The sequence below is a fragment of the Cornus florida genome, unplaced genomic scaffold (assembly GCF_030987335.1).
Source record: "Cornus florida cultivar Cherokee Brave unplaced genomic scaffold, ASM3098733v1 CherokeeBrave_3.0.0_Hap2_Chr10, whole genome shotgun sequence".
NCBI lineage: Eukaryota > Viridiplantae > Streptophyta > Magnoliopsida > Cornales > Cornaceae > Cornus > Cornus florida.
The window spans coordinates 79,549,422-79,652,568 of record NW_026775580.1 but is presented as its reverse complement, the minus strand read 5'-3'; the positions used below and the strand labels follow the sequence as shown (position 1 = coordinate 79,652,568).

At 37.0% G+C, this 103,147-nt stretch overlaps 2 protein-coding genes and 2 pseudogenes across 13 annotated transcripts; 3 read left to right on the top strand and 1 right to left on the bottom strand.

Moving 5' to 3' along the window:
- Positions 1 to 40,427: 40,427 nt before the first annotated feature.
- On the top strand, positions 40,428 to 50,380 carry LOC132278753 (uncharacterized). Of its 9 annotated transcripts, none has more exons than XM_059780627.1 (7): positions 40,428 to 40,682; positions 42,153 to 42,443; positions 44,917 to 45,027; positions 45,958 to 46,068; positions 47,000 to 47,110; positions 48,883 to 48,972; positions 49,358 to 50,380. In XM_059780627.1, exons 2-7 carry the CDS (start codon positions 42,437 to 42,439, stop codon positions 50,188 to 50,190), a joined length of 1,263 nt encoding a protein of 420 aa, XP_059636610.1. In that variant the 5' UTR covers positions 40,428 to 40,682; positions 42,153 to 42,436; the 3' UTR covers positions 50,191 to 50,380. The 9 variants fall into 9 exon arrangements, with proteins under 9 accessions (XP_059636610.1, XP_059636614.1, XP_059636611.1 ...); XM_059780628.1 differs by lacking the exon at positions 40,428 to 40,682 and adding an exon at positions 40,689 to 41,104; XM_059780626.1 differs by lacking the exon at positions 40,428 to 40,682 and adding an exon at positions 41,561 to 41,960.
- Positions 50,381 to 53,798: 3,418 nt separating this feature from the next.
- Positions 53,799 to 75,215, top strand: LOC132278750 (histone deacetylase 19-like; annotated as a pseudogene).
- On the top strand, positions 66,537 to 79,348 carry LOC132278752 (AP-1 complex subunit sigma-2-like). Of its 4 annotated transcripts, none has more exons than XM_059780623.1 (7): positions 66,537 to 66,575; positions 66,654 to 66,755; positions 76,013 to 76,127; positions 78,266 to 78,352; positions 78,857 to 78,948; positions 79,062 to 79,170; positions 79,266 to 79,348. In XM_059780623.1, exons 3-7 carry the CDS (start codon positions 76,125 to 76,127, stop codon positions 79,329 to 79,331), a joined length of 357 nt encoding a protein of 118 aa, XP_059636606.1. In that variant the 5' UTR covers positions 66,537 to 66,575; positions 66,654 to 66,755; positions 76,013 to 76,124; the 3' UTR covers positions 79,332 to 79,348. The 4 variants fall into 4 exon arrangements, with proteins under 4 accessions (XP_059636606.1, XP_059636605.1, XP_059636603.1 ...); XM_059780622.1 differs by having other exon boundaries at positions 66,543 to 66,575; positions 66,654 to 66,760; XM_059780620.1 differs by lacking the exon at positions 66,537 to 66,575 and having other exon boundaries at positions 66,655 to 66,760; positions 76,013 to 76,150.
- A 1,896-nt stretch (positions 79,349 to 81,244) lies between these two features.
- LOC132278751 (protein LYK5-like) lies at positions 81,245 to 83,442 on the bottom strand (annotated as a pseudogene).
- Between the last annotated feature and the right edge of the window lie 19,705 nt (positions 83,443 to 103,147).

Sequence of the window (103,147 nt, the reverse complement as noted above, 5' to 3'; positions counted from 1 at the left end):
TACCAAAGGTTAGGGATAGTAGCTAATCCTTCTCTCGTATCGCCGAGGAGTCACCGAGGGACGAGTTTTGTTAACGGTTTGAAAAGTGATGGATGGTTTTGAAAATGGGGAACGACATAGCACGACATTGCAATTCTTAGCACTACATTGCTTATTTTTTACTTGAAATTTATATTGTATTTCCTGGCATAGCATGATCCCGTTCCCTTTTGTTCTATTCATTGTCTGGATTCACGGGGTTACAAGAGGTGTGTCTTAGGCACCACCTACTGAGCAATTTGCTCACCCATTATATTTAACATTTTTCAGGTCACGGGATAAATGGCGGATGACAATCCTCTACAAGTTTGAACGGAACTTGAAGTTCATTTCTTTTGCTATCTTTTATATTTGAGCCATTCATTTAATGAGCAATGTCTTGAAAATGTATTAAGTTGTTTAGCATGGCCATATAACGTAACTTAGAGCCTTGACTCTATTTTGATGTAAATGGAACTAAATATAATGACAGTGTATAGTACTTATTTAAATGGAACTAACGAGATGGCTTTGTTGTATATTGTTGACATTCATGATTGTTTGCACTATAAAATTATTTTTTTTTAATTTAGACAAATGGTGTTGTTTGATTGGAGGAAAATATTTATACTGTGTTATTAAAATAGGACTCTTATTTTGGAGTCTAAAGTCACGTCGGTTTGTTTCAAAACACAGTTTGGATAAAGTTAAGACATGTGGATAAGGTTAAGACAAAAGTGGTTTTTATAATTCAAATGATATTTGAATTTTAAAAAGAAACTGTTGTCACAAGAATTATCTATAAATAGAGATAGAAGAAGTCTGCACAAGAGGTCCCCGACCAACACAGCGCTCCTATTTTCTTCAATTTCATTTTATCGTTGTTTTTCATTCTCTGCAAATTTACTTATGTCTTTTACTTGTACTTTACTTCTGTTCATAGGAGTAGCCTCTAATATTAGATTCATAGTTCTTGTACTCTTTGTATAAGAATTTTACTTATGAAATAAAAGTCGACGCTTGGCATTAGTCCCCTCTACTTTTATTTTCTAAGTCTTTTGGAATAGATGAATGCTTGTGTAATTTGTTTTACTCCCTTTATCCATTCTACACATAGTGCTAAAAGTCCTCTTTATTGAAGCGTTGAAGAATCTGAAGGAAGGGGTCATCATTACCTTCCAGCAATCGCCTGATTCACTAAGGGCCGATTTCATATTCTGTCAGCACCAAGGATAGTTTGGTTATCCAACCCCTCGGGTCGAAAGACTCTGGCACGCCCCTAAAAAAAAACAGCCAAACAATTTGGCACGCCCGGTGGGACACCGAAAGTGTCTAAATCTATGCCATTTACTCAGTCTCAGTCGCAAAATTTGCCTGAGAAATAGCCTCAGCATCAGGAACAAAAGGCTGAAATGGTAGTCAATCAACAGCCAAGCAATCAGATGTTAGCTGAGAATATTAACAACTTAGTGCAACGGATGGAAATTTCCAGCCGTACCTTTTATGGAGCACTAGAGCCAATCCATAACATATTGGCTAAATTGAATAATTCTTTGACCGTTTTATTAACAAGGTTTGATCAACACTTTATGGCACGGTCAAATACTAAAGATACTTTGTTGCATGCACAACAACAAGTTCTAGCGTCTGTTGGGGTTCAACATAATTATTACCAACAACGGCGGCAAGGGTTTCAACCCCTTCTGCAGCCGTTGCATGGACAATATCCACCCCAGGCTAATCAATCGCTGGCTAATAAGCCGCAACATCAGACATCAGCGAAGTACCAACTAATCGGAGGAGCCAATCAAAATATGAATTGGCCACCACTTAATCCGATTTATCAATACCGACCGCAGGTATGTCAACCCCAAGAGGGGAGAGATAATTTTAATGCTGGTTTTAATTTTCCAACGCCACAACCTCAGGCGTCGTATGTGTCTCAGCCTCAAGCGCCGAATGTGCCTCAGCCTTAGGCATCATATGTGCCTCAGCCTCAGGCGCTGAATGTGCCTCAGCCTCAAGCATAACAGCCAAATCATCAACCTCCTAAGGTTGATAAAGATCAATTGGCTAATTTAATTTAAGAAAGTTATGGACCATCCCCAAGAAGAGTTGGTCGCCTTACATATAGGAAGCCATATCCGGACTATATAGACTGATATGAGTTTCCAAGAGGCTATAAAGTTCCCGATTTTGTTACCTTTTCGGCAGAAGACTCCACTTCGACCATAGAACATATTGGTAGGTTTACCATTCAATGTGGTGAGGCTGGAGTAAATGAATTTTTAAAATTAAGGCTATTTGCTAATTCCCTTAAAGGGACCGCATTTTCTTGGTATATAAGTTTACCGGCAAATTCGGTCTATACTTGGCAACAATTGGAAGAAATGTTTCACACCTAATTTTATAAGACCGAACCAAAGGTGTCGATGGCTGACTTATCTAAGCTGTCCTAAATGCCTGGAGAGACGGCTGAAGCCTTTATTAGTAGGTTTAAAAGGACGAGACATAAATGCCAAGTATCCTTTCCAGAAATTAAATATGTGAGTCTAGCCTTGAATGCTTTAGGCTTTGAATTACGAAGGAAATTTTAGGGAATGCAATTTCGGAATTTGTTCCAACTAGCCTCTAGTGCTATAAGATATGAAAAGGTCCCGAAAGAAGAACATGATAAAAGGAATGCCTCTAGGGGTACCTATTATAGGGACCCAAACTATGAAATTCATATGACAGAGGCGTCGAATAATAATTATGTTAAAGATCCTACTTATTAGAATCATTTGACAAAGGCTAAAAGTGGCATTAAAGTTGACGCTGCAGAATTGATAAAAATCGAGCGTTACATATGTCGAGCGTTGAAAAAGCCTCTGAAAAGGGTTAATGGTGTTTAGGTGTTGAATTCAATAACCATAAGGACACCAAAAGAGGCTGAAAAATAATATAATTTTAAACCAAGGCTTACTTGGTCTTGGGGGGCAACTCGTTCGGCCCTAAGAAATCTCAAGAGGCCGAAAGAATTTTCGTTTAATTCGGGAGGACCCATTAGGTTATTCAACCACTTGGGGGTACCAAAAAAGAATCGGTTATTGTGACCGATTTAAATTATGAGTTGTTGATTGACAGCCATATATGCACATTTTGATTGCAAATGTCAATAATTTAGTGCTGAGATTAGAAATTACCCGGGGGCTAAATACAATCAGCCTCTACATAATTCAATCATACACCTAGACCACTTACTTGTCACTTTGGTGGTAAGGTTTGATCAGCACCTCAATTGATTAGGTGCTCAAAACGATTGTATGCTGAATGTGCCGTAGTTTGAATGTGGCTAAAAGATTGCTGATAAGCAAAATAAAAAAGGGGCTGACGGCAATAGGTGCTGATCGGAAAAACAATCGAAGAATTGCTAGAAGATGTAGGAATTGGTTAGCTATGCGAAAGGCTGAATAAGAGTGACAAATTTAAATTATGATCCATCAGTTTAACTCTTTAAAATTTTGGCCTGCCCTTATTTTAAAGAGCTGGGGGGGCATTGTTTGCACCATAAAATTAATTTTTTTTAATTTAGACAAATGGTGTTGTTTGATTGGAGGAAAATATTTATACTGTGTTATTAAAATAGGACTCTTCTTTTGGAGTCTAAAGTCACGTCGGTTTGTTTCAAAACACAGTTTGGATAAAGTTAAGACATGTGGATAAGGTTAAGACATGTGGATAAGGTTAAGACAAAAGTGGTTTTTATAATTCAAATGATATTTGAATTTTAAAAAGAAACTGTTGTTGCAAGAATTCTCTATAAATAGAGATAAAAGAAGTCTGCACAAGAGGTCCCCGACCAACACAACACTCCTATTTTCTGCAATTTCATTTTATCGTTGTTTTCCATTCTCTGCAAATTTACTTATGTCTTTTACTTGTACTTTACTTCTGTTCATAGGAGTAGCCTCTAGTGTTAGATTCATAGTTCTTGTACTCTTTGTATAAGAATTTTACTTATGAAATAAAAGTCGACGCTTGGCATTAGTCCCCTCTACTTTTATTTTCTAATCTTTTGGAATAGATGAATGCTTGTGTAATTTGTTTTACTCCCTTCATCCATTCTACACATAGTGCTGAAAGTCCTCTTTATTGAGGTGTTGAAGAACTTGAAGGAAGGGGTCATCATTGCCTTCCAGCAATCGCCTAATTCACTAAGAGCCGATTTCATATTCGGTCAGCTCCAAGGATAGTTTGGCTATCCAACCCCTCGGGTCGAATGACTCTGGCACGCCCCTAAAAAAAAACAGCCAAACAATGACCATGAAATGAAGAAGTCATTTTGTGATACCCCTCAGATCCGAGACACGGGTTGATCAGGCCCAGGCCCAAACTCGATGGAAATATCAATCAATTAATATTTTAACGAACACGGAATACAAAAGGAAATAAGAAATAATATAATAAGCTGAAGGAATACTAAATTACAAATCCTCAAATTATAATTATTAAAAACCAATAATCCAAAACTCCATAAGTTTAACAACTCGGGAATCCATCCAGTGGACCCCTTATTAAAAATCCCAAAAGCAACTAAAATATCTGAAATAAAATCTAAAGATAAACATGGAATGAAATCCTACGTCGTCAGTAGATTGAATGATAGTCTCTGCTCAGCGCGATCAAGCTTGAGACTGGAACTGTCCGATAGTGGGTCAGGCCCACGAACAAGTTCTAATCTAACTGTAATCTATACAGTGACCCGATACGCAGTTACACCCTAGATATATCACAATATCTATCTAGTCTATAAATACATATATCCACACTAAGGGACATTTACTGGACTACAATAGGGGTCTCAACCTAAATAGAAGGCAACATGCAAAAACGCACCCAAAGGTGGGCATGAGTACCTAGACCTAACAGGGTACACCTTAACCTACTATAGCCAGTTACGCATCCACTGCATATACGCACCCTAACCAACGAGCCTGAGACTCAAGCTCATCTCGTGGTACCATAACCATATATCTAAAGTCTGTCCAAAAACCAGACTATGTCATTCAATTATTCATTAAGCTGATATACAATACACAATCCAGTTAGTCACTCAACTTATTCAGTTGATATGACTTAACTACAACCAACTAATCCCGGAAGTCATTCAACTTAGTCAGTTGATCTGACTTAGACACCAATAGGATTCAACATATTACAATCCATTCCTTTAATCCGATAGGTTAGGAATGGATTGTAATATGTTGAATCCTATTGGTGTCTAAGTCAGATCAACTGACTAAGTTGAATGACTTCCTGGATTAGTTGGTTGTAGTTAAGTCATATTAACTGAATAAGTTGAGTGACTAACTGGATTGTGTATTGTATGTCAGCTCGATGAATAATTGAATGGCATACTCTGGTTTTTGGACGGACTTTAGATATATGGTTATGGTACCACGAGATGAGCTTGAGTCTCAGGCTCGTTGGTTAGGGTGCGTATATGCAGAGGATGCGTAGCTGGCTATAGTAGGTTGAGGTGTACCCTGTTAGGTCTAGGTACTCATGCCCACCTTTGGGTGCGTTTTCGCATGTTGCCTTCTATTCAGGTTGAGACCCCTATTGTAGTCCAGTGAATGTCCCTTAGTGTGGATATATGTATTTATGGACTAGATAGATATTGTCATATATCTAGGGTGTATCTGCGTATCGGGTCACTGTATGGATTGCAGTTAGATTAGAACTTGATCGTGGGCTGACCCACTCTTTTATAATTTTTCAGGTATCGGATGGTTCCAGTCTCAGGCTTGATCGTGCTGAGCAGAGACTATCATTCATTCTACTGACGACGTAGGATTTCATTCCATGTTTATCTTTAGATTCTATTTCAGATATTTTAGTTATTTTTGGGATTTTTAATAAGGGGTCCACTGGACGGATTCTCGAGTTGTTAAACTTATGGAGTTTTGGATTATCGGTTTTCAATAATTATAATTTGAGGATTTGTAATTTAGTATTCCTTCAGCTTATTATATTATTTCTTATTTCCTTTTGTATTCCGTGTTTGTTAAAATATTAATTGATTGATATTTCCCTCAAGTTTGGGCCTGGGCCTAATCAACCGGTGTCTCGGATCCGAGGGGTATCACAGTTGGTATCAGAGCCATAAACTATGCCACAAGAGATTTTAATAACACTTAAAAATTAAATTAAGAACTTCAGTATACTTTCCACACAGTTCAGAAAAAATTAAAACCATCCAAACGACGCCCAAAAACTCCAGAAAAACATTCCCGTGAGAGAGCCTGCTCTCAAAATGGTAGAGCAGGCTCCAAACCAACCTAGAGCCGGCTCAGAGGGCCTTGGAGCTGGCTCTAGACACCCTAGAGCTGGCTCTAAAGATGAGGGAGCTGGCTCCTCCCTCCATGGAGCCGGCTCTCTCCCTCTCTAAGAGCCTTTCGTCCGTCTTTGCTCCGTTTCAGCCTATCTGCACCATCTCCGGCCATTCCAACTCCTCTGTTTTTATTTAATACTGACCCTATGAGTCTTATATAATCCCAGTATCATCTCCATGACCAATTTACAGATGTGGCATTTTTAGAGAGCCAAAATCCGGAGAGGCTAGTGCAGATGGCCTTAAGATGTGTATAAATTTGGTGCTTTTAATATAGGTTTAATTCTTGCAAAGGGAGAAACTATTTGGAATGAGCGGTATCGGTAAAGAGTAACTGAGTAAGTCATTTTATGCTTATTTTTTATTTTCTGTCTTATTTCTAGTCCGTGCATGGTTCCTATCTCTGGTCATTAGTATGGAAATTAGTCATTCACGATTAAGCATATATTCATCTTAGTTGTATAAAGTTGCTATATTTATCCTGTGCCAAATTTTATGTACATAGCGATTTTATGTGTGAACTGGCAACACAATGCACCTTTCTTAGGCCATTTGAATAGTCTTCCTAACAATGTGGAATAACCAAGCTGCCCTTATAGATCAATATAATAAATCACTTGAAAGTTGAAACCCAATGAAGTGGACTTGTTACAGTCTTTTTGACATTTAAAGGGTAAACCCTAATTCAAAGGTGGGAGCAACAGAATGAACTGACCACCTAGGTTTACCACTATTCTAAAGAGTAGCCCAAGAAACATTAGGCATCATTACTCTGCATTCCTCCCAAGCTGCCTTGAAGGAAATATTGTGAGATTGCCATAGGAGTTGATCATGACCACCTTTCACTGTGAATTGTTGGATATAATGCAGCACCTCTTGACCCGGAGAATTAAACTTTGATTGATCCCATTGCTTATCCATAATGAAATTGCAGAGAAAAGAAGATTTGTCAGTGCCAACCCCTCTCAACAATCTGTAATTTAATTTCTGGGCTACAAGCATTCCATCATAATTGAAATAAATGTGTTGCATATATGTGTTCAACAAAATGCCGGTGGAAAAAATTTGTATTAGAGAGCATCTAGTGGTAAGAAACAGCCTAAACCAGGCTTAGCAGCCTATATAAGTTGATTAGAGATGACTCTAAAGTCAATACATTAATTACTTATCAAAAAAAAAGAAAAAAAAAATAGTTGATTCATTAATTAACTAAAGAGTAGATTGCAAACTGCCAGTGCCACTATAGAAATTCTCATATCCTATGTCTATTGTCTGTACTACTACATAACCGTGTGGACTAACCACCTAGGTCTGCCACCATTCTAGTATAAAGTAGCCCAAGAAACATTAGGCATCACCACTCTTTGTGCCTCCCAAGCTGTCTTGAACGAAACATTCTGAGATTGCCACAAGAGTTGATCTTTGATAAGCGCCGAATATTGCATATTCAAGCGCCCTTATTTGCATTAGTTAAGTCCATTTATGGGTTATATGTATAGATTTTCTCCAAGTTCCGTGTTTTCTATGTATTTTCAGGTTGTCTTCCAAATTGGAAATAAAATGGAAGTTTTGAGGCTTTTTGTAAAGATTAAGTCATTCCGGGCTGTTGCATCCGGAGATTTCCGAGGAGAATCTGCTAAAGAAGGTTCAGGAAGTCTTCTTCAATGAAAAAGAGAACAAAATGGGCCAATGCTAACTCCATACAGGAAAAGTTAAAAGCAGAAGAAGCAAAAGATGCAAACTGTCATATTTAAGAGCGCTCGTAGCTCCCTCTTCGAGTGCTCGTACGGCATACAAGTGCACGTCCTCATGTCACACGAGTGCTCGTACCATCTACGAGCACTCCAATTCTAGGCAGAATGGTCCAAGGCAACTTCGAGTGCTCCTACTTCATCTTCGAGCGCTCCAAATCATGGCAGTAGAAATCAAAGCACTACGAGCGCTCGTGAGGCAATCTTCGAGCGCTCGTCCATGCAGTCTCGAGCCAAGAAGAGGTCTTCAAAGCACCTACGAGCGCTCGTGCTACAGCCTACGAGCGCTCGTAGGAACATAGCAGCCCACCTAACCCTGATTTCCAGCTGATTTTGGTTCCCTTATCATTTTTCTGTGGTCCAGCTTCATCCTAGGGAGTTGGAGCTCGGGATTGGGGGTATGGAGAGTAGGTTTTTGGATGGATAAGAGGGGAGAGGTCATGATATCTCATAGATGACATTTTTAGGTGTTCTTGGAGAAAGAGGTGCAACAATAGAGAGTCCTTCTTCTTCATCCTCTTCATTCCTTGCAGTAATGGGTAGCTAAACCTCCCTCTAGGGAGGTGATGAAGCCTCCCCTTGTAGTCATGTACTAGATTAGGCTTTACTTTGGGGATAATAATGTATGATTTTTGCAATCTATAATTAAATTTTTATAAAAAATATTATTTTTTTCGGTGTAAATTTATGTAATAAATATTTAATATATATAGATATTTTGCAATCTATACAAATTTTTTTTAAAAAACTATTATTTAGAAATGTTAAAAAATTTAAAAATAGAAATATTCTCTCCCTTATAATTTTGATAAAACCCTTTAAAATCCCATATTAGATACAATAATTATATTAAAAATAGAAAGAAGACTTACTTATCTTGTACACTTAATAATATAACAATTAATTAATTATTATTATTTTTTGTCCCAGGTTAGTTTATGAGTTGACACCGACGAACCTATAGGCTTTTTCGAAATTGATCCGGAGAAGGACCACGTCTGGAAGCGGACCAAGGACGACCGATCAACGGCGGTGGGTTTGTGCCCTATATGTCTGGATGTAATGTCGACCGACACCATGGACTTCATCTATGAGACTTGTTGCTTGCATGTCTTCCACAGGCGCTGCATCTCAGCCTGGTTGTCCAAATCCAATTCCTGCCCCACATGTCGCTTTCAGCTTTCGTAACTATTTTCTGATCTCTAAAGATACAATTTTTAATGTATAGGATGATCATTATTTTATTTAGTTTCTTTGATCATTGGAAATCGAATTTTTGTGTATCCTTATTGAATGAAGAGTGAATTATTAGCCTTTTGATGGGTCTCATTTGGAGGACTGCTCCAATAATGTTGTTTTTTCATTTTATTTTTATATATGTATATATATTTTTACCAATTTGCATTTTGATGAGCTTTTTTCTGAATGGGTGTGTTGTCGAATGTGTGGAAGAAAGTCTCAAAATCATACTCTTCTATTTATTTGTCTATGAGTTAAATCTCTTCATGTACTTGGGGAGAATATTACTGCACCTTAGACTATTCAAGAGATGGTTGTTAGGCTTTGGTTCAGCGTTTATCCAGAGCTTCTTATTTATGGTGGTTGTAGAGGAGGGGCTTACCAAGTGAACTCCATTTGTCATAATCTTACCACCTTTATTCTTCATTTATTCTCATCTCATGAGATTTTACCATTGCATATGCAAAACCAATAAATTTATGTTTTCCCTAATGAAGCTAACCGTTTACTCTGCATTACCATCTAAACTTTAACAGATAGATTGCCACTGCCACAAATGCAATGATGCACAACGATATTTCAGACCATAGCTCCAAATCCTTCACCAAGGAGAACCAATATAGAATTATGAAGATTAATCCAGTCCGATGGTTGGACTTCAAGAATTTCAACTGGTCAATAATTTGTATGACTTGATACAATCATTTATTTATGGTGTTAAACCCATTTAGGTTCTCCCCCCCATTCCACCTGGATGATTCAATTCATTCCTAGAAGGTGAGTAGGCGTGTGCAAAGGGTTAAGCCAAGTACTATTTGTTGGCACCAAAACTTGGCAGCCACTTCAGCAGCGACGTGGACCAATGGGAAGCCGATAAGGGTTGAGCATGTCCAAGAATGGTCGGCCAATGGAGAAATAGTAGGAGAAGATTTAGGAGGATATCTATATATTCAGCCACCTCACCAAAAGGGTTGTTACTAAACAACCGAGATTTGTGTTAATTTCAAAAGGAAATTTCATCAGAAATAGAACATTGGGAGAGGTTGGCTGAGGTGATATAATTAAGTTCCTAAAAAATAGGGATTTAGTTATGAGAAAGGAAATTGAATCCTTATGGAAATGAAATTCAAAAAGGAAGGGGCAGCCACGTGAGCGTATGGGTCAAGGCTATAAATGGTTTTCCAGCCATTTAAAGGAATATTTCAGTCAAAGCTTGAAGAAAGAAGTTGCTAAAAATCAGCAACTTACTAGCAATCTTCCAGCAGCTTTCTACCGACTTCTTAGCAATTAATATTTTCTTCAACAAAGGTATTTTATTTGAAGTAAGACGAAACAAGAGGAGAAGAGATGTGAAAGACTACTGGAATACGACTTATTTTCAGCAACAAAGTGAAGCAAATCAAGGAAAAGAGAGATTTCAGTAAAGACTTTCCCATTGAAACTGGAGCATCGATATTGAAGGCGAGGAATGTTGGGCCGTAGCTCAGTTTGAATTTCAAAAGAAAATGATTGAAGCAAAAGAGATATTCTAGCAATTAATTAGGAGAATAGGTTGAGATAGAACTTCTATAAATAAAAGTATTGTATTCCATTCCAATTCGTCCAGCACCACCACAAAACATGCATTTCAACTAAAATGTTTTCAATTGACTCTACGTCATTTTTTCCTATCAATTTCTTTATTTCAATTTAATGGCAATTGATTAGATCATTGTCAACTATTTCAATTCAGCCATTTACTTTCTTTCAATTTCAATTATGCCAATTTTAATTACGCAATTTTAGTTAGGCTTTCAATTCAATGGCAATTGATTAAATTCTTGCCATTGAATCGTAGTGACAATTGATTAAATTCTTGTCATTACTTGGCTGATGGCAATTGATTAAATTCTTGCTATCACGTTTCAGTGGCGATCGATTAAATTCTTGCCATTGTGTTTGGCTGATAGCGATTGATTAAGTTCTCGCCATCACGTTCGGCCGGCGATCGATTAAGTTCTTGCCGCCTGTCTTCACTCGACCATTCCATCCATTCGAATATTCATCAGCCGTTGCATTTCTTTAAACACTCTAAAAAGTCCTTGCTACAAACAAGGCATAAAAGAACCTTGCTGGGAGTTCTTACTAGTCTCTCTCCCACACAATCGCCTGAGAGTCAGCCATCGGAAAAAGGGATAGGCTGGTGTTCAATTACATATTTTGGGTATTTTGTACAAATACTCTGGCACGCCCGCGAAGAGTCCATCGACCGGCGTAGGGAACAAAAACCGCGCGAACACGTTTTGGCACGCCCGGTGGGACCACTACTAGAGCGTTATAAAAGAGGCAAATATGCTGCGGCCCACAAAAAATTCTAAGGCCGTGGCTACTGATGAAGATTTGGAGGAAGGCGATCAGCTAGCACAGGCTGAGAACTCTGCAGCAGGTCCTACTGATGAGTTAGCCGTACTTCAAGCACAGGTTAGCTCCTTGGTAGATGCAATGGGAAGGATGGGAGCACGTTACAACGACTTGCATGAAAATATGTCCCAACTCTCAGCCTTTATTTTGAACAAGCCGACTCAAGCTAGCAGCTCCAACAATCAGGAATCGGCTTCTCAGCCGAACTATCACAAGTTGCTCGGCCAGAGAGGGCCATTGAAACATCACAGCCATGGCCGCCAGTAGTGACACTCCAACCAGGTGCAACATCAAGTCAGCCGGTTCATACGCTACTCACCTGGGCAGAAAGCTATCCTCAGCCTACGTTGGCAGGTTCTAATCAGCCACCAGTAGTAGGTTCGCAGCCATAGGTAATTCTACCAAACCCTCCTCGGATGCCTTTGAACTCGGGGGGCAATCAGATCAGGTGGAGGCCACCAAACCCACTGTATACTCATGTGCTGCCACAGGTAGGGCTCGGGGGGCAGAATATGGCTAATCAGCCACATGATTGGCCGAATTGCTATCAACCAGCGGCTAATCAGCCGCCAGTTTTTAATCAGGTACCACCAATATTAAATCAGCCACCTCAAGTCATGTTAGATAGAAGACAATTAGCTGATTTACTCACAGAAGAATATGGCCTGGAACTTAGAGGTGCCGGCCGACCAATTTATAGAACTCCTTATCCAGAAGTGGTAGACCAAGTTGAGTTCCCTAGAGGATATAAAGTCCCTGACTTTGTAACCTTTAGTGGATAGGGGAATCAATCGACCGTGGAACACATTAGCCGATTCACGGTTCAATGTGGAGAGGCCAGTGTTAGCCCGTGGTTGAAATTGAAACTTTTTCCTAACTCTTTGACAGGGGCAGCTTTTTCATGGTATATTCGTCTACCTCCTAACTCTGTTTTTAATTGGCCACAGATGGAGGAATTATTCCACAATCAGTTCTACCGTACGGAGACAGAACCTACTCTGGCCGATTTATCCAGGCTAAGTCAATTGCCTAGTGAATCGGTCAAGACATTCATTGCAAGATTCAGAAGAGCAAGATTAAGATGTCGTGTACCTCTTCCAGAACAGGAGTACATTCGTTTGGCTTTGAACGGCCTCGATTTTGAACTTCGGAAGAGGTTTGAAGGAGTTCCATTTCGTGACATGTATGACCTGGCCGAGAAAGTTACCAGGTATGAGTTGGTTCTCAAAGAGGAGAAAGAACGAAAAAATTCCTCTAAAGGTACGTACTATAGGGACCCCAACTATGAAGTTTATTCAACTGATGTGGTTGAAGAGGAAGATTTTAAAGCTAATTTAGCCGAAGTCATTCTAAAGAAACCTTATGTATGTGACGCTTTAACAAAACCAAATGTATCCACCAGTGGTACTCAGCCATCGACTTCATCGGCCAGGAAGGGTATGGCTGATACTGGTAAGGTTTATACGTTTGATCTGGCCAAAACAGAACAAATTTTTGATCATTTGTTGGCCGACAAACAAATCGTTTTGCCAAAAGGACACAATATACCATCGACCAATGATTTAAAAGGAAGAGAGTTCTGCAAGTTTCATAATTCACGGAATCATACTACTAACAATTGTTATGTATTTAGAAATGTATTGCAGAAATCTGTCGATGAAGGTGTATTGAAATTCCCTGAAAAGAAGCCAGATGTAATGGGGGTCGATGGCGATCCATTTCCTAATATTGTCAGTACCAATGTAATCAGCCTGGCAACTGAAAAAGCCGCTGATAATGGTAGACAGGAAAGATTACCAAAAGTTCTTGGTAGTTCATCGGCCAGTAATGAGGAGCAGAAAGTTAAGGACTTGGAAATTCAGTTAAGAGAAGCTCAAATTGCCCTCATCAACCATGGTTGTTGTCCAAATTGCAAAGGCCAAAGGAATGACTCAGACAAGAGGGGCTATTTCCAATCAACCAGAAAGCGCAGTGTCCATAAAAGGTTAGGCCATCAGCCTAGACAGAATCACGAAGAAATCAATCGATCAATATTTAGAGAAAATGGGCCGAGGGCAGTGAGAATCATTCGGTCATCGGTGGCCGATAGAGTCCTGCCAGAACAACATTTTTATCCTAGTTTCAAAAGGAAACCAACAATTCAGTCAGAAATATGGGTTCAAAAAGGAGAAGAATCTAGCCGTGTAAGAATGGTTAGACCTCCTTTGGTTGACCATGGCAGATGGACTCGAGTAAGTCACCCAAAGTTTCCTAAGCAGCCTCCTACACGTACCCAAAAAAGGAGGATGCAAAGGAAAAATGCAGAACTCAAAAGGAAGGAGGACAAGATCGACCATGATCAACTAGAAAGGAAAAATGAACCAGTGGTGGCTGAAGACATGGAGGTCGCTACATCCTTTGAGAATAAGGCATGCTTTTATGAAGAAACAGATGATCAGCCCGACCAGGATCCAAAGCATACGGCCAAGTACAGAATTCGTTTTGGTTCTCTCCCGAATAAGGTAAATTGTAACATGGTATTTGTTTTGCCTTCTGTGTTTGAAGCAAGGATAGAACCAACGGTGAACAGGGATGTTGAGTCAGCCAAGCAGGAGGAAAAGGCTGAATCTTCAGAAATTAAGAACGATTCGACAAGTTCATCGGCCGGGATAGGATTGATCTCTCAGGATCAGCCATCTAAGGCCGATAAAATCATTTTTGAAAAACCACCTTTGTCCATGGCACAGCAGTTGAGGCCGTTGTATGTTAAAGTATGGGTTGAGGGTCAGCCAATCAATAGGGTTTTGGTTGACAATGGTTCGGTGGTGAATGTCATTCCATCAACTACTTTGAAGAAATTGGATAAAACCATGGATGATGTAGTTCCAACCGACGTGGCCATCAGTGGTTTTAATGGAGGATCTAGTAACACCAAAGGTATTCTACCTTTGGAAATTACTATTGGCGGTAAGACATCCTTTACGGCTTTCTTTATCATTGATTCAACCGCGGCCTATAATCTCCTTTTAGGCCGAGATTGGATTCATCCTAACATGTGCATCCCATCAACCTTGCATCAAATGTTGATTTTTTGGGACGGAAATGAGGTAAAAATTGTTGAGGCCGATAACAAACCCTTTATAGCTATGGTGTATTCGGCTGAGGCTGCACTTTATGATGAAACTGTTGTACCTATCAAATTTGTTGGCATTAACAGGATAGGACGACCAGCAGCGGCAACAATAAAGAAGAATTTAATTAATGCTGATATTAAAGATTTATTCTCAGAAGCAGCTCGGCCGAAAATTGATATTTTCAGGTCGACCATCAAGGACATTGAAGATGTTACTGATGGATCACAAAACCAATGAAGAAAAGAAGTGGCAAGCTTTCAGGGTCGCTTGCATCAGACTGAAAGCATATCTGGCTGAGAAGAGACTGGCCAGAGAAGAACAACTATATGAAGAGGTATCGGCCAGCATGGCCGATATAATTGAAGAAGGTTTCGAAAAACTGGATGCAATCCAACTTGAAGATTTGGAGTCAACCCCTTCCAGGATGGAAGATAATAAAGCAGAGGTGCAAGATCCTTTATTGGAAATAAATGTTGGTACTAAAAAAGATAATCGGCCATTATTTGTTAGTGCTTTGCTTGAGCCTAAATTCCAGGCCGATTTGATTAAATTATTAAATGAATATAAGGATTGCTTTGCTTGGAGTTATGAAGAGATGCCTGGCCTGTCTAGAAAATTGGTAGAACATAGACTACCGATCAAGAAAGATTTTCAGCCATATAAACAACCACCAAGAAGGATGTCTTCGGAAGTAATGCTCAAAATTAAAGAAGAAATTGAAAGACTTCTTAAGGCAGGATTTATTCGAACAGTTAGGTATGTTGAATGGTTGTCTAATGTTGTTCCTGTAATGAAGAAGAATGGCAAACTTAGAGTTTGTGTGGATTTTCGCAATTTAAATAATGCCACTCCAAAAGATGAATATCCAATGCCTGTGGCCGATCAACTTATTGATTCGGCCGCTAAGCATGAAATATTATCTTTTATGGACGGCCATTCAGGTTATAATCAAATCTATTTAGCTGAGGAGGATGTTCATAAAACGGCCTTTAGATGTCCTGGGTCAATTGGTACTTTTGAGTGGATTGTGATGCCATTTGGCCTAAAAAATGCCGGGGCTACTTATCAAAGGGCAATGAATTCTATCTTTCATGATATGATTGGCCGATTCATGGAAATTTATATAGATGATGTGGTTGTGAAATCATCGGCCAAGAGACAGCATTTGGAACACTTGAAAAGGGCCTTTGAAAGGATGAGGATTCATAAATTGAAAATGAACCCATTGAAGTGTGCATTTGGAGTTTCAGCCGGGAATTTCTTGGGGTTCTTGGTACATAAACGAGGTATTGAAGTTGATCAGAACAAGGTCAAAGCTATTATAAATGCTAGGGCCCCAGCCAACAAAAAACAAGTGCAAAGGTTCCTCAGCCAGGTAGGTTTTCTTAGAAGATTTATTTCTAACCATACTGGCCGAGTGCATGTCTTTTCGACTTTAGTGAAATTAAAGTCACATGAGAAATTTCAATGGGACGAATTCCATCAGAAGGCCTTTGACAAAATAAAAGAGTATTTGGCAAACCCCCCGGTTGTAATGCCTCCAAGAAAGAAGTGGCCGTTAAAGCTTTATTTATCGGCCGCAGAAGAATCAATTGGTAGTATGCTCGCACAAGACAATGAACATGGAAAGGAGCAGGCTGTCTACTACCTGAGTAGAATACTAACTGATGTAGAATGCAGATATTCCTCAATTGAGAAGCTTTGTTTATCTTTGTACTATTCGGCCATGAAGTTGAGAGTATACATGCGGCCTGTTAATGTTTACATTCTTTGTCAGACTAACGTGATCAAGTATATGCTATCAAGGCCATTGATCACTGGTCGAATAGGTAAGTGGGCTTTGGCTTTGATGGAATTCAATTTTATCTACGTCTCACAAAAATCAGTAAAAGGAAGGGTTCTGGCTGATTTTTTGGCCGATCATCCTTCAACTGATATTGATCCATGGGTTTATGATGAATTGGAGTCATCAGCTATATTCTTGACTCCTTGGATCTTGATGTTTGATGGATCAAGCACGGCTGATGGAGCAGGAGCAGGTATTGTTATTATTTCGCCAGCTGGCAGAAAGGCTTCATTCTCTTTCTTTTTAGATTTTAAATGTTCAAATAACCAGGCCGAATATGAAGCGCTTATAATCGGCCTGGAGATTTTAATTGAAATGGCTGTTAGAGATGTAAAGATTTTGGGAGATTCAAACTTAGTCCTTAGCCAAATTTCTGAAGATTTTAAGTGCCTAAGTTGGCAATTAAGGCCGTTTCATTCTCTGGCCACTTCATTAATCAATCAATTTGATAATGTTCAACTTAAGTTTTGGCCGAGAGGGCAGAATAAGGAGGCCAACAGCATGGCCCAAGCAGCCTCAGGAATAAGAGTACCAGTCGGAATAGAAGATCAGTTGATAAAGATAACACGAAAATCTTTGCCATCGGCCGAATTGAGAAATACTATGTTTCATACTTGGACAATTGATGTAGAAGATTTGGCCGACGATGACTGGAGGATACCATTTATAATGTTCCTTCGAAATCCAAACATCAAGGCTGATAGAAGTATTAAAAGAAAAGCGATCAACTTTGTGCTTCTAGATGGGGATCTATACAGAAAAGGGTTAGAAGATGGGCTCTTACTACAATGCATAAGCAAGGAGGAATCACTTCAGGTTATGGCCGAGGTACATGAGGGCAGCTGTGGGGCTCACCAAGCTGGGATTAAAATGAGATGGCTGATTCGCAGGTATGGATATTATTGGCCGAGAATGAGGAAAGATTGCATAGATTACTCAAAAGGTTGTCAAGCTTGTCAAAGACACGGGCCGATTCAAAATGTACCAGCAAAAGAATTACAGCCAATAATCAAACTTTGGCCATTCAGAGGTTGGGGCCTTGACCTTATTGGTAAAATTAATCCACCATCAAGCGAAGGCCATCACTGGGTGATTGTTGCCACAGATTATTTTACTAAATGGGTTGAGGCCAAGGCTTGCAAAGCGGTTGATCAGCAAACAGTGATTAATTTCATGGAGCAAAACATCATCCACAGATTTGGGATTCCAGAAACACTTGTTTCAGACAATGCAACAGTATTTAGGGCAACTGATGTACTACAATTCGGCCACAACATGAATATTCATATGTCAGCCTCTACGCCATACTATGCTCAAACAAATGGCCAGGCCGAATCTTCAAACAAGATTTTAATTGAGATCATTGAAAAAATGATCAAAGATAAGCCAAGAAGGTGGCATGAGACTTTGTCTGAAGCTTTATGGGCCTATAGGAACTCAAAAAGAACAGGCACAGGAGTTACACCATACATGTTAACTTATGGTCATGATGCTGTTCTGCCTATGGAGATGAAGGTTAAATCAGCCAGAGTTGCTTTTCAAAATAATCTAACTCCAGCTGATTATACTCAAGCAATGTTGGTAGAATTGGAAGATTTGGATGAATTTAGAAGGGATGCCTTGGATCATATCATAGCTCACAAGAAGAAAGTGATGAGGATCTACAACAAGAGAGTAAAACCTAAGTCTTTTGCTGAAAAAGATTTGGTTTGGAAAGTTGTTTTGCCAGTGGGTAAAGTCGATAGGAAATATGGGAAGTGGTCCCAAAAATGGGAAGGGCCATACTTGGTCCATCAAGTCTTAAGTGGAGGAGCATATAGGCTGAAGTATTTCAGTGGCCGATTACATGACTATCCCATTAATGGCAAGTACCTTAAGAGGTACGTACCGGCAATCTTTGAAAGGGAAAATTAGTGTTAGCCAGTACTTATGGCTGACCAAGTGTACCTTTATGTAATAAAAATTGGCCTATTTTTCTAGGCTGATTTGGCTATTTTAATAAATTTTTTCTCGCTAAAATGTTGATGCTTGTTTGGAGTAACAAAAGAGGCCATTTATTCATTGAAGTGTAAAAGATTACATCATTTAAAGATCATACACTAAGATGGCCACAAAAGGAAGCTAATATAAAAAATTCATATGTTTGCAAATTTTTCCTTGAAATCGGCCCAAATAACTAAGGACCGATTGAAGGCCACCATGGCCTGCCTCTTTGACTCTTCCAATTGAGGTAATTCTCCACGAAGATTTGCATACTCGTGAGCAAGGTCTTGAGCTTCAAACTGCAATGTGGCAGCTTCAGCAGACAAGATGGCCTTACGAGCATGGATCTGGTCGATCTCTTTCTGAAGGACATGTTCTCTTTCCTCAAGGCCGATGAACTCTGTATTCACTCTTTCAAAGGAGGAAGCTTGAATTAACAATTGGTTAGCAAGGGTATCCTTCCTGTTTTTACTCTTGTTGAATTGGTTGATTGCTTCATTGGCTTGGAAAATATCATCGGTCAGAGTTGGTAGCTGGCCTTTAAAGGTAGCAATAGTGGCTTGAAGATCAACCGGAAAGTCTGGGTACTGGCTGAGTGTAGAAAGCACTGCTGTGAGCTCACTTTCAAAATTAGGAAGATCAGCAGCATCTCTTTTCAAGATCTCAAGTAAAGATTTTTTGGTCTCTTCTAAGGATTGTATAGGGATATTGGTTGAAGTGACTGGGGTGGCTCCAGAAGATTCACTTTCTTTCTCTTCGGTCACTGAAGCCACCACATCCTTAAAAAAATTGCTCAAGGCCAATAGAGATGAAGCAGGAACTTTTTGTGGAGGAAATAAAGGAATAATTTGAGTTTTCTCATACACAACCTGACAAAATGAGAAAAGATTAGATCTTAAATTTTTTTTTTTTTTTTTTTTTTGGGACATGAGATAGTCAATACCTTAGATGATTCGGCTATGTCTGTCACTAAGAGTGGCTGATGACTGGTTTCTGGAGGAGGAAATTCTGGCTGAACCACTGTGCTATCTCCCTGGGATGAAGTTTTAGCAGGAGTGACTTGAACATTGAAGGGCACCTTAATGGGATCATGAAAATCCTTCAGAGGGCTAAAATTTCTAATTGGGCTATAGACCAAGTCAAGAAGAGGAGATTGTTGCAAAAGAGAAGAAATTAAGGACCATATTAATTGAAAAGTTTGGAAATTTCAAGTACAGTTATCTTTACCTCTTTTTCATCTGAGGAATGATCAGAAGGAGTGTCAGCCACATTAATTACGGGATCATCGGCCACGTCTTCTGTAGGATGAAGGCTTTCTAGATTTTCTTCCACTTCATGTTTCTTACGTTTGCTCAATCTTGTTCTTTTTAAAGTGCCATGAGCAGTTGATTTCTTTCTTTTTCCCTGGAGATGGAAGCTTTATTAAAGTTTGTCTCGGCCAATAATAGTTGTGGCCGAGAATTAGAAATCAATATTGGCTAAGTATTTTAACAATTGGGCCGATATGATTATCTTTGTATGTTAATAGATAAAAAAACTTTTACCTTTGGAGGAATTGGAGGAACATCAGGGATGATGGCTGATTCAGTTATTGAAGGCTGAGGAGGTTGGCTGGAGGAAATTTCATCATCTTGGGGCTCAACGTCTTCTGGATTAAGCGAGGCTGATAAAGTTCCACAGTCTGAATCTGCGGAAAAAAAAAGGGGGGGGGGGGGGGGGTAAGAGAATTTCAATTAAAAGTTTTTTTTAATATATATATATAAATAAAGGAAGATCGTACCCTTGAGGAGGCTGACAGTGGCTTTGGCCTTAGCTTTTCTCTCTTTATTGGTCCTTATTGGAGCATCTGTTGGCTGAGAGAAAGGGAGTTTCTTGGCCGTTTGTTTTTTATCTTTGGGAGGATCTTTTTGAGGCATCTTCTTTGGGGTAACGGCCCGGGAAATTACGAATGCCCCTTCAAAGGCCACAGATATGAACTTGAAAGATTCCAATATTTTAACAACAAAGGACTGGCTATCAGCCGTCCTTGTAGAAGTAATGTAAGAAGACCACCATTGATCAAAACTAGAATCTGAGGCTGGGTTTTTGATGAAGGGTTGGAATTGGAATCCGGCTTGCAGATTTGAGAACCGGGAGGACACGTTCTTTACATAGGAGTCATCTGGAAATACCACACGCCTATGGAAGTTTTTGTTGAAAGAGAAATAAGGGGGCATGGGGATCATTTGAGTCAGACCAAATTGCCTAGCAAGTTGGTTTGGATTGTAGAACTCAACTCCAACTTTTGAGTTTACTGTGCCTAGAGGGCCAGTGTTGAAGTGAAGGTCTCTTGAAAGTAAGAAACTAGCCCACATGGCCGAATGCTTATCAGCTGATTTTTTGGTAGACACTCCTTGAGGAGGAGTCAGCCATTGAGGTGCTTGTGAGCAATGAGAAAATGGAAGGAATTGGCTGATAGTCCTCTGTTCACAACCGGAGTAAAAGAAATTGAAGCAATCTCCAAACGAATGGGATTTAGGTACGGCTGATGCGTAACTTACAAAAAGTAATGGGTCATTGGCCGAAGGCCTTACCACAGGTCCGAGCTCAGGAAAATACACTTGAAGCCAAATTTGAAATAACCAGAGGGGACCACCATAGCGTCCGAAGTTGGAGGTAAGCAAGTCATAAATCCCTCTATATAAATGAGAAAGCACTAAGGGGGCAAGAGCAAGGTGTTTACCTCTTGAAAGGGCAACGGCCACATGAATGAAATCCTTTGTGACTTGAAAGGCCGGTACGCATAGAAGAAACTTGTTCAGCCACGCCAACAAGAAGGCAATATGTTCAGCATCATTCACAGGGATGCGAGGATCCATGGTGGAAGTTAAGTATTTGCCATAAGAGGATTCAGATGATTTGGTTCCAGTTTGCTTTGAAGGGAAGATGAAAAGAGAATCCTTTTCTACCAATAAGGTACTTACATCAATCCCAAAGGGTTTGAGGCCGGTTAGATAGTACACGTCTTGAATGGTTGGAGCCATCATGCCACACTTCAAGTGTAAGGAGTTGGTGGTGGTCGACCAATTAAACATGGCTGCTATCATCAAGGCTCTGTCTTGGGCGATGTTAGTTTTACTTAGCTGAATGGCATCATATATGCCACAATCCTTCCATAGTTCTCCCTTCACAGCTCCAACTCGGTCGACCCAATTGATCCAAGCATCATTTGGGCTATGCCATGTTCTAAAATGAAAGTGTGGCAAACTGCCATTTTCATTAGGAGGGAAGGTTTGAAGGAATGGAAGAACGTCGGCCGAAGGATAGAAAGGTGAGATTGATGAAGGAGCTTCATCAAGGAAAGCAGGACCTAAGCATTTGAAGTCAGTACGAAGATCGATAAGGGTATTGAGATAGTATTTGTAAGGAGATAGAGTTTTTAGGGATTTTTTTATGATGTTGCCATGAGTTGAAGGATCGGAAGGTTGAGGGATAGAGGTGGAATCAGTTGATTTAGTTTTCTTAGGAGCCATAGAGGACGTCAGGAACGATTTCGCCGAGAAAGAATTTCAGAGATAGAAAGTTTAAGGGAAGAAGAATGATTTTAGGGATTAGAGGGCATCAAGCTAAATACTTGTTGGATGTAATAGCGGATTAGTGTAGTCGCCGCTTTAATTGGGAAAGATAACCATTAAAGTAGGTGGTTGGGAAAATGATTTATTACTAAAATTTGAATTACAATTTTAGGCCGATTCAAATTCCAAACGCTTCGTATCATAAGTGATAAAAGCCTTTGAAATTCAGGGGGCATTTGTTGGCACCAAAACTTGGCAGCCACTTCAGCAGCGACGTGGACCAATGGGAAGCCGATAAGGGTTAAGCATGTCCAAGAATGGTCGGCCAATGGAGAAATAGTAGGAGAAGATTTAGGAGGATATCTATATATTCAGCCACCTCACCAAAAGGGTTGTTACTAAACAACCGAGATTTGTGTTAATTTCAAAAGGAAATTTCATCAGAAATAGAACATTGGGAGAGGTTGGCTGAGGTGATATAATTAAGTTCCTAAAAAATAGGGATTTAGTTATGAGAAAGGAAATTGAATCCTTATGGAAATGAAATTCAAAAAGGAAGGGGCAGCCACGTGAGCGTATGGGTCAAGGCTATAAATGGTTTTCCAGCCATTTAAAGGAATATTTCAGTCAAAGCTTGAAGAAAGAAGTTGCTAAAAATCAGCAACTTACTAGCAATCTTCCAGCAGCTTTCTACCGACTTCTTAGCAATTAATATTTTCTTCAACAAAGGTATTTTATTTGAAGTAAGACGAAACAAGAGGAGAAGAGATGTGAAAGACTACTGGAATACGACTTATTTTCAGCAACAAAGTGAAGCAAATCAAGGAAAAGAGAGATTTCAGTAAAGACTTTCCCATTGAAACTGGAGCATCGATATTGAAGGCGAGGAATGTTGGGCCGTAGCTCAGTTTGAATTTCAAAAGAAAATGATTGAAGCAAAAGAGATATTCTAGCAATTAATTAGGAGAATAGGTTGAGATAGAACTTCTATAAATAAAAGTATTGTATTCCATTCCAATTCGTCCAGCACCACCACAAAACATGCATTTCAACTAAAATGTTTTCAATTGACTCTACGTCATTTTTTCCTATCAATTTCTTTATTTCAATTTAATGGCAATTGATTAGATCATTGTCAACTATTTCAATTCAGCCATTTACTTTCTTTCAATTTCAATTATGCCAATTTTAATTACGCAATTTTAGTTAGGCTTTCAATTCAATGGCAATTGATTAAATTCTTGCCATTGAATCGTAGTGACAATTGATTAAATTCTTGTCATTACTTGGCTGATGGCAATTGATTAAATTCTTGCTATCACGTTTCAGTGGCGATCGATTAAATTCTTGCCATTGTGTTTGGCTGATAGCGATTGATTAAGTTCTCGCCATCACGTTCGGCCGGCGATCGATTAAGTTCTTGCCGCCTGTCTTTACTCGACCATTCCATCCATTCGAACATTCATCAGCCGTTGCATTTCTTTAAACACTCTAAAAAGTCCTTGCTACAAACAAGGCATAAAAGAACCTTGCTGGGAGTTCTTACTAGTCTCTCTCCCACACAATCGCCTGAGAGTCAGCCATCGGAAAAAGGGATAGGCTGGTGTTCAATTACATATTTTGGGTATTTTGTACAAATACTCTGGCACGCCCGCGAAGAGTCCATCGACCGGCGTAGGGAACAAAAACCGCGCGAACACTATTATGCTTAGGTAAAGCAGCTACACAACATGTTCTGAAGGCTGGAATTCATTGTCTGCCAAAGTTCTTCCCAGCGTACATAAGGACAGGGCTCTATTGATACCCACAACCACCGGCATGTGATTGATGGTCAGGTAAAGGGAACTACATAAGTCAAATGTTATTTACTGAGTAATTATTTTTAGTTGGTGGTATTAAGATACTTTGAGTAATAAAAAGCATGACCTATCCTCTTCATCTATGAACAACAGTTTTAGTCAAATGTTCTATAATCTTGTATGAGTCAAACTCAATTATGACCAGTCTCTTGACCACATCTTGCTTTGATTTAATGCAGAGCAAAAGGTGTAACCTTCCTTTCAGTACAACAGTTTTATTTAATCCGTTTTATTTGTTATGTTCAATTTGATGGGCTTGTTCGTTTTTGTGTAGGCTAAACATTTCCTTTTTTTTTTTTTTTTTGTATATATATATTAATTCTTTGTTAGTTAGATATTTTAACTGTTGTCCATTGTCCTTTCTTATGTTTTTAATATATTTGCCGTTGTTATCTTTAGATTGCATTGGCTTTGCATTCAATATAAAGGGAGTGATGCAAAGCCTCATCTGTCGGAAAATTGAGAAAGGTCAATGGCTTTATTCAAACACTTGTCATCCATTTCCTGAGTTTAGCATGGATGAGTGGGCTCATGATGAGGATCTTTATGATCTAAGCTATTCTGAGATGGTAAAGACAATGAATTTTAGTACTATTTTGTTTTATGCGGTTTCTGAATTTATGTTGCTGAGTGTAATTTTGCAGCAATTTAGGTTAGGTAAATGATATCAACGCTCCGAGAAAAGGCTGAGGCACATCATTTCTAATGGCACATGGACTAAAGAAGAAGTGTGTCTTGGGCATTTTGTAGCGCCGATATCATCTCCTTCCATAAATATTTCTAACTTGTTTTTCTCCTTTGTGTGGATAAATTCTTTTTTCTTTTTCTTTTTTTTCCCACTATATTTCTGATATGACTAGTGCAAAAAAGTCAATATTCCTAGGACTAGTTAAATTATTATTATTATTTTATTGGACTCACGGAATTAGAAATTGCAAACATTCTTATGACTTCTAATTCTCTAATTACAAACATTCTTATGACTTATAATTCTCTAATTGCAAACATTCTTATGACTTCTATTTCCTTCCTTGAATTATTTTTAGTTTGCTACTTGTTGGTCCTTAATATGTTATTATCATTTTGTGTTTTTGTTTGCTTTTGCCAGGTAGGAGCTTTCTCTCTCCAAGAAAGCAATTTGCTTCATCACAAATTCTGTTTATTTATTTATCAATGAAGATAAATTGTGTTCTGGAGTTCGGTATGACTCGAGTGGGCTTACTCGGGGCGCAGTACGTATGGTAGAGGTGTCTTTGACATGTGGGATATGAGGTGGTATCTAGGGTGGACTTTAGGTGGAAATCTCTTATGTTTTCTGCCTTTTGACTTGTGTGGTTTATAGGCATGTGGATGATGCTGAGGGGAGCTTTTTATGGGGTGATCTTGTGGCAGTTACAGGCTAATGGTGTGTACATGTAGTTGGAGATTTTTGAATATGGTTAGTGTTGGGAATTGTGTCTTAAATTCCTATTCTAATTAGGTTTCTATTTTAGAGTTATATTTTGTTAGGAAATTTCATGTTAAGCAAGTCTTGGGCTTTAAGAAATTATAATCCTTTTCTAACAAGGAACTGGGTTTAGAACTCTATAACAGGCACTTAGGTTATAGGTTAAGACTAATGAGATTGAAAGAGATGTAGTCTCATGAGGGAGTTGATGGGTAGAGATAGTTTATGGGTTGGTAGAGTAAGAAAAACACCCATGGCACTGGTAGCGAGGAGACAGGCTTGTGGAGTGGTACATGGTGAAAAGTCATGCACACGGTTTTGGCCCAAGTGCTCCAAGAAAATAAGAAATTGGTTGAGGAGAAGTAATTCATTCTCACAAGGGAGGGATGGGCCTCGCGAGATGAGAAGAAAGGGAATTAGGGAGAGAGATTTGTGTTTTCAGAATAGTTAAGTTGGTAAAATTGATTTAACTTGTGGTTTATTGTATGGAAGGGGAAAGAAGTGGAGGGAGAAGGCATGGAACAAAGTTTTTATTGTTTGGTAGAGGGGAAGGGAAAAGAGATAGGGTGGGATCATGGGTGAGGCATCCCTCTAGGTCCACTATTATGCATCCATCTGAATTTGGGAGGAAGAGGAGACAGAAAGAAATATATTTGTTAAATTTAATTGAAAGACGATATTATTCTCATTTAAGTGTATCAATTTATACATTTAAGGATATGATGGTAAAATAATAATATTATCTCTTTCTCCCTTTCCACTCAACCAAACAACAGGAGAGACAGACATCCTCCCTTCCCTAGCGATGCCTCTTTCATCTTCTCTCTTCTCCCTTCCATTTATTTTTCCATCCCTCCTACCAAAAGGAGCACTTTTGTGGCTTAATGATGGAGATAAAAATACTAAGTTCCTTCTATTAAATAGGTACCTCCGATCAAAGGGTTAATCACATCTGTACTATCATCATTAATTGGTTGGAGCTAAATGAAAAAGAGGTGAACATGAAGTGTTGTTCCATGAAAGGTTGTATGTAGGAATGTGTGGTGACCTTCTTTGGGGGGTTTTGTAGTTTGATGTTATAAATGCGGCGGATAGCAGTTAATTGTGAAGTCTCCAGTCCTGATGGATTCACCATGGGTTTCTTTCAGCAGTGTTGGTCAATGATTAGGTGATGACGGGTTTTTTCATATTTCTTTGGGCAGGGGATCTTAAAGAGGAGTCGAAATGCTTACTTTATTGCAGTGGTAACTTAGAAAGAACGTGCGCACTGTGCGATTAACATTAAGGATTTTAGACTGGTTAGCTTGGTAGGGAGTGTTAGTAAGCTGTTGGCTAAAGCCTTATCCTTAATACTTGAAGGGTTGTGATTGTCTCAAAGGCACAGGAAAGGGTTGTGGGGATACATGAATGTTTGATGTGATGCTTATTGCGAATTAATATGTGAACTGTATAAACTGAAGTGAGGAAGAGAGAGTACTCTATAGGCTAAACCTTAAGATGGTATATGACCATGTAAATTGAGGTTTTCTTTTGTGTATACTGGAGAGGATGGTAATACAATCAGGCAAGGAAGTGGATAGAGCCTTGTTTTTCTACTGTTTGGCTTATTGTTTTGTGGCCGGCTCTTTAGAAGGGTTCGTTTTTTTTTTTTTTTTTGATAAATAAAAGTGTATTAGAAGGCGTTCAAAAGGGGATCCCTTCTCTCCTTTGTTGTTTAAATTGGTGATGACTTGATCGGTTGCTGAGGAGGGCAGATGAGTGGATTTTGTTGAGGTGCTCTGAAGTTGGATAGTGGCTATCAGATGGAAGATTTCTACCTGCTGCTAGAAGAAGACATCTTTTTGCTGTACAAATATGGAGCACTTGAGGCATTGGTCTCATGTCTTCCGCTAATATGGGAAAGAGAAGCTTATTCCAGTTGGGAAGATTGGGGACATGGAAGATTTAACTTCCAATTTTGGGGTACGGAGTAGCTTCCTTCAAGGTGAAGGCATATTGGGATGCTATCTCGAAACAGTTTCAGAGGTGGCTTAAGGGATGAACCGGCAACATCTCTTGAGAAAGGAAGGATTAATATTATAAAGAGTAAATTGACTAGGATTCATGTCTCCCTTCGCAGAACGAGATTGTATAAGCTCCGTGAAGATGCTCTTTTGGGAATTGGGGAGGACATAAGTTCCATGTGGTGGGATAGAATAAGGTTTGCCTTCTACTCAAGGATGGAAGTTATGAAATTAGTGAGCTCAGGGTGCCTTATTGAATATTACTGGAGAAGTGCTTTCGGGATTTGCTAAGAAGGAATCCTTGTGCCGAAGAGTAGTAGAGCACAAGTATGGGTGTTCTTGAGGTGGTTAGGTGTCGAGGGAGGTGGATTCTTCAAACTGAGTGGGCCTGGAGGTACTACAAAAGATTGGGAGGAATTCCTACTTCATGTTTATTGTGATGCGGAAAGGATAGTCAGATTTTGGCATATGTTTGTGAAAGAGTCCTTAAAGATAGGTTATTGGAACTCTTCCAGATCACAACAGATAAAGTTGCCTCGGCTGCAAGTTTTTGTCTTATTGGCCCACTGGTGTGATTGGGAACCCTAGAATTGGAGAGATTTGCACAACTGGGAGATGGACTAGTTGTGGCCTTATTGGAAATGTTGCGAGGGACCTGGTTGTGGGGAAATGGAAGATGAGCTAAATGGTGTGCAGCTTAAGGTATATTGTCAGAAAGGGGGCATCTAGTAAAGAATTAGCTTCTGGTCCTTTTATGGGGTACACTCTAGGGGATGGGGGGCATCTAGTTCCCTTAGAAGTTATATTCTCCCAAAGGCCTCCTTCAAGTCGGCACTTTTTTGCTTGGTTAACAGCTGTGGATTCTGTTATCACTACAGATAAACTGAAGATGAGACTTCTGTATCTCTAAACTAGAGTGTTACAAAAGCATGGGTGCTGTAGAAGCTGAGAGCCATCTTCCTTCTTAATTGTGGAGTAGCAACTGATTTTTGGGCCCTTCTTTTGTCCTTAGTGGTGGTGCTTGGGCCACTCCAGTGACTGTAATTGATGTGCTTAGAGGATTGGGAAGGTTGTAAGAGACTGAGATCTAGGAATGTATGGGATGTAGCTCCCTTTGCTTGTTGTGATGCATTTTGCAGGGAAGGAATTGGAATTTTAAGGAGAGTAGTTTCCCAGTTCCCGCTTAAAGATTGAAACCAATACTTTCGAGAGTATGATCTGTAGATTCTTTTGTAGAGTTTTTGGGATATATGAGTTAATTTTGTGGCCTCACAAGTGTAGACGAGTGTTGTATGTTGTAAGATCATATATTCATGTTGTGTTACTTAAATTCCTTTACATACAGTATTCTCCTTTAATAAATCAACTCATTTTTTGAAAAGTGGTGATAGGTCCTTTGTAAACAGAGGACCGAAACCACTCCTAAAGCATCCAACAGTGGTGCTGGATGCTTTCGGAAAATGATTTGGTCCTCAAGGACCAGTCATTTTTCTTTCTTGAATATTTTATTTTCCGAAGTTGAGATTCTTTTGTAGAGTTCTTGAGAGATATGAGTTATTTAAGTGGCTTTTGTATAAAGTTGAATACCTCACATGTACATGCATTGGACCCCCAATTTGCCATTTTTAGTAGATTCTGTTTACTTATCAAAATTTATGTAACTTTATACAAAAGAATCTGCATGTTATCAAAATTCTTAGAATCTGCATGTTATTAATAGTTATATTTATCATTTATTAACTCTCTATGACTAATTGAAATAGATCTTGAGAATAAAATTGTGTATTGTCTCCTTCCATGATTCTGCAAAGTTTTTAGCGAAATCTGAAGTATGGCATTGTTTTTTATGTTTATAAAATTCATAATTTTAGCTGTAGTGTGCTGTTGGTTGCATTATTTGGCTTTATACTAATTTGTCAAGAACTCCATTTCCTGGCCAACCAACCTCTTGATTCTTTTTATACAAATATGGTAAAGAATCTAGATTGATTGGATTTGACTGACCTCCATTATCTTTTTTTACGATAAAGACCTCCGTTATTTTATTAAGGTCTATAAAATGTGTTTTTTTTTGGCAGTCATTTAGAGTCCACTGGCTTCCATTTAGTGGATTAACACGACTTCCTTCATCTTTTGTCTCTACTGTATTTATATGATAACCCTTCCACAAAGTCGGGGTTGCGGTATAATAAGAGGTTCTAGCATGCCAGCAACCTTAAGCGCGTCTGTGAATGTTAGGTAATTTTTTAATTTTTATACTGAATTCTCTATTTTCCCATGTGGTGTTCTATGCTGCATAAGTTTTGATAATCTACGTTGGTGTGCTATGTTCCTTTGCTTCAAAACGTGTTACATTTGTAGCAATGGCCTCTTATGAAAAGTGAGATGTTGGTCTCACTTATCCAAATCAATGTTTTGTATCGCTCTGGCGAATTTCTTCATTCTTAGGACCAAGTACACCTCTAGCATTCGAGACTACAGTTTTATGGACTATTGCAACAGAAATATATGGATTGACTCCACTTCCTGCGGCTCAAATTATTGAGTTCTTCAAATTTCAAGTATCGCTTCATAATTTTTCTAAGTAGGGACTACTTATCAAAAAAAAATTTCTAAGTAGGGACTAAGTTGCCTCTGAAGTTGGCGAAAACTGTGAAACAAGAGTTCTTTTACTCGCTCTCAAATAGATGGTACAATTTTTATTTTTTTGAGTTAGGTTCAATAAGGTCAGATTAAATATTTATATATTTTGTTCGTAGATTACACTTTATTATTTCAGTTATATTTCAAAACAAATTATTGCGTAGTGCATGAAAGTATAGTGTTTTAAGAATCTTAGACATCTGGTATTTGTTTATAATGTGTGACATGAATGCCAAATTTATACAGTTTAGATGGTTTTAGAACAATTTGGTTAAAGTCTTTTTTTCTTTTTTGGCCAATTCTTGGAAGAAAAGGAAGCCTTGTGGCATTATATTGCCAAAATATGTTCGTTTCTTGATAATTGTCTCCATAATGACTCTGTATGTAAAAGGGATCCGTTTATGTCAGGATCTGATCTCTTGTGAACCACCTATACTAGAGAAAACAAAGGGCTTAATGCTTAAATTGAGGTTTGTCCTTGACATATGATGGTGACCCTCGGAACATGGTTAAAGTGGAGATGCGTTTTTGATAATTTTTTGGAATTTGGAGTATTTTCTTTTGAAGTTTGAGTAATGAAAATAGGTGATCAAATATCAGTTTGGGTTGAAGGTTCTGAACTTGCTAATAGAAGATTGGAATTGTAATTACAAAATATTCCCAGAAACTGAATATCTAATATTTGGTAGTTATGCAATGGGACATTTTAGGAGGATGATCTTGTTGGGTGGGCATTTTTTTGGCACATGCTAACACAACTTTTCTAAAATAAGGAGAGGGTTTTTTAAAATTGACTGGAACATGTTGAAGCAAAGTTAAAATCTTATGCTAAGAGGATTTCATTTACAAATGATCGGGGATCTAATTTGTGGTAGGTCATAAATTGAATTTTAGTTAACAAGGACTTTTTCCTGTGGTGAGATGAGGTCATTTATGGGCAAAGCTCTATCCTGGATCTGCACCTCGAGGTCCCCACAGTTAAAAGGGAGCTCGAGAAGGAAATGCCCGAGGTTACGCCTACAGGAAGCAACCTCAGAAAGGAAAAGAGGAGGGGCCCATCCGATTGAAACGAGGTGCGTCCATAGGAGAAGAAGGGTAACGACCCCTTTCGCAGTCAATAAATTCAGTTATATGACGAGTAGCTCAAGGATACTCAGTCCTTTCATGGGCACGCCAGATAAGTATCGGCCGAGACGGTGCCACTCGAGCAGACGTTGTGGCACGTATATCAACAAGATGCAACCTAGCATGAACATAATTCCCATCGAAAGTCTGCAACCAATTCAGTCAACAATAACTGCTGATAAACAATTCCAGGCGGGAGTATTCTAGAATTGAGTTTTAGAATTCTTCAAAAGAATAATTATTATTTTTCAAAACTATATGCTACTTTGTATAATTTTATACAAACTTTGACAACTCTAGATAATTTCAAAATCGTCTACACTTGTGTAGAGAAGTTTAGAATATTTCGTTCATCATGGCATCATATAGAATGTTCATGTCGATCCTTATCTATTTTCCGTTGCATAGTAACTTTCCTCCACATGATGTAACAGAGCTATGTGCATGAAGAAGAAGATTAGAGGCATACTTGATTTTTTAATATCATTTTAGTTCCAAATTAATGAGTACTCAATGTTACATGAAAATGTACATTCAACCATTCCGTCGCCTATTCTCACCACCTTCAAAATTAATAGAGTTCATACTTTCATTATTATTTTTTAATAAGCAAATCATGATGCTTTCTGAATAGTGAGGAGATGAAATAACCTAAAAATTAACTCAAGGACTTGACCCAAGTTGGAAAGCTTACCCACTTGACATTGACTCAAAAAACAGGTTTAATGTTCCACCTTTTTTTGAGTGCAAACAATTTTTTGAAAGTATGAATATCAACAAAGGAAAAAAAAACCTAAAAATTAGTTATGTCAAAAATATTATATATATTATTATTTGAAATATACACAAGTGAAATATGACTTCAAATGTTCTTTTTATTATATGAAATAATCACCTAAAATATTATTACACAATAACATATCACGGGTATGTTTATCTCGAATTCTTATAATAGTTTATGTCAAATATTTGATTCATTGTATCTCAAATTCTTAACAGTTCATGCCAAATACTTGATTGGTCACATTGTGGCGTCTCATATTGTCTAAAAGAGAAGTTGTTGACCTTTATACGCGAATGTTTTGACATATTTTCAAAACTATGTACACGAAACAACACTTGAATTATGATAAATCAGATAATGAACAGATTGTTACTCGTGACATTATGTTATCTTAAAATTTATTTGAAAATGTGGCTTTTGTCACCGAGGCACACATATCTCAGTTTTGCATCGACACTCAGAGTCGTGTCTGGGTGTTGGGCATTGTAGCATTGTTTTTTTCTTTAACATTCTTGTTTCATTGTTCATAGTCTTCAAAGGACCAAATATGTAGTCACCTGCATCTTTCGGACACTAAATGGAGATACTTCTATGGTACAAGTCATATCCAACATAAAAAATAAATAAATAAATAAATAAGGATTCAAATATTTAAAACCATGGAAGTTGTTTGCTGTTGAAAAACAAATGACAGAAGGAAAATGCATCCTAAAATAAACAGAATTCCCATGGAAAGCCAGCGACCAATTTATATATTTTTGCACATGTTATTCACTCCACGTCGTCCAGGACGACATTTGGTGCAACGGTTGCGGAACGGCCTCTTTTGGTTATTATTTTTTATAGTTTATTTCTTCAGCTCTATTTTGTGTCACTATTGGCCGGACAAAATGAAGCATTTTAAGAAATAATATTGTCATATTATAAGCATAAAAAGTGATACTCACTTATAGCACATAAATAGTGTTTATTCAATTTAGCAATCGCTAATATTAAGTCAACAATTGACATCGAATTCAACAACGAACCATTCAATTTGATGACAAAAATTTGATTCACATAGAATTGCAAATTAAAGAAAAACCAATTAAGATGGAAAGAGTCATAAGTTGGAATAGAAATGGAACATCATAATCTAGCAGAGAACAAGACACTAAACTAAATTTGAAATGCCAATTCTTCAATTCAAATTAATATGTATTATATAACTCGAATAATATTTTAAGTTGGAGGTTAGGTTGGGTTCCGATTGAATGTTTTATGTATTGGATTAATTTCTTGATTTGTCCAAATTGCAAATTTATATACTTATGTGTGAAAATAATATTGTTTTTTACTTCTTTTCAGTAATTTTTTTTTTTAAAGGTAAAAAGTGTTAGAAATTAAAGTAATAAAAGCTGCATCTGCACTTCTTTTTCAGTATTGAAGTCATAAAATATATACAAATTGCCACTTGGTCAATAATTTTGACCAATTTTTTTAATAAAAATTTCAAAATACACTTAAAGGAATATTAGGTATTTTTTTATAAATAAAAAGGTAAGAAAACTAATACTGCGTATTATTTTTCATTTGGATGGCACTCCAATTAGAGAGTTCAAGAACATGGAGTGAATTGGTGACCCATTTCCAAAGACGCACGGGTGTCTTTGGGATGCCGGACTGGGCCAGAAGAGATGGGCTTGTGAAGACGGACTGGGGCAGAAGAGGTGGGCTTATGAAGACGGACTGGACCGAAGAACCATTCAATGCCTCCAAAATTAATTTTAACTTATGGGGAAAATAAAATTCATTCAGTATTATATAAATGACATTCAAACTAATATGTAGAACGGATTCATCATAATTCATGCATGAAATGACATAATCACATGTAAAATTCAAGATTTAACCCAATCACATATTGTGATACTCCCGGATTTTCGAATGCGGATTGGCCAGGCCCACGCCCAAATACCCGAGGATATCAAAAACAAATCGGTAATTAACGAATACAGAATACAAATATGATAAATAAGAGTAAATAAATTGCTGAAAGAAAACTAAACAATAATCCAATAATGAAAATCTTAGAATAATTTCCATTGATCAATAAATCCTTCTGATACAATTAATCCTCCAAAAAAGACAACTCGAGAATTCATACTATGTGGACCCCTAGAAAAACCAAACCGAACAATTACTATATCTGAAAACTGAAACATAAACAAATCTCCTAAATAGAAGCGGAAAAATGAAGTAGATTGATCCCTGCTCAGTACGAACAACCTCTACTATTGACGAACACCTGAAAAATAATGGTGGGTCAGGCCCACAAACAAGTTCTACTCTACCACAGTCCAAGCAGAGATCAGATACACGTATACATCCTAATTAATCCAACAATAACTATATAGTCCGTACATAGATATATCCACACTAAGGGATTCTCACTGGACTACAAAGGGGGTCTCAACCTGAATATAAGGCAACATGCAAAACGCACCTGAGTGGGCATGAGTACCTAAGCCTAATAGGGTATACATCTACCATCATAGCCAGCTACGCATCCTACTGCATATCTGTTCCCTAACCATTGATCCTGAGACTCAAGCTCATATCGAGGTATCATAAACATATATATATATATATATATATATATATATATATATATATATCTTATCCTATCCATCCATAAGAATGCCAGTAAGTCTTTTAGCTTGTTCAGCTGATTGGACTTAAGTATAAATAGCAAGCAATCCAGTTAGTCATTCAACTTTATTCAGCTGATCTGACTTAAATATAAGTAGGACTTAACATTTTTAATTAATTCATTCCCTTATATCAAATAGGTAGGACTTAACTTCTTCGGTTAATCCGTCCCTAGAATGCCACCATCTCATACCGGTGCATTAAACTATACAATCTATAATAAATGATGCATAAATAAAATAGTACACCAATTAATTCATACCTAACATGATATAAATCATACACATAACCATTTGCATTTATTTAAGCAAATACAACCATTTAAATAGCATGTAGTTAACTTACATTTCACGTAATTAACCTACATCTTAGATAAATTGTATAAACTCCTAATCATGAATAAAGTCACTTAAACATTTAATTCAATTGTTAAAATAATTAAATAACTAACCATCCATTAAATAATTTATAAAAAATATTTATAAATCCGTATTGTTCAATTCCTTAAGCATATAAAGTATATTATGCATTTTAAAACCTTCCAAAGTCCATTTAACCCATTTAAATTAATTAAAATAGGTTTAAAAATAATTCTGGACAATTAAACCAAAAATCTAGGTCGCGGTCCAACTGAGCAGGCTCAGTTACAACTGAGCAGGCTAAGTTCCAACTTAGTCGACTCTGTTGGTGCTGAAATCGTCTTCTTCGTCTGTTCAGCCTCTATAAACCCTAAAACTTCATTGTTAAGGCCTTTAAACTTCAACCTAAGTCCCATACGTCCATACTAAATTATTTTAAGTGTTTTAGTAGGCAAAGATTCAACTTAAACAACAGTTCATGCATAAAAATTTAAGAATAAAGAAATCACGAACAAACATATATAATCATGAAACTCTCTGTTTTAGTCCGATTAAGCATGCATGACTATTCCGTTTTAATTGTTTAAGTCTCCTGGAATATCAAAGGAAGAGGGTAAGAGAAGAACTTGCCTTAGGATTTTGGGTAGAAAATCCCAAACCTCTTTCTCTGTGTTCTTTCTCTACTTCCGGCGACCTTGGTTGTCGTCGAATCTTCTGCTCTTCGGTCCTAACCCCACGAACAATCTCTCCTTCTTCCTCCTAGGGTTTGGCCTTGAATCCATTGGCCAAACAACTCTGTTTCTCGCCCCTCTCTATTCTACGTGATGGGTTTGTAAAAACCCTCAGCAGACACAAACTTATATATATATATATACTACTTATAATTTAACCTAATCCCTCTCCGATTCCTTCCGTCAATAACCAAGAAAGAAAAGAAATATATAAATAAATTAATATATACATATATATAAGTCTGCTAAAACTAACGTGATAATGTACATACATATATAATTATTGACATTACAACTATATAAGTTATACATATAATATATATTTGACTATAGTTATATTAATATTAACTATTTATAATAGTAATAAATATAAAATCCTTATATACATATATACCCATATATATATGTACATCCATCCATGGGTAAATATTTGTACTCATCCAACTCCCATCCAAGTAGTCCACATGACCTATTGGGTTGGTTTATTACTACTATCCATATCCATCTCCTTTTAAAATTAAAATAAATAAAAATAAAAATAAAACATAAAGCAATTAAACCATTTAGTTCTAACAAATAATTACAATTAAACCCATACATCATTTAAACAAGTAAAACACCCAATTAATTAACTATACAAGCACATAATTAAATCAAACAAATCACATAAGCAATTAAGACAAATACACATATAATCATATAGCCACATAACACATAACCACGTAAGCGCATAATCACATAATTAAATAAAATGCAATAAAATAAATAATCAAATTCACTTTATGTCCTTTTAAAAACTAGGAGTATTACACATATTGTTTCAAATTTTACAGTTGTTATGAGGATGCTTTATTATAAATACAAATGAAATTTAAATAAATAAATAAACACCAGAAATGGGAAAACCAAGGTGAAATGGTGGTTGGACTAAGCATTAACTTGGGATTTTGTTTCATCATTACGCTAGATCTGAGAAGTAATTAAAGAAAAGCCTCTTCTTGGCCTGGATTAAAGAATTTATGAATGCCTTTTGTTAATTGAGTGCAGTCTTGCATAAAAATAAATAAATAAACACTTCACATAAATAAATAAAAAAAACCTAATGTATCTGTTTTCAGAATCTCTATCACAACTCATTTTTTAGGCTAAAAAATAAAATAAAATTCACAACTCATTTAATAATCTCATGTAAATGTGTACATACATTACAGACCTTGATAAATTAGGCGACACCATTATAGATTTGTGATGCTCTCGGATTTTTGAATGCGGGTTGGCCAGGCTCACTCCCGAACGACCAGGGATATCAAAAACAAATCGGCAATAATCGAATACAGAGTACAAAAGAATAAATAAGAATAAATAAAAATATTGAAATGAACACTAAAATGATAATCCAATAAATTTTCATTAATAAATAAAATTATTCTGATACAATATTCCTCTGAATAATACAACTTGGGAATCCATACTGTGTGGACCCCTAGACAATCCTAAACCAATATAATCAATGGTCAACAATTAGATATTGAATCATAAAGGAAACTGCTATGTAGATAATCCGAAAGAGTGAAGTAGACTACTCCTTGCTTAGCACGAATAATCTCTACTTATGACGAGCACCTGAAAAATAATGGTGGGTCAGACCCACATACAAGTTCTACTCAACTACAGTCCAAGCAGAGATCCGATGCACGTATACATCCTAGTCAATCCAACAATATCTAGTAGTCTATATATATATAAATACACACTACAAGATGCTCACAAGGCTATAGGTTTGTCTTAACCTGAATAATAGGTAACATACAAATCGCACATAAAGTGAGTATGAGTACCTAGACCTATCAGGGCACACAAATATCTATTATATCCAGTTAACCATCCTAAGTAATATACGTACCATAACCATGATCCTAAGACTCAAGCTCATATCATGACATATAAGTATATATATATATATAATTCGTCTATCCAAACATAAAAGTAATCCATAATATGTCATTCAACTGTTCATTGATCTAACACGAATAGGTAGGACTTAACATTTTAGTTAATCCATCCCTAGAAAATATGAATAGGTAGGACTTAACATTTTAAGTTAATCTGTCCCTAATATGTCACCATCCCATATTGGTGCATATAATGCATACAATCCATAAATGATGTAACAGATATAATATCACATCAAATAAATCCCGAAATAAGTATAATAGAAACCAGATATATCCATGATCATATTATGCAGCCAATACATGATTAAAATCGTTTAACCTCCACCTAAATTGCTAGAATAGTTTTAAGCAATTAAATCATCCATTATCAATATGCAAATTCAATTAGAATTTCATACTGGTTGATCCCTAGCATGATAAAATCAGAAACAATACATGATTATATTATATTGTCAACAATAATAATAATATTATTATTACTATCCATATATACGTATATCCCTATAAATATATATATATATATATATATATATACACACAATTATTCATGGGTAAATATCTATACTTATTAAAACTCCTATCCAAGTAGTCTATGGGACCCAAATGGTTGATCCATTACTACTATCTATATCCAACTTCTTTTAAAATAAAATAAAATCAACAAACAATTTAAATACAAATAAACACATAACATTTAAACAAATATACAATTAATTACATAATCATATCACGCAAATATACACAAATAAAACATACCATACACATCAAACAATTAAATCATTTAAGCACATAACGCATAAACACATAGCCACATAATTAATTAAAATGCAATAAAATAAATAATTTAATCCCATTTATATCATTTTGAAAATTAGGGGTATTACAATATATATATATATACATATACTACTATCTATGGGTAAATATTCGTACCCATTTATCTCCTATCCAAGTAGTCCATGCGACCAAATTGGTTAGTTCATTACTACTATCCATATCCATCATTTTAAACTAAAAATAAAATAAAATAAACATTTAATCCACCAAATAAAATTACAATTAATTCACATCATTAAAGCACACAATTTAATTAAAAAAAATAATATAAATAGCACATAGACAAATAGGTAATTAATTAAGTAACACTTAAATCAATTTAAAGATATAAGCAATTAGCCAAATAATCAATTAAACAATTAAAAATGCAGTAAAAATAAATAAATTAATACTGAGACTATCCTTTTAAAATTAGGGATATTACAATATTAGAGAAGAAAACTCAATACGAGCATAGGCTTTACAAGTAGGGGTGAATTAGTGTCGAGAAAAATGAAATCAACAAAACAAAAAAATATAGAGTATGATCGAAGAAGAAGACATAAATAGTATGCGAAAAGATAAGAGGGTATTTTTTCATCTAATACCCACCAAGTCACCGGTCTATTATGGAGTTTTGGTGGTGCTGGTGGTGGGGGGATGGTGGTTGTAATTGCAGAGGAAACATGTTTTTCGCGTTGGAGAGAATATGAGAGAGAAAATAGAAAGGGCATTTTGGTATTTGAATTTTATAAACAATTTATGTATAGATATTCATGTATACTTGATGGGCAAAACGTAGAGGGGGTGTAAGTGAAATATAGACAAACGTCAGGAAGTGTAGATGGAATTAACCCTAAAATAAAGGTATAAACTATTAAATTTTGATTGATTTACTTGTTTCTGATTAGAAAATTTTGCTTGGACTAAATCATATGCTCCACAGCATATAATCATAGAACTCACAAGTTTGCTTCATAATCCTAGAAGGTGATGGTCTGTGTTTAATAATGTTAACAATGCATAATGCTCGATTTGTTTATTTTTTTACATTCATAAGAATATATACTTGCATACTTTTTTTTTTTTTTGTTTGGCTTATATTTGCATTCAAACCCCTTTCACTGTCCTCTTTAAAAATTCCAAGGTTATTTTTTATATATATTTACACTTTTTTTTTTTTTTGGTAAGGGATGTAATTCGGATGGGTTGAGCGGGTTTGAACCCACCATATAAAATATTAAACTTAACCCCAATGAAACCCTAATTACTCAACCCGAGTCCAACTCATTATTTTATTTTTAAATTTAGACTTGCAACTCAAGTTTAAATTCCATATTAAAAATTGAGGTGAATTTGAGTTACTCATATTACTAATTTTCACATCAAAAATTTAATACGATGTTAAATTAATTTTAGATTAAATTACTCTTTTAAAAAATATATATATTTTATAAATTACAAACAAATGATTAAAAAATTAATTATCATAAATGTTATTCAATCACCCTATTTGTAGCTTCATCCATTCATACCAATACCCTAGTTATATCATTGGATTAAAATAGATTCAAAACGGGGGTTTGACATAAGTTTGTGCAGGTCCGAACCCGATTTCCGAGTGGGCAGGCCCATATCCAACATCGACCCAAATTTTGCTTGTTCCACAACACGTCTGACAACCACCACAGAACACTTTTTTATCTTGATGTACTTTGCACCAATGTACTTTATTTCTCTCTCTCTCTCCCTCCCCAAACAAAACCATCTCTCTCATTTTGAATGTGCAGATCTTCTCTCTTCTCTCTTCTCTCTCTCCCCAAACAAAACCATCTCTCTCATTTTGAATGTGCAGATCTACTCTCTTCTCTCTGTCTCTCTCTCTCTCTCCAAACAAAACCATCTCTCTTATTTTGAATGTGCAGATCTACTCTCTTTCACTCTCTTCTCTGTGTTTCCTTTCTTGTTTCTCTCCCCCCATGAACTAAGGTATGTTGATTTTTGAAACAACATTCCTTCAACACTTCTTTCACACTCTCTCTTTCCCTAAAGTTTTCTTCTCATTCTGCTCACAATATTTATTTGATCTTTGTTTTTGCATTTTTATAATTATTATTTTTCTACAATTCAACATCACACTATTTTTTATTAGCAGAAAATTTTCTTTTAAGCTTTTTTTGTTTTGTTTTTTTAACCATTTTTTTTTTCTTAGCAGAAAAATCTTAGATTTAGGTTGGGTGGATGTATAAGATCTAAACGAGTATGAAGTGCTTTGAAGAGATCGAGACACAAATATGGTTTTAAGTTGTCAGCTGTATCTACTCTTTTAGGTAACCGGGTTCTGAGAACCCTAGGCGACCTTATCGAACCCTAGGGTCTGTCGGCTGGGCACTCCTTTGACTCACAATTAGGTTTGTTTTATTTTTTTAAATAGTACTCCGTAATAACTATGATTTATTGGTATAGCTCTCTCTCTATATATTTTTGTATATTTTGGGTGTAAATTTAGGTAATAAATACTCAATATATACATAACCGAGTACTGTATCTACTCTTTTAGGTAACCGAGTACTGAGAACCCTAGGCGACCCTAGGTTCTGTCGGCTGGGCTCTCCTTTGACTCACAATAAGGTTTATTTTATTTTTTTAAATAATAATAACTATGATTTATAGGTATAACTCTCTCTCTCTCTATATATATTTGTAATTTTTGGGTGTAAATTTAGGGAATAAATATTTAATATATATAGATATTTTGCAATCTATAATTAAATTTTTATAAAAAATATTATTTTTTTCGGTGTAAATTTATGTAATAAATATTTAATATATATAGATATTTTGCAATCTATACAAATTTTTTTTTAAAAACTATTATTTAGAAATGTTAAAAAATTTAAAAATAGAAATATTCTCTCCCTTATAATTTTGATAAAACCCTTTAAAATCCCATATTAGATACAATAATTATATTAAAAATAGAAAGAAGACTTACTTATCTTGTACAGTAATTTACAATTTTTAATAATATAACAATTAATTAATTAATTAATAATTATTATTTTTTGTCCCAGGTTAGGTTAGGTGGGAGACCTTTCCTCTACTAACTCCGCTTTTGACCCTATCTCTTCGACAGACACAGAAACTTCTCCTCTCTCAAACACATCTTCTCATCTTTTACTTGCATCTTATTAGGTCTGATTCACGCTCAATCACCATCTTTCTCCACCACATCTTGTTTCGGAGATTTGAGTCTATATCGTCTTGGTATAGATGGTTTTTGCTTTCTATAATATGTTTATTTTTTTAGGTTTACACAATATCATTTACGGCTAAAGGTTTGAGTTCATGTCATAGAAATCTTAGATTTTCTTATTTATTTTTTCACAAACCATTTCATTTTGAGTCCATTTCGAGAGAAATCTTTGGATTTGATCAGTTTTTTGTTTTTGTTATCAGATTTTGTAAGACTCAAATCAAACCTGTACACTTCAAAAAAAAAAAAAAAAATCTATTGAAGATGTTCGGTTGTGGTGATTTGGTATTGTACGTTGCATCCAATTGGTCCCTTAGAATTGAAATTGGAGAAAATTTAGTAATTAAATTTTCTCCAATTCCAACATTAAGATACCAATTGGGTCATGGGGCTCCAAAGACCGATACCAACAAAGATATAACCATGATGGGTCATTTATCAGAGGCACAGATTAGAAGGGACTGGAGATCAATCCGAGAGAATCGAAATGAAAGGTTAGTTTTAACTTTTAAACGCGCATTGTGTTTGATCATGTGGTACCCAAACAGTATCTCATTCTACTACTAAACCCCCCAATAAGTAGCATAATGCTCAGCACTACTAAACCCCGAACAGGTTCACATCCTATTACTTCCCAGCACTACTAAACCCCGAACAGGATCACCTCACTCCCAGCACTACTATTAAACCCCCAAACAAACAGTATGACTTCATTTGGCATTTCTCTTCAAAAGTAGGGTAGGGTTTCATTCTGCTTTTTACGGAGAGGAGAACTAGGGTTTCGTTCAGATTTTTACACGAGAGGGAGTTATGAGGTGGCTTGCTTCATACGTTTGGAAGTCTTCTCATCGTCATCTTCCCTCCATTTCACCTAGGATTGTCTCTGGTAATTGCATCTAATCTCTACAATCACAAACCATTGCTTCTAAATAGTCCATTGCTATTGATTTTCATTTTATTTGGAGATTTAGATAATCTGTGTATATCTATGCGGTAAGTACCTTGATAGATCATTCTTGTATTTGTTCTTGTATTTTTGTGATGTGTATATGTATACTGTACCTTGTTATTAATAGATCGTTCTTGTATTTATGTGATATTGCATCTAATATCTACAATCACAAACCATTGCTTCTAAATAGTCCATTGCTATTGATTTTCATTTTATTTGGAGATTTAGATAATCTGTGGATATGTATACTGTAAGTACCTAGATAGATCATTCTTGCATTTGTTCTTGTATTTTTGTGATGTGTATATGTATACTGTACCTTGTTATTGATAGATTGTTCTTGTATTTATGTGATATTTGTATAACTATACTTAAAACTGTAGTTATTGAGTTTTAATACTTTACTTGCAGTAAAGAATGTCTATGCATATATGTGGTGTGGTCAGAATTTAAAAAATTCTAAGATTAAAAGGCTGGTTTTCTCATGACATTGTTTTAGGAATATTGCAAGGATGTTTGCATCTTAGAACTTTGGTATGTTGGCAAGCATATAAATAGATTGTGGTATGAATTTTTTGTATTTATGGCTGATTGAAGAAATTGTTGAAATCCTCTTTGGCACATATCTTAATTTTGGATTAAAAAATGGTTTCCAGTCTGTTATCAGAGGATTATATGCTTGAATAGGAAGTTGTATACGTGGATGTCCCTCCCAATTTGATTATTTACTCTATATCTTCAAGTCTCTCCCATCATCCATCTTAACATCCTAATTCCAATTATATGAACTTCTTGTTCATATTTCTTTTTTAAATCCCAACACTCTTGCTTTATATAATGTAGTTGGCCTAATAACTATTCTACAATTTTTCTCTTTTAACTTATTTGTTATTCTTAATGCATAAAAACCACTAGCCTGTTATGGCCCAAGTGAGTACCTATAATAACAGAGACCCCAAATCTAAACCGTTATCACCCAGGCTATATACCAGATGGGTTTGAAATCACCAACTAGATCTGAACAATAAACTACCATCAGCCTTAACCCAGTCAATCAATAGAGCCAGATGATAATGGAAGGCATTGGAAGTCAATCAATAGAGCCAGATGATAATGGAAGGCATTGGAAGCATGTTGAAACTTGCAACCGTATATATTTGATATTATAAGTTAAACTGGGTGCTCCTAATGTTATCCTAAATCATTCTCAAAATTCCCAGTCATTAATACCTTATTTGGAAGTTATTTCAGCAATCAGCATGCATTAGTAACTATGGAAACCCAGTAAAAGAAATGAAAAATCTCAAGCTGCTTTTGCAAAGCTATTTCTCACAATACCAAATAGTACAACTAGAAGCAAGTTAGGACCATTTTGGATTCTCTTAAAGCGACTTGAACAACAACTTTGCGCTACTTTTCACTTAATCAACACAATACATGCCATTAATTAAAACCATGTATGAATCAACCTATTTAACTTTAGAACAATAAATGTACATTACCTCATTTTCTTCACATCAGGCTCTTTACCCTCACTGTCACCAAGAGTTTGTGTACTTCTTGTTTATCCTGTCAAATAGTTAATAAATTATATAAGGGCAGCACAATATAACTTCTGAAAGATGAGAAAGGGTTAGATCTTACAAGATCCAGAGAATCTATGATGAATTTATAAAAAATTGAAGCAATCAAATTATAAATTCAACCTATCACAAGGAGTGCACTTAATGAACTAGAAGAAACCTGTTGTTGTTCCTGCTGCATTCCACTTGGGAGATGAGCTCTCACCAGCAAGAAGAGATTTTTTTTTGGCGTTAACTGCTTGTGTTCTTTATTAGGGTCACCTGTGCTTGATAGGGGTAAAGAATTATAATGGACTCTTGTTGTGAATTGTTCTTACTTGCATGAGCATGTCTGTCTGTTTTCCTTTCACACCAATGCTTGCATGAAAATCAAATGGGATGAATTAGTTTAAAATAGAATGAGTGTAATTCTTGGGTTGTCTTCTTCCGTAGGATGTAATCATGGTCTTCGTCCTTATCTGCAACAAAGGCCCTTCATTCTCGGTTTTGATAAGACCAGAACAATCTCCACTAGGGTCGCTCATGGGAAAGCACCGAGAATTGGTAACTATATCCCTCATTGGATCTTGTATACGTATTTGTTATGTAGTTTCTCTCTGATAATCTGTGACACCCTAAGTTTCTGCCAGATCATTTCTTTCATATTTAGTGGGTCAATTGCATTTATTTACGTAAAATTTTCTTTTATAAAATTTATGTGGGATATTTCTGTCACTTATATTCATGTAGTTGCTCTGTTATAAAATTTATGTGGGAGGTCCGCGTGATTTAGTCAAAGTTGCTTATGAGATAGGTGGTAGCCATTTTCATCAATAATTACCCTTTGTCCAAGCAATATGAAAATATTACGCTCTTTCGATATTTTTTCATTGATATTTCTGACTATAATATCGCCTGCTTTCCTTGTGCTTAGTTATGTCTAGAGTAGTGTTTTTATTTATGGTATTAACAGTGAGAATTCAAAGCAAGACAAATAGGTTACTTCTTGTTTATCCTGTCAAATAGTTAATAAATTATATAAGGGCAGCACAATATAACTTTTGAAAGATGAGATAGGGTTAGATCTTACAAGATCCAGAGAATCTTGAGATCCAGAGAATCTTGCTCGACTTAAATGATGAATTTATAAAAAATTGAAGCAAACAAATTATAAACTCAACCTATCACAAGCAGTGCACTTACTGAACCAGAAGAAACCTGTTGTTGTTCCTGCTGCATTCCACTTGGAGATAAGCTCTCACCAGCAAGAAGAGATGATTTTTTTTTTTGCATTAACTGCTTCTGTTCTTTATTAGGGTCACCTATGCTTGATAGGGGGTAAAGAATTATAATGGACTTTTGTTGTGAATTGTTCTTACTTGCATGAGCATGTCTGTCTGTTTTCCTTTCACACCAATGCTTGCATGAAAATCAAATGGGATGAATTAGTTTACAATAGAATGAGTGTAATTCTTGGGTTGTCTTCTTCCGTAGGATGTAATCATGGTCTTCGTCCTTATCTGCAGCAAAGGCCCTTCATTCTCGGTTTTGATAAGACCAGAACAATCTCCACTAGGGTCGCTCATGGGAAAGCACCGAGAATTGGTAACTATATCCCTAATTGGATCTTGTATACGTATTTGTTATGTAGTTTCTCTCTGATAATCTGTGACACCCTAAGTTTCTGCCAGATCATTTCTTTCATATTTAGTGGGTCAATTGCATTTATTTACGTAAAATTTTCTTTTATAAAATTTATGTGGGATATTTCTGTCACTTATATTCATGTAGTTGCTCTGTTATAAAATTTATGTGGGAGGTCCGCGTGATTTAGTCAAAGTTGCTTATGAGATAGGTGGCAGCCATTTTCATCAATAATTACCCTTTGTCCAAGCAATATGAAAATATTACGCTCTTTCGATATTTTTTCATTGATATTTCTGACTATAATATCGCCTGCTTTCCTTGTGCTTAGTTATGTCTAGAGTAGTGTTTTTATTTATGGTATTAACAGTGAGAATTCAAAGCAAGACAAATAGGTTACTTCTTGTTTATCCTGTCAAATAGTTAATAAATTATATAAGGGCAGCACAATATAACTTTTGAAAGATGAGAAAGGGTTAGATCTTACAAGATCCAGAGAATCTTGAGATCCAGAGAATCTTGCTCGACTTAAATGATGAATTTATAAAAAATTGAAGCAAACAAATTATAAACTCAACCTATCACAAGCAGTGCACTTACTGAACCAGAAGAAACCTGTTGTTGTTCCTGCTGCATTCCACTTGGAGATAAGCTCTCACCAGCAAGAAGAGATGATTTTTTTTTTTTGCATTAACTGCTTGTGTTCTTTATTAGGGTCACCTATGCTTGATAGGGGGTAAAGAATTATAATGGACTTTTGTTGTGAATTGTTCTTACTTGCATGAGCATGTCTGTCTGTTTTCCTTTCACACCAATTCTTGCATGAAAATCAAATGGGATGAATTAGTTTACAATAGAATGAGTGTAATTCTTGGGTTGTCTTCTTCCGTAGGATGTAATCATGGTCTTCGTCCTTATCTGCAACAAAGGCCCTTCATTCTCGGTTTTGATAAGACCAGAACAATCTCCACTAGGGTCGCTCATGGGAAAGCACCGAGAATTGGTAACTATATCCCTAATTGGATCTTGTATACGTATTTGTTATGTAGTTTCTCTCTGATAATCTGTGACACCCTAAGTTTCTGCCAGATCATTTCTTTCATATTTAGTGGGTCAATTGCATTTATTTACGTAAAATTTTCTTTTATAAAATTTATGTGGGATATTTCTGTCACTTATATTCATGTAGTTGCTCTGTTATAAAATTTATGTGTGAGGTCCGCGTGATTTAGTCAAAGTTGCTTATGAGATAGGTGGCAGCCATTTTCATCAATAATTACCCTTTGTCCTGGCAATATGAAAATATTACGCTCTTTCGATATTTTTCCATTGATATTTCTGACTATAATATCGCCTGCGTTCCTTACTTGTGCTTAGTTATGTCTAGAGTGGTGTTTTTATTTGTGGTATTAACAGTGAGAATTCAAAGCAAGACAAATAGCTTTTTCTTCTGCACGTGCTTTTCTTTCTCGTCAGAGTCGCTAACGCTGCTCCTCTTCTTCCCTACTGATAACCATAGGCGCGTGATCTATTTCATTTGCATCATATCTATAGCACTGCAAGGAGAAGTCCTCTCTGCGTCTGTAAAGCTTTGCTTCCCTATAACCTCTGTTGGTTCGGGTAAGTTTTTTAGATGGTGCTGCTGTGCCGTATCCCTTTTGTCTACCAGTAATCGATGAGGTTCAAGTAGCATGACGAAAGAAAGGGGGTCGATCAGCTACATCAGTCTATTTCTCTAGTGACGAGTGCTCCCGTTCTTGTTGAATCCGGTGTTCCAGAGTGGAAGTTAAGTAATCCGATTAGTAGACTAAGACTGAGAATTTCATATATAAAAAAAAGGAATTTATAGCCTACAAGCTCATCGAGTTAAAGACTAAAGACATAGCCACTGAGCTATAGCCGCTCTCTTACTTTCTGAGTTCTGAGTGAGTTCCTCTATTGCCCAATCCTTTGACCAGTCGTTTCGGTGACATGCCTAGCTCTTCTTTTCTCCTATGAGCAGTGTGAAGTATGTTGTTGGGAAGGAAAAGCTTTCTATCCATTCTCTGGCCAGTCATTCTCATGATTGTTTTCTATGGCCATTCTCGTTCGTTTTAAGCCACTTGAAAGACATCAATAGGTCAATTCCCTTGTGCTCCTCTTTGAAAGGCAGGTCTCATCATATATAAGGAATCTTCAAGTGCTCAATCTGACAAGCATACACGAAAATTCAACCCTTTCAATTTGGAGTCTCTACCCTTGTCTTTCTCCCTCCTCCGCAAAGCATTCTAGTGGGAGGCTTATTACAGATCAAGTTCAAGTCAACTCATCGGATAACCCTATGTATGTGGTAATCCTTTCTGTGCCAGATTCTGAATCTTTTTTCTTCTTTTCTTTGATATGTTAGGCTTCTTCCTTTTGATAGGGAGTACCCCATCCAAGGTCCAATAACATCGGAGTCTCCCTGGTCGTAGTCCTAATGGTAAAGGCAATCGTCAGTCAGCCCCTGGATGTTTTTCAGATCTCTCATGGAACTTTGATTGATCCCGACGCATTCCCGACTCTCCGGTATAATTGTTAACTAAATCTAGATTCGTATTACTCGGTATTATTAACCAAATTTAGATTCTAGACTCTCTCGGTATTATTAACCAAATTTAGATTCATATTTGAATTTGGAAATATATGAGAATATTAATTGATTTTGATATAAATTTAGAAATAGATCTGGATACTAATTGTTTTTTATTTAAATTTTTAATTAAGATCGAATAAATATAGTTGTTGTACTTGCAGTGGGATTCAGCCATCTTGGGAGGCTCCATGATGACCTTGTCTCGTCGCCTAGTACAAGACTCCGCTTTCTCTCTTCGATATCTATTTTAGGTAAGCAAGTACTCTAATTTAATTTATATAGATTGAATTGAATATGCTTTTTTCCAAATGGGCCAAATCTGAGCACAGATATATGTATATATGTAAATATTACAATGGAAAACAACAACATAGCTATAAATGTTAGCTATATTTTACTGTGGAAACATGTATGGAGTACTCAAGTTATTATAGAAATAGCTATATTTTTATTTAACCTTATTTTTATTGTATTCCCTCAGTTTTGAATAGGTGATTACTGTCTATTGCATGGATTTAACATGTTTGGTGGTGGTTGATATGAATTCTCAACAATTTTTTTTTTTTTTTTTTGGTTATCATATACATACATTTGCCTAGAACTGTTAAATTAAGATATAATGTACGTTTTGGACAGGTACAACCATAGATCTTAAGTGTCCTTATCTTAAGGATTATAAAAAGGAGTTCTTTGGTGGGGAGTACCAAAAAAAGTTGGAAGAGATTGGAAGGTACCTTGATTGTTTAGATTTGGACATTGGACAGTTGGAGGGTAGGGTTATTACAATACCTGATTTCATGATGTGGATTGAGTTTACTGGGGTTGACATAAATGAGATATACCGATGTATGAAAGAGCAACGCATTTTTGTTGTTAGATCTTCTAACACATATGTCGAAATTGGAAATTGTTATATTGAAAGCCTACTTCAATCTCCAATGGGAACCTTTAGATGGACATGTCCCCCTTGGGGTTGCTATGCGATGAATTCTGATGGATCATTTTGGAAGGGTCAGAAGGGAAAGGCAGCATGGGCTGCTGTCTTGAGGGACTATTCCGGTGAGATCCAAGAGATCAAAACAGGTTCCCTAATAACAAGTACATGGGGAAATTTTTTTGGAAAGCAAGTGGAAGAGGCCGAAGGTTATGGCATTTATTACGGGTTTGTTTGGGCCAAGAGGCTAGGCTATAAAAAAGTCTTCGGTTACTCTGATTGTAAATCTGTTGTTGATGCTATAAATGGTGAAAGGAGTTTGTATTTTTGGGATCTCAAGTATCTTAAGTTGTACAAAAAGGTGAAAAACATAATGGCTTCATTTGAATTCTGCACATTAGAGTGGCAGCCTCGTGAAACAAATGAGGTTGCTGACTTTGTTGTCAAACAAACGATGAGAGGCGTCGACTTTGATGAGGAAGAGGCCAAACGGCTTGCAAAAGAAGATCTGATTCACATTTATAAATGGAGTTGAATTCTGTAAGTAGTACAGTTTTTTTTTTTTTGGGTGCTAAAAGACTTGAATTTGGCAAGTGTTTGATTTGAGGAGTTTAGTATTTTGCTAAAGACTTGAATTTGTCAAGTGTTTGAATTTGTATTTGGAGAATTACTTTCCACTTCTTCTTTTGAAAACAGGTTCAATTTTATCATAGAGTTTGATTCTATCTTGCTGGAGTTATTTGATGATCAATTTACAATTGGTTTTCTTGCTGCTTTTATACCTGATTGAATTGTTTGGTCTTTTATTTTTTATTTTTTATTTTATTATTATTATCATTTCATTAGAGAAAATGCAAGACCGAGACATTTTAGTTTTAGATGAAAGGCTGAACAACATTTTTCAGAAAATTTGAGTTAAAGGGTCCGTGTCTTTTTTTCATAGGGCCTTCTTGTTCACACCATCAAATTAAGGGTCTCCCATAGCTTTCTTTACTGAAATTCTCTTTGAGATACTGCAACATCTTTTGTAAACACAAATTTGAAAGTGTAAACACACAAACAAGAAAAAGGAAAATTAAAAAAAAGTTATTGTTTATACCAATATAACTGAGCAACGAGGGTGGTTCAAACTTTACCAATAGCAGGTCTAGATCGTGTTCAAACGTACCAATTGCAAGTCTGGATCGTGTTCAAACTTACACATATATGTTCATCAGCTGTTCTGAATTCCTAAAAATTAACCAAAGAACTCTTTTAAATATTTAAATGCCGCTTTCAGATTCATGTGTTCCCTTGACATTTCTGGTACAGTTAGAAATTGCATTGTATATAAACATTTGTGACACAGTGATAGGGATATAAACTCATTGATGTTCCAAAATCTGACTCCCATCACAATTAGTACATAAACTGACCGTGATTTGTGATAAGCTCCAAGCTGGGATCATTGGAGCAATGCATGTTCCCACCAACAAGCAACCTACTGATATATTCACAAAAGGCCTTGTGCCAAGCAGTTTTATCACTTAATTTTTTTTTTTTTTTTTGGGTCATTGGCAAGAAATTTATACACCCACTTTGTTTATTTCGAGGCTCGAAACACTCACTTTCCATTTTGGGACGTAGAGGAGATACCGCTAGGCGCAAATTATTAACCCTTGGGTTGCAACACAATTATGAAATTCTCATTAAAAAAAAAATTATTCAAAAAAAAGAAAAGAATATGAAAGTGACAAAAGTGGGAGCAAGTCTCATAACAAACATAGAAGGTAAATTGCTTAAAAGTTTATAGTGAGTGACAAATAAATAATAAAAATGATGTAATTCAAAGTTTACACATTGTTAGACAACATGTACATTATCAGATTATATGCAGCCCCTGCCCAAACTGATTTGAGAGAATCCCAGTTGCTTTAATAAGTTGTGAATTTAATGGGAAAATTAAATATAGTCTGGAAACACACACCAATAGATCCATCAGCACGGGGAATAATCTGGAGGTTCTACAACCATCTTCATGTCTCCCAAAGAAATAAGCTGCTATTTTAATAGTTAGAGCTATAAACACCTTCTTCTTTTAAGCATGGCCTAATTATATGCTCTGTTTAATCTACTTTGCTTGCATAAAATTATCAGTTTCCGAAAGGTGCAAAATCTGCTTTCTCTCTAGTATCTTAATTAGGTATTTATACAAATCTAGTTTTGTGCATCCTAAAACCACTGTAGATTCATCATGTAAACTGATAAAAGTATAAGGTGAAGGGTTGAAGTCCATTAAGGGCAAGTGGGGGTGTGCTTTTCCTGGTAGTGAAAAAAAGATCCACTACATATTTTCCATGTAAATAGGATATTGCCTGAAACTATTGGCTCTTAATCAGATGTGTCATTTTTTCCTTCACGGATCCACTTTAAAATTCAACAGAGGATCTTCTTCTATGGTAAAGTTAAAAAGGGAACCTTGTTACTCAAATTAATCCACCCAAGTCCTTCCCCAACATGTTTAGCATACATATATTATAGCTGAAATTCAATTTTTATTGCAGTAGTGCACATATTACACAAACACAGATATTTGCAATTTACCTCTTGGTTCAATATATTGTATCAATGTGTATTATCATTGCTTCTACAAACATGGTGACAATCAATCTGGAACTGTGGCATTGATAATGCAGATTCCGAATAACAAGTCAAAATTAAAAATAAAAAGTAGAGAAATTTACTAGACCCCGTATACTTCTGAATTAGTTGATTGTAAATTAGCAAACCACAATCAGTCAATCAATCTTGCACTTGCACAAGCATTGCACACACATTGATACAACCACATAACTGAGTGCTATCACAGCAAGAAGAAACACTGCTGCATAAAATGTCAAACAGCAGAATCAGGACAATAAACCAAAGAAGAAGAAAAAAAAAAAATAACAAGTGCAACATAAGAAAATGCAGGGTGTAGCTTTTTTTTTTTTTTTTTTTTAAGCATAGAATGCAGGGGGTCGCCCATGTAAATCTCTTCACTCAAATGGCAAATCAAATTGTGGTGACAAAAAACAACAGAAACTGAATGCCGATCTGGTGAAAGATGCTATCAAGTCTTAAAAATATTTAAAGATTGGCAAGTTATTTGTCATTTAAATGAAGGAAGCTGAAATTGTTTCAACATGTTTTTAAGAAAATGCTAAGCAAGAGAGAGGGAAGGGGGTTTCGGGGTTGGCAACTGCGTTTTGCGCATATGGATCCGGGTTCTAACTTAAGTCCTTGCTGTGCTAGAGCATCTCCTTCAGGGCTACCCTTCTCACACACCCCCCAATCTCATACATCTTCCTCAATCTCAACTTTGAAACAACATATACAATGTCACACCATCAATTTTCTGTTTCTTTTAAACAGAAAAAGCTTTGCACTTAAAAGCCCTTCCCTGTTTGAAATTATAATCCCATCTCAAATTTCTGATGCCATCTCATTGTACACATAATTATAAAAAAAATGATCTTATTTTTGTCTCTTCAACCCATCTTCCCAGATTTTCTTTAAGTCACTATATGCTACTTCAAAACCTGAATTTCAAAAGAAGATCTCCCCTCAAAGTCATATAGGCATTTTCTTTTCGATCTAACATTTTGAATTATTTATGTTACTTTTGGAATGGGAAGAAGGGAGTGGAGTTGTTGAACTCACATTTTGAATTAATTTATGTTACTTTTAGTTCAGGGTTAGTTGCACAAAATCAATAATTCAGGAAGGTTTTTTTGCACTTTATTCTAATTTAAATTCTAGACTTGAATTACGAAGTTAAATTTAATCAAACTTAAAATTGTAAAAATAAATTATATTTCTGGATAAAAATCGAAATAAAATTGAATTAAGATTTTACAATATTTTTTATATCCGGTTCATCCTCCAACGCACCTGCCTACAACGTTTAACTAAAGCTAAACGTTAACTATATATGTATATATATAATATATATTTGTCTTAATTACGCAAAAAAAAAAAAAAAAAAAAAAAAAAAATATATATATATATATATATATATATATATATATATATATACAATACACTCCGTATATATATACTATTTCTCTGTCTTTTTAAATATTTATATATGCTTTAACATAATATTAGAACTGTTGTGGGCTATAAATTAGTGTAAATAATACATTGTTGAACAAAAGAAAAAAAGAAAAAACAATCAACGAAAAGAAGAAGAGGGAGTAGAGAAAGCGTTCGGAGCCATTTTTGGCGTTGTCTCGAGGATTTCAGGTCTTCGATTTCCGTTTCTCTATTTAGAGGTACACACTATATCTCCTTGTTAATTTAATCTTTACTGTAATCTCAATCTCTCCAGATATGCGTATTATTATTATTTTTTTGTTTTAAATTCAAGAATATAATTGATGCAAATCATAATATAATTTTTCTCTTATTTCTCTTGAGAACCCATATTTCTTTCTTAACGATCGCACTTGTCGTTGGGCTTTTTGTGGGTCTATCTATATAATCTCTTATTACATTGAGTTAGGTTTTCCATTTTCCATTCTAGGGTTCTCTCGACTTCAAAATTTTGGAAGTGCGTGTTTGGTGTATTTTGCAGGCTTAAATTATCATTGAACATTAGTTTGTGTGTCTATGGCCTATAAATACTTGTATTTTATTCTCAATCCATTTTGCTTTCACTGTAGAGTTAAAAATAGTTAGCCATGAATCTTATAAGTATCTACTTTCTCTATTATTATGAGATGCTTTCAATAAGTTAGGATTAAAAAAAAACTATGGGTTGTGGAAATAATTGAGAAATAACGCTTTGATAATTCCAGCATGGTGGCCTGTGTTATTCAAAATAGTTGCTCTGATTTTTATTTGCACAAGTAGCCTCCTGATTTATATGCCAAGTGGATGGTGGTATGAGTTGCATTCCTCCTGTTTATAAAACCGAGTAAGGTTAATCATTTGAAATCCAGTCCAGAATGGGCTTTCGTGCGACTTTTTCTCTTTAATTCTGAGAAGGATCACCTTAATTCTCAACTGGTCTTATGCTAATTGAGGCTATGGGTGCATTCTCTTTTTGGTGTTGAGAATATTTGAGATATTGCTTGATGTCACTGACTTATCATTGTGAATTAGAACAATGCACATGGCACCCTTCTAGGGTTCTCTATTAAATTAAATGTTTTTGTTTTTTATTCGACTTTATTCATTACCTTTCTAGGTTGGTTGATGGAAATTGGAGGCAATTCCCTACCATCTGGGCCAGGTGGGGTGAAGAGAAAAGTGTGTTATTTCTATGATCCAGAAGTTGGCAATTACTATTACGGGCAAGGTCACCCAATGAAGCCGCACAGTATTCGGATGACACATGCTCTACTAGCTCACTATGGATTGCTGCAGCATATGAATGTTCTTAAACCTTGTCCTGCTAGAGATAGGGACCTTTGTAGGTTTCATGCTGACGACTATGTTGCCTTCTTGAGGGGTATCACCCCAGAAACACAGCAAGATCAGCTGAGGCAGCTGAAGAGGTTCAACGTTGGTGAAGACTGCCCTGTATTTGATGGTCTCTACTCTTTCTGTCAGACCTATGCAGGGGGTTCTGTTGGTGGTGCTGTGAAGTTAAACCATGGATGTGATATTGCAATAAATTGGGCCGGGGGCTACATCATGCAAAGAAATGTGAGGCTTCTGGTTTCTGCTATGTAAACGATATTGTGCTGGCCATTTTGGAACTTCTCAAAATGCACGAGGTTAGTGAAATTTGTCATTGGTTATTTTTCAAAATGCAATCGTTAGGATTTATGCATAGTAGCAGACGTCTGAGACAGTATTCAATGTTTTAGATTTGCTATTTCTTGTGTTTTATTGGTTTCTAAAAGTGAATTTTCGGACCACAAGCCACTACATATATACATCTGCATATGAATATTTTTAAATTAATATATTTGTATATATGTAATATGTTCATCAGCCCATGTGTATATGTGAAGGATCAAATTATACATGGTGTAACAAATTTTGCCCTTGCAGCACTCAGTATCTTCCTGTTGGACCCATGTTTTATCAAGCCTCGAATCCGATGTCTCTTCCATGCTTCTCACATGCTGATCATGAAGTTGACTGGGAGCTGCTCCATTCATACACACTTTATATTAGAGTTTAATTATAAATCCTTGTAAACAGTTTACAGATTAGATAGCTATATTTATATACGATGAAGTTGATATTTGGTATCTACCAAAAAAAAGAAAGAAAAAAAGAAGAAGTTGATATTTATCACATGACATGCATGGTATTATTACTTTTTATCCTAACGCTAGGTTTGGTAAGACACGGGCTTCACAAGAAGTCATCAGAGTGCTTTAAAAATGAAAATTCTTACACAATTTTATAGTTTGACCCCTTGTGTACCATTTAGCGGAGTATGCCATTTCCCTCACTTATGTGTCAACTGCACTAAGTGCCAACTGTATATTGGGCAATTGATGGTACCAGTTTAATCCGTTTTGACATCATGGAAGATGTTAAATCCTTTTATATAATCTCCAAGGTTGTTTCTTTATCTTAGTTTAGTATTTTTGATGAAACATAAGTCTTGATATTTGAAGTTGGCATCAATTGTTGAATCCATAATTATCAGTAATGATGATTATACTCATGATTCTTACTCTCATTACTACAATATTGCTTTGAAACTTCTGTCATATGAAAGCTGTAGCTCCTTTTGTTTAGCTAGTTACAAAAATACTTTTATATTCATTTTTTATTTTTAACTACTGTATTAAGCTCTAAATTGTTTAACTAGCCTTTTGAGAACTTAATTTTGTTAGATTTTTCATATTGCAGCGTGTTTTATATGTGGATATTGACATTAATCATGGTGACGGGGTAGAGGAGGCTTTTTATACTACGGACAGAGTCATGACTGTTTCGTTTCATAAGTTTGGAGATTATTTCCCTGGTACAGGGGATGTACGTGATATTGGGTATGGGAAGGGAAAATATTACTCTCTTAATGTCCCGCTAGATGATGGAATTGATGATGAGAGCTACCAGTCCTTGTTTAAGCAAATAATGGGCAAAGTGATGGAAGTTTTCAGGCCCGGTGTTGTGGTTCTACAGTGTGGTCCAGACTCCCTGTCTGGGGACCGGTTAGGCTGCTTTAATCTCTCAATTAAAGGTCATGCAGAGTGTGAAATATATGAGATCTTTTAATGTTCCAATACTGTTACTGGGTGGAGGTGGCTATACAATGCGCAATGTTGCTCGATGCTGGTGCTATGAGGTATTATATACTTTCTTTGTAATTATCACGTGTTAAATAATTATGTTCTATGATTGGGTCACTGTTTTTGAATTTCATTTTGGTTAACCCCAAATGGAAATGTTTAATGTGATCTTTGGGAAGGTCAGTGAAACAGCTAAATTTTGTACACTTTAATGGAAATAGCAAGAAGGAAAAAGAATGTAGAATTTGCTGATGTACACCCCAAATTTCAAAATGACATGGGCTAACATGTGAGAATTTGTTGGTTAAATTTTTCATGGAAGCTTAGAATGTATATTGAACACACTTTTTTATTTTATTTTATTTTTTTATTGAGTGAATGTTGTGATTATTCTAATATTCTCCTCCTAAATATGTACGTTTCATTTTTTTCCTGTTATATTTTAAAGGGAAGAAATTGAAAAATATATTCATATGATTCAAAAGAAAAAAAGAAAAAAAGAAAAAAAGAAGAAGTACTATTACTTCACATTATAATTTATTTTTTATGTTATTTATAAATTTTAGAAGTTGAAACTCATTTTATTAGTGTTCTTTATCGTTAACGAGATTCATATCGGAAGTTCCATGTGGCATGTCATAATGCTCATTTATTGAGAATCGTGGTAAGTTTGAAAATCCAATTGGAGATAAATGATTCCATGGTTATTTAATTGTTATTCGACTTGTGTCAGTTATTTGGGTGATTGCATGGGTGTTTTGAGGATGGCAACAGGGCGGGTTTGCCTAAACCCTATTCCGACCTGATTGTCAATTTTCAGCCCCAACCTTGTCCTGAACCCGGGACAGTTTCCCTTCTTACTCCCATCCCCGTTTGAGGAATGTATCTTAGACCTCATCCCCACCCCGTCACAACCCACCATCTCTGATTCTCTGCTGAAAATGGAGAGAGAAGATTAGATTTTAAGAGAGATGCCCTAGATGCATATATGTATATAATATCTATATATATAGAGAGATCAGATCAGATTCTAAGAGGGACAACCCTAAATACATACACTTACAGAGAGATATATATAGAAAGAGAAGTACCTAACATACCCTAAACATGGGTTGCCATGGCCATATTGTAGAAGCAGTGAAGATTAAAGATTGAAGAGCAGATTCTATATAAGAAGATTACGATGGCCTGTTGATCGTTGGAGATTGCCGGTGGAGTGAGGATCGTGAGAGAGTGATGAGAGCAGATTCTTTAGTAGAAGATGATGAGGGTTACCGGCCTCTTGAATGTTGGAGGTCACCGGCAGAAAAGAAATTTCCGCTTTTCGTTTCCAAAGCAGGGAACTCAAAACGTGGTTGGGATTCTGATTTAGGGTAGGAATCCTAGTAGTAAATATATATGGGGTAGTTTTAGTAAATTTTAGAAAGTAAGGGCATAATGTAATAATACTCTATAATTGGGGGTTTGGGGTGGGATTCATAAAAACCCAAACCCAACTCAGGTTTTAGTTTCAACACCTTACCTGCCTTTACAGGAAAAAGGCTTTCCATACCCGTCCCATTAGGGGCGGAATGGGGTGAAAACCAGTAGTGTCGGAAGAAATTGCCATCCCTAGTTTTGATAGCTGTCTTGACTTGAAACTAGTTCATGGATTGAATGCATTTTGGGCCTTGGTGTTCCTAATTGTGTTTAGATAGCAATATTTGCTCTAATGGTGAAGGCTAGAATTAGATAATTTTAATTATCGTTGTTGCTGTTATCATTGTTATGGTGATCACAAACTTGTTTATGTTTTCCATTTTTTTTTTAATGTGATTTTCCGTTCAAGATTTATTTGGATATCTTCTTTAATTGACAATTATGCTATCATCCCTTGAGCAGACAGGAGTAGCGCTTCGGCTTGATGATAAGATGCCGCAACATGAGTATTACGAATATTTTGGTCCGGACTATACTCTTCATGTTGCTATAAGTAACATGGAAAACAAGAACTCTCGACCGTTATTGAATGACATAAGGGTTAAGCTTCTTGATAATCTCTCAAAACTTCAACATGCACCGAGTGTGCAGTTCCAGGAATGACCACCTGAAACTGAGCTCCCAGAGGTTTGTTCTACATTTGGTAATTTATTTACTATGTATCTCATTATTTTTTTAAGGCTTTTTGGTGACAAGGTTATATATTTCTCTTTGAAATAGATATTTAGAAAGTAACAAACAACTTCTATATAATATCGTCACCATGGTCTAGCCTTCTTCTTGTTTTGTCTTAATTGGTTGATTTGTTCAAATTAACTTTGTTTGTCATATATATACGCTCCAGAATTAGAAATATTTGTAATTCTAAATTAAGACAATTTTATGTTAGATGCTAGTTGATTGTGCCAGCCTCTCGGGTTAATGAGGGAAAGAAAAGAAATTATGAGGGGAGGATTCTTTCTGAAATCTGTAGATAATGTGCATGGAGTGCTTAAATGTGGTGGTGGTATTCGTTGCTTTGTTAGATTAGAACATCCTGTTTGGAAGCCCAAAAATTACAAACTTCGTGGCCCAGACCACTTAAGAAGACTTTTGGTCTAAAAGGAAGTGACCACGGCAGTAAGTCTGAAGCTAAGACCCTGTTTCTTTTTAGGATAATATACAACGGGTTTAGTTTTATTTATATTTTGTCCGGGATCTCAATGATCCGGTTAGAAGGAAAGTGGTGAAGTCGGTTATTCGTAAAAGTAGGGGTCATGTGGTGTGTCTCCAGGAGACTAAACTGGCTTCGATGTCTGATAGGATTGTGAGGAGTCTTTGGGGGGGGGGGGGGGGGGCGATTTGTGGAGTGGGTTGCTTTGGATACTATTGGCTCCTCGGGGGGCATTTTGATCTTGTGGGACAACAGATGGGTGTCTAAAGTGGATGCTAAGGTTGGGCGTTTCTCTGTTTCTTGCATTCTTGCTTTAGTTGAGGATGGAGTTCATTGGATTCTTTCGGGTGTTTATGGTCCTTCAGAGGACGGTGAGCGCCACTTGCTTTGGGAGGAATTGGGGGAGATTCGAAGTCAATGGTGTTTGCCTTGGTGTATTGGAGGGGACTTCAATGTTGTTCGTTCTCCGTTTGAGAGGTTAACGGGAGGTAGGTGGACGTCTGATATGGAGGCTTTCTTGGAGTTTATTGATGAGTTTGGGCTGATTGATTTGCCCTTGGTTGGAGGTCCGTTTACTTGGTCAAGTGGCCGCTCTCCCCCTACCCTCTCTCGGATTGACAGATTCTTGGTGTCAGGGGAGTGGGAGGAGAGGTTCTCTGATGTTGTCCAGACTACTTTAGCACGTCCTATCTCTGACCATGTTCCGTTGATGTTAGATTGTGGGGGACTGTGTAGTAGACGTTCTCCTTTCAGATTCGAGAATATGTGGCTGCGGGCTGAGGGCTTTCTGGAGAGGGTCCGTCTTTGGTGGGAGGGGTATGGTGTGGCCGGCACCCCTAGTCATGTGCTCGCAGGCAAATTGCGTCTTTTAAAGGTGAACCTTAAGACTTGGAATAAAGAGGTCTTTGGGAATCTGGAATGGAGGAAAAATCGGGTTTTAGCTGAGATTGCGGCTATTGACCGGATGGAGGGTCAAGGGGATTTGGTGGAGGCTTTGAAGATTAGGAGGGCGGAGTGTAAGGCGGAGTTTACTGAGATTGCAATCATGGAGGAGATCTCGTGGAGGCAAAAATCTCGAGCCTTGTGGCTTAAGGAGGGAGATAGAAATACTAAATTTTTCCACAGATTGGCCAATGCTCATAGAAGAGGCAATCACATAGGGAGGATTCGGGTTGAAGGGGTTGTTTTTTGTAAGGAAGAAGAGATCTGCAAAGAATTTTCAGAGTTCTTTGAGAAGTTGTTCACAGAGACTGTTGAGTGGAGACCTTTGCTTGAAGGGTTACAGTTTGACTCTATTTCTGAGGAGGAATGCTTGAGTTTGGAGTTGCCTTTTTCTGAGGAGGAAGTTCTGTTTGCTTTGAAGAGTTGTAATGGGGATAAAGCCCCAGGTCCTGATGGTTTTACCATGAAATTTCTTTTGGAGTGTTGGGAGGTGGTCAAAGGGGAGGTGATGGGCACTCTTCATGCTTTCCATTCTCGGGGTTCGTTTGAGAAAAGCTTGAATGCCACGTTCATTACCCTTATTCCAAAAAAAGGGGGGGGCGTTGGATGTTAGGGACTTTCGCCCTATTAGTTTGGTGGGTTGTATCTATAAGTTGATAGCCAAGGTGCTAGCTTCTAGACTGAGGAAAGTTATGGATGGCATCATTTCGGATTCTCAAAATGCTTTTGTCGGTGGTCGTCAGATTTTGGATTCAATTCTTATTGCAAGCGAGTGCGTGGACTCCAGACTGCGTAGTGGGGTCCCAGGTGTTCTGTGTAAGCTGGACATAGAGAAGGCATATGACCATGTGAGTTGGAGCTTCCTTCTCTATCTGATGGAGAGGATGGGGTTCGGTGATAGGTGGAGGAGATGGATTCACTTTTGCATTTCCAGTGCTCGGTTTTCGATTCTTGTTAATGGTGCTCCTTCCGGTTTTTTTTCTAGCTCAAGGGTCTTGAGACAAGGGGATCCTCTCTCTCCCTTCTTGTTCTTGTTTGTGATGGAGGCCCTTAGTAGATTGATGAGAAAGGCTTCAGATTTGGGTTTTTTGAGGGGCTTCCGGGTGGGCAGGGATGTTGCTTCTTAGTTGGAGATCTCTCATTTGATGTTTGCTGATGATACTTTAGTTCTTTGTGATGCGAATGTGTCCCAGATTAGATATTTGAGATGTGTTTTGATTTGGTTTCAAGTTGTCTCCAGCCTTAAGGTGAATGTGGGCAAGAGTGTTTTGGTGCCGGTTGGGGAGGTCCCTGAGATTGAGATGTTTGCTGACATTCTTGGTTGTAGGACTGGGTCATTTCCCATTTCTTACTTAGGTTTGCCTCTGGGTGCTCCTTCGAGATGTGTAGGAATTTGGGACCCAGTGGTGGACAGATTTGAAAGAAGGCTAGTGGGTTGGAAGAAGCAGTATCTTTCCAAGGGCAGCAGGGTCACTCTGATTAAGAGCACCCTCTCTTGCCTCCCCACTTACTTTATCTCTCTTTTTCAAATTCCCTCTTCAGTTGCGGAGAGGATTGAGAGATTGCAGCGTAATTTTCTTTGGGGAGGTAGAGCTGATGAGTTTAAGTTCCATTTGGTGCGATGGGATCAGGTTTGCAGGCCTATTCGAAATGGTGGGTTGGGTCTCCGTAGATTGGTGCCATTTAATAAGGCCCTTCTCGGGAAATGGTTGTGGAGATTTGGTGTGGAGAGACATTGGCTTTGGAGGAGGGTTGTGGCGTGTCGTTTTGGGGAATTGAGAGGAGGGTGGAGTTCCTTGGAAGTGCGGGATCCTCGGGGGGTAGGGGTCTGGAAAGTGATTCGGAAGGGTTGGGATGAATTCTCTAAACACATTCGATTTCGTCTTAGAGATGGGAGGAGGATTTGCTTCTGGGAGGATGTGTGGTGTGGAGATGTTCCTCTCGCTCTCGCTTTTCCTCAGCTCTACAGGATTGCTTCGGATAGGCAGGCCATGGTGGTCAACTGTTATCATCTTGATAATGGGAGACTGGTTTGGGATGTTCGATTCAGGCGTCACTTTCAGGATTGGGAGATCGAGGAGGTCATTCGCTTCTTGGAGCTGCTTTATCGCCAAAGGATTGTGGAGGAGGATTCGGACTGTTGGTCTTGGGTAGCAAACTCTCATGGGCGTTTTGAGGTGAGGTCCTTCTTCAAGTGTCTCTCATTTGATCCTGATGTTCGTTTTCCTTGGAAGTCTGTTTGGCGCTCCAAGGCTCCTCTCAAGGTGGCTTTCTTTGTGTGGTCTTCGGTTTTGGGAAAGATCCTAACCCAGGAAGGAGAAGCCAAGTGGTGATCAATCGTTGTTTTATGTGCCTTCGTAATGAGGAATCAGTGGATCACCTTCTCATTCATTGCTATGTGGCTAGAGAGTGTTATGCCTAGATCTACAAGAGGGTTGATTGAGGCTTGGAGAGGTTGCCCTGTGGGGACTCACAGTCAGGATGCGTGGAGGGCTACGCTGCTTTGTGTATGGTGGTGCATTTGGCTTGAAAGGAATAGGAGATATTTTGAAGGAAAGGCGATGTCGATTTCGGTGCTTAAATTCTCGATTATTTCCACTCTTTTTTGTTGGGTTTTAGGGAGAGATCATAGATCTTTGGAGGAAATTGTTGATTTTTTGGCCTCTTTGAAGGATTGAGTGGCTTTTTGTATCGTTCTTGGGTTCCGCTCCCCCTTGGAGTGTTTTTTTATAAAATTTTTTATTTATCAAAAAAAAAAAAAGATTAGGATTAGGATACCTGTACACAACTGAACAAAGCTTTGACCAACATTTGTCAAATGGATCTTGTTTTTCCCTTTTGCTTTATATAGGATTATTGTTTTAGTAAGTAACAAACTGCATGTCTTTCCTAACTATCTCGACCCTTGCTAGTTTTGATCTATACTTTCTTCTAGTGTTATCCTCTACGTGTGGACCATGTCACTCGTTCTTGTCATTGCAGTTATTGGTCTTTGTTGTATATTGTCGAAGCATTTTTGTTGGTTTTCTTTATTTTATTTCCTGAGAAATCCACAATTAGTATGCTTGATGCCAATTGAGAGTAAACTGTTGCCCAAGGTTCTTATACGTCAAAGACAATGCCTAAAATAGATTTAAAGGGGGTAAATAGATTGTAGCAATTATAGTTCAGATGCAACAATATAAAATTTTAAATTTATAGAGATCAAAAATAAAATAATGTAGCAATCAAACATAAACACATGATTTTACATGAATTCCCCCACTAGAAGAAATCACGTGATCTAGTTCAGGCCGATCAAACTCCACTATCAAAAGAAAGGTAATGCAATCTTGTATTAGATTTAAACCCCACATAATTACCTAGTTACCTTTGATCCAGATTGACGCCTGATGTTTTATTCTAACTATGCTGCTGCCAGTTAATGAGTTCTCATGCAATCTGCTCTTCAACTCACGTTTTCCTCTATTGTAATGTCTGAACCTCTTTGTGTGATTTGGTGTTGATGACGAGTTGGCTCTACAAGTTGGTGATCAACACTCTGAATATTAACTCATCACTAATGTAAGATGATAGATGATAAAAAGAAAAATATGTAATCAACGTGCATAATGCTCTTTATAAAATTCTTTAGATGTGTAGTTGAGGAGATACTACCAGAGCTGAGCTCTTGGTGGTAAGAGATAAACCCCCACCCCCTCCAAAAAAAACAAAAAAAAAAAAAAAAAAAAAATTCAGGAGCAATACAAGTCCTTACATTATAGCCTATTAAAAATGATTAGGAACTGCTTATCCTAATTAATACGTTACAACGTATATTGGTTTTGCATTTTCTCGGAGCTGAAATGACTGTCAATTTTTTTGAAACCGATACAGATGGAGTTCCTCTGCTCACAAACACACAGGCACATACCCATTAAGCTGAGATAAATATATATATATATATATATATATATATATATATATATATATATATATATATATATATCATGCTTGATACTCCCAAACATGCACAGGTGCATACCCATTAAATTAAAAATAAAAAATAAATAAAAAGTTGTGGTCTCACAAACATGCACAATACCCATTAAATTGGGAAAAGGAAAATTGTGGTAATCTGATAAAAAGACGTGTAAGGACGTGGTTAACAATCACCAGAGCAGCACAGAACAATAGGAAATATAATCATTAATAAAAAACTTGAATATTACAGTGTAACTTTGCAGCAGCCATACATGAAGAAGTGACTTCTCTTAAATGTTCTGACATTCAGGCAGATGAAGATCAAGATTATGAAGCTGAAAGATGGGATCCTGAATCTGACATGGATGACAACTGGTAAATTTTTCGATGCAATATCACTTTTATATTTTGGATTTTTATGGCTTCTAATGTATGTTACTTATTTATTTTGTCAGCAAGCCTTTGCCAGGCAGAGTGAAGAGGGAATTTCATGAACCGGAGCATAATGACGCGGTATGTTCCTTCCTTTTTTAAGTTCTTAGCATCTAGAAAACCAGTTCATCACATTGAATATGAGATAGAGCATGCTTGTTACATGTTTTGTTGCCAAATGCCAATGGCAAACACTTAATACGTGCCAATTATTATATGCAATATTTTGTGCTTTTTCTACAATAAGAGTGGATGTAAGTAATTAGGGGCCAATGGTAATTATGACAGTTGATCTAACCGATAAGCATGAGGAAGTGGCTCCGAGTTTAAGAGCAGCCACTTGTGCAAAATGTTATCTAATGTCTATCTCTAGTGTTCAGGCAAGACCAATACTAGGTAATGGTCTATTATTATACCCTTTTTTTTTCTTCCCCCCCTATGTCACTGTGATTGTGATACAGTGCTTATAACCTGTCATCTCTTGGTACAACGAGGCGACCTCTATAGTTGGTAGTTCGTAAAAAGGAGAGCTAATGTGGTCATTTTTGGATATAGACCAGAAGTTCTTTTTCATTCGTTGTTGTATTGGTTCCTTTTTGACATGATAGTATATGTGTCTACACACCTTGTTCAAAGAGAGTGCACTTTTAATTTCAATAAGGTGTGTTATGTGCCTTGTTTTCAGTGATTATTATTCATGTATAAAAGCAGGTGCGGAGCTAGAAATTTATGTTTTGGGGCAACTAATAAGATGAAAATAAAATTTTAAAATCATAAATAAACTATACTATATCATTCCTTACAAAAAAGTCTCTTATATATTTTCTAATATAAATTAACAAGATAAGATTATTTTTAGACATAAATTATTTCATAGCCCATGCAAACAAAATCTAATTTGGCATATATGTTATATATATATATATATATAAGTTGCACAAAAAAAAAAATTTAAATAAAGCTCTATAGACGTGGCTTGTATTCCTTTTTTTCTATAAATGTAAATGTCCAAAAGTAAAGTTTAAAGGATTCTAAATTGAGATTATTTATAAATTTTGTGGGGGTCACATCATATCGTCATGATAATCCTTGCCTTATCCCATATAGATGGGTCCCCATGAATTGTCTTTTTCCATTCTTTCCTATTGTATACCATGTCTTCTCTTAGATTGAATTTTTTAAAAACGTTTTTAATTACTTCTTCCCATGTATGTTTTTGTTTGTTAAAATTTTTGTATATTCTTTTGGCAAGTAAATCTTTTTAATATGTCATATGTGCTTTCCTTATATTACTTCCACACAAACAAGAGAGTCCTGTCTATGGCCTGGGAGACTATTATCTTCTACATCCAGGGCCCACATTGAAGCCATAAACATTTGTTCGTGTGTGTAGATAGAAGTTGAGTTCCTGGTTTATGGATCTTCTTGATTATGCAAATACCTGAGCTTGCCATAATGTTACTAGTAATGTAGTGTTTCGTGTAATCACCTGTTTGAGAAACTTGAGAAGAAAAGAGAAAAGTAACTTCATTTTTTCATTTGACGTAGTAAAAACTGATGATCAAAATTCAACCTTTCAGATCTAATGTGCTGGGCTTTCTATTTTTTATTTTATTTTATTTAATGCAATAACAACCTATGCCCTTGCTGTATCTTCAGGAGGGCCTAAAAGTACCAAAGCGTGCAAGAGAAACAGATGCACCACTAGCTGAGACTGCAACTTTAAAGGTGAAGATTTGGCACAACCTTTTAATAGCAAGTATTTTGTAACCCTATTTTATTTATGTGCTTGGATGTCTTTCTCAGGTTTCAAATCCAGATTCAATGTCAATGGATGAACCAGAGATTAAAGTGGAACAAGAAAACTCAAACAAGCCACCTGATCAGCCTGCTGAGATGAGTTCATGAGTAAGGTTGCACACCCCCTAAAAATAACTATGATATACATTGCTTTGTAATAACTGTAGTTTTCATACCCCATTAAAAATTCTAGTATTTGGCAATTTTCATACTCATTTGGAAACTCACTCCCTTCCCCCCCTCTCTCTCTCTCTCTCTCTCTCTCTCTCATACACACATACACAGACGTTCCTTTTGTAGGCTCTGTTTTGACCTTAAAGACTCTGGAATGAAAATGAAGTAGTATAGGGAACATATGAAGGAAAAAGAGTGAGATTTTGTAACGTGGAAGAAACTCGTTTTTCCTTACAAAGAGTGAGGAAAGGCTCTGGAACTGAGTGAAGGAATCAAAATTTTAATCATTAGAATCTGTCATTTCCTTTTTTCCTTTTTTCCCCCCCAATTTTGGTTCATTTTTAATAAAATGTTATTGTGAAATCAAAGGGAATGATGGTTGAGGTAGTGATTGTAGAGTCAATAATACATCATGATTAAGTTTATTGTGCTCAACCGTTGAGAGGATGTTTATCTCAATCCAATGGCTAGGGCATGCTTCATAATGAGAGTGCATCGATGACAGAAAAATTATTATTGTGCAATTATGGGAGTGGACCAGTAAGGCAATTATGCAGTCACTAGGAAAGCAGAACGGTGAAGAAACAGAAAGAAAGGAATATCACTCGGTTTTCTTCTGCTCTATTGACCGACCCCTCATGAGTCATGCCAAGTGAATTCTATTTTTGCCTTGTTAAGCGTCAATTTCTGTATCAGAGAAGTTTGAAGAACACAGATTATATTCCGTCCATCTTAGATTTCTTTCCTTTGTGTGTGTGTGTGTGTTGTGATGGTGGTTCAGCTGATTGTGTCGGATATGGGCATATGATGGGTGAAGCAAGTGCATCTACAAGGATGTATCAATTCTTCAGCTGACTGCTCTTTTGATGCTTAGTGAACCGTGCACATTGATATTTGTTTGATACACACACTAACACTCACTCACACACCTTTCACTATTTTGGTATATGCTGGTCTTGTTATGGTATGATGAGCTGTCGCTTAACCGCCCCAAATTGTCGCTCACACCCATCTCCTTTGTTTCTTCTCCCTCAGCATAATATCTATCTATATATATCTAATATAAATATGTATGGACATGGTAGTTCCATTGACTGCTGGCTCACCATGTATCATGTATGTCATGTCTGGTTAGCCCCCATGGTTGTCTGTTATATATATATATATATATATGCAGATATGGACATGCACACGAGTAGTAGGGTGTGTGTTTACCTAACGACAGTGGGCTTCATTCATTCATTCTAACCCACTTCCCCTATATTCTTCCTCCACTTCCTTTTCCCTTTGTCCTCCTTTAATTCTTGCTCCACCACATCCATGCTAACTAATATGACAAATAAATGAAACATAGCTTTTGGTTTTTTTTCATTGTTTAATTATGATTGTATTGACTACTTGTGAGTATTTTTTTGGTGAAAAATCAAGGAAGGGACTATATGTGTGTGTGTGTGTGTATATATATATATATATTAGTGTTTAATTAGTATAATTGAGATGATTATTATTCTGATAGTATCATGCCCTTACTTTTCAAAATGATGTCAGAGATTCAAGTCTTAGTAGAGAGGTGTGTGTGTGAGTATCAACTAAGAAAAAAATAATAAAAAAATTACCCGGTTTAAATTGTTAGAACTTAATTTAAGTATTAAATTTCTTTATTAATTAAAAGATTTAAGTTCTCTATCGAGTTCTCTCCTTAAAAAAGAAGAAAGATAATTGTGAGTATGTAAAAAGAAACAAGAATTAAAAAGAACTGAAGTGTGATCCTTGATTTGGGCCATGAGTCATCATATTGATTTTAGCCCAAATTATGAGTGCTACTAAGTTTAGCTTTCATACTGGGCCTGTCCTATCTTGCAAAAGAAACTAGTATCATTTTTTTTTGATAAGTAAATTGTATTAAAAGCGCTCAAAAGGGGAACGCGTCCCATACTATACAAAGACAAAACGGAACCTATGAACTCAAAGAGCCCATGAAATCAACAATATCCTCAAGAGAAGAGTAATCTCTCCCCTGACCCCAACAAAACAGGTTACAAATGATAGAAAATTTTAGCACCCCAATGGAGGATTCCTTCCCCTCAAAAGATCTTCCATTTCGCTCTTTCCAAAGGCTCCACCAAATGCAAAATGGGGTCACCCTCCAGAAAACTCTGGCCTGAGCCCCCACCCATTGGCCCCTTCGCATATCTAACGACTCCCGAGAGGTCCGAGGCATGACCCAATGAATACCAAACAGGCTAAAAATCAAACTCCAACAATCATGAGCCACAGGACAATGTAACAGAAGATGATCCACTGACTCCCCATTAATCTTGCAAAGACAACACCTATTAACAATGATATGCCTTCGCTTCCTCAAATTGTCCAAAGTCAAAATCTTACTCCAAGCTGCAGTCCACACAAAAAAGGCCACCCTAAGAGGCGACTTAGACATCCACACCGTCTTCCATGGGAATGTGGTACCATGAAAACCAGAAAGGCACACAAAAAAGGACCGGACCTGGAACATCTCCTGAGAAAAAGGCATCCAAATCAAGGAATTTGCCCCAGACCCCTCCACCTCCTGTCTGTAAAGTAGAGCCAAAAACCTAGTGACATCATCCAACTCCCAATCCTGAAAAGCTCGCCGGAAACGCACATCCCAAGATAGCCTCCCGCTATCAGGGCGATAGTAGTCAGCAACCATAGCATGTTTGTCAACAGCAATCCTGAAAAGTCTGGGAAACAAAAGAGCCAATGGCCTATCATCACACCAAGAATCCTCCCAAAACCGGACATTTCTTCCAACCCGAACTCTGAATCTAATATGTTTGGAAAAGACATCCCACCCCTTACCAATGGCCCTCCACACCCCCACTCCGCTAACAGATCTGACTGGTCTAACTGACCACCCTCCTCTCTCCTCCCCAAAGCGACATGAGATAACCCTTCTCCATAATCTGTGTGTTTCCTTGCCAAATCTCCAAAGCCACTTACCAAGAAGAGCACGATTGAAAGGGGCCAATCTTCTAATTCCAAGCCCTCCCAACTGAATAGGCCTGCAAACCTGCTCCCATTTGACAAGATGATACTTGAACTCTTCTCCGCGACCCCCCCAAAGGAAGTTCCGTTGGAGCATTTCAAGTCTTTCAACAATAGAAGCTGGAATATGAAAAAGCGAAAGAAAGTACGTTGGAAAGCTTAACAAAGTGCTCTTCACTAACGTAACTTTACCGCCCTTTGATAGATATTGTTTTTTCCAACCCGCTAATCTTCTCTCGACCCGCTCAATCACCGGGTTCCAACTTCCAACCCTCCTAGCCGAGTCCCCCAGCGGCAAACCCAAATACGAGATGGGAAAGCGTTGCGTCCCACACCCTAGAATAGCAGCCAGAGTGTCCACCTCCTGAACCTCGCCCACAGGAACAAGCACGCTCTTTCCCACGTTGACTTTCAACCCAGAAACAGCTTGGAAACAAACCAAGACACATCTCAAATACCTTAACTGGGACACTTCTGCCTCACAAAAAACGATAGTGTCATTCGCAAAAAGTAAATGAGAGATCTCCAACTGCTGAACTGATTCAGGGCCAATCTTGAAGCCCCTAATAAAACCCAAATCCACCGCCCTTCTCATCAGCCTCCATAACAATAATAAAAAGAAAAGGGGAAAGAGGATCCCCCTACCTCAACCCACGAGAACTGCCAAAAAACCCCGAAGGAGATCCATTCACCAACACCGAAAACTTGACAGTGGAAACACAAGAAACAATCCACTTCCTCCATCTCTCACCAAAACCCATCCTCTCCAACAGATAGAACAGGAAATTCCAGCAGACATGATCATAGGCTTTCTCAATATCCAACTTGCACAGAACACCAGGAGTCCCACTACGAAGTCTATAATCCACACATTCGCTAGCAATAAGTGTGGAATCCAGGATCTGTCTACCCCCAACGAAAGCATTCTGAGACTCGGAGATAACTTCATCCAGGACCTCCCTCAATCTAAAGGCAAGGACTTTTGCAATGAGCTTGTAAATGCACCCAATCAGACTAATAGGTCTAAAATCCTTGATATTAGAAGCACCACCTTTTTTAGGAATAAGGGCAATAAAAGATGTGTTAAGCGATTTCTCAAACCGCCCCGTGGAATTGAACTCATGAAAAGTGCCCATACTCTCATACCGGACCACCTCCCAGCTTTCCAACAAAAATCTCATCGTGAAACCATCAGGACCTGGAGCCTTATCACCATTGCAACTCTTTAAAGCCTTCAGCACTTCCTCCTCCGAAAAAGGATTTTCCAGCCCATCTCTATCCAAGGCAGAAATAAAATCGAAGTGAAGACCATCAAGACGAGGCCTCCAACGAAGAGGCTCTGAATAAAGCCTTTGATAGAAAGAGACAATAGTGCTTCGCACCTCCTCCTCCGAAGACAAGACTGCACCATCCACACACATTCGCCCAATATGATTATTCCTCCTATTAGCATTAGCAGTTCTGTGAAAAAACTTCGTATTTTGGTCTCCCTCTTTGAGCCATAATGCCCGAGATTTCTGACGCCACGAGATTTCTGACGCCACGAGATTTCCTCCAAAAGAGCAATCTCCACACATTCTGCCTGGTAAGCTCTGCCTGGCAAGCTGCTCTCCTACTGCGTTGAGATTCCGAAATAACACCCTCCCCTTCCAATCTATCAATCTCCGCAATATCAGCCAAAGCCCTATTCTTCCTCCACACTAAGCTCCCGAACACCTCCTTATTCCACCTTTTGAGATTGGTTTTCAAAATCCGAAGCTTTCCTGCAAGAATATGGCTCGAGGTACCCACCACCAGATTTTCCTCCCACCAAGAATGTACAAATTCCTGGAAATTATCTGCACGAAGCCTCATGTTCTCGAATCTGAAAGGAGTGCTGCGAGATCTCAAACCTCCACAGTCCAAAACCAAGGGAATGTGATCCGACGTCACCCTAGCCAAAACTGCCTGAACAACATCCGGGAATTTCTCCTCCCATTCACCGGAAATCAAAATTCTATCAATGTGAGAGAAAGTTGGAACTTCCCTTCCACTAGACCAAGTGAGAGAAGCTCCCTCAAGAGGGAGATCAATAAGCTGGTGGCCATCAATAAAATCAGGAAAATGCATCATAGCCTGAGTCCACGAGCCATCTGTAGACCGCTCCGCCAGGGATCTAACCACATTAAAGTCTCCTGCCACACACCAAGGAAGAGACCACCTCCCCTTCACCCCACTCAACTCCTCCCACAAACCATCCCTCACACCATCGTCAACCGGCCCATACATCCCAAAAAACAAGTGAAACCATCCTCCTCCATCACAAATGCATAAGACAAAGAAAATCTCCCTCTGTAAACGTCAACTTTAGCCAACCATCTCCTATCCCACATAATAAGAACACCTCCTAAAGTCCTAATAGCATCCAGCGCCTCCCACTTAACAAAGCGGTTACCCCACAGACTTTTCACCACACAATCAGACATAGAATCAACCTTTGTTTCTTGAAGACACACCAAATGCACCCCCCATTTCCTCACTGCCATCTTCACCACCCTTCGCTTGCCCGGATTGTTTAGACCGCGGACATTCCACGATAAAATTCGGAACTTCATGAGGAAACAATCAACCCCTTCGCCCCCTTACCCCTCCCTCCTCCCTTAGCATTACCCCTCTCCTTCTCCCCCCCACTCACCCTATCATAATTCACATCACAACACAGATTCCTTAGCTCCCTTTCCCCTTTCCCTGGAGTAAGGTTCTTCTTCTTCCTACTCCTCCTTCTGGAAAATTGAATCAACTCCCCTTCTCTCCCCTCTGCCGTGGCCTGAAGGATTGCTAAGGCCTGATCACGCTTGCCTTTGCAGGAGACACCCAATAGATCACTAGTAGCCCCAATGTTAGCCTTGACCCAATCCATTCCAGTGTCCTCACCTTCCTGCCTACACACCTTGCTGCCCAACTCCTCTGGATGAACAACAGCCAAAGGGTCTACCACCCCCAAATTAGCAAAACCCTCCTCCTCCCACAAAATCATATTAAGAGAACTCCCCCGATCCACCCTGCTCCCATCTACCATACCTCCCTTGGCCTCCACAGCCTCATCAACAGATGACATCTAGTCCTCTCCATAATCTAACACACCATTTTGTGTGACCGGGACCGGGTTACAATCAACAGTATGATCATCATGCGAATATCTGTGCTTCTGCAACTCCTTCACCAAAAGAGAAGCTGATTCCTCACTGAGGGAAATTCGGATATCTTTACACACACAAACAGTCACCACATCAGGCACAGGACCCTTTAGACAAGCCACTGGATCTCCTTTAAAAGAAGAACACAGCCCTTCCGATCCACCCAATAGAAACTTGGCGGACCTACCCATCTCCTCCCCTGAAGAATCATACCAAGAAGCTGAAGAAAACTCCGAACAAGTCTCAGCGATCCCTACAGAGTCTCGATCAATATCCCTGTCACCAGACAAGCTAACCGTCCCATCCCTTTCTGACGGCCCAACAATCCCAAACTCCGAACCAACCGTAGAGTTCAATCCTTCCACCAAGTCAACCTCAAGAACGGGTGAAAGCAAATGTTGTCTCCCATCAAGAATCTCTCCCCCTTTACTATTCAACTCGCAAGGAGAAGAAGCAGAGATAGAAGAAGATGCAGATTTCCGATCATGAAAGGAACTCGACATACCTGGGCACGAATGGGAATCCTTACGAGCAACCCATTTCTGTTTGTCCTTCCTAGTCCATTTCTTACTGGGATCTTTCGACAAACTCCGAGAGAGATCATCCTTCTTTATAGAGACACAGTCACCTTTCTCGTCATCACCCAAAAATCCAGATTGAAGAAGCTCAAATCTGTTACTCGAGAGTCGATTCTGACAACACGACCCATGCCGGAAGTTCTTTGAACTAGCCCCAGCCTCTTTCGTCACTTTCGAACTCACCTTCACCCAATTCGCCTTCTCCTTCCTTGACCAAACACGTGAGGTCGAAAATCTCTGTGACGTAACCAAGTCAGGTTCTGGAATGATATGGCTTTGACCCGCTTCTAAAGATGGGTTGGGCTGTCCGCCTTGAAAGGAAATTGAGAGATGGTTATTTGGGCCCCATTTAACCATCCTGCCCTTAGTCACTCTTAACTTCCCCTGAACTGGTCCAGAAGAAAAGAGAGGCCCAGAGTGCTTAGGTCGACCATCCCGCTTAACAGACTTAATGAACCACCTCGGCCCAAAAGATGGCCTAGGCCCACCCCACACATAAGAATTTTTCCCAGTTACTTTTAATCCCGCTGCATGAGCCCCACGCAGACTAGGCCCAACACCATCTGGCCCAACAGAAGTTGAGTTTAAAAAAATCTTGGGAAGCACGTGACTCAGCACGAGGAAGGGTAGCTGTCTTCCACTCATAACAGGCATCCTTTCTCCTCCAACCACGTGTCCCAGATGAAGCCTTCCCATTTCCACTTGCCTTAGGTGTGTGGCTGTTCACACGTCCCTGACCTTGGATCCGGTTACTCTGCGCCTCCACCTGTTGGAAATCCGGCTTAGATCCATCCCCACCTCCATAACTGTAAACCGAACGAGAGACGCAAGCCGACGCCGCCGGTGAGCCCGAATCACCTTTTCCGGAACATGTCCTACCATCATATAAAAAGCAGAAAGGAAATCACTTGAACCCACTAGAAGTTTGATCCACAACTATGTTCTGTTTGTTGTGTTGGTGACATGGTGGGCCTCTCACATTGCATGTAGTTCCGGACCATGTAAAAAACAATTCCTCTAATCACACTTTGCTCCACCCAGGCCCAGCTCAACAATCATCCAAAAACATGGTGCAATCTGATGTGTGAACCATTTCCTTTTTCTCTAATGAGTAATGTACAATTTCGGGTTTTTTATATATATTTTTAATAATTATTTTAATGAATGGGTTGTTGTTTCATTCTAAAAGATAGAACATTATAGCACGTAGAAACGATAGAATGAGGAGAGCATACCCTCCCCAATAGAACAACAACAACATTACAAAATTTTAAAAAAATTATACATGATCCGATTAATCACACGTCGCCATTCTTGTATATATTTGTACTAGTTTTTTTTGTAATTTTTTGTTATGTGACCTCCTGTAATTGGTTAGGATCAAGTAGCTCTGGACTATGTAATAATTTTTCTATTTATTTCAGAATATATCTAGTTGCAATAATAATGAAAAATGAATGTTAAGTATCTAAGACAAATAAAAAAAAGAGCTAACATGACAAAATAGCTTGAAGAGATATAGAAGTTGCATCAATAGTGTTAAACGAGATAAACTTTGCTAGATCAAAGGAGTCTCTCTTGATACCTTTCTCAAGTTCCTCTCCAACAACCCCCCCCCCCCCCCCCCCCCCCCCCCCCTTCAAAAAAAAAAAAAAAAAAAAGAACTGCTGAAAACAACATTCTCTGAATTATGAATGAACATAGACAAGAGGATAATGAATTCTACATTCCAAGACCTAGGCAAAACTATTCCACAACCATTTGTTAGAAGTGTCAAATAGAAATACCCTCTATAAATTACTTCAAAGGCAACTGAAAAGGTAAATTTGATCACTTGAATAAGAAATTTTTTTTTTCTCCCTCCTTGAAGAGATAAATTTAGAAAATAAAATGCTAGTAAAAATGTAATTATTGGTCATTTTTCTAATCCAATTGTGATATATATATTTTTTGATAATCCAATCGTGATATATGAAAATCATATTTTAAAATATCAAAATTATAATAGTAAAATCAAAGATAATAGATTTACATGAGTTTTAAACACACACTCATAAGTGATAACTTTTTACTTTCCAAATCTTTCTTAAAAATAGAAAAAAAAAAAAAAATAATTCTTACTAGAGGTAGAGAGAAAGTGTCTGTGCCATTTGCCAAGGGCCCAAAAATAAATAAAATAAATAAATACATATATATATATATATATATATATATATATTTATATGGGAGTATATATAAGCACACACTCAATTTTAATTTACTTTTTTTTTTTAAACTCAAAAATATGTTATTTTCATTTTAGAAACACGTGATAATGACACTGACTATACAAAATCAGTGTAATAGTCCCCAAAAAATTAAAAAATCGTGTTTCATGGATCTTTGAAAATTTTGACGAACAAAAATGCAGCAATTGAGGAGGCAGGAGAGACATTAAAGAAGGGAAAGATCAAATTGGGACAGAGAGAAGGGCTTCCTTTGTTTCAAATTGATGCCGATAGAAGACACCAGAGCTCACAACCATGGTAACATAAATCTTTGTTCGCAGGTCATCATTTTCTTCTCTTTAATTGATTCGATTCCAATAAAACAGATCCAAAATGCATCTATCATTTCAATCCAACTTTTCCTTATTTCATTTTGTTTATCAGACCTTTATGTTCGATGCTAAACACACACTGTCTCTATCTTTGTTTTGAATGTTCGTTTCTTGATGAATTGGAGTCGTTTTGATACTTATATTTTGCTTTCCTTTTTGGGTTTCCTTATCGAACATATATTATCCATGTGATCACTTGTTTTCTATTTTATAACCCTATCTATTGTTCTTTGGTGGAGTTAGAGAACTTCAATTACGAGCTTGCCTTGCGAAATTCATAATTGGGTGGAATTTGGGTTAATGTTTGTTTTCATTGTTGGATCTGAAAACTTAATCATGAAAGTGTTGTGTGCATATACAGTTTGTTTTCTTAATCATGAACAATGCTATTTCATTGGCACAAGTTTTTATTATTGAAAAGAATGAGACATGTATTTGGATATTTCCCTTCAACTCCGCAATATTGTATTAGTTATTTGGCATGAATAGTTGAAGGGAATTCTCCGGCGAGAAAATTATGGGTGTGTGTGACTTGAACTATTGATTCGAAAACTTAATCATGAATGTGATGTGTGCATATACAGTTTGTTTTCTTTGCCGTATTTTTACTTTTTTTTTTTTTTCCTTTTTCTTTTCTGGATAGAATAGTAGCATTGTTTGGGGGAGAGTGGGTGGTTCAGTGGTGAATAAAATTATAGTCATTATTCAATGTGGGGTCTTCTCTGTTAATTGAGGGTGCTGGGCAGGGTCGACTGGATACAGACCTAATTTGTGGCATTATTGACACAAAGTGGTTGTCCGCGTTCTCAAGCTTGGCAGCCCGAGCATTTTACTAGGTCACTAAGCATTGTCCTCTAGGTTGTGAACAAAATTATGTAGATGCCAACTGTAAAAGTGGATGGTGTACTTGATGGACATAGCCAAATGGAATGAGTTAGTCCCTCCCCCCACCCCAACCCCCCCCCCCCCCCCCCCTCTTAATGAATGAGTTAGTGTTTGTAGGAGGAATATGCAAATGGGGTGCCCACAACTAAGAAAAACCTATTAAGATTGAGATAAAAAAAAATGGTGGAGGCTTCAGCTTTGGTGAGTAGTAGGATGGTTGCTTACAGGAGTGAGGTGTTGCTTGTGGCTTGCAAGAGGTGGATTTAAGTGCAACTGATGATGAATTCTGAAAGATGCCATGGTTGACGTGATATAGAGAGAATTTCTATGGTGAGAGCCTGCATGGTGACAAGAACGGTGTCCTGGAGCATTAAGGACAAATAATTAGGTTTTGCTTATATTTGTCCAATTATGCTTAATCATTTCCAGATAGAAAATTAGTTTTGTGAGTATTGTGTTAAGTTGCAGTGGACGTGTCTTAAATTGGTAAACCCTTTCTTTTTATCACAAAAATGCCTTACAAATTTTATCTTGTTATTTCATGCTTATAACTATAATTTATTGCAACAATCTTTAATCAACTTCTTATCCAGAAATGAAATGACTTGCAACTGAACTGCATTCTCTAGTAATGGGGTTTGAAAACCCTTTCTGTACATGCAAAATGCATATTTGGTGGTTGTCCAAGCAATGCGGGATGGGCTCATTCAATCTTTCTTTGTTGAAAGTAATGTACACCAAATAGGGCTTTGACATGTAAAGCTGTGTTCACTAGTTTGCACCATGAACAAACAAGTGCTGCTTTTTTAAGCCTATGTTTTTCGGTGGAACCCATTCAACATTTTCAGCAATTATAAATCAAACTTGATTAATAGTTTTGTCTTCTTAATAAAATGAGGTAATTTGGATGAATAATTGAATATTATGAGTTGGTTTATCATTTGTTGACGGTTATTTGCTCTTATTGAGGAAAAAACTGGTTTCACATCTGTTTTTTTTTGCTTCTTTCTGATCGTAATTCTTACTTGGGGGAAATAATTTACCTCTTCAACAAGATACGTAATATATTTTATCGCCCTCAAAAACCACCAACTTTTCAAGAATAATTTAATGGTTATGTTTGAACCAGCTAGAGAACTAGTAAATGTTTAGTGGCGTCTGTTTACGTGCTTGTTCCAGATTCACTTTGTGCTTCTCATCAGCCGACAAGGAAAAGTGAGGTTGACAAAGTGGTATTCACCTTATGCACAGAAGGAAAGAACAAAGGTATCATTTACTTGAACTATGCAACTTTTTCCAATCTGAAAGCTGTTCATTTTCTGTATTCCTGGGAGGAGGGTTACAAATATAGATTAGTTAGCTGGTGCCAATTCATGCCAAGTACAATGTAAAATTTAGGAGTCGAGTATCTTTTTTTTACTTATTAATTCAATATAGATATAGTAATAATGAAAATTTCTTCTTCTTCCCCTGTGGACTTTGCATTGCGCAAGATATATAAGGAATCTTGTTGTGTCGTTGGAATGTGTTTCTGTTCTTGTTTCAAGCTTTATAAGGAAGCTGAACATTTATATACAACTAAGTGGCTGTCATTATAAACATACATGGAATCCCTTCTTAGTCATATCTTTTAGTTGTTGGCATTTCGACGGGGGGAATTAGTTTGTGCAATTATGGAAAATCATAATTTTTAGCATGTGAATTTCCCGAAGTAATGTGCACTCTGTTAATTATGTAAATGTTGTGGTATGTGGATGGCACTTTGTACAGGTAATCAGGGAACTCAGTGGTTTAATTCTCCCGCGAGGACCCAAGCTTTGCAACTTTGTGGAGTGGAGGGGTTTTAAAGTTGTTTATAAAAGGTATGACAGAATTTTTTAATCCTAATTTGACGTTTATGTTTGTGGCCCTGATTCATAGAGAGAATTATTCTTCTTCACAAATATACAGTACTTTATGTGCATCTGTTTATCAGATATGCCAGACTGTATTTCTGCATGTGCATTGACCAGGATGACAATAGATTAGAGATTCTTGAAATTATACACCATTATGTCGAAATACTTGACCGCTACTTTGGAAGTGTGAGCCCTGCTAAACTTGAAATAACTAAGAATTTGAATTAGATTAACATACTATCTTAAATTGGTATTGATAATGCTTCTCTATGCTTCATTAGGTCTGCGAGCTTGATTTAATCTATAATTTTCATAAGGTATATTACATTGCCCTGCTATGTGTTTGAATCCTTTTTCCCTTATCTGTTGCAGAAGGGCAATACCTGTTGCCTCCTGCAGGACATTTTTTGATCTTTTGCTTGGGTGACAAACTGAAAAAAATTCCCCTATATAGAGCCGAATGATGAAGAAGATTTGTTTGGCTTGTATTTGGAAGTATGGTTTTGGACTCAAGTTGTACATGTTTATGTTCATTCGTACATTTCAGTGGATGTCTGACACAGAAGTATTGGTTAAGAGTGGTAATTTTCTAAGCTCTTGTTAGTTCAAAATCATATATACAATACTCTTGTTAGGACTGCTCCCTTGCCCTTTGTTTATAAATCTTCTTGCAATACTCATTGACCTTAAAGTTATATATGCAATCTCTCTCTTTCCACGAGCCATGTCTCGCTAACCCTAAAATGAATTACAAAATAAGAGTTAGCAAAAGAGTAAAGCGAATCTTTAACAGCCATTTGTAGTTGCTGAATATGCTGCTGTAAGACCACTGATGAGAATTAAATTTGACTCTTTTCCTGTAGTAGGAACCATATAGATGATAACCAATCTCTTTTCTTTTGGTAAGACATTCACAGACTTCTGTTGATCAACTTCTCAATTCTACCTTGCCCCTCTGTTGGAAAATTAGATTTAGTAGTTGGAGTAGTCAACAAAATAATCTTTTGGAAGGTGATATTGTCATTTGGGTGGTACATACCTGCATTGCAAAAGTACTATTACCTCCTCTGATTTGGGGATGTTACTTGAATGATCAGTACTTGTTGATATGTTTGACAACTGGTTGACCACACAATTCTAGATGGTGTTAATGGCTGATTTTTTGTTTTTTTGGTTAAAATGTTTCTGCGTAATACTTGGCAGGTATATTACATATTGGATGAACTTTTAATTGCCGGTGAACTTCAAGAATCAAGCAAGAAAACAGTTGCACGTCTAATAGCAGTGCAGGTATGTTTCTTCACAGTGGTGATATATTTACTCTGACATTTAGAATTTGAATGGACTGTATATTTGATTTTCAGGATTCGTTAGTTGAAGCTGCTAAAGAAAAGGCCAGTTCAATCAGCAATATAATCGCGCAGGCCACCAAATAAGAGTTTAGTAAAAGGTTACGTTTTATATGTTGCATTGTTTGGCATAATCCAATCTGATACAGCATGTTTGTGCTAAAATAATCTACAATGATTGATTGATTGACTCAATTTTTCTCATGTGTGGTATTGTGTAAGCAATTTATCCTTTATATTATGTCACTCTTTGGCAGTAGAAACTCTCACATCATCGACTTAAGCCATGTGTTCTGGTTGCTTTGAGAAGGTTTTGGGGTTGAGTAATATAACACGTTCTTGAACTTGTAAATGATGCCACATGCCTAAGCGGCTACTTTCAGGCGGTACAAGTTATCAACTTCATACAAACTCTACACTTTGTAGGGCACCACTAGTGAGTCGTGCTCAGACTTCAATCCCCATCTCGTTCCAGTGGGCACTAAAATGAAAGAAAGTTCCCCAGTGGCCTGATTTGATGAGAGAGAACAATTAAACAAAGATTGTATGAGTTCTCACTGCATCTCTACCTTAGGAATGTGATCCAGCTTCAAGCAATGTTGAATAGCAGGATCAGTAAAGGGGAATGGGAAAAGTTTAATGAAGGAAAATATATCAATAGCATACATTGGAACTTCTATTGCCACATAAATTGGAGTCAACCTTGCTCTTTTACCTTACATTCATGGAAATGTTTGTTAGATACATTTTGTTACAGCGAGTCTGTGACTGGTTTCCAGAAAATTTGCTAAATTTTTTTTACTGAGTTTGTGGTACAGTTTGTGTGACCAGGTTTTGCCATTACTCCAGCCAGATAAACCTTGAGAAATCATTTGATCTTTAGGTTTTACAGGGATGAGATTGAAGCTTGATTATTGGGCTAACTGAAGCACCAGTTTTCAGATGCTTATACGTCGTCATTTATGAAAGAAGACAGACAAGAAATTCTATGCTCTATTATGCTATAATAACATGGGCTGGACAAACAACAGCCACCGATTGCCACACTATTATCACAGGATACCATATTCATTCTCCTTCATTGATAGCAGTTGACTTCTTATCTGCCACGGCCTAGTGATCTGGAGTGATCGAGTTCGTCGGACGGATCCCAATCCAGTGAAGATGACTGAATCTTTGACAGGGTCATGAAAACATCGGCCATGGGTGGGCGAGAATTGAGATAATGAGCGACGCAGTTGTTAGCTAGCTCGGCAATGGAGGATGCCAAGTACTCCCTTTCTAGGCAAGGATCAATTAAGCCTCGCAACTCGTCTCTCACATTCGGCTCTCCCAGCACCTGGTTTATGGTCACGGATAGTAACTCCTCTTCACCATTCTTCTCGCCACCCCCACTGCTATTAGCCTCCTTTACTGACAAGAGCTCCAACACCACCACACCAGATGAGAACACATCTAGTTTAGGAGTAACCAATCCATTCTCAATGTACTCGGGAGCCATATACCCATAAGTTCCGACCACATGCCTAGTCAATTGCAGCCCTCCTTGGTCCTCATTCTCCAGAGTCCTTGCCAACCCAAAATTCGCACCCGTGGCTCTCAAATTACCGTCAAGAAGTATGTTACTGGTCTTCAAGTTCTTATGAACGAAAGGCGGATTGGTGTAGTTATGGAGGTAATTCAGAGCATCCGCGACGTCATAGGCAATCTGAACGCTCTCCTTCCAGCTTAGACTAGTAGTAGAAGTTTGATACCCTTTGAAATGAAGCCAATCTGAGAGTGACCCTTTCTCAGCATACTCATAAACAAGGTAGGTGTTACCCTCATTCACACAGAAACCAGAGAGTCTCATTATGTTGAAATGATTGATCTCCACAAACACATCCCCTTTTACGATCTTCACTGCAGCATCATCCCCTTTGAAAGAACCCGTATACAGAGCCCTTGATTCTGTTTTCTTCGCTGAAGAATCCAGTGGCCTTCTGCAAATCCTCGAACTTGTACAGAGTCGGGATTCAACAGCGGATCGAATTCCTTCCGACGAGACAGACCATGACTTGGTGTCTGGCAGAGCTGTGTAATCAGCAGACTCATCAAGCTTCCTACCACCACCCGGTCGAATTGGAACTGGAATTGGCTTGCTTGGTTGAGACCTCCTCCTACGAAAGCCCCAAACCAAAAATAAACAGAGGATGATAATCACGGCCTACGTAAACCCACTTGTGGGAGGAAGAACTGTTGCTGTCGTCAACGGGGGCGGTGGGCAACGACGGAGGCGGAGGTGGCGTTGGAGAGACGGTGGTGGTGTTGATCCTAATGGGTTCGGTTTTAAGCGGAACGAGAAGCGGAGTAAAAGGGAAAATGAGTCCAGATAGTTGGTTAGCATCAGATATGCTCAGATTGTCAACACCAAAAGTGTCTCCAATAGAAGGAAGGCCATCTCCCCAAGTGACCAGATAAGTGAGAAGGTATTTGACGCCATTGGAGGTCTGATTCGAAGTGGGACTAGCACATCTGAGAGGAATATTGAGTCTCATGTCCACTGCCAGATCTCGAAAATTGTTTGGGTTTGGAGACCCTGATAGGTGTTGTTGGCTACGGAGAAATAGGTCTCGTCCGTTGTCTTCAAGACGTAGGTGGCGTTGTGCTGGTAGTTTTCGCCGCCGGTGCAGGAGCAATTAACAGGGACGACGACGATGGTGTCGGTGGGGAAGGTGTGGAAGTCGGAGACGTTGATTCGGGCGATTTCGGCGGGTTGGGCGGAGAGGAGGTAGCCGATGGTGGCGGGGGAGCTGTAGGTTGGGTTCGATCGGAAAGTGAGGTAAGAATTGCAGGAGGAGAGTGGACCATTGCAGACATAGCCTTCGGCGACCGTGTAGTTTCGTTCACAGTCAAGCTCTTTGTTGTTGACATAAGATTGTTGGCCGTGTGACAAGCCCAAATGGGAAACCAGAACTAGAAATGTGCAAATGAATACAGAAATATGGGTATCTTCATCTTCCTCGCCATTGAAGGACTGGATTGGATTGGATTGAATTCTCCAAACCAATTTTGGGTAAAAACACAGATAAAAGAGGGTGGAGCTTTTGTTGTTGTGGGTCTTGTGGAATTAAACAGAGGATTCAAATTGGAATGTGTGTGGGTGTGGGTTGACCAATTGTTTGTTGGTCTAGATTGCACAAATTCAACTCAACTAAAACTTTTTCTCTTGCCTCTCTCTAAACCCAGCCGCCCTGTTCGTTCTCTTCCTCTGTTTTTGCTCCCCACCTCCTTCCATGGGATGGGAGGTGCCGACCCTCGCTTCCCACCGCATAATAAACTCGGCTTGTTGTACATAGTCGCTCGGTGGGTGGGCTTTTACGTCGTTTTTATTATTGTTTTGTTAGATCTGCTCCTGTTAGGTTTGTTTCTGACTTGAAGGGATGGATCTGCTTTTTGTTTTCTGGCTAGATTTTCGATCTATGTCGGGTTTTTGTCCCCGCCTCTGTGTGGGTGTTGTTGTCCCTGCCTCTTGTGCGGGGTTTGGGGGGTTTCTTCCCTGTCGGCAGCGTCTTGTGGATGCAGCCTTAGAGCAGTTGCCTTGACGATTGGCCTGACCTGTAGGTCATTTCCGTTGCTACTTTCCTCCCTTGGTGGTTTCCGTTGGTGCATTGTTTCTTAGCAAATTTGGAGCCTGTTCTTCCGTTTTATTATATTGCTTCATGATTTGTTTGTCCTTGTATGACCATTTATGGCGCTCTTTATAGATGCCGTATGGCTGTTTTTCTTATTGTCAGGGTAAAAAAAAAAATTGTTTGTTGGTCTAGCAAAGACTGACTTGCGTGTTGAACATGGCTGATTAATGATGATCAATAGGCGAATTATAGGGTTATCTGAGCTTTTTTTTTCGTCCTTTCCCACTTTGCCCCAAAAAATTTCTATTTGTTCAACTCATATCATCTACAACATTTTATATTCCTTCAACTCGGATTTGTATGTAATCGGGTTGTACATTTCATGATAAAATACTCATTTTCTATTCATTTATCTCGGATCTTCTAAACATTTTTTTACCCGTACAACTCGGATCCTCCATTGTATATTTTATGACAACATACTCATTTTTGTTTAGTATAATCTATTCTCAAATGTATTTAGTTTCATATTTTTATGACAATATAAATATACTGTTTAGTACCAAAATTTTGATTGATTTTTCATAAATTAATGGGCAAATTTTACGAAACCCCGAATACTATCACTTTTTGTATATCTGACGAGGCCGCTTGTATACGCCAAAATAATGTAGTGAATGTGCGGTTCAAGAAAAGTTTTTCTAGTCTAGTTTAAATTTATAAAAACCACTACTACTAATGTAGCAAGGGCGAGTAGGGATCGTTCTGAGGGATTGGTGGGTCGTATTACTATAGAAACAAGCTAGGGTTAGTAGGTCGAATGATCAAAATATGATTGGTTGATTGAATTAAACTACAGTTAAAACTAAACAAGCTCAATATAGAACAAGCAATTAAAGGATAGAGAAAACAAGAGAGAGAAACCTTGGGGTTTAGAGGTCACCACTTAGCATAACCTTTCTACACACTTAATGAACAATTAATAAGGGGAAAACCTGTGTTGCAATAATAGTGAGTGTGTGTGGTTGCTTCAACAAGCATGGATGACTAATTAAATATATATTGTCTATGTAACATAGTGAATAATACAATAAATCAAACTAAGCCATTAATCCTTCCTTTAAGCTCACAATCCAAACACATCACAAGGTTAGAGACATATGTTACTTGCATTCATAAGCATGGAACATCAAACAATAAGCATGGAACATCAAACAACAAGCATGAATTGTCCTCCCATCTATGAAACTAAAACAACTACACTACAACTAAGCTAATGACATAAATTAAACTACTTAAACTAAGGGATATGCACAATCCATCAAGAAATGAGTATGAACCATCAAATAAACCACAAGAGCATTCTATTAAACACTATGCTTTGACAATCTCTAGATCTATAATATCAATACACATAGACATGCATCAATAACACAAAAGTTAGAGATAAACACATGAACATCTATTCTAGCATACATAGACATATGAATAGAATGAAATGATCAATTGGAAGCATTAAACCACACAAATCATTGAATAAACAAGATCCATGTATATATAAATGTCAAAACATGTATTACAACACAAATCCTCTAAAAAATACATAAATCAAGATGTAGAAGGCATGCTTAGGGCTAACTCTAGCCCAAAGAAGATGTCTAGCCACTCATGGATGGTGACCTCCAACCCTCAAGGGCTATCTCCATGGTAGAAATGCTCCTCTTCTTGATGTGGATGGAAGAACTCCCAAGAATATGTCTTTAGCCTCCTCCTCTCTTTTCTTCCTCACTAAGAATGATATGAGATATGTAGCCTCTGTGTAAAAGTGGCTCATAATCCTTATATAGGTAGCTCAAATGTCATACCCAATGGTTTAGGCACGTACACAAGGGCTCCTCCAATGATTGCACTATGAGACAACTTTTAATGAGCTAAAAATCACTTTAAGTCGCACTTGGGGAGGTTCGATCGATCGAACCTTTGGTGTGATCGATCGAACATGGCTGAGATCTATCAAACTTTGGTTGTATCGATCATTCCATGGCGGCGCCTTTTTGGATAAAGACAAATCTGAGATATTTTTGAGATATTTTGGGAAAGAGACAAAAGTGGTATGTGGAGTGGTACAATATGATAAGATGGAATCTTTTCGATCGATCTGAGGAATGTTGGATCGAACGAACATTGTGGGATCTTTAGATAAGGACAAAAGAGCTTGGATCCATCTTGAAGTGCCGAGATCGATCAATGTCAGATCGATCGAACTTGCTGAACTTCTACCACTTGCTTCATTTTGCTTCACTTTGCTCATTTCTTTCATTCATCTCAAGATTGCTTCAATTATGCTCTTATTTAGCTGATTTAACTTATTTTGGGAATAAGTGCCTGAAAACGGAAATAACATGAAATCAATCTAAAGCGAAAAAATAAGATAGATGAAGTTTCTAGAATACCTAAGCTTACCGGTTTTAAATGCGCACTTTTCAGTGCTCATCAGTATTAAATACTCCCAACCTACTTTAGAAAACCCCCAACACTATGAAAATTATCACATTACACTATATATGTGATAAAAGGATGAAACTACCCTTCTGATATACCAAATCAATTAAAAAAGCCAAAATAGATATTTTGCCAATTACTAAAATACCCTTGGTGACATTTAAGTCACCAAAGCACAAAACGACTGCGTTTTGTGTATATATATTTTATGTGCACTAAACGCGGTCGTTTTGATCAAACCCATTTGACGAATTGGGTAAATGGTTCTTATATATTATATGTATATGTTTATGTATAATAAATGAGAATCTGAAGCGATCAAAGGGATGGGAAAGGGTTGTTGACAAACACTTACGATCAGAGGAATTGGAAGGGACTAGGTTTTGAGGGTGCGTTTGAGTGAGATTGTGTGTTTTTCTTTGCCTTATATCTCTTCTGTGCTCTTTTTGTTCAAACACTGATCAGTGGGGTTGCTTTCATCTGTGGGTCAGTGACGATTCGTAAGGAGTGGTCTATTCGAGGTTATTGTCTTCGACTTTTCTAGACAATAATATGTCGAAAGGTATGGCTTTTAGTATTGTTTGGACATCATTTTCATCTGCAGGGTCTTTGTCGGGTATGATTCCAACAGTTTGAGACCATTGAATAATTTAAGGTTATTGTAATTTTGTATTAGGGTTATTCGAATTTTGTATTAGGGTTGTAGTTCCTATTGATTAAATTAGGCTTTTATTAATTAGGGTTAATCAATTAAGATTTTGTGTGTTGTATTATATATTAGGGTTAGGGTTAGGGTTAGGGTTAGTTTATATGTTTTTTTTTTTTTTAAAAAAAAAAAAAAAAAAATTAAAGTTAGTTTATATTTAGTGTTTTTAAATTGTAATGTGTTGGTTAATTAATATGTTTTTGTTTATTGATAGGATTTTGTGTGTTATATTATATATTAGGGTTAGTTTATATGCTTTGTTAATTAAAGTCAGTTTCTATTTAGTGTTTTTAAATTGTAATGTGTTGGTTAACTAATTAGTTGGTTAATTAAGTAGGACTTTATAGATGGTTAATTAATTTGTGTTTGATTAGTAATAGGCTATAGTCCTATTTTCATGAAATTATACATCAAGTTCATCATGGTGGCCAGTTTGATAACATAGGGCAAATGAATTATATTGGTGGGTCTATGACTAACATTGATGGAGTAGATATTCTGCATGTCAATGGTAGATTTCAATTTCATTTCACAGTTGGTTGGTTGTTCTCAAAGAAGTGATTTGTAACAGATGTTTGAGAGATGGGAGTATATCAAAATTGGCAACTGACCAAGATTATATTGATATGACTGTGAAGTATAAAATATTCTCGTTCATTAAAGTTTATGTGGTTGCACCAACTGGAGATGATGGTAATGAAAGTGAAGAAGGTGATAAGACACAAACCGAAGATGGGACAATTGATGTGATTCTAGTGGATGTGACTGCAGTAGAACCTGCTAAGGGGAATGTTAATGGAGTACAACCTAGTGCTGCAGCAGAAGTGTTCATGGACTGGACTGATGATAGTTATGGGTTAACAATCAATATCAGGATGAACCAAATGATGAAATTCATGATGAAGATGCTGCATATGGAGGTGATGATGATAAAGACTTCACATTTGATGATGAAAATGTAAGTGATAGTGATGATGAAGACTTCACATTTGATGATGAAAATGCAGGTAATGATGATGAAGACTTCACAGTTGAGAATGAAGATACTCATGCAGGCTGTAATGAAGATGAAAATGCAAGTCGTTATGATAATTATGATAAAGCTTAGAGAGATTCTAAGTATGGGCCAAGTGAGGAGTTGATAAGTTTAGTCAGTGAAAGTGATGAGGATAATGAAGGCATTAATGCAACTTCGCAATACTTTAATACTAGAAGGGACTTGGGAATGAAGAAATTAGAAGTTGGGCAGAAGTTTGGTTCTGCGGCTGATTTTAGAGAAGCGGTAAGGTATACAACAATAAAAGGGAAGTTTGACCTCACATGCACGAGAAATGATGGAGATAGAGTGACTATCATATGCAAAGCAGAATGTGGATGGAAGATTCGTGGATCTACTAACACTAGTGATTACTAATTTGAAATCAGAGAATTCAATGATAACCATAATTGTACTGGTGTAAGGGTGAATGGATAGTTGACATATGGTTATATAGCTAAGCATTATATAGGGATAGTTATAGCTGATCCTAGTTACACAGTGCATAGAATGGCTCATGCAGTTGAGAAGGAACTTGATGTTGTTGTGAATAAGCAGAAAGTTAGAAGGGCAAAACGTTTGGCTCTAAAAATGATTGAGGGTAATCATGAAGAACAGTTTTAAAGAGTAAGAGACTATTGTCAGTTGATACTTGAAACAAATCTTGGAAGTGTTGCTCATGTACGAACAATGCCATATAGTGATGATGGGGTTTCATTCTATAGGAAGTTTTTTTTTTCTTAGAGGCAATGTGGAGAAGATTCAGAGAAGGATGTAGACCATTTATTGGTCTAGATAGACCATTTCTAAAAGGCCGTATGGGGGCCACATGCTATGTGCTGTTGGTAGGGATTCCAACAATGACTTATTCCCTATTACAATTGCTTGTGTGAAGTCAGAATGTAGGGACTCTTGGGAATGGTTTTTGAATGAATTGTTCGTGTTGGTTGGCAACTATGAAGATTTCACTTTTATATTAGATAGACAAAAGGTAATAAACTTATTTTTTATCTTTCTATTTATCATTATGATGATTTATATTCTTTAACTTTCTATTTTCTTTAATTTGCACATGGTTAATTTGTAGGGACTAGTTGAGACATTTGAGAGCAGATATCCTGGAGCAGATATAAGATTCTGCTTGAAGCACTTGTATGACAATTTCAAGCTGAGATACAAAGGTACTAGATTAAGGAACTTATTTTGGGATGCAGCCATTGCATATACTACTTCTTAGTTTAACGTTTTAATGCAAGAAATGAGGTCAGTAGATAAAAATGCATGTGAATGGTTAATGAATATTCCTAAGAAAGTGTGGGCAAGGTTATCATATAGTGACAAGAGTAAGAGTAGCCTATGTGTTAACAACATGTGTGAGTCTTTCAATAATTTTGTTGGGAAGGCAAGGGAAAAACCTTTAGTGTTTATGTTTGAGATGGTTACAAAATAACTTATGATAAGGTTTGAGAAGAGTAGGGTTAACATGGCAAGGGTAAATGGATTTCTATGCCCAAAATTTTTAGAAAAGGTAGAAAATATTTCAGTTCATGTGAGAAGGCTGCATATGGAGTCTGCTGGGAATGACAAATATCAAGTGGATAACATGTCATACCAAGATGCAGGAGTTAGTGATTATGTGAATGTGGTAGAAAGATCTTGTTCATGCAAGTATTGGGACATAAGTGGCATTCCATGTAAGCATGCAATTGCTGTGGCAGTGTTCAGAAGAGAGGATCCACACACATATGTGAACCTTTACTACTATAGGGACAGTTTTTTTAAGTGTTATGGCCATGTGATAAGTCCAGTGTCATTGAGAAATATGAGAAGAGAAGTGGGCACTGCTCGTATGTTTGCCAACACCTCATAAGCCTCAACCAGGAAGACCTAAAAAAAATAGGAAGAAAGGTGCAGATGAGGGCCCTTCAAGTAGTGGTGTGGCCAAGAAAAAACGAAAATTGACATGCAAAAAATGTTTGCAAAAGGGCCACAATGTTAGAACTTGAAAGGTAGCTGAACCTGCTCCAAGACCACCTAGAGGTAGAGGTGGAAGACCACTACTTCAGAGGGGTATAGGTGGAGTAGGTGGTGACAGGGATGAGAGCCTTAGTGGTAGGGGTGGTGGTAGAGGTGGTGGTAGAGTTGGTGGAAGAACTGGTGGTAGAGGTGGTGGAAGACATGCAGATGCTGGTGGAAGACATGCATATATAAATGGTGGTGGTGGTGTTGTTGGTAGGGGTGGAAGAGGTGGTACATTTGATGGTGGTAGATCTCCAATAAATTTTGCTGCTGCTAGGGTTGCAGGTGGTGATGCAGGTGGTGTAAGGGCTGCAATTAGAGGTTATGGTGTTGGTGTAGGAGGTGTTTTGGGTCATTCACAGGTAAAAATGCCTTAACCTTTAAATTCCATTTTGTTGATATAAATGCTTGTATTTACAGTGTTATTAAAATTTTATATGTTTTATTAGGCGTCATCATCCAACCAACAAGTGGTGGATATGAATTATCCATACACACAAGGAGGAACATAAGATTGAACATTCCTCTTACTAATGTCTGTGAATCAAGTACGTGACATTGTATAAGACTAAATCTTACAAGAATTAGGATTTGTTGTATATGGAACATAAAGTCATTAATTTGTTTTTTTAATTATTTTTATAGGTTGGTTGGTGGATGATAAAGTGATGGTTGATGACAGTGCAACAGTATTTTTTGTAAAGCTTGTATTGGACAGTACTATGGCTGTTGTGTGTGTGTGTGTGTTTTTTTTTTTTGGAACTTGGTGGATGACATTGATATTAGTTTTGTAATCACAACCAAACTTGACCAATATGTGTGTACTTAATGGTATGGACATGTTATGAAATGATTTTATGGTATTTATGGTATGAACAGGTTATTTATTGCATTTGTGATCAGGTTATTGTATGACATGTCTCATGTGAACATGTTACATTTGGATGGATTGTTATATTGCATTTGTAAAAAGGTTTCATTTGGATGGATTAATCAATTGTATTTGAATGGATTGTTGTATTGCATTTGTAAACAGGTTTCATTTGGATGGATTGGTCAATTGCATTTGAATGGATTGCTGTATTGCATTTGTTAACAGGTTATTGTATGACATGTTTCATTTGAACATTTGGTATTAATGTTGTGAACATGCCATTGAAACTACATATGCTAACATTCAAGGGACATAAAATAATTGTAATACAACCACCTTAAGAGCAGAGTACATTAACACCAACTTGCAAGATCCTAAACCAAACAACACATACAATATTTGAAACATAGAAGCCACCTTCAACTCCTAAGCAACTTAAACAACATAAAACAACTTGCAGATCCTAAACCAAACACAAAAACACAACTAGTCCCTATACGTCCTAAGCCGAACCAAGAACCAGGCTATTTTCCTCCCAAAGTTGGCACACAAGCAACAATAGAAATGATGATATAGGCTGTAACAAGTTTCTTCGTCCATTGAAGACTTCCTTCGATGGCAGTCAATTTACTCTTCAAGTAAGCAAAATCAATTCTATGAACTTGTTGACCAACCTCAATCTTCTTCCCATTTGCATTTGAAGTTCCTATTGAAATTGGTTCACACCATTCCCAAAATCCACATCTTCTATTTCGACATCTATAGTATAGCTTTCCCATATTGTCATATTCATCAGACCCTGTTACCAGAATTATAGCTGTTTTTTGACAATCACATTCAGCATTGGTATACCTTAAATCAAGACTCCAATGTTGATTGCTTGAAGAAGACATTGTTGGATTAAAATCTACAAATGAAAATAACATTTCATTTCAATAAAAAACAATCAAAACCAACTCATAACAATAAAAATTTAATAGTGGTCATGGCTGGAAACTAAGGTAGATATTGAATTTACGAGTTGAAAAACAAAATTCACACAATTAGGGCTACGGTAAGAGATTTCAATTACAGCTTTGGTATGGGGGTTTCAATTACGGCTTCGGTATGGGGGTTTCAATTATGGCTAGGGTAAGAGGTTCCAATTAGGGCAGCAAATTACATTCAATTAGGGCAGCAAATTACCATCAAATAGGGCAGCAAATTACCTTTAATTAGGTCTTTAAAATCACTTCGACTAATTCTTTGAATGGAGGAGAGAACGGCGGCTTCAGATTATTTCTTCAAAAACTTCCACCCATGATTGCTTAAAGGATTTCGCAGAAAAAAACTCTCAACTTGCGCTGTCAATTCAACCCTCCTATACCTTCCTTTGTGGATCACAGTAATAGCATGAAATTACATCTCCAATGAAGCTTTGCATTCGACCTCCAATGAAGATTTGAATTTGCAGGGCAAAGGTGAGATGGAAGAGAAGGGCGAAGGGAGAACAAAGGGGGAGATGAATATTATATATACATATACATATACACACAAAACGCGGTCATTTTGTGCTTTGGTGACTTAAATGTCACCAAGGGTATTTTAGTAATTGGCAAAATACCTATTTTGACTTTTTTTAATTGATTTGGTATATCAGAAGGGTAGTTTTGTCCTTTTATTACAGACATGGTGCAATGTGATCAATTTTCATAGTGTTTGTGGTTTTCTAAAGTAGGGTATTTGATACAAAAAGTGATAGTATTGGAGGGTTCGTGAAATTTGCCCTAAATGAATTATCAAAAAGTGAAACAAATTTTTATATAATTTTCTAATTTTCAAGCTAAACCAAAAAAAAAAAAAAATTACAACGAAGTCTAATTCGAAGCTTGCATAAACAAATACAGTGTATAAGGATAAATAAGATAAAGGGTTGTGCGTTGAGATGGGGTATAACATAGGACGAAAATCAAATTTTGTCACCTTGGTCAATTGGCCGATTTAATTAGTCTATACATATTTTGAAAATAAAATATTGGAATCATGAGTATCACAATTTATATGTCGATCAACTAATGAACAATTACTGCTATGGATAATTTTTATCTTTCTTTTTTGCTTGGTTTGTTGTTTAAATTAATACATATGACGACATGAAGAATGCTAATAGCGGCCATTGAATTGAGACCTAGTAGTAGTTTTCATCACGAAACCACCCCAAAAAAAAGAAAAAAAAAAATACTAATAATAAAATAAAATAAAATAAACTTAAATGATTTCAACACAATCCATCAACAGACTACCTTAGGCAACTGTCTACTTTGTCTTCAATTCACCCATTCAAACACAACAGGAGCTATTGTGATCAGTTCTTGGGCTTCTTGTTATTGGTATAATGAACCAGATGATAATCCATGCATAAAACATATTTAGCCAACAATTCTTTTCTCTCCTAGTGAACTTTTTTTGTTTTCCTCTCTTTCTAAAGCTCCTTCTCTCTCTTAGTATACTTTTTGTTATTATTATTTTTAGACTTTTTTTTTTTTTTTTTTTTTTTTTTTTTTTTTTTTTTTTTCACCAAGACCAAATACTTTTTTGGGTAAAGTACAACAACACTCCTGAGGTTTGCCAAAAGGACACTTAAATGAAAGTTACATGTTTTTGGGACAATGACACCCCCTTGAAAAAATGCCATCCAAATAAGGCTATAAATCATATGAAAAAACAAAATTGCCCCTTAATATTAAATTCAGATTTATTGCAAAATATCAGACCTGTCAAAATGAAGCAATTGTCCCTGAAAGTTTAGGGCCACAAATTAAAGCCACTTGGCGCCAGATTAACAACCCGTGAATTGCCCTAATCTTCTAACCATCGAACCACTGTACCACATACCGTCTATTTCTCTCTTCTAATCTTTCATTTATTCTCTTCGTATCACCATCTCTGCCTCTCTGAAACCCTAAGTTTGTTGTTGTTCTACTCCGATTTGCCAACCAATGTTCGGCTGATTTGGTTGCTCTGCTTCGATTTGCTGATTTCGCGATCTCATCAAGACCAACCAGTGTTTGGCTAATTTGTTGTTCTAGTCCGAGTGTTTGGTGTTCGCAATTTTGTCAATACAATCACCACACGTGCTTGCTTTTTTTCAAGAGGATCTCGTAAATTTTATCAATTTGTTGTTATTTGTAATTAGTTTTTTTTTTTCACCAAAATTTTTTTTTGTTTTATTTACTATATTATCTATTAATTTACAAAAATATATATATGGGTTTTTTTTTTAACAAAAATTTTGTTCTTGTTTTCTTTACTAAAATAGGGTTTTCTTTACAAAAAAAATATTGTAAAGAAAATATGGGGTTTTCTTTATGAGGTTTTCTAAATAGAGAAATGATTCTTGTACCGAATAGTTGGTGTGAATTGCTAGACCTACTCTTTTAATTGGTTAATTATGTAACAAATAAGGAAGTGAAGCCCTCCACTTAGTTGTATTTGGTATAAAGAGCTAATTAAAAATTATTCCGTTAGGCAATTCACTGCAAGTGTTCGGTGTTAGTATCACTACTCTTCTAAATATAGGGTGTTCTTTATTTTCTTTACGAGAAAATTTTGTACCTGTTTTCTTTACTAATATGTGGTTTTTTTTTTTACCAAAATTTTGTTATTTTGAGAAATTGTGGCGGAATGAAATTATTATTATTATTATTATTTTTAACAAATGGGGGTTATCAATTTTGTTATTACCATATAAATAGAATGGAAAATAACTAAATAACTAAAATAGCGAATCTAGTGTGGGCTATGCAGCGAAGTAACACCCAGTAGCATCAATTAGCTCTTGAAAGACATCATTCCAAGGTTGGATAACCCATTCATAATTTCTCACAATTTTTTTAATGCAAAATTGAACTACATTGACAGATATAAGGAGCACAAATAGACACCTTTTTAGATTGGTTAAACTTTCTTCTTTTTGTAAGAAATTGAAAATTTATTATAGCAAAAGAAATATGCAATTTTGTTATTTTGAGAAATTGTGGCAGAATGAAAACAAATAGGTTTTTTTTTACCAAAAATTTTGTTATTAATTCACACATGGGTACTTTCGTCCAGTTTATTAATCAGTTTCAGGGATGTATATATATATATGTAGTCTATATATATATATAGTCTATATTCCTAGCATTGTGGCAATTTGTTTATAAGGGCTAGTTTCGTCCAATTTATTAACTTGTAAATTTAAAAAGGTCAACTAAATGGTCAAAGAGCAATTTCGTCAATTTTTCATGCTAGTTGGCTTCAAGGGGTGCCTTTGTCCACTTTTCAATTTTTAAAGGGTGTCATTGTTCCAAAAACAGGTAACTTTCATCTGAGTGTCCTTTGGGCAAACCTCAACCGGTGTTGCTGTACTTTACCCTAAATTTTTTTTATTGATTTTACGGTTCGAATCATATATATATATATGCGTTTATGAAAAATTTCTAGATGAATTCAGATATTAGGTTAATTGAAAACACTAGATTTCAAAATAAATTCTCGATTCAAAAGAAACTCTATTTTGTTGTTTTTTCAAACATAATATGATGTAGTAAGATTAAACTTATACAAGTTGTCTCTCTCTCTCTATATATATATATATAAAGACAGCTAGTGTTACATCATGTTAAAATTCACAAATCACTAATATTTATAGTGTTACTCGTATATTCTCTTCGGAGCTATACATTCATTCTAAGACTTGTCGACTACAAATGAATTTCTTAAATAAGTATCTTCTCCTTAATGAATGGGTTATAATGCGTTACAAACAACAAATAAGATTCATTTTCTAAAATTCGTTTCTAAATATTTACAAACTTACATAACTCAAACTTTTTAAAAATATTCTCTACTCTACACTCTACTATAATATACAATAATCCTCCCATACTCAATAAAATTATGAAAAACTCTATAATCTAATTCTCTATACTTGCTAAGTAGGCACTATGCAGAGTCTTCAATAAAGAAAAGAAAATTTTAATCAAAGAGAAGAATTTAATCAAAGATGAGAACCTAAAAGAGATGGACAAAAAGACGCTGTTTATTGAAAAAACAAAGAAAAGGGCAAGTTATATATATATGGCCGTTCTGTGCTCACATAACTTAAGAGTGTGCAACAAAGGTGAGGGCCAAGTTTTACATTTCTAAAAGTCACTACTACCTTTCACTAAAAATATAGTTAGGGCGAGTAGGGATCGTCCCAAGGGATTGGTGGGTATATCGAACTTGCAGAATCTCAATTAGGGTTAGTAGGTTGAGTGATCAAAGAAGAATTGGTTGGTTGGATTAAATTAGATGCAATATAAACTAAAGCAGGAAATTGAATGCAATAAAGAGAGAATAAAAGAGAGAAAGAAATCTTGGGGTTTAGAGATCACCACTAAGCATACTTTTCTACACCTTTAATGAATGATTAATGAGGGGAAGACATGTGTTACAATATTTGTGCGTGTGTGTGTGTAGTTGGTTGATTCAATTAGCAAGGATGACCAGTTAAGCATATATTATCTAAACAACATAGTGAAAAGCACAATACATCAAACTAAGACATTAATCCCTTCATTAAGCTCACAATCCAAATACACCACAAGGTTAGAGACATATGCTACTTGTATTCAAAAGTATGGAACATCAAACAACAAGCATGGATTGTCCTCCCATTTAACAACTACACTACAACTACACTACAACTAAGCTACTAACATGAAATTAAACTAATTAAACTAAGGGAAAGGCACAATCCATCAAGAAATAAGTATGAACCATCAAGTAAATAACAAGAGCATTCCATTAAGCACTATGTTTTGAGAATCTCTAGATACATAGCATCAACACACATAGACATGCATCAATAACACAAAATCTAGAGACAAGCACATGAACATCAATTCTAGCCTATATAGACATATGGATAGAATTAAATGATCAATTGGAAGCATTAAACCATATAAATCATTGAATAAACAAGATCTATATATATGAAAATGTCAAAACATGAATTACAACACAAATCCTCTCAAAAATACATAAATCAAGATATATAAAGCACGCTTAGGGCTAACTCTAGCTCCAAGAGGATGTCTAGCCACTCATGGATGTGCTCCTCCAACCTTTAAGGGCAAGCTCCATAGAAGAAATTTGCTCCTTGGTTAATGAAGAACCTCCAATGGTTGTGTCTTTAGCCTCATTTCCTCTTTTGCTTCCTCCCTAAGAATTATCTAAAAATCTCTCTCTAGATGGTTATGTGTGAATCCCCCCAAAAGTTGCTCAAATCCCCTTTTTCGGTAGGTTAGGTGACACCCCAGAATGATCTGGCACGTACTCCAATATTCTCCCAATGATTGGATAAGGATAACTTTTTATGAGTTGGAAATTTAACTTTTTCGCATTGGAAAAAGTTCGATTGATCGAACATGGCTGAGATCTATTGAACTTTGGCTGGATCGATCTAACTTGGCGGCACCTTTTTGGATAAAGACAAATCTGAGATATTTTGGAAGATATTTTTGGGAAAAGGACAAAAGCGGTTGGTAGGGTGGATCGATCGAATCTTGATAAGGACAAGGATGTTCGATCAATAAGAGAATGAAATTGGATCGATCGAACTTTTGGATCTCTTAAAAGGGAAAAGCTGGCTTGGATCTATCTTTGAAGTGCTGAGATCGATCATGTTGGATCGATCGAACCTTTCTCTGAGATCGATCGAAGTTGCAGAAATTTCTCCTTTGCTTCCTTTTGCTTTACTTTGCTCCTTTCTTTGATTCATCTCAGAATTGCTTCATTTTTGCTCTTATTTGGCTGAGTTAGCTTATTTTGGGGATAAGTGCCTAAAAACGAAAATAACACGAAATCAATACAAAGGGGAAAATAAGATAGATAAAGGTCTTAGAATACCTAAGCTTAAGGTGTTTAAATGTGCACTTTTCAGTGTTCATCACACCCCCAAACTTAAATATTGCTAGTCCCTAGCAATGAACTATAAAGTAAAGGAATGAAATGAACTACTGTACAAATATAACTAGAAAGCAATAAATGGATAACGCCACTTTCGTAGGGAACATGATTGCACTTAGCACATGCAACAAGCCTTTTAAACCCCTAAGTTACCCCTAGTGGACGAGTGAAGTCTCGTGAGGGTTTCCAAAAATGATACCCACAAAATTAAGTTCATTCTTTCTAAAGAGGCACCAATATTGCAAACAAGTATTGGGAGAAAACTACCTCAAGTATGCAATTTTTCAACTATTTCTAAGTAAACTCCCAAAATCTCAACATCAAGCAAGCAAATATGGTCCTCCACACATCAAGAAAATGATTATGCAAATCAAAACAATTCTAGAATCCTTTTGAGTGGACTAACATCAAATATGTTGCTATCTTAGCTAACTAAAGAAATGATCACATCCTTACCCTCAAACTAGCACACAAATCTAGTACCGATCATCAAGACAAAAAGTGGACCTTTTATTAAAGCTTATTGTTTTAGTTGCGCTTATTTTTATTTTTTATTTTTATTTTTTGGATCAAAGATGGAAGTATGGTGCAATGTGTTGATATTTTAAGCTTGCTAGTGATTCATGAGATCGAGCGTTAAGTCAATGACTCCCAAACCGGACGACTTTAGGGCATTAGGTGTTCAAACATTCCTATGGACTTACAAGCTCAAATCAACTAGGCTACAAATCAAGACAACCTCCATCTAATCATTTCCCACTTCTCACCTTTTGGGAGAAGTCCTCATTTTTTATTGCTTTTGCAACTTTTTATTTTTATTTTATTTTTATTTTTATTTTTATTTATTTATTTTTTTTGAATTCAATTATTAACCTAGAGTTTGGGCCCTCCACCTTTCGGCGCGAGAAATTTAGTGCTTGATGAGGCTAGAATCCTGGCTACTTAGTGAAAAGGGGTTGTTATCCGCCTTTATCAAGAATGAAAGCTTTCAATGCACTACTAGCTCAATTGGGATATAACCAATTCAATAATCAACAAAGCATGTACCCCACAAATGAATGTTAGTGTGCTCCTGTGCTAGTATAGAATCCTAGAATGAATCCCAAAACAATCACAAAATCAAGATGATATGGACCACAAGTGTAAGTATAATATCAATCTTTCAAAAAATTTACTCTTAAATGGCATCCACAAGGCATATAAGGAGTATTAGATTCTTAAGTCAAGAAATTTTTAAATTTTAAGCAATATAATCCTCAAAAGATCAAAACCATAGCTAGACTAATCATAGATAATCTCTTAAATACACAATTCATGCTCAAAATTTTGAATTTAAAGCAAACACTGTAAAATACACCATTACCCCCAAACTTAAACGACACAATGTCCTCAATGTGCAAAGAGAACAAAGGGAAAGAGTATACCAGTGCAACTAAGACAAAGAATGGTCCGGACTGAAGTATCCAAAGTGGGTGGCATGGCCCCCCCAAACTTGGGATAAACTGTGGTTCTGAATAGATGGCACTTGGATAAACTCATCAGATAACAAAAGGGATAATCAGTGCACAGTGGACATGCAAGTGTAAATGGGATAGTTAAATAAAGTAGTGAGAGAGGTATAAGGGTGGTTTTGAAAATCGGGTAGCACTCTCTCATTGAAGTCACTGGGATGCACCTGATGGAGTCAAACAGACAGATATAAGAATATAAACATATGACATCCATAGCAAAAACATATATACCAAAAGAAAGTGCATAGTACATCACAATATCAAAGCCGACAGACCTGACTGCAAAAATAATAATAGTATCACAGATATGGAGTATAAAAAGATAGAGGAACTGGGAATCTCAGGTGAATGAGGCAGGATGAGCAAGGCATGTTCCACAGATATCCCTAGATAAATCTTGGAATGCAGTCGTGATATCCGTGCGGAGGGAAGTGATTGACGGATTGATTACAATTATAAATCAACCCATTTTGCAATAGCACAAATCATTGTAACATATGGCTATTGGTCGGGTAAGTCGAACCACTAGGACTGCTAGTCTATGGCAACCTAAGTGTCTAAAATCATCTTTTAGAATGACAAGGGAGGTTTATAGAGGATTTGTTGGTTTGTCACTAAAACTATGAATTGAGAAATGCATGAAATGGTAATGCTACGAAATAAATAGGCAAAGACAATTAAAAAGAACTAGGGAAGTGAATCCACACTAAACATTAAACACATGCTATATCAAGACTAAATTGGGGATAGATAATGGTTACCTTATAATCATCAAGAAGTTCATTAAATCAAAACAAGAATGATCCATCAAAAGTTCATACATTTGAACTACCTAAACTAGGGTGTAGCATCAAACCTACTACCTTAAGCAAAAGACCATCAAGCAATTAATTAAATGATAAAGCACATGAAGCTAGGAATCAAGTATAAACCATCAAAGGGAATACCTAAGCAATGGACTATCAAGTTTCTCTATCAACATGTCATGAAAACCACTCATAATCTTATTTCCATTGTCACCATGAAAATGTAAGCATTGAGATTAATATAAGGATCATCAAAGATAAGATAATTAACTTACATCAATCATTTATGAACATTGAAATTCATTACAAAAAGTAATATGCTCTAGATTATGAGAAAACCAAAAATTATACATATTTATCCCTAAAATAGAGCCTAATCTAAAACATGATTACAAGGGAAGGCATCATCACCTCCCTAGATGGAGGTTTAGTTACCCATTAATGCAAGGAGTGGAGAGAAGGAAGAAGAAGAATTCTCCATTGTTGCATCTTGAGCTCCAAGAACACCCAAAAAGCTCTCCACCTCTCCTCTAGCTTTTCAAATTTGAGATATGAGATATGTATAATCATACGCCCTTCTTATACTTCCAAAACCTACTCCCCATACTCCAAAATCCCGAACTCCCCCCTCTGGCTCAATCTTCACCACATAAAAGGAAGATAAAGGAACAAAAATGCTGAAAAAAAGGGGTAGGTGAATTGCCTGCAGAGGGCCGGCTGGCGCCCGCGGAAGCTGTGGCTCGCAAGGATGGTACTGGCATGTTTGGTGGGCGCCCGCGGCGCGATGGCGGGTGCCCGCGGTGGTGCGCGGGAGCTACTGCGGGGGCTTCTGCAAGGCGCCGCGAAACTAGACAGAGAGGTGAGGCATTCGGCGGGCGCCCGCGGGAGCTTGCCTTTGTAACATTATCAAGGCTTCTTGTAAGCCTTCTTCAAGCCAGACCGTCGATGCACTCCCACGACGAACACTCTGTCATGACTTCATAAAACGGCAACAAGAGAAGTCAGGTCCAAAAGATGACTCCCCGGCACAGCGCACGTATTTCAACATAATTGATGCCAAAATCGCTTCTTTGATCAAATTCACGAAGACCGACCTGAAACAAGACAAAAGTGCAAAAATAAATTAAAACTGTACATTCTACTCCATTAACAGACTTAACTAATACAAGAAAGGGCGCTTGAATATGCAATATTCGGCGCTTAACACACCCCCAAACTTACATTTTGCTAGTCCCTTAGCAAAACAAAATATAGAATCTAGGAAAAATGACAACATGCATCAATTATTAAGTAAGAAATTTATCTATGAAGCTCAAATGCAACATGGAATGACAAAAAATTGGAGGAAGTTCCATTAAATAGACTACCTTGCATATATGAAGCCTTAATAATCAAAATGGCAAAAATGAGTTCAATCTTAAATGCATCAATCATTAAGCTCTATATAAAAACTTCAATTATCCTCTCTTGAATAACATGAACTCTAATTTCAGTGATAGTGAGCCGAATTCCCAATATGCGGCTTTTACCCTCTTTTTCCAATCCCAAGAACACATTTTCACATCCTTAAATCTCCTTCAAAATGAGGTCCCCATGGCATAATTTTATTCACAATGCAACTTTTGTTGCTTATTGAGAATTCTATTGTTCAACACAAAAGAAAGCATACCATTGGTTGTGCAATGCCAAAATCCCTTAAGCTTTCTAACCAACCCATGTAACAAGCGTTAGGCCAATAACTCCGAAACCAGATGGTTTTAGGGTGCTAAGTGTAGAAATACTCCTAGGGCTTAATAACTCGAGCTGGAAAGGCTACGAACTTCGATGAACCAAATTTTTTTTTTTGAATAACCGTGCAATGTCTAGGTTCTTTAAGCTTTCTAACCAACCTATGTAACAAGCGTTAGGCCAACAACTCCTAAACCAGATGGTTTTAGGGCGCTAAGTGTAGAAACACTCCTAGGGCTTAATAACTCGAGCTGGAAAGGCTACGAACTTCGACTGGTCATTGATTGCTTTCTCCTTTTTTTTAATCAAATGCTAAGGGTATCCATTCATTAGGGTCATTAATTCAGATCACTGAGTCCCGATCAAGGTTAATTTGGGTTGTATGCCTCACAATTAGGTTTCCGGTGTGCAAATGTGCAATGTGAAGCATAAAAGAGTATGAAATCCGACAAAAATTTAATTGAAGTCTTTATACAAACCAACTATGAATCAACATGCTTATTTCAAAAGTTTCCTTATTTTCAAAAATTATCTTGGCTTCTATAAACAAAGTATTAAGTACATGCTTCAACCTTCAACAAGTTCCATGGTTACACTATCATTGCTTTCAACAACATGATTTTATTAACTTATGAGCATAAAAAATGAGCAAAAATCATGCGAATGAAAGCACATGCACCCCCAAACTTGAATGTCATATTATCCTCAATGTGAGAAGACAAAGGATAAGAGAATTAGAAAGAAAATTGGAGAGTGCGAAGAACAATAGTACCAAGTTGAGGAGGAATAAAGTGGCGGTGCAAAAATAAGCCACTTTGTGAATTCCAAGAGCATCCCCCCAAACTTGAAATCAAATACCTGTCAAAAACATCTATACAGAGCAAGAATCAAATGAATCCAAAAATTACTAATGATAACTGTAATTTATTTCAAAGCTAAAATCCATGCAAACTAACAAAAGCGATGCAGTTAAAAGTTTAAAAGAACTGGAAAAGAAATGCCAAACACGGCCCAAAAGAAGCCTAAAAGTAGTACTACGGAAA

What these genes read in the sequence shown, in the direction of transcription:
- LOC132278753 (XM_059780624.1), top strand. Translation starts at nt 42,760, where the DNA reads ATGAGGTGGCTTGCTTCATACGTTTGGAAGTCTTCTCATCGTCATCTT. An exon ending in TGGGAAAGCACCGAGAATTG is followed by an intron (nt 47,111 to 48,882) that starts GTAACTATATCC and finishes TTGTACTTGCAG; the next exon opens with TGGGATTCAGCCATCTTGGG. An exon ending in CTCTTCGATATCTATTTTAG is followed by an intron (nt 48,973 to 49,357) that starts GTAAGCAAGTAC and finishes CGTTTTGGACAG; the next exon opens with GTACAACCATAGATCTTAAG.
- LOC132278752 (XM_059780620.1), top strand. Translation starts at nt 76,094, where the DNA reads ATGCCGATAGAAGACACCAGAGCTCACAACCATGGTAACATAAATCTT. An exon ending in CACAGAAGGAAAGAACAAAG is followed by an intron (nt 78,353 to 78,856) that starts GTATCATTTACT and finishes CACTTTGTACAG; the next exon opens with GTAATCAGGGAACTCAGTGG. An exon ending in TTTAAAGTTGTTTATAAAAG is followed by an intron (nt 78,949 to 79,061) that starts GTATGACAGAAT and finishes TCTGTTTATCAG; the next exon opens with ATATGCCAGACTGTATTTCT.